The sequence below is a fragment of the Thamnophis sirtalis genome, unplaced genomic scaffold (assembly GCF_051295495.1).
Source record: "Thamnophis sirtalis isolate CommonGarterSnake01/CBP01778 unplaced genomic scaffold, rThaSir2_p1.2 scaffold_4, whole genome shotgun sequence".
Lineage (NCBI taxonomy): Eukaryota > Metazoa > Chordata > Lepidosauria > Squamata > Natricidae > Thamnophis > Thamnophis sirtalis.
Genome location: NW_028261384.1, coordinates 103,590,051 through 103,734,229, shown reverse-complemented (window position 1 = coordinate 103,734,229; position 144,179 = coordinate 103,590,051). Strand labels below are relative to the sequence as shown.

The 144,179-nt window shown below is 41.4% G+C and overlaps 3 protein-coding genes across 3 annotated transcripts in view; all 3 read left to right on the top strand.

Annotated features, from left to right (window-relative positions):
* The window catches only part of MEOX1 (mesenchyme homeobox 1), a 4,660-nt gene extending 1,497 nt beyond the window's left edge, over nucleotides 1-3,163 (top strand). Inside the window, exons 3-4 of the mRNA XM_087714442.1 lie at nucleotides 1,237-1,427; nucleotides 3,050-3,163. Of these exons, the coding sequence (XP_087570568.1) occupies nucleotides 1,237-1,427; nucleotides 3,050-3,163 (305 nt within the window). The remainder of the gene's footprint in view (nucleotides 1-1,236; nucleotides 1,428-3,049) is intronic.
* Nucleotides 3,164-53,415: 50,252 nt separating this feature from the next.
* Nucleotides 53,416-102,727, top strand: ETV4 (ETS variant transcription factor 4). Its single transcript, XM_087713631.1, has 13 exons — nucleotides 53,416-53,548; nucleotides 54,509-54,620; nucleotides 54,740-54,836; nucleotides 56,205-56,252; nucleotides 69,957-70,010; nucleotides 72,935-73,061; nucleotides 76,905-76,979; nucleotides 79,341-79,591; nucleotides 81,933-82,007; nucleotides 83,539-83,607; nucleotides 97,558-97,721; nucleotides 98,956-99,057; nucleotides 100,420-102,727. Exons 2-13 carry the CDS (start codon nucleotides 54,561-54,563, stop codon nucleotides 100,633-100,635), a joined length of 1,338 nt encoding a protein of 445 aa, XP_087569757.1. The 5' UTR covers nucleotides 53,416-53,548; nucleotides 54,509-54,560; the 3' UTR covers nucleotides 100,636-102,727.
* Nucleotides 102,728-108,516: 5,789 nt separating this feature from the next.
* TMEM101 (transmembrane protein 101) lies at nucleotides 108,517-118,436 on the top strand. The gene is made up of 4 exons (XM_014061056.2): nucleotides 108,517-108,653; nucleotides 111,427-111,607; nucleotides 113,803-113,949; nucleotides 115,824-118,436. Exons 1-4 carry the CDS (start codon nucleotides 108,517-108,519, stop codon nucleotides 116,130-116,132), a joined length of 774 nt encoding a protein of 257 aa, XP_013916531.2. The 3' UTR covers nucleotides 116,133-118,436.
* The last annotated feature ends 25,743 nt before the right edge of the window (nucleotides 118,437-144,179 follow it).

Here is a 144,179-nt window from a genome sequence, read left to right as displayed (position 1 = left end):
CCATCTCATAAAATCTGGGAGGGAAGGTATGTTGCAGACATTATTTGCCAAGGACCTACGGTAGTTCGTTGGGTCCCAAGGAGGTGGGCTTCTCAACTGCTGTGCCTGCCCTATGGAAGATTCTTCCACCCCTCCCTGAAGTCATGTTAGCTCCATCCCTGTTTTCATTTTAGAAGTCCTTCAAGACCTGGTAGTGTCACCAAGCATGGAGCCCTAGGGGACTGGAGACATTTTTAAATGGCTGCATTGTAGATGTTTCCCCCCCCCCCCTCAACAGAGTCCCAGCTAATGGCAAAGCTCTGCATTTGGTTGAAATTGGTGGTCAGAACAGCAACAGGAAGCAAATTTAGTCTAGTGATGAAGATAGTCACAACCCAAGAAAGTTCAAGGATCTTTTTCCTGGATATTTTAGTATTAGATAAAAAGCAACAAATAGACCCAAATAGAATTGATTAAAAAAATTTTTTAACTTGTCGTTTGCCTTAAAAAGGGCAATTCCAGCTCCCTAACCTTGAAAACATTCCAGAGTTGGATAAAGTCAGTGAATGTGTACAGGAAGCATATGCTTCCCCCCACCATCTTTCTGTTTGCATGTATGCTCTCTCTCTGTGTGTGTTTGTGTTTGCTTTAAAGTTCATATTTTCCCCCTTTATCTGATACCAGATTTTCATTGCATTGTTACCAGCTACTCTCTGTTTTTCAGGCTCCTGACCTGGTATTAGTGCATGATGAATAGGAAGCTTATTTTTCATCATTTACAATAACATTAACAAGATTAGCATCCATCAGGGTATTTCTTCCTCTGTTTCAAAGTGAAAGGTGTTTTCTAGACTCTGCCTGCTCCCCCTTATTTCCTCTACCAAATATCATCAAATTGGATCTTTTCAGGCATCTTTTGCAGCGCTAATTTGCCTGAGCCATATTTCCTACTTGGGTCAAAGCACAATCTAGTTTATGTAGCATTTATTTTGTAGTCTTTCCATTTTTGTTCTGTGGCAATAATTTAGGGTTCTTGTGATCTTTTTCTCTGTTTTATTTTCCCTAGCTTCCAGCTATGTTCACACATCTTGCTAGCTACTATTTTAACTAAACCATCATTTGTTGAATCGTTGAATGTATTTGGTTCATGTCATGGGCTGAGCCTCCAATGAATGAGCCTAGAATTGGTGGGAGGGGGATTGCGTGCTCTCCTGATGGATTTAGTTGGACATAATGATAAATATCTCCCTTCTTTAGAGAGCCAGGTTGCTGTCCGCAGCAACCCTACAACTGCCCCAAAGAAAGAAGGTTCCAGAGCACGGAAGGAGCGCACAGCATTTACTAAGAGTCAGCTGCAGGAGCTTGAGATGGAATTTATTCACCACAATTATCTGACAAGGCTGCGCAGATATGAGATTTCTGTGAATCTTAATTTGACCGAAAGACAGGTAAGACTTTTCTGCTTGGTCTACCTCTAAAGCAGTCTCCTTCTGGCTGGGGGATTTGGGGAGTTGAAGTCCATGCATCTTAAAGTAGCTGAGATTGAGACACATTGGCCTAGAGAAAGGGAAGAAGTCTAGGGATGTTCAGTACCTGCTCACTTATAACCATTTTGAGTATCCCAATTTTTTTAAAGGGAGAAAGAAGGTTATCAATACCAAATAATACCTTCCTTCTAGCAGTACACCTTTATTATTATTTACAATAACTCAAGGCAGTGAACATCCAACACACCTTGCTCTCCTGTTTTCCCCACAACAACAACCCTCTGAGATAAGTTGGGATGTGGGAGAGGGATTGGCCCAAGGTCACCCAGCTGGCTTTCATGATTAAGTGGAACTAGAACTCAGTCTCCCAGTTCCCAGCCTGATACCTTAACAATTAGGCCAAACTGACTAAGGCAATAATACACCAGATATTTTAAAACACAATTCCCATAAGACACCATGGCTAAGACAAAGCTAGCTGATTTTTGAAGATTTTTCTCCTTGAAAAGAATTTGCTTTACCATTAGGCTTAGTGTTTCCTGTCTGTCTTGCTCTTGAGAGTTAACCGAGATCAAAGTTCAAGGATATGGGTTTTCACATGACATTAAACACAATTTGTTTTAACCATATTTTTCATAAGCCATCCTGACCATAAATTGGTGTCTGGTTTGCACATTCTTCTAAAACAAAAGCAACCAACTCCACAACTGGATGGGATAGGTAAGACCAAATGCAATGGCAATGCCCTGAGTATCCACACATTCTGTCCTGCAAACAAAGCACTGAGAAAAATGCATCTGGAGTTTGCTAAGCCATTTCTACAGAATTTCTTTTAAAGTTATGCCTGCTTGCTCTGGCAGTTTTTTTTTTTTTTGCTGGCTGCTGGTAGAATGCAGACTTTAACAATCATTTGGTATGAATGATTACTGAAAAGCAAGTTGAACTACTGCAGTCTGAGTTGGCACCCCCCCAGGTATGCTAAACTACAACCTCCTCCCTCTGATCAGTGAGCATCTGGATTATGAGGGGCATGATTCACAGTTTATGGAGATTACCTGATTGCAGAAGGCTTGGTGGATCATTCAGAGTTTTCAAGAATGTGTAATAATAAGCCAATATCTTTTAAATGTGCAAGGTTCCAGCAAGAAGAGCAGACTAAGTGAAGACTCAATGGCTAGATTTTCAATTGTTTGAATCCATAGTTTGCTTTAACCATAGTTTTAATAAACTGCAAAGATTGGATATTGATTAAACACCAAGATCAAACCCATAACATTATTGGGTGTGACTTAGCACAATGCATGAACCCCCAGTCATGGTCTAGTTCACAAAATCCTTGTGCGTTATACTTGTTCTTGTTTTATTTAGCCTTTTCTATGTGGTTGATGAAATAAATCATTGCAAATATAGCTAGTAATTCTCCCCCCACCCTCTGTAGTGGTGGGAGGTAGGGGGTTCCACTGCACTTTACACAACGTAAAGCCTTAGGTTTGATTTGGAACAAGCTCACAGTTATCTCAGCTTGGACATGCCATTACATGCAGCTTAAATTAATCAGAATTGTTGTCTTGTTTCTTGTGCAGGTTAAAGTGTGGTTTCAGAACCGCAGGATGAAGTGGAAACGTGTGAAAGGACTGCCGGTGTCACCCCAGAACAAAACGGGAGAAGTGAAGCCTGCTGTCTCGACTCCAGAGTAGCCTGTTCTCTGATAAATTGATCTCTAACAACCTTGTAAGAATATTGGGGATACTATTATTCCTTAAGATTTATCTCATGTCTTTGATGTTGGAGGCAGGAAATGGAGCCATTGATGCTTCCCAGAATGATAGATTGCTTTACTCTCTCTTCCTTGGAGTGAGTAAATCAAGAAGGAAAAATGACCAGAATTGTACTAAGAGAGATTCCCAACAATTCTGTGGTTGAAATCAATGCCTCTTTAGAACAAAAAAAAAAAGCTGACTTGGAAACAATATTGAGTCCAATTTACTGCCTAGATTCTCATTCTTAAAGCAATGTTGTGGCAACTTCGAAGCAGTAACCCTGCTGTTCACATGTATTGTTTAGTTAGCCTCTTGTGATCTCATAAAGGAACTCTTACAGAGGTACTCTCTGGAGATTTTCACTTGAAAACAAATGCTTCCTTCCATGAATTGGATAAGCACACATGCTATGTGCTTTTGACAGCAAAATAAAAATAAATGGGTAAGCTACCTAAAACATTGAGTTTTATGGAAGGATGGCAAAGACACATTATCACTGCAGTTATGAAATTCGCTGCTCTCACAATTCATTTCTCCATAAATGTTGATTTTGCTTTGTATTTGTATTGATATTAAAGGTTGGCCTTGAAGATCTGGTACCAAGACAACAATCAGCTGAATGTGGCTTGAGTCCAGACCAAGAAAGTGCTTTATGGAAACTCTTCAAGCAATCCCACCCCCTATTCACAAGAAGATGAAAGGAGGAGAAAGGGAAGCATATTGATACTTGCAAGCTTCATATTAGCCTCACTGCATAGTAGAGGTTAAGAAGTAGAAATCTTGCAGACCTATTTTCATTAGAACAGCTATAATATAACACTTTTTTTTGCAGCTCATTGTGAATTAATTAATTAATTATGTATATTATACCTACTGTAGCCCCAGGGCAAGATAGGTGGCGAAAAATTTAATAATAAAAATAATAATAAAGCATATTTTTTTCTTGATTTACATCTTTGTGTGTTTTATATAAGGTTGCTTAACCCCAAATGAATAGCCTCTATGATTTATAATGCTTTGTTTTATGGATTTGCCTTGTATCGTGCCAGTAGTTGCTCCATTAGAAAATGCTGCATCCCAGCTGGCCCAGATGAAGTATTCTAAAGTTCATGCGTGTACTGAATCACATGTGAGCAATTGTAAGCTATACATGAGCAAAATTGTGTACAAGAGCAAACACACACACACACACACATATATATACATATACATACATATATATATACATATACATTTATACATATATATATACATACATACATATAAATAAATATATACACACATATATACATATACACATACATACACGTACATACATATACATATATACACACATATATACATATACACACAAACATATATATATATATATATATATATATATATATATATATATATATATATATATATATATATATATATATATATATATATATTATATATATATATATATATAGGTTGTTTTTTATTTGTGCTGATAAATAAATAAAGGGAGACTAGTATAGATCTATTTCAAGCTATTTAGCTCTCATCAGCTAGCCATACTCTTACTGGGATTTGAACCTGGGCTATATTGCATACTAGGCATACTAGGCAGAGATCTTAGCCATTAGGCCACAGGCTCTTATCCTGTTATCAGCGATATGCATATGCATATCATATGCATATGCATATCGCTGATAACGATTTTATTTGTGCTGATAAATAAATAAACGGAGACTTTATCAGCACAAATAAAAAAACACAAATATAACAAAGGCAACAGTAAAAATATTGGGTTTCTGTCGTGATGGACTCTTGTGATGAGCCGAAGGACAGATGATGGAAGCAGTTAGCTTCCTCCCATAATTGGGGCTTACCAGGGGTTGTAAAAATCTAATTATTATATATATATACACACACACACACACACACACACACACACATATATTGTACACAAGAGAATCAGTTTTGCTGTAGTAGTTAAGGTATCAGATTAGAAATGGGGAAATAGGAATTCAGGGATGCTTTAGGCACAAAGAACTAAGTAATTGTGGTCAGTCACTTTCTCTCAGAATGTGTGTATATGTATGTGTGTGTGTGTATGTATATATATATACTTAGAGTCACAACCCCTGGTATGCCCAAGTATGGGAGGAAGGTCACACTTCCACTCTCTGTCATTAGGCTCGTCACAAGAGTCCATCCAGACAGAAACCCAATATTTTTTTTACTGTTGCCTTTTTTGTTACATTTGTTATATTTATAGCTTGAAATAGATCTATACTAGTCTCCCTTTATTTATTTATCAGCATAAATATAACATATATATATATATATATATATGTATATATATATGTATATATATATATATATATATATATATATATATATATATATATATATATATATATATATATATATATATATATATATATATATATATATATATATATCAATCACGTCTGATTGTGGTGACTAGACAAGTCCCTATAGTGTCCTTGGTAAGGAAAGAAATGGTTTTGCCACTGCCGTTTTCCTCCAGCTGAGCGAAAGTGACTTGGCCACAATTACTTAGTTTTTTGTGGCTAAACCATCCCTGAATTCCTATTGCCTAATTTCTAACCTGATACCTTAACCATTACACCAAAACTGATTCTCTTGAGCAATTCTGAAACACAAATGAAAAGTTTGTACAGAATATTCAGAGGTATTTCAGTTCAGTTATTTTGTGAAGAAACCATTGGAAGAGAGTGATATTTCTGTTAGATTCATTTTCACAAACATGGAAACTGAATATGAAGTAGAGGTTTGTATCTTTAATTTTCCAAACAAACTTATGTTCATTGTATTTCCTGCTGAGAACAGCAGCTATACTTCTCCCTGGCAGACAAAATTCCACCCCTGACTACCACAGTCCTTCATATTAACACATTAGTTATCAAGTAGGAAATTTTTTAAAAACACATCCTTTCCAGAAGAGCCTACAATTCTTTTAAAAGCAAGTAACCACACAGATACGTAAGATTGATCATGTTTCTGAAGAACAGCTCCCATCAATCCAAAGAATCATAATCAATTTTAAAAGATATTGGAAGATACTGTAAAATTGGTAGAGTAGTTCTTTCAGTTTTTGGCTCCAACTTCGGGTTGGCTTTGTTTCTGCAGCTTACATATTGAATCTGCTGTTATTCTTTGAAAGTACTTAATAGTAATTAACTTTTTTTCTGAATTTGTATTACACACTAGCTGAATTAGAGTAAGCAAACATAAACTTCATACAGGTTACTTTGGGTGCTGAATGGCAGGGATCCCAGCTCAGAAATGAACAGGTTATTCAGTTGTACAAGACTTCTGTAGTAGCATATCTCAACTTCCTTTAATGAATCCACTCATTTTCTTAGCTGATGTAACACAATAGATCCTAAAACAAACAGGATGTGCTAAGCCATTCAAATCTAGCCCGGTTTCAAAATTTAAGGTACTGTATCAAGTTTAAGAAACCTAATTAGGCAAATTATGTGAGACCAATTTCTGTTTCTCTTCAGCATGCTCACACGTGGAATCAAAAGACATGGGCTATGAATCAACTTTTTGTTTCTTATTGGGAGCAGACTTTCAAATCCAAGTATGTCCAAGTATGTTTGTTCAGAACCACAAAAACTTAAAACTGGAGCCAATTGCAAAACAAATACTTAAACAGGTAAATATCTGCAAAAGTTTTAACATGTTCTGTGAACATGCTCCGTCCAATAATTTGAGATTAGTATCAGAATTGAGTGCAGGCTGTTCATTTTGTTTAATTTAGCTGTATTGTTAATTTTATGTAAGAAACGCTCCTTGATCTATTACAAACCATAAAGAGATCAAACAGGTTAAAAAAGTCAATGCACATATGCTCTGTGACAAGGAGAGCTTTTTGGATTTTTGCCAAAACAGAACAAAGAACTCTTTTCAAATCCTTGACCTCACTTTTTAATTTTGAAACAAATAAAAAAATAATAGTAGTAGTCATCGTCCTGAAGGGAATTAAACAGCAAATAAGCCACTTCTTTTTCCTTTTGCTGAAGCAGAATTCTGGTCTGAACAACCAACAACCAACATTAAGACAGACTGGAGTTTGCAGCACCACGGATAGCTCCTAGCTGAAAACTTAATGTGAGTTGGTAACTACGCCAACTGAACTATCCATGGGCCAACAGATACAAATTTGGATTTCAGTAGGGATGTTTTTCAGATAACCTCAGTAGGAATTCTGTAGTTCCTTCAGAGGAATCCATATTTTGCAAAAAATAGGGATATGGGTAGAACAGCCTTTTTAAATATCAGTATTTTGGGACAAGCCCAGGGTGGTCATGAACATCTGAGCAGTCTCTGACTCTGCAGTAGCATTGCACCTCTGGGAAACCACCATTAATTATAGCATCAAACCACTTAGATAGATTAACTATGATAGCAATAGTACATAGTTTTACAGTGCTTTACAGCCCTCTCAAAGCAATTTACAGAGCCAGCACATTGCCCTCAACAATTTGGGTCCTCATTTTATCCACCTCAGAATGATGAAAGATTGAGTCAACCTTGTGCCTGGTGACATTTGAACTGCCAAATTGCAGGCAGCTGACAGTCAGCAGAAATAGCCTGCAGTACTGCACTCTAAATGCTGCACCACCATGGCTCATAATGATGCAATAGGAAGGCAATTATAGTAGCAGCAAACCCACTGGATCCCTAGTGCAACTTCACAAATGGAACCTTATACAGCTAATCCTTCACTTATGACTGGCTGCTTAGTGAATGGTCCAAGCTATGATAGACTCCCCCAAAAGCTACTTATAAACTGGTACTGAAGTTCCAATGGCTCAATTCCCATGATAACATGAACAAATTTGGGGTGCTTGGGAACTAGCCTGCATTTATGGCCTCTGTAGCATCTGTAATCCGATAACTGTGTTTCACAATATTTCTTGCCAGAAACTGAGGTTTATTAATGCATTTTGGCAAAAGCCCAAACGGGACCACCCAACAACCAAGGTGTGTTCACTTACATACTACCACATTCATTTAATAATCATTACAAAAAGGTCTTAAAATGCAGTTTGTCATGTGATAACCCTGTTTTATGATGGTCACTACTTACAATCATAATTGCCAGGCTCAAGTAGGGTCATTAGTCGAGAACCACCTGTACCTGGTTATCTATAGAGCAGCACCTCAGAGTGTCTTGGATACACTGGAAATTCATGAGTCACATTTACAAGAGCCCTCTCAGCCCAAAAACCAGCCAGTTAATTCCAGATAGGTCATCTCATTTATTATTAAGTCCTCAATGCTCTTATTACCGGTTGACCTGGCATTCAGTGGTACCAGCTAAAATTCCATTTCAATGTCTGGTATTTGGACAATGTTCAAGTGGCTGTTTGAGAATTTGCCTTCTCCTTCTCCATCTTCACAAAAGACAGATATTTCATACTTCTGTGGCTTCACAGTAACTTGCCCCATGTTCTTCTTATTAAGCAGTCATTGATTTCCCAGAAAAATGCAGGCACTCCAAAAACAGGTGATATGTACTGCACTCCCCCCTCCATCTTTTTTTTGAGTAAGACCAAGTAAGACTAAAGCTAAGTACGTTTTGTAGTAAGACTGAGTAAGACATTTTTCTTCCATTTTTTTTGGGGGGGGGAAGCAAAGGCATCAGAACATGTTTTACTTTTATAATGAAATAATTTTAGAGGTCAGACAAAGTGAGACTCACTATTCATGGGGAAAAATCATTCTGCCCTACATTTATGGAAGAGCTCCTGTTTCTATACCCAAATTACCTAGCTGTTCATGGTGCAGGCAGTGATGAAATGTGCAACATGACACCATGATGCAAAATATGCAACCTGCATTCTTGCATCAGAAGATGTCAACAAATGTGTAAAGATGGAGCATCATGATATCACCACATATGTCATCATTTTGTCACAATCTCCGTTTGCTGTGGATGGTTACACCGACATAACTTGGAGATTAATTAGCTTGACTTCTCAAAATTCCAGAAGATCCACTGCATTGTGGGGTAGCCAAGGACAGCACTATTTTTAGATCATTATCTCCTTTATCAGACCAATGATTGACTAGAAAATAGATACAGTTCAAATTATCCACAAGGTTGTTGGCCAGAGGTCTCATTCATTCATTCATTCATTCATTCATTCATTCATTCATTCATTCATTCATTCATTCATTCATGAGTTCATTCATTCATTCATGAGTTCATTCATTCATTCGTTCATTCATTTGTTCATTCATTTGTTTGTTTGTTCATTTATTTATTTCTTCATTCATTCATTCATCAAATTTACATAGCTGCCTATCTCACCAAATTCTATTGGGTGGTGCACAGCTATCAAGAGTCACTTGTTTATTCTAATACTGAATTGACCCGTTCTCAACATTAAGCTAACAAATAATTTTAGTGGCACTTAGAACCTAAACCAAATTTTACTAAATATTTTCAGCTTAGGACTTGGGGTTTTGAGCAGGAGATCTCAGAGAATGTGACCTTTTAATACTGCAATGAACAGAAATTACATTTTGGTACGTTTAGAAGGACTAAGAGGTGAAATACTGTAGGTAGTTCCAGCTTCACAAGTACCCCTTTTTTTTTAACTTTTCACAGTTTTGCACATTTCCCCCTTAGTAGTGATTAAAAGATGGGGGAAATTGGTGTGATATTTTGTAAGACTTCAGGGTTTTTAATTATTTTTCCCTAGTAATGTAGACTTCTCAATTGTATTGAGAGGACACCCATCATTATCTCATAAGGCTTAAAACATCTGCAAGCATCAGTTAGGAGAACAATGGTAGCCCCTCTGGATACATCACTTGAGCTTCTCATTCCTAAGCTCAGGCATTTCATAGGGATCCAAAGACTGAGGCCACAACATGCTAAGCACTGGGACTATGATGAAGACCAAGACATAACAGCAGGCAAATAACAACTATGAAATAGTGTAGTGTTTATATCAAGTGAATTATAATTTCTTGTAGAACTTATGCTTAAGCCAAGTTAATGGGTTATGAAGGCAGAGTTGTCTAGTACAGGGGTGTCAAACTCACATTGTCACGTTGTCATCACACAACATCTCGTGACTTCCTCTCCCCCTTTGTTAAAACAATAGCAGTTAGACTTATATACCGCTTCATAGGGCTTTCAGCCCTCTCTAAGCGGTTTACAGAGTCAGCATATTGCCCCCAACAACAATCTGGGTCCTCATTTTACCCACCTCGGAAGGATGGAAGGCTGAGTCAACCCTGAGCCGGTGAGATTTGAACAGCCGAATTGCAGAACTGCAGTCAGCTGAAGTAGCCTGCAGTGCTGCATTTAACCACTGTGCCACCTTGGCTCTTCAAACAGGGGTGAGTGTGGCCAGCACATGAGGCATCCGGCCCATGGACAGCAGGTTTAACACCTCTGGTCTAGTACGTACAAGTGACCATCCCAAGAGGGTGTAGATTTTAGTCTCAAATGGCAAACCCAAATTGATCGCTGCTGATAATAAGCCTATGAAGAGCGAAGATTCATTTTTCCTCTCCCAACAGCTCCTTTGTTGAAGTATCTTTGGCTGTAATTTGGAGACCAAGCCTGGTGGATTATAATGTGGTGAAAGGCTTCCGGAATGGATACCTGCTGGGGAGCCCTTTGCTTGTTAATTCTGAATAAAAGTGTCCAATAAAAACACAATACTTCCTTTTCCAGGAGGTATTACTTAAGTGAACCTGACTGCTTTCCATCAGGGAGCCAGCCAGAATGCAATGGAAAGCAATGCGTTTCATTTTTCTTCCTCCACTGATGACAAAGCCACAGTAAAGTTTACTTAAATGATCTGATTTCCCACCCCCCCCCCTCTTCTTTTTCCTCGATGGAGCAAAAGGTAAAGCCCTTAATGAGGTTAACCTGGCTTCACAACAACTAATTGTTCCAAGAAAAGCTTCTATAAAGTCTTTTATTAATCCTCCCACTGGGCCTATGAGGTAGGAGAAAAGTGCAGCACTCAAAATATGAAGTTGGCATGACAGATTCCAAGCCACAAAATCTTTTGATTGCTTCGACCCAGAGAGTTGCTCTTTATCTGTCTAAATTTGCAGCCCTCCTGGGATCCAGGAAAATAAATTCCTGTTCACTGAACATAATACATCTGGATAAACTACAATAATATGACCCAACATTAAATAATTTCTTCCTCTTGATTTCCTCTCTCGCCCTCTGCCCCAAATGGTAAATGGATGCCAGAATAGGCTAAGGCAGACAATACTTCTTTTGAGTATAGGTGGAGCTAGGTCTGGATTTGAAAGCTGCTCCAGAAGGAAAAGAGGTGGGTGGGTGGGGGAATGAAAAAAGGAAATTAGGCAATGTGTTTGCAATGCAAACCCCTCTGTCCTACTCCAAAGTGGGGAGGGGGAGGAGGAGCTATTAAATGGTAGATGAACATTTGACGTTACAAGGCATTTGCATCACCCATCTAGCAAGCAAATTGAAAAAGAAAGAAGGAAAAAATAATCATTTCAGCTTGGCTTTAATCCCAGGGTAGGAGCGGATGGCGGGAAAGACAATCATATTAATTTCTTAGCTGTTCATTTTTTCCCTCCCTTCTATATTGCAGTAGCAGTCAGTGGGTAGGTTTTGCAAAGCTCAGAGCTTGCGACCTTGGTTAGCAAATCAAGACCGCACAGCTGCAAACTTTGTTTTTACACAGATAACAACTCACCTCTCTCCAGGCCATCTGGAAAGCCGTCAAAACCTGGCTGTGCCGGCAGGCCTGGGGTTGATGAGTTCCCCTCCCCTCTCGACTGGTATGGCTGTGTGATTTTCGTGTATTTTAATTATGTGTACTGTGTTTATGTCCCCTTCCCCGCTGAGTTGTTCGCCGCCCTGAGTCCCTCCTGGAGAAGGGCAGCATACAAATAAACCAAATACAATACAATACAAATACAATACCAATACAATACAATAAGGACCCGGATATACGGAGCACCTATTCTCACATTGTTGCCTAGTATATAGTTCTTATTAAGTGGCTTCTTGAATTATATTTACTTGATCTGGGATAATCTGTCCCAAAACGCGTTCTGAAATTGCAGACTGACGTGTTTGTAATGTACTATATTGAAATAGAGGAAGAACTTTCAAATGTTCAAAGAACATTTCAGTATTCTTTTAGGACTTCGCCTATCTCTATTTCATTCCCCGCTCCTCCTCAACATCAATCCAGTAAATAGGTTGGCCTGAGAGTGTGAGGATTCCAAAACCACCCAATGTGGTTTCTATATCTAGAAGTGAACTTGGATTTGTCTAGTCCAAGTTTACCTTAACCAACCTATACTATCTTGCCGTCATACCAGAGCTCGGTTTTTGTGCCTTTGCAGAGAATTGCGATGTACCGTATTTTTCAGAGTATAAGACACACTTGCGGCTCGGCAAAAAAAAGTGGGTGGAAATTTCAGTGTGTTTTATAGATCATATATAGGCCTGTTTTGGGGCTGCTGAACCCTCTGCACATCATATTTTCACCCTCCCTGGCCCCCAGAAGCACTCTGCAGTGTTTTGAATGACCCATTTTTGCCAAACACAGGCCTGTTTTCACCAAAAATGGGGCCATTTTTGGCCTCATGAACCCTCCACATGTCCCCAGCCGCCAGAAGCACTCTGCAAGGCAAAAATGAGTGTGTTTTTGGCAAAAACGGAATGTGCAGAAGGTTTGGGAGGCCAAAAATGGGCCTGTTTTTGGCATGCAAAATGATTCTGGGGACCGGAGAGGGCAGAAACGTGAATTCCAGTCTGAAAGACCACCCAATTTCAGTTGTTCTCCTCCAGCAACACCTTTGGGTCACCAATATTTGTTTTGCTGAAAAGAAAAGGACATTAGCTCATGGCTAGACTTGTCTTACAGACATGTAGCCCATGGAGATGTGTAAGACATGTAGCCCATGGTTGGAAAAAGATGCTGTAATACACAAACAATAGTGCTCTGGTTATTTTCTGGCTAAATATCTACTTCCAAACATTTGGAGAATGGAACATAGAAGCTACAATTTTATAATAAATACGCATTTGGAAACCTGCTTAAACTCACTCCCATTATCCAATTGTGTCTTCTGGGGAAGCAGTGTAGGCTGTTCTTACTCTCATTTTGGATGGCAGCCCCTGGTTATTTTCTTGCCAAATGATGCTATTTGCATTTATATTTTTTTTAAAAAATGTGTGAATTAAAAACAGGAGTATATTTATTGGGATTGTAGATTGTGATTGTCTGAGACATCCTTTTCATTGGTTTACATGTCTCCAATCCATATGCCAACAATTATTATTTATTAATTAAATAAATAAATTTTAATGAAATTTCTATGCAGCCCAGTGATTCTGGGGAGCTTACAAATTATCAATGCATGATTAAGACGATCAGTTGACCCAGTCATTACAAAGATTACTTCACTTTCCACTTTCTGGTACTTTTCTCCCTTTCTATGTGAATTGTATGTAAAGGAATCTATGTGTCAGCATTACAAATAGCATCCTCAACTAAATCAGAATCTGAGGCAAGGTTTTTTTTTCAAAACTCCAATGTATTATAAAAGCCATGTTGACACATCTGGGAAAATCCAAGTCTGAAAGCTTCCAGGTTTTCTTCACCCAGTTGAAAATTCAAGGCCCTGCCCCAACACCCACAAGTCCATCCACATGGTGCAATCAGTCATTGCCACAAATAAAGATTCTTCCCATCCACAACCACCCAGGTGCAGAGATGAGGTGACCTTGACTTTCTGAGAATTTGTTATTTTGGCTACACATCTCCCAAGCTCCATACAATTCCCTCCTCCCAGTTTCCCACAGTAGACTATGTTTGAATATGTGGCAAGCTTGAGGCCCTACATCCTGATGGCTTCCAAGCCTGACACTATGATAATGCAATCAGACTCTGAACCTCTTACTGAATTGAGAGAAAGAAATCCTCTTACTGACAGATTTCTATTCCTTTTGTGTTGGAGATGATGATGATGAAAACTGAAATGGCCAGAGATATAATGCCTAGGAAAGTCATTTTCATGTGGATTCTCTGGAACCTCATCTTAAATGTTGGGAGAAAAAGATTAGTTAATTCCCTGATTTGGAAAATATGATTGATGGGGTCATTTATTAACCTCAGACAAAAATGTGTGCATTTACCCCTCAGAGAATTGTTTGAGTGGGTCATTTTGTTTTGCTGGAAATCAAAGTTCTTTTGTAAAAAAAAGAACAACAACCCTGCATGCCTTGAAATAAAGGCAGGAGGAACTGATTCGAGATTATGCAGAGCAGTGTTTCTTAACTTTGCTTTGTCTAAGATAGCAGGCTGGCTGGGGGATTCTGGGAGTTGAAGTCCATTCATCTTAAAGTGGTCCTTGAGAAGCACTAATGTAGAGGGAATAGGAAATGGCCTTAAAACAGGAGGAAGAGCTGCTATTCAGACAACAATCAGATTAAGTGGGAGTTTAGTTTGTTCCAACAATCTAATTTCTGAAATGTCTCAGGCCCTTCCTATCTCACACAAAACAAGAAGTGGGGTGGTGGGGGTGGTGAGGAGAGAAGTACAGCCAGTCAGATTCTGTTATTATAGCTATTCCAATAAAAGTAATTCTGATCTGTGTTGGCATTAGTTTCTAGACTGGATTACCTTGTAAAATTGACAGCTTGAAAGGCATTGTTATCCAACAATAGGAACATGTTGTTTCCCAAGTTTTGTTCTGCATCTGTTTGTAAAGTACTAATAGTGATGGGGATGTGATAAAAATGTAGAGAATTGGGAGAGTTAAAATCAACAAGGGTTGAGACCACCAGAACTGCTAGAACCAGAACTTTATATATCAAAGTGGTAAAATAGGAGGGGAAGGAGGAGAAAGAGAAGAAGTTGATAGATTAAAGAGAAAAAGGAAAGAGGAGACAGCATGACGGATGCAAAGGGAACCCAGCAAAGACTTCCTTCCCTGGCCTACATCCCCTGTCGTTTTGCAAGCCTTGGATTAATCCTTCAACCCATTTGATTTGATTTTTCTCTCCACACAGCACACTAAACCCCTCCCCACCCCAATAACCTGTATAATGTATGAGCGGTGTTGTGACTATCCCATCGTCATGGAAGTGAAGGAGATGGAGGAACCAATTCTCAGTTTGCACAATAACACTCATCATGTCCAATGCTCTTTTTGGTGTCTTCCTCCTTCGAGGAAAAAATTAGATCAGCTCCACAACTGGTCTAAAGTGTTGTTGGATTTATTGTTTGGTGGTTTGTTTGTTTTTGCAATGTGATGGGAATGATTGAAATAGGAAAAACAGCAGCAGTGAGAACAATGAAACTTGCTCTGACATTTTCAAAAAAAGTATTTGGCAAACATATTTGTTATACTTCGTGATCATGCTTTCCTTCCATGGGCTTTATCATATCAAGATACAGGAAAATGTTTCAGGTTTTTTTCCAATTGGTAGCTCCCAAACAGGGGTGAAATTCAGCAGGTTCTGGAGAACTGCTAGGGGAAATTTTGAATAGTTCGGAGAACCGGCAAATACCATCTCTGGCTGACCCCAGAGTGAGGTGAAAATGGAGATTTTCCAGTATCCTTCCCCTGCCACACCCACCAAGCCATGCCCACAGAACCGGTAGTAAAAACATTTGAATTTCACTACTGCTCCCAAATGTTTTGAAATTGAACTTTCCCAATTCCTTATATTTTATTACATATCCAGCACTATTAGTGCTTTGCAAAAGGTACAAAAGAAAACTTAGAAAACAGCATTTTCTCATTGCTGGACAGCAGCGATTTTCATTAGCTGTGTTCACACAACATACTTAATCAGAACAACTAAAACTCAGCAGATGCATTCATATAAGACATTACATTTCCTTAGTGCATGGCTGGCTGGGGAATTCTGGGAGTTGGAGTCCACAAGTCTTAAAAGTTCCCAAGTTTGGACACCCCTGCCTTAGTGGTAATCAAGGTTGGTTTTGTTTTGTGGGTTCAACATACCGGTTCCACCACAAAACCGCGGTAGACTAAAGCGCGCTCAATGAAAGCACGTACCTGACGTCATCACAGCGCGACGAAAACATCACGCTGTGAGCGGTAAAGTTAAAATTAACGCGAAAACCTTACCCTAACCCCCCCAAACCTAACCCTAAACCTAACCCTAAACCTAACCCTTAACCTAACCCTAAACCTAACCCTAACCCTAACCCTAACGCTTAACGTAACCCTAAACCTAACCCTAACCCTTACCCTAACCCTAACCCTAAACCTAACCCTTACCTTTACGTGAATCGGCTTGCTTTAAAAGTGCTTTTTAAAGCGCCCTTTTTTCTCCGCAGTCGTATTTGTCACACTGCTGATGACGTCAGGTACGCGCTTTAATTGGGCGCGCTTTAGTGGACCGCGGTTTTGTCGTGCCACGCAGCATACCATGTAAAATCAACTTGTTTGGCCAATTTATGACTCAGCATGCTATGCAAATGCCAACGAACGGATTCATTTGTTAAAGTCAGGTGAACCGAATTGTGTGATGAGAGCTACTACATTTATAGGAAAAAGTCTGAATGCAGGTTGAAATCCTGCCCTGAAACTGACAGCTTCAGTCTGTAGCAAGAGATCATTTTTCAGCACGTAGGGTCTCTCTCGCTGATGTCATTGGAAAGATTAAGTTCTTTTCTTTTCCCTTTCCTCCTGTCAGATATGAATCTGTCTTATTATATGACTGTCAAAAGCTAATGTTTAGTTAAGGAGGGCAAAGGTTAATCTGCAGCAGGTGCCCAAATCTTTCTGTGAAGAATCAATCTGCTATTACTATTATGCATGGCTCAACATCCAGGGCGAAGCTGCAGGGCATCCCTTGGTAAAAGGGGACCCTCTTAGGGGGGGGAATTTAACCATTTGGACCATGCCCATCTTAATTATTATCAGAATTTCCCGATCCACTTTTGTGCAGTTAATGCACCCTTGTTAATGCTAAGGGTTGCAAGGAATTTTTTGGGGGAGGACTCATTATTTTTCATTTTTGAAGTCACAACCCCATGGACAATGTTCCTTCAGGCCTTCCTGTCCTCTACATCCTCTGGAGTACATTTAAGTTCATACTTACTGCTTCCATGACTCCATCCAGCCATTTCATTCTCTGTCGTCCCCTTCTTCTTTTGCCTTCAATCTTTCCCAGCATTAGGCTCTTCTCCAGTGACTGCTTCCTTCTCATTAGGTGGCCAAAGTATTTGAGCTTCATCTTCAGGATCTGGCCTTCTAAAGAGCAGTCAGGGTTGATCTCCTCTAGGACTGACCGGTTTGATCGCTTTGCAGTCCAAGAGACTTACAGGAGTCTTCTCCAACCTCATAGTTCAAAGGCCTCAATTCTTTGGCGCTCAGCCTTTCTTATGGTCCAACTTTCACAGCCATATATTGCAACTGGGAAAACTGTAGCCTTGACAATATACAGTTTTGTTGGCAGGGTGATGTCTCTGCTTTTTAGTATGTGTCTAGATTTGCACACATTCATTCTATACACATTGAAATTTAAGCATAAATATGCTACATTGTATCTATTTCTTGCAGAAATATAGGCCCTCATAAAAGCATTCATATTATTGACAGGGCAGCTAGTGGCAGCTAGTTCTTTTATATTTTATAACATTGCAAAGTTTGAGAACTCCTAAGTTAATTCATAAGCAAAGTCACGCCACCGCTAACTCAGGACTTAACGTATGCTTCTTCCTTTAGAGAGTTTATACAAGGGTGTCTACAGAGGGCAATCAGGATAGTGCAATTGAAGTCCTGTCAGTTCTTTTGTGCAATGTGCAAAATAAATCAATAAATGCATAAAAGAGAGAAAAGCTTTGATCACACTGTCTCAGTTACCATTTTGATATTTTTTTTTACCATATCCTGAGAAATCACTGAATGCATAAGTTGGTGGACTTCAGCCTTGCCAGATGGGCCTCCCAGAATTTTCAGCTAGACTATCCTGTGAGTTACTTTTTATTTCAAAATGTGATGAGATTTACTTGTATTTGCAAAAATGTTTCTAGACTACATGTTTTTTCTTTCTAGCCATGGAGGAATTTAGAAATAATTAACTGGCAGTTATTACAAAAATAGGTAGAATATTAGCCAACAAACCCTGGCCCATCCCTAGTTGCTATGACTACCAAACCACATCTACCATCATACTATTTTTAAAAAAATATTTAGACTCTCTTGAAATAGATTGAAATGCTAATATCAGTGAACTTCAACCATATCCAGAGCAGCAGGATAACACAACCTCCTTCAGTTTATTGTCTTGTATCTTGAAAAAATGAAGTTTTTTTTTAAGTGCCCAGTTTTCTCAGAATTAAACTATGCTACATCTGCTTCATTACATCCCAGGCAGTATTCTCTGATACAATTGGTGCTCAGGGAAAGATTTTGAGGCATTGGGACATGATTACAATTTTTGAAACATTCCTAATACTAGGAAGGAAGGAAGGAAGGAAGGAAGGAAGGAAGGCAGGAAGGAAGGAAGGAAGGAAGGAAGGAAGGAAGGAAGGAAGGAAGGAAGGAAGGAAGGATAATCTGTGTTATTGGTCAAGGAAGAAAGTTTTTTAACAGGAAAAAGACAGACACCACATGAATGTTCCTACATGAATTTTCCTAGCAGACTATAGTGACTAAAGAAGTAACTTGAGCAAATTCTTCTAAAATATATTTGAAAAATGAAATGCTTTTGAGATGATTTGGCGTTCATAGTAGAGGATCTTTTGGAGACGGGTACTATATTATTACAAGAAATAGAAAAAATTGGCAAGGTAGCAGGACAAGATAAACAAAGAAAAAATATTTACCAAGAATCTCACAAACAGATGAAAAGAGGAATTGGAGGAGAAATTGGGGATTTGGATGGCCAAGAAGGTGAAATATTTGGGAATTTGGTTAACGGCAAAATGTTCCTCGATAAAAGAGGACAATTATAATAAATTAGTACAACAAGGCACAGAAGAGGCTGTACTTCCTGAGAATGCTAACAAAGCATCTACTTCTGTCCTACTATCACAGCACTATTGAGAATGTCCTGACATACAGTATTCTTGCATAGTATGGGAGCAGCTCTGCAGCAGACGAAAAAGCTCTACAGAGAATCATTATAACTGCCCAGAATATCACAGGGCTCCAGCTACCAGCCCTGGATGACATCTTCGTATCTCGCTGTTTGAGGAAGTTGAATAACATTCTCAGATACTCTTCCCATCCTGCTTACAATCTTTTTAGACTGTTGCCTTCTGGCAGAAGATGCAGAACAATTAAAACTAGGACCACATGTCTTCTGAATAGCTTTTATCCCAGAGCTATAATTGCACTCAACAATGAACTAAAGGGCCACCATCAGTGAGCTATTGGACAGCACTACTTGATCTGTTGTGTGGATGTTTGGGTGGTTTAGGGGCAGGGAATTTTTTGGTGGGTGTGTTTGTGTTTGGGGATTTTTATGTGTGTTGGGCCTGGTCTCTGGGTGTTATGTGAATTTCGTTGCATGTGTAAACTGTGTATATACATACATTGACAATAAAGTAAAGTAACAAATACAAAAATATTTGGATAATTGGGCAAAATTACAAATACCATTAATTGAGAGAATCACAATAATTAATATGAATAGCTTACCTAAAATTCTATATCTCTTTCAAGTGGTACCAATAAAGCTAGGGAATTTTTTTTCTGAAGAATTAAACAAAATTATATTAAAATTTATTTGGTTAGGGGAAAACGTCCTTATAAAACTTAAACTTTTGCAAGATAGTAGAAATAAAGGGGGAGGGGTTGCCTCCCCAACTGGGAACTCTACTAATTATGCAGCAGCAGCTACTTGGTTAAAGGACTGGATCAATCTAAATAATAGTAGGATATTGGTAATAGAAGGCAACGACATCCAATTGGGATGGCATGCCTTTCTCTAGGAGGGGAAAAACAAGACCCATTCATACTTTCAAAGACATTTAGTAAGAGATTCATTGTTGCAACATCTGGGGAAAAATTAGGAAAAATTACTACATGAAAATTCCAATTTGGCTATCAACAATGGAGGTGATGATTTACCCAAACATATTAGATCTAAATAAGACCATGAGTTTTAAAGAATTATTGAATGTGCTAGGAGAACTAAGATCTGATCAGAATTAAAAAAAACAACACACTGGAACAGATATTAAAACAAGATATAAAAAAGATGTAGAACAGCACAGCATTTATGGAAAACAATTGGAATTGGATAATTTGAATTTGAATTTGAATTTGTTTATTTATAGGCCGCCCTTTTCCCTGAGGGGACTCAGGGCGGCTCACAATTCATAGGGAAGGGGGGAAACAAGACAATAAAACAATAAACATAAGACAGTGCAAGTGAAAATAAAACACAACATTCATCATTCGGGTGGGGGCAGGTTACAATCTTTATCCCCAGGCCTGACGGGCTAGCCAGGTATTAAGGGCTATGCGGAAGGTCTGGACGGTGGTGAGGGTACGAATCTCCACGGGGAGCTCGTTCCAGAGGGTCGGAGCTACTACTGAAAAGGCTCTCCTCTGCGTAGTTGCCAGTCGGCACTGACTGGCAGATGGAACTTGGAGGAGGCCTAATCTGTGTGATCGAATAGGTCGCAGGGAGGTAATTGGCAGGAGGCGGTCTCTCAAGTACGCAGATCCACTGCCATGAAGGGCTTTATGGGTGGTAAGTAGGACCTTGAAGCGCACCCGGAGATCAACAGGTAGCCAGCGCAGCTCGCGGAGGATGGGTGTTATGTGGGCGAACCGAGGTGCGCCCACGATCACTCGCGCGGCCGCATTCTGTACTAGCTGAAGTCGCCGGATGCTCTTCAAGGGCAGCCCCATGTAGAGCACATTGCAGTATTCCAGCCTAGAGGTCACAAGGGCCCGAGTGACTGTTGTAAGAGCCTCCCGGTTCAGGTAGGGTCGCAACTGGCACACCAGGCGAACCTGGGCAAATGCCCCCCTAGTCACAGCCGTCAGATGGTGGTCGAAGGTCAGCTGTGGGTCCAGGAGGACTCCCAAGTTGCGAACCCTATCTGACGGCTATAAAATTTGACCCCCCAGCCTGAGTGATGGAGCACTAACCGAATTATTGGGAGGGAAACACAACAACCACTCGGTCTTCTCCGGGTTGAGTACAAGCTTGTTAGCCCTCATCCAGTCCCTAACGGCTTCAAGACCCCGGTTCATCACGTCCACCGCTTCATTGAGTTGGCACGGGGCGGACAGATACAGCTGCGTATCGTCCGCATATTGGTGGTATCTTATCCCGTGCCTCCGAATGATCTCGCCCAGCGGTTTCATGTAGATGTTGAATAGTAGGGGGGATAAGACCGAACCCTGCGGCACCCCATATGTTAGGGGCCTAGGGGTCGATCTCTGCCCCCCCACTAACACCGACTGCGACCTGTCCGAGAGGTAAGAGGAGAACCACTGTAAGACAGTGCCTCCCACTCCCACCTCCCGCAGTCGTCGCAGAAGGATACCATGGTCGATGGTATTGAAAGCCGCTGAGAGATCAAGGAGAACCAGGATGGAGGGATGGCCTCCATCCCTGGCTCTCCAGAGATCATCGGTCAATGCGACCAAAGCGGTTTCTGTGCTGTAACCAGGTCTGAAGCCGGACTGGAAGGGGTCAAGGTAAGATAATGCAAGGGACGGGGTGGGGTAGGGGAAATGATTACCAAAGCATATCATTACTTCCTAAGATACAAAATCGAAGAAGAAACAGTGAAGGAGATGATGATAAGTTTGGCTAGAAATTTTGGTTATAGTATTGAATTAGATCATTGGAATAAATTATGGAAGAAAAAGTATAAATCGATACTGTCAGCAGCCTATAAGGAAAACTTGTATAAAACGTTCTACTGTTGGCATTTATCCCCAGCGAGATTGGCCAAAATGTTTCCCAGTCATTCACCTGAATGTTGGAGATGTAGATATAAACAAGGAACCTTCTATCATATGTGATGGACTTGTGTCAAAGCCAGAGAGTATTGGCTTAAAATAAAAGAATGATTGAACACAGAAGAAAAGATTGAATGGAAATCATAGAACAAATCACAGAACAAAAGATTGGATGGAAACTGGAACTATTCCTATTGGGCATTCTAGGTGATAAAATGTATAAAAAATTCCAATATATAATATTATATATTGTAACCACAACAATAATAGTATTCGTTCAAAATTGGAAACAGAATAATATCCCTTCAGAAGCAATGATAATAAGAAAGGTACTTGACTGTGCAGAAATGGATACGTTGACCATGGAATTGAAGGATAGACAAGAATTGGAGTACTATAAAATATGGAGTAGATAATAGAAATGGTTGGACGATAGACGCAAGATACTGTATAGGAATTAAGTATTATCTACAATAAATATGATAACAATGTATATATTTGTAAATATTATTATATTTTAAGTGACTATATAATATAGAGTATATTAGAGAATATGTATTAGAGAATATAGAAACAGGGCTTATGTAAATACAAATGATATTAGCGTAACTGATACGGACTCGCTGTAATGAGTGGAAATTTGTGGGTTTTTTTAATGTTTAAGTAAGTTCAATAAAAATTATTTTAGAAAAAAAAAGAACAATGAAATGGTTGCTCTCCTGTTTTAGAAATGGGTGGTCTTGGAAGAAATGGTTAAATAAAAAGAAGACGCTACCACGTTAATTTTATTTATTTGTTAGATTTATCTCCTCCTCCTCCTCCTCCTCCTCCTCCTCCTCCTCCTCCTCCTCCTCCTCCTCCTCCTCCTCCTCCTCCTCCTCCTCTAAAGACTTGTTGTTGTTAGTTGCGAAGTCATGTCCAACCCATCACAACCCCATGGACAATGTTCCTCCAGGCCTTCCTGTCTCTACCATCCTCTGGAGTCTATTTAAGCTCAAACCTACTGCTTCTGTGACTCCATCCAGCCACCTCATTCTCTGTCATCCCCTTCTTCTTTTGCCCTCAATCTTTCCCAGGATTAGGCTCTTCTCCAGTGAAACCTCTAGCAGAACACATAATTTCTTTCTACTTCTATTTTAACTCACAGCAACTCCCTGAAGTAGATTAGCTGGGAGTTGGGCACTGGTTCATGGTCACTCTGTGAAATTCATGGCAGGATGGAGATTTAAATCAGCATCTTCAATTCTAATTGTACTTTTCAATATAGTAATATATTGAATTCTACTAGTGGAGTTGTGCATTTGGCATGACATTTTTAAACAAGCAGCAGAAGAAAAGCTGTGTGGTCCTTTTAAAGTATTTGCTTAAAAAAAGATTTTAAATGCAAATGTGATTAAAATGGTAGTTATGGTTAAAAATGAACCCAAGCTTCGGTGTTGTCGGCTTTTGAATTTTTGTGAAAATGTTTCAATTTGTCATTCACAGCTATTTTCTATTAAGACATATGCCTGTGTTAAAAGGAGGCTAAAATAAGGTTGAGACCTCCCTTCTATTAGGAGATTTATATTCTCTGCTAGAAATAGCAGACGGAAGAGGAAAGGAATAAGTATGTGGGATGTGCTGACAGTTGCAGCACTTGGAGAAAACCTTGACTCCACAGCTGTTTTTTGTCTCCAGATGTTCACGGGTGCTGTTTGTTGTGCTGCCATCTTTTACCCATGCCAAGAAAAAAATTAAAAAAGAAAGAAAGAAAGGAAAGAGGATGTAATACAGTACTTGGAAAACAATGTCAAGTTTATAACCTCTGGATTTGGAGGCAGACTAAAAACCAAGAATTTGGCAAAGGAATAGCTTTCCTAGTCTGGGGTAACTCGACATGCATAATTTTAGAAAGCAAAAGGTGTTCATTCCCAAGATATACAGCTGAAGAAGGAAGATGTTAGTTGTGTATGCAGTGTGCCAGAATTCACAGCCGAAAATCGTTGCCTTATAGAAGTCCCATCTTTTGTCCATCACGAGTTTATCCTTATCTGCCCCAAGATGGGCAAATGGTTTGGTGAAGTTATACTTTTGGCTGTTTTTAATACTTTCAGAGGGGTGGCATTAGTGCCATTTTGTCTATTTATTTCCATGATATTCTTGATACTGGTGGCCATAAGGACAAAACTAGGTTTGTTGTTAGGTCTGATATCCATTTGCTGCACTAACCAAGGAGAGAGATTGCTCACTATTGTTGTTGCGCTCGGTTCCACCACAAATCCACGAAGCCCTTATCCGCGGAGACATAAGCGCGAAGACTAATTCGCGCCGTTCGAAGCGCTAAGGAAAAACGCGACCCTACCGCGATGACATAATCGCGGAGGGCAAATCTGCGCATTCCCAAGCACTCAGTACCCTAACCCTAACCCTAACCCTAATCCTAAACCTAACCCTAAACCTAACCCTAAACCTAACCCTAAACATAACCCTAAACCTAACCCTAAACCTAACCCTAACCCTAATCCTAATCCTAAACCTAACCCTAAACCTAACCCTAAACCTAACCCTTAAACAAACCCCTAAACCTAATCGTAATCCTTACCTTAATTGAAATCGGCTTTCTGCCGCGGCGCCGTTTTAAAGCACCCTTCTGTTGCCACGCTGTTATCACGGCGGTGATGACGCGCGGTGATGACATCGCAGCTTTAGCGATGCGATTTTATCACCGCTATTTTGACGAGCGCGGTTTTGTCGTGCAACGCTTGGACTCTTCACACTGTGAAGCTTCTCACCCATGCTTCTCATTCCATGTTTCTGCAACCAGCTGGGCTTTTTTGACTTGTGCTTCTTCGGAAGAGTGCCAAAGCTGAAATAACTGGATTGAGAATTCACAGGCATGGAGCACCTCTGTTCCTGAGGTCTGTTATGAGCAGTTTGACAGCTTGGATAAATCTACCATCCAAAGAATTTGCATACAGCTGCTGAATCTCATCCCACTCCTCATTAAAGTGTCAGTTTGGAGCAGTAGTGAAGTTGCTGGAGTAGAAACTGGGAGACTGTGACTTCTAGTCCTCCCTTAAGCAGAGAAATTGGCGTGGTGTTTGGGGTCAGTCACACGTTCTCTCAGCCCAACCTATCTCACAGGCTTGTTGTTATAGATCAGGGGCATCAAACTCAATTTTATTGAGGGCCGCCTTAGGGTTGTGTTTGACTTCAGGGGAATGGGGGCATGACCAGGAGGCCATGGCCAGCTTGATGTCCATTTTTTTTTAGAATATTTTATTTCCATTTTCATTTCCATACACTCACATGTATACTATACATAGCCAACACCATACAGCATTAAGCAATAATTACATCAGTTCCTCTTGTCAACAATGCCCCAGAAAATAGAAACCCAATATAGCTCTTCCGCTTTCCATACACCTCTTTCTTCCACCACCCTCCAACTTTCTATCTCCCCTCCATCATCCCCCTCTACCCTACTTCCCCTCCCCCTCTACCACTCCTCTCTCCACATCCACTCCCCCCATCCTTCTCACCTTCCCCCCCCCACACCCTCTCTGCCCATCTTTCTTCTTTCCCACTCCTCTCCTTGGTGTATTTCCGTTACATGTCAATATACTTGGCCTATCCTATTTTTAAAGAAAAATTAAAAAACAACAGTATACATGTGGAGTCACATTACATTGAAATCTAACACATCTTATCTAACATGATATATCTCTCCCCCCTCCCCCCCGACCCCCCACAACCGCCCCCCCCGACTTCCCAGAACCTGTACACAGTATAGATTTTCAACAAACACAGTCAAAAATATATTGAGAAAAAAAAGAATAAGAAATTAATAACATCTCTACATTGATCTTGGCTCCTCCTTGCTAAGCTAACTTTAAACAATTTAAATCATTCCTGATCTTAAGCATAGGCTATCTGGAATTTCTTAGTCCCGTATTTATTTTGTATATAGTCAATCCATTTTTTCTAGTCTCGTTTATATCTCTCATTTGAGTGGTCTTTAAGATATGCAGATATTTTAGCCATCTCGGCTAAATTTGTGACTTTCAATGTCCATTCTTGAATTGTAGGCAGGTCTTCCTTCTTCCAGTATTGCGCCACCAACAGTCTTGATGTCCATTTTTGACCACAATAGTCTCCTGCAGCCCTCTGCCAATGAAAACAGAGCTCCGGGGAGAGGGGAGGGGCATGCCCCATTCCTGAGCTCTGTTTTCGCTGGTAGAGGCACCACGAACCCTAGCTGTTTCTAGGGTCACCATGCAGACCAGATCTAAGCACCTCGTGGGCTGGATTTGGCCCATGGGCCTTGAGTTAACACCCTTGTTGCAGATGAAAGGGAGACATGAGCATTATATGTAACACTTTGAATTGTATACAGGTAGGATATAAATCAAATCAATTAATAAAGGAGAATGCTGGGTGTTAGCTTTCTTTTTAGGGGACAATGCTTGATAGAAGAGTAATGACGCTGGGAAAAGGTGTCAGTTCTTTTCTTAAACTCCTCATCTCCCTGAAACAAGAAGGGAAACTGACTTGCTGGCCTTAGTATTGTGACAGAACTGCAACCAAGGGAAAATCTGTATGCTGGCATATACTCTAATATGACGGTGCGGAAGTGTCTGGAATTGACAATGCAGAGCATTAGTTCATTCACGAGTTTGCTAAGCTAACTTTGCCAACTCATTTTGGTTGCCTGATCCATGAACCCAAGTTCAAGCCTTAGCAGTTTATGTATTAACGCTGTCTTGCCAACTGATACATCATGCCAGATCTTATCCAAGTCAAGTCAGATCTTATCCAAGTCATTCAGGTTTGTGAAATGCCTGGCACCTAAAGGGGAGCTGAGCTTTCTTTTTCCATTAACAAGTAAGGAGAAACATCTGTTTGGCGCATGGATATCATTTTAAAAAAGAAACAAAGAAAATAAAACAATAATTCCAGGAGATTTTGAAGCCAGTGACCAAAATACTGCTGGGAAACTGGAGGGATAAATGGGGGTTTGGGGAGAAATCAGCTGGAACCATCTTGGTATTGTGTGGGTGTCTGTAATTCCTTTGTGATCCTCCTCTTCCTCATCCCAATGATAGGTATATCATATCTTAAGCACAAAGATGTCTATGTGCTGACAGCACTAAGCACTGTAGGATTGAAATGTATCACCTTCAACAATCCAGGCCAGACACTTGCTCTACAGACATTGCGGTGGGAGGAGGTGGGGGACCAGTTTTCTAGGGGAATCTTGGGCAGTTCCCTGGGAATGCGAAAACAGTTCCTCCCTGCCTCAGCAAGGCCTTCACATCCCAACGACTTCCCCCAAATCCCCACAGCCGTCCTTCCTGTTGGATTCCAGATGGATGACATTTTCCTGGCTGGGATTTGCTTCTTGGCCTCTGTTGTATAGCCGCTTTTTCTTTCTTTCTTTCTTTCTCTGAATCCCAGTAAATCATTACTGGAAGTCCAGACTGACAGTTGGAGAAGCAGACCTTGCTCTTGGGGCAAAACCTTTCCTTAAAATGAAAACAGAAAGAAAAACTGAAGCATGTGCTCGAGGAAAGGAGCACAGCTCCCTCTCTTGATGGGACAGTCCTAAATGAAAGGACTGCTGGGGTTGGTTTTCTGGGAACCAGGATGAATGTAAACATGCAATTTCCGCAGGAAGCTATTAACTCTCAGCTCCTTTGCACAGCCAACCCTTTTGAAAGACTGCCATTTTACAAGTGAACAGAATTAATCATGGGGAGTCCCCATTCGGCAGTTTGTAAGCAGCCATTTTCTTTTACTAGAGTACTCCATCAGGGCTGTCCTGTCCCATACCCTAATGACTGTAGGATCCAGGGGAAAATGTCCCATTTATTAAGAGCCTGGGTGTCCACAGCTGATGGTTAAAAAATCCAAAACCAAACCAAAGACTAAGATGATGTAGCCGAAGCTGAGCTTCTCAATCAGGAAGGTTGGTGGTTCGAATCCCTAGCGCCACGTAATGGAGTGAGCTCCCGTTACTTGCCCCAACGTCTGCCAACCTAGCAGTTCGAAAGCACATAAAAATGCAAGTAGAAAAATAGGAACCACCTTTGGTGGGAAGGTAACAGTGTTCCATGCACCTTCGGCATTTAGTCATGTTGGCCACATGACCACTGAGATGTCCTTGGACAGCCCTGGCTCTTTGGCTTTGAAACGGAGATGAGCACACCGCCCCCTACAGTTGGGAATGATTAGCACATATGTGCGAGGGAAGCATTAGTCTCATTACCTCAGCCAAGTTCTTGATTTTGGGCAGCATGATTCATTCGCCAAGTAGAAAAATGAACCCCAATGTAATAGGAGCTAAGATTTTTTGTGGGGAGATGGTGGGATGCAGTATAGAATAACATTTAGCATTTACTTAATTTATCTTACAGTATTTATACACTGGCTCTTCAACAGCCTGTGGTCAGTACATAATAAAAGACAGATCTAAAACCTACAATAAACTAGTGATGCTATAAACTGAATTTATTTACTTGATTTTTTAATCCCACCTTTTATTACTTTATGAGTAATTCAAGGTGCAAACATATAATATTCCTTCATCCTCCTATTTTTTCCACAACTGTCTTGTGAGGTAGATTGGTCTGAGACAGAACGACTGGCCTAATGCACCCAACTAGCTTCCATGCCTAAAATGGGAGTAGAGCTCACAATCTCTTGGTTTCTAGGCCAGATCCTTAACTACTACTCCAAGCTGGCTCCTCCACTACATGGGGAGTGATTGGCCACCCAAGAATGATCAGCCACAAAACCTTCATGGCTATTGAAAAGCCATGGTTGTCAGTATTTTGGAAACATGAGAAAAGTGTGCTCCAGGTGTATTTCTGAAGGAAAAATATTTCACCCTTGGGGCTATTATGAAAATGCTGGCCTTCTGGCTCACCCCTCTCCTACTTAAGTCATTCAAACAGAAATGGAAAAGTAGAAAATGAAAGGGAAATTTATCTGCAAATACTTTCCCCCACAGTGGGAGGAATGACCCCTATGAGGAAAACTACCTGCTAGGTTTTACCTGTCCAGCTACCACACATACTAGAAGTCCTTGATTTATAACCATGATTGAGACAAGAATTCCTACCAGGGCAGATGTTACATCAGTCATGTCCAATTTTACAAACTTTCTTTTTTTTTAACCATAGTTACCGCATGTTAAGCCAATCGCTGCAGTTGCTAAGCAAATCATAAGATTGGTAAGTGAATCCAGCTTCCCACATTGACTTTGCTTTTCAAAAGCTGCCTAAGGAGATGGCAATTGATAATCACATGACTGCAGGATGCTGCAATTGTCATAAATACATGCCAGCTGCCAAGCATCCTAATTTTGACCATGGAAATGCTACAATGGTCGTAAGTGTGAGGATCAATCATAAGTGACTTTTTTCAGTGCCACTGCAACTTCAAACAGTTGCTAAATGAATGGTTGTAAGCTGGGGACTATCTGTAGTCATTCTTCCTATATTTGTTGTTGTTAGTTGCAAAGGCATCCATCGCAACCCCAAAGACAACGTTCCTCCAGGCATTCCTGTCCTCTGCCATCCTTGTGGGTCCATTTAAGCTCACGCCTACTGCTTCAGTGACTCCATCCCGCCACCTCACTCTCTGTCATTCCCTTCTTCTTTTGCCCTCAATTTTTCCCAGCATCAGGCTCTTCTCCAGGGAGTCCTTCCTTCTCATTAGGTGGCCAAAGTATTTGACTGCTTCAATCTTCAGGATCTGGCCTTCTAAAGAGCAGTCAGGGTTGATCTCCTCTAGTACTGACCGGTTTTATCAACTTGCAGTCCAAGGGACTCACAGGACCCTTCTTCAGCACCATAATTCAAAGGCCTCAATTCTTTGGCGCTCAGCCTTTCTTATGGTCCAACTTTCACAACCATACATTGCAACTGGGAAAATCATAGCCTTTTGTTGGTAGGGTGATGTCTCTGCTTTTTAGTATGCTGTCTAGATTTGCCATATCTCTCCTCCACAGGAGCAAGCGTCTTTTAATTTCTTGGCTGCAGTCCCCATTTGCCGTGATTTTGGAGCCCAGGCAACTAATAATTCTTATATTACAGAGATAAATTTCAATTTTGCACATAAGAAAAGAAATTGCCCCAATTTTACTGATGAAGAACTGAGGTGGGAACATTGCCTTTTTCACACATGAACCAGTAGGAATATCTTAGTTAAAAACCCAGGATTTGAAATTCAGTCTTGAGGGTTGTTTTTTATGATTTCATGCTGGATAGCCTGGCATGATAATACAATTACTTTGCCTTGGCATCATATATTCTCAAGTGCAGGCTTCTCAGCTTCAGCAACTTTACGATGTGTGGACTCAACTTCCAAAATTTCCCAGCCAGCCATGTGTGGAGTTGAAGTCCACACATCTTAAAAGTTGTGTGCCAAATGTACATTTATAAAGAGTATATTTGAAGTATTAATTCTTTTCCTGCTTCCTATTGCTCCAAATGCTGCCATCTACTGGTACTAAAAGTCATTGCCCTATAACGCACAGTAGCAGAGCTCAGAACACGAACTCTTAAACACTTGGAGAGATTCCCACAAGCCAGCTGTCAGAAGATACTCTTCGTTGTTTTTTTTTCCTTGTTCAAAACATAAAACAGGAAAATGATAATTTTGGTGAGAAGGCACAGTATTGAAACCAGATGTCAGAAAATGCTTCTTCTTTTTTCCTTTATCAAAACATAAAATAATAGTTTGGTGAGAGAGCATTATATTAAAAGAGGAGGTTTTCACACCCCCCCCCCGAATTACACAGGTCTGCGACTAAAAAGCTGTTTGATTATTTTCATCTAATTTCCATGTATTTTGGTGTGCTGAAAACAAATAAAATATTGAAAAAACTTCTAGACGTCATGATTTGCCACAACATGCAAAATTGTCTTCAAATTTATCAATTGTTTTTAATTTTTGGTATTTTTTTATATTATGGGTTTTTAGCCAAATTTAAAGTCCAAATTACTATTAATTAATTCACATAAGTGCATTTAAGATATAAAATGCCAAAAAAACCTTTAGAGGGTTTGTCCGAGTTATGTAAAAAAAAAATATAGCACTGTAAATCTGATGGTCAGCAATATATACATAAGCTAAACAAGTTTTAAGTCTATGCTTCTAATGGTAGAAGGGGTTATACTATATTTCCTAAACACGGATTCTCCTTCTTTCCCTCTCGCATTTTTTCCATATAAGGAATGCCAATATATGGATAAATGTGAGTGGCTAGTCCTTGATTTAGGGGGGGTCACTTAGGAAATGTTTGAAGTTACATGGGACACCCCCCCTCCCAGGGTACTTTATTTTTATTTTATTTTATTTAGTTTGTCAAACATATACAAGATAACAAGTATAAGTATAAACAGGAACAAAAGAGATGAGCACAAATAAATGGGGACAGTAGGACATGGACGATAGGCACGCTGGTGTGCTTATGCATCCCCCCCCCTTTATGGACTTCTTAGGAATGGAATGAGATCCACGCTAGACACTTTAAGGTTGAAGCTGTGGGGGTTTGAGGATGTAACAACGGAGTCAGGTAGAGCATTCCAGGCGTTGATCAATCTGTTGCTGAAGTCGTATTTTCTGCATTCTAGTTTGGAGCAGTTTACCTTGAGTTTGTATCTATTGTTTGCCCGTGTATTATTGAGGTTGAAGCTGAAGTAGTCATTGACAGGTAGGACGTTGTAGCAGACAATTTTGTATACTATGCTTAGGTCAGACCGTAGGCAGCGTAGTTCCAGATTGTCGAAGCCCAAAATTTCGAGCCTGGTGGCATAAGGTATTATATTGTGAACAGAGGAGTGGAGGACTCTTCTTGTGAAATACCTCTGGACCAGGGGTGGGTTTCTTGCCCCGTTCCAACCGGTTCAGTTGGAACGGGGCCGGCGGCGTCTTCGTGCACGCATGCGTACTAGCATATGCGCGACACTCCAGCTGCTCCTGGACGATCGCGCAGGCGCTGTATGCATCCTGCGCATGCGTGGAAGCGCAGAACTAGTCAAAACTGGGTAAGGACCGTGGGCGGGCGGGCACGCCCTTCGCCGTTCCTGGAAGTTACTTACTTCCGGGTTCGGTGACCAACCGGTTCGCAGGGACCGCCGCGAACCGGTTGAAACCCACCCCTGCTCTGGACCCACTCAATGGTATTAATGTGGATTCCAGGCAGACGAGCTGTATTTGAGAATTGATCTGGTTACTTGTTTTTCAGAATTTCAGGTTACTTGTGACCCGGATTCAAAATTAAAATTGCTGCCTCCCTCCTCCCCAAGGTCACATGATTGCATTTTGGGTGTAACCAGCCAGGTTTTCCCACCATTTGCAGCCCCCAATGGTCACGTGACTGTGATTTACAATGTTTTCTGGCAAAACCTGTCCATTGCAGACAATATGCTGTCCCGCTCACTCACATGCACACGTAATGGTGGTTTAGTGGGTTTATTAATACTATCTAGCAATTTCCTTCACCAAAACCCAGAATTGTCCCAACTGAGCCCAGCCAAAACCAGACCAATGCTAGGCCATGGAGCAAAGGCCAATGAATCCACAAGGCACTTGAAAGTTTCCCTAACAGGAATGGGCAAAATTAAATCCACAACCTAAGAGGGTTCACAAGGCAAGAAAAACCCAGAGTGCAGAAGGCATGCATGATCCAAGTCAGGACACGGTGTCAATCCAAAGCAAGGCAGGGATCACAACGACCAGAGAACACACAGTTAGGAAGTGAAAACGTCGCTTCCAGCATTGCCTCCACCTGTCTGCTGGGCTAAATAGCCAGCTTCTGGTGCAGGCCAACAAGAAGGGCAAAGCTGCCTCCTCACGAGTAATCAGGCTGACTTTCAGTGCTCCTGTCTTTTCTCTGCCCTAAGTGTTCTCGGATCAGGTGCAGAAGGCAGTTCCTCCTCCTCATCACTAACTGGCTGCAGCTCCTGTGCTTTCTCACACCTGAAGGCTCAGGGCTGTCCTGCTGCAACTGCACATCAGCCAAAGACCTCCCAGGTGGCTACCTGGAGCCATTGCCCAACTCCCCTCCAGACATGCCTGGAACTGGTTCATCCTCCCTGGAACTGACATCTGGAGAGGTATCTGGGGAAGCATCCAGGGAGAGTTATAACACACAAGTTTGCTTAACAAACCTCAGCATTCCCTTAACAACCATGGCATTTGCTTAATAACTGTGGTGTCCATTTTCAATAGTCACATTCCAGGGGTGGGTTTCTGCCAGCATTACTGCCTGTTCAGTGCGCGCACAATTTGCGCGTGTGGACTTGCTTTGCTCATGCACACACTTGATACGTGCTCCATACATGTGTGTAGTGGCCTTTAAATAGGTCTGTGCATTCATAGAACATTAAAAATGTTTTTAAATGATGTCGTGGCAACCAGAGAACCAGTTCGGGGGTATGGTGAGCATGCCATCCCTATCGGTTCAGCAACCCAGTCGCCATTTCCACTACTGGTTCCACTGAATTGGTGCGAACCAGTAGAAACCCACCACTGCCACATTCATTTATCACCACAAAAATGTCATAAAATCAGGTCAACCACAAAAGTGCCTTGACTTATGACCATCATGACATACATACTGGGCAAAAGTTTTAGAAAGGTGTGCAAAAATACTGTAAACAAAGAATGCTTTCAGACATATAAATAATGATTGTTTATTTTTGTCAATTTTCAAAATGCAAAGTGACCTCAAGACTCGACTACTGCAATGCGCTCTACATGGGGCTACATGGGGCTGCCCCTGAAAAGCGTTTGGAGACTACAACTGGTCCAGAATGCAGCCACGCAAGCAATATTGGGTGTACCTAGATACACCCATGTTACACCCATCCTCCGCAAGCTGCACTGGCTCCCAATTGGTCTCCGAAAGCGCTTCAAGGTGCTGGTTATTACCTTTAAAGCCCTACATGGCTTAGGGTCTGGATATCTACGGGACCGTCTTCTGCCACACACCTCCCAGCGTCCAATAAGATCACACAGGATGGGCCGAGCCGAGGTGGCACAGTGGTTAAATGCAGCACTGCAGGCTACTTCAGCTGACTGCAGTTCGGCTGTTCAAATCCCACTAGGCTCAAGGTTGACTCAGCCTTCCATCCTTCCGAGGTGGGTAAAATGAGGACCCGGATTGTTGTTGGGGGCAATATGCTTACTCTGTAAACCGCTTAGAGAGGGCTGAAAGCCCTATGAAGCGGTATATAAGTCTAACTATTGCTATTGCTATTGCTATTGCCTTCTCCGGGTGCCATCAACTAGACAATGTTGTTTGGCGGCTCCTCGGGGAAGGGCCTTCTCTGCAGCTGCTCCGGCCCTATGGAACGATCTACCCCCAGAGATCCGGACCCTCCCCACTCTCACGGCCTTCAGAAAGTCTATTAAGACCTGGCTTTTCCAGCAGGCCTGGGGCTGTTGACCTTTTGAATGAGGTCCAGCCCCACTACAGTTGAGTATGTGTTGTGTTTTTAACCTGCTTTGTCTTCTACCTTTTAAACTTTTAGCACTTCTTAAATTGTCTTTTATGTAAGCCGCCCGGAGTCCTTCGGGATTGGGCGGCATATAAATTTATTAAACTGAACTGAACTTAACTGAAGTGAGTGAACAAAAGAAAAATCTAAATCAAATCCATATTTGGTGTGACCACCCCTTTGCCTTCAAACCAGCATCAATTCTCATAGGTACACTTGCACAGAGTCAGGGATTTTGTAGGATTATAGTCAGGTGTATGATCAACCAATTATACCAAACAGGTGCTAATGATCATCAATGTCGCACGGAGGTTGAAACCCAGTCATGAACTGAAACAGAAACAGCTGTGTAGGAGGCTTAAAACTGGGTGAGGAACAGCCAAACTCTGCTACCAAGGTGAGGTTGTGAAAGACAGTTTCATGTCATGGCAAGATTGAGCACAGCAACAAGACACAAGGTAGTTATACTGCATCAACAAGGTCTTTCCCAGACAAAGATTTCAAAGCAGACTGGGGGTTCAAGATGTGCTGTTCAAGCTCTTTTGAAGAAGCACAAAGAAATGGGCAACGTTGAGGATCGTAGACGCAGTGGTTGGCCGAGGAAAGTTAGTGCAGCAGATGAAATCAGCTCACTCACGCTGTGGCTCCAGAGCTTACTGCCAGCACTGGGCTGGCTGTCCAAGCAGCAAGCAGATGCAGACCCCTAGATGCGCTAACTGCACCCCAGTGTCTATTTTGGCTTGGAGTTGGAGAGCAGGTTGCCGCTGGTCATCCTCTCCTTGAACCCTTCGTGGGTCTTGCCCTTGGTCTGTGTGTGGAGCATGTTCCCCTTGCGTACCCAATTGCAGTGGCCCACAGCGGTGCCAAGATGCATCGTTTGCCCAACAGGGGCACTTTGCCAGAAGGCATGGCAAGAAGCGGGGGAGGATGCAGCACTTCCATGTCCACTACCAGACCCAAAAGGTGGTATCCAGCCGAATTTCCCTGAAGTGTGGCAGGGCAGGGTAGGAAGAGGTGCCCATCCCAAGGCGGGTGGAAGAGGTCCTTTGAGCCCTGGGCATCTGCCGCCTTACTTGCTCACGTGGAGGGAAGCCCCGCTACCCACGAGCCATTCCACTGCTTACTCACCCTTCCAGAAATGTCAGCTGACCGGAGAATTTGGCTGCAATCCTTAGCTTGGAATAGAGATGCAGCAGGTTGGGGGGGGGGCTGCAAGACAGAAGGCGCCTTCAGTTCAAGGAAGGGACTGCAGCCTTGTGGGCTCTGTCTGAAGGAGCTGCAGCAGTCGGACAGTGTCCCAAAAGCACTCTGGAGCTGCAGGGCGTGGCTTGGCTCTCCCTGTCAAGTAGCCTTAGTGAAGGAGGTGCATCATGAGGGGTCTCTACCCCTGGCAGCTGCTGGGTGGCAACTCCATCATCACTTGGCAGATCCGCCCAGGCAAAGTGGCCAACTAGAGGTGGTAAAGCACACCCAGGCCCAAAAGGCAAAAAAACAGCCACTGCGAGTGGGGAAAGCCAGGTTCCCATTGGAGTCCTGGCAGCCCAGGCCCACCAAAGAAGGAATGCAATCCCAGTTGGTTTTAGGAAGCCACAGTGCTGATGGGGGTCAAGCTTTCCCCACTCACAGTGGCTGCCTTTTGCCTGCTTCGCCTCCTTTGGGCTGGTGCTCTGGGCAGAGACAGCAACGGCCTAATGGATCTGCATGAGCTTCAAGCACTCTTTGTGGTGTCGAGGTACATTGGGTGAGGGGAATCCACCCCATGCCAAGGGCAAGACCCGCGAATGGGCTAGATCACCAGCGTTGACCTGCTCTCCAACTGCAAGCCAAAAGAGATAGTACAGAGTAGGTATCTGCCACCCCACACCCTCCTCATCTTGCGCGTGGCCTGGCCTGCTAGATGTGCCAGGCAGCCTCTTTCTTGAAGGGCCAGTTGCGAAGCCTCTGCTGCCATACACCTCCTCCCCCCCGCACATAAGCCTGAAAAGCTGGTAAGGGCAGCCATCCTGGAAACGGTAAGGAGCTGTCCCGCATCTGCCCATTCCATCCCAGCGGGTGCACATGTGTGCCTGCCTCCTGCGCTCACGCACACCTGCAGGAAGGTGTGTGGGCTGGGCCTGTGCACGCTTGCACCCTCTGCCTCCTGTGCACATGCACGCCCACTGCGATGGGATGGGCCAGGCTGAAGCCACACGTGCTGGTCCCTTACTGTTTGCAGAACAGCCACGCAGGCTGGATCTGACCACTACCAGCTGGCCCGCAGGTTTGACACTCCCGCTATAAAGCATGCTTGTCCTTTGCTAGGATGGGCTAGATAATATCTGAATGACACCAGACAGAGACAGCAGCAGCAGCAGCAGTTAAGAGATGCAGCAAGCTCCCTCTGTGATACAATTAGGCTTTACTGATTTTTGTGAGATTAAGATCTGGTAGCTAGATAGTCAAGCTTGTGTGACTCTTCTTCATTCATTTGATTAATAACCAATGGGCGTAGCCTGGGCAGAAACCCGGGCAAAAAAGCATCTATTTTTTTTTTTTTTGTGGTCTTACTTCTTCCAACCTAAGAGGGGTGATGAGAGCCAAGAGGAAGGATGAATTCATAGCTATTGGAATCGTGCCCTCTTGTGGATCATCAGTGCTAATGTATCAGCCAAGTCTTTTTACCAGTTTAATTATAGCCTATGCCAGTGATGGCAAAACTTTCAGAAGCCGAGTGCCGAAACTGCGTGCGTGCATGCCCAAACTGAAAAGTGTGGGCATACGTGAATGTGTGCATGTACAGACATGCGCATGCACAGATGTGTGTACATGCGCAACAGAGACTTGAAGACCAGCTGGCTAGCGGCACCCCAACCCTGGCGGCGGGGCAAGAGGTAAGATCTTTTTCTTTTCTTGTGCTTCTGTTTCGTCATTTGCAGGGAAACAGAAGCTCATGAAAGAAACGCCATGTAGATCTGACCTCAGGTGAAGGCGCGCATGCCAGCAGAAACGCTCTGCATGCCACCTCTGGCTTGTGTGCCATAGGTTCAGGGGTGGGTTCCTGCCAGTTCTAACCTCTTCTATAAAGGTTCCACAAATATACAGTGCCATTTAGAACCGGTGCCAGCTCTCTCCCCCCGCCCGTCCACACATCATCAAGATGGGAGTTGAAGTCCACAAGTCTTAAAGCTGTCAAGTTTGAACACCACTGGGTTTTTTCCCCTAAAGGTTTAGGGATGCAAGGGTCTTGTAACTTGACAGCTTTAAGACTTGCACACTGTAGTGCCAGAGTTCCTGAGCCAACATGACTGGAGGAGGAATTCTGGATGTTGAAGTCCACAAGTCTTAAAGCTGTCAAGTTTGAACACCCCTGGGGTTTTTTTTCTAAAAGGTTAGGGGTAAAGGGTCTTGTAACTTGACAGCTTTAAGACTTGTGTGCTTCAAATGCCAAAGTTTCTGAGCCAACATTTTGGTTGCTCAACAAGAGCGTTGTTAAGTTTCACAACATTTTGCAAGTTGGCCATGCCCATCCAGTCATATGACTGCCAAGCCACTCCCACTTAGTCACATGGCCAGCAAACCACTCCCACCCAGTCACATGGCCAGCAAGCCACTCCCACAAAGCAGGCCACACCTACAGAAGTGGTTCTAAAAGTTTTGAAACCCACCACTACATAGGTTCGTCATCACTGGCCTATGCTTTGTTTAGAGAGGGAAATAAAACTGTTTCTTACAAAGACTTTTCTTTCATTTGAGTCAAGCATGTTTCCCACCCTTTCATATGTAGATGAGAATGCTCCAGGAATTATTCCTATCCACTATGGCACCAGCCCACTTGGAATTTAGATCTCAGTGAGTATAGCTTGCATTAGAAGTGTTCTATATTAAAGATTTCATTGTCATTGAACTCTTAGCCAATGGTCAGGGTTGACGACCATTGAAACACAGCAACATTTGGAGTATCATAGGCTTTGTGCACCTATTGTAAGATACTTGAACCTTTTATTCAGCCTGATACCACTGAAGAAATTTCAGGGAGTGCAATTTGACTAAAACAAAATCTATTGTATTAGATTTAAATTTATATTTAAGTTTCCTCCTTCTTCTGTGTTTATGATCCTAGTTTAGATTTAGGATCCTACCTGCTTACAAGAAAGTAAATAAAAAGCAAAATGGAACATGGTATGAATTAGATAAAACATATAATTTAGCCCTCTGGCGTGCGGTATATTGAGCTGTGTTGTAATTTATTGTAACTATGAATTTCAGATTAACATTTCCACAAATAAACATTTCAGTGACTGCTTTCAGAAGTAGCAGCACTCAATATGGAAAACTAAGAGTGTATGAGTGAATCTTAGACAAATGAAATTTCAAACTTTTATCTGCTTTAGGTTCAACAGAATTCCTCATTAGTAAGCTGCAATTTCAACTCCTTCCAGATCACAGGGATTTTCTCTGTTCAATTTCGCTTGAGTGGAATCAGTTTAAAAATCCAAGAAAATGTAAAACAGATTTGGATTTGGACCATTTGCAAACTCAACCGGATTGGCCTTTCTGGGGGGTCTAAATCTGGATTTTTCAGGCAAGATTATGGAAAGCGGATGGACGTATTTTAAAATAGAGGAGCATACATCATATTTTGTGAACTGCAAAAACTTGGGTGGGGAGCAGTCCCCAAATCTCTACAAATATCCTTATACTGAATGGTTTTTCTGCCTGAAGAAAAAGCTTGCAATCTGGGTGATGGCACAGGTGAATGTTACTTGGGCATTGCTCTCTTAAGTAAAGAGAAGGGGGAAAGAAATAATCCATGGTGTATCCAATTCTAATGGAACCCTTTGGGCCCTTAAATATTGTACCTTTGCAAAGTTTGATGGCTCTTTTCCAAATAGAAGTGGCTGTTAAATGAAAAGTCCTTTTCCTGCTTATCATAATGGGTGATCTTCATCGATTTTTCTCTTTATTGGCTATCACTTCCTCTTTCTGCAAGAGAGTTATTAATCAGGTCACTTTTCCAATGAAACGTAAAAGGTGATTCATTATGTTTTAATGGGGGTTCCTAGTCTAAATGGTGATGGTAGGAGAAGCAGTACTAGAGGCCAGGGCCTTCTTAAACCTGCCAGAGGATCTCTTTTCCAGTAGAAGGGCTCATATTTCATAGACGAAGATTCACTTTTCAAAAAGTTTCTCTGCTGGTCTGCCCACTTTAAAGTTACAAAGCAAGGGGGAGTAGGAAGGCTTGGGAGCTGCTGGTTACCACTTGGGCAGCAGTTTGATTGGGAATGCAGAACAACTGGTGAAAACCTTGCAATAGTAGTTAGATCCAATTGCGTTGCATTTGTGTCTGAATGATCTGTATTGGCAGCAGGACTGCATGTGACCTTTTCAAGGAATGTAGACCTGGTCTTGGGAATGTGGAAGGGACGAGGGAGCTATAAAAGGAGGACTTGCAGAAAATATTATTTGGTCCTAAGAAAGAGGCAAATGTAAGGAAAAAAAAACCTTAAAATTACTCCACTGTGTTTTTGTTTGATATAAGATCTTAGCAATAGTAATAGCAGTTAGACTTATATACCGCTTCATAGTGCTTTATAGTCTTCTCTAAGCGGTTTACAGAGTCAGCATATCGCCCCCAACAACAATCCGGGTCCTCATTTCACCCACCTCGGAAGGATGGAAGGCTGAGTCAACCTTGAGCCGGTGAGATTAGAACCGCTGAACTGCAGATAACAGTCAGCTGAAGTGGCCTGCAGTACTGCACCCTAACCACTGCACCACCTCGGCTCTTATTTGGTATATGGTAGATATAAGGGAAGACGGAAGCTCTGGCAGGAATGACTTTGTCATTCTATATCAGAGGTGCCAAAAACAAGGGCATTCTGGAAAATGTAAGGGGCCGGCCCCATCGCTTCAGCTCAATCTACCCAATGCGAAGAAAAAACATGCCAGCAGTTTGGGGAGTGGCGTCAAGCTGGCCACACCCACCCAGTTGTGCCACGCCCGGCTGACTCCCAAGGTCAACCACAGCCCTGATGCAGCTGTCAATGAAATTGAGTTTGACACCCCTGTTCTATACAGACAACATTCCTACAGCAATAAAAAGCTTTTATTGAAATTCCTGGAGTGTCTGTACCTTGAAGGGCTGACAGCCCTCCATAAAGCATTGGGTACTTCCCCAGAGTCCTCATAAAGGTGCATCTGAACAACTTATGACCAAAAGAGAACATTATTGCATTTGTGGGTTATAGTCATAACCTTAATGTGTTTAATATAATTCCACTTATTGTTTACACTCAAATTCAAATGAAACAATTTTAAATTTGTGTCTTGACCCTTCCTTCCTTCCTTTTATTTATTTATTTATTGCAGCACAGCCCCAAATACAACATTTGAATTGAATAATGCTGATATGATCTTGAACTCTACTTACATTCTTTGCAAAATATACATAAATATTCATCTTTGACAGACTTGTGCATTGTATAAATGATAAGTATTGATCTGGATTTATAGAGGCAGGTTAGTAAGCAGAATCCATGCCAGATAAATCCTATTATATTTCAATCTATAGATTATTGATAATCAAAGGAATTTAAAGAAGCAAGTTTGGTGTAAATGAGCTTTAGCATTTCATCTCTGTGGAAAATATGCAATGTTTGACTATGTAAGAAATACTATTTTAAAAAAAATACTTGTTATTCAAATTAGTCATTTTTAATGCACTTTAATGTTTGGAGGAAGATGCAATTTGTGCATTATATACTGAATTGTGGTTTTTGAACCAATTTAATTATTTCTGCACTTAATACTATATGAACATGTTTGAAAATATTGTATTGTAGATAAACTTTTGACTGATTTAGCCATTACAGTAAATTAGAATTTAGTTTTTAATTCCGGGAGAAACCTAGTTTAAAAACAGAATCTAAAACATTGGTTTTGGGAAATACGTCAGGCCTTTCATATTATTTTAGATAAACTCAATTATAAAAGGGCCATTTCTGACACATTTGGGGAATCTAAACGAAGCACCAAAGATAAATTAGGTCTTGAAGTGACTTGGTTGCTGAGATTTTAATAACTAAATCTAAACTTTAGTTTGCAAAATCTAATTTTACCTACACTTTGACAAGGAAAATTCTGTTCAAATCTTGCTTTCTGTTTGATTGTGTACGAAGAGCCTGACACCCAAAAAAATTAATCAATATACATTCAGTACAAAAAAACAAGTCTTCTCTGTGGTAGAAGCTGCTTTGTGGGACAGTATCTCCTTGGAGATCCAGATGGCCCAGCCCAGTTTGCTTTTCAATAGGTTGTGGGCTGTTCCAGAGTGGGTTCCTGTACCGGTTGGCACCGGTTCGCTGCACATGCACTTTGTATATTGCTCGCGCATGCAAAGTTGATTGTAAATTGTTCTGTGCATGTGCAGAAACATACTGGCAACAGCAGAAGAGACTGGGGAACTGGTTCGGGGGCCTGGCCAGCCTGGGTCATTGCCGGTTCTGTGACCCAGGCCAGATTACCACTACCGGTTCACCCAAACCGGTGCGAACCGATAAAAACCCACCTCTGGGCTGTTCCCAGGCCTTCAGGTCAGGACATTAGATGAATTCTGTGGTTGATGATTGGGAGTTATTATTTATCTCATGGGGGGTTATTGTTTGTAACTGTTGTATTTATAACAACAAAAAGCAATAAATCAATATTAATAACAAGAACCCAAGATTTGCAGAAGTAGAATGCATTGTTAAAAATAATTCACATGTCCAGTTTAAAAGAAATCGTTAAAAACTCTTCAAAGTAGTACCCAAAACACATTTAAATACACTGCAGATGGGAGGAGAAGTAGAGAGTACATTTGTGATGTACTGGATTTTTTAAAATACATATATAGAGACTTTGGCATTACTTCATATGAACCACGTATGGGGGAAAGGTTTGAATGTTACTTATTTGGATGTAAGTCTTTTAACGATAAAGGAATTTGCTAAGGGAAGTTTTGACTTGTTTCTGCCTTGGTCTACTTGAGAGCACATGTTTTTCTTTTTAAAGGTGTTCCGGCTCATCTGAAGCTGTAAATTATATTCTGAGCACTCTTTCCTACTGCAAGGATTCTGCACTTCCCTGTTTTAGTGCTTCCTGAGCCACTGGCCTTTAGTGCCCCACAAGCCAAAGCCCCCAGTTCTATCTTACAAGATAGCATCAATTAACAGCCTGATCTATCACAATAAAACTATCGCCCACCCTTAGATAAGTCTTTTTAATTGCTTTCCTGCGTCCTAACATTTTGCAGAGACTTCAGCCCTGCAAAGTTATGGCATTTAATTTCTCAAAGTGGTTAAGTGTTTAATGGCTTCCTTCCTGCATGCAAAGTGCCATTTGTATGATGTCACAATGATATTGCTGCACTGCTAAGCGAATAGACTGTTGGCTAAAGTAATATTGAAAAAGTAGTCCAGCCCACAACTGCCAAAATTTCCAGGAACTCCCAGAAAAGGCAGGTACACTTGGGAAAACCCTTTGCCAGAATAGCTATTAGGACATTTTGAAACTGTATATTTTGAGATGGAAAAATAGGGTAACTTGCAGATGCATCTACGGGTTAATCTGAAAATTGATTTATGGGTTACCTATAGTTGGATGGATGGGTCTATGGAAATAGTGGTATTAAGGGACAAGGTGAGAGAGGCTGCCTAGATAAAAGATAAATTGGGGGAGGAGTCCACAATCACTTAAATTTCAGAGGAAAACAAATTAGGAAGGATTCGTCCTAAATTGACCAGATTGTAAAAAGAAAGCACATTTGTGCTTTCACACTTGCAATATTTCGTTAATGTAGTCTTATAACAAAGTAGAATTAACTCATCTAATCATCTGTCTAGTTTACCTGAAAGAGCTGACAGTGGAGAGGACATGTTGCTCTGTTTATTAATAATCTACACCCTCTTTCCCAAATACGTGTCTTCCAGATATCCATGTCGTTTTAGGTCTGATGCAGGTTAAAGGTGAACTCATCTGGAGCAACCATGAGAAGGACCTTGGAGCGTTAGAGGACGATCACTTCAATAGGACCTAGCAGTGTGTGTGTGTGGCAACCGGCAAAAAAGCTAAGAATCTTTGGTTGTACAAACAGACCCATAGACTCAAAATCCCATGAAGTATTAGTGCCACTTTATAAAGCCTTAGTAAGGCCACACATGGAATACTGCATCCAGTTTGGGTCACCACATTACAAAAAAGTTGCAGAGAAGAACAACTAGGATGATTAAAGGCATGAAGACTAAAACATAGAAGACCAGTTGAAGGAACTGGGTATGACTAGTCTAGAGTAAAGAAAGTCTAGGGGTTATATGATAGCAGTATTCCAGTATTTGAGGGGCTGTCATAAAGAAGAGAGGGGGGTCAGTGGTGGGATTCAGGCAGTTTGCACCACTTTGGGAGAATCGTTTGCTAACTTTCTGAGCAGTTTGGTGAACTGGTTGTTGGAAGAATTCATTAGGGCAGAGAACCCGTTGTTAAATTATTTGAATCCTACCACTGGGGGGTGGGGGTGGGGTGTCAACTTATTTTTCAAAGCACCAGAAGGCAAGGCAAGAAACAATGGATGGAAACTAATCAAGGAGAGAAGCAACCTGGAATTAAAAGAAAAAACTTCCCAACAGTGAGGACAATTAAGAGGAACAGCTTGCCTTCAGAAGTTGTGTGCGCTTCATCACCGGAGGTTTTTAAGAGGAGACAGGATAGCCAATCTGAAAGCTATAATCTCCTGCTTGAGCAGGGGGCTGGGCTAGAAGACATCCAAGGCCCCCCCCAGCTCTTTTCTGATTGAAATTGATTGACACCAAGTTGGGGAAGATTGTGGGAATAAGCATTAGTGCTTGATGATTGCTGCAGAGTCACAACTGCAGCAACTGCCGCTACATTAGCAGAGATTCTGATGGGAAGAGGGCAGAATATAGATCTTCTTAGCAGTGACTCTCTAATACGAACCATCTCCCATAGAGAGGTTGCTTAAACTCTGCCTCTGCTTTTTTTTTTTTTTAAAGATGAATCCCTTGATTATTTCCTTGATTAAATAATGTTTTCCTTTTTTTAAAATGTCATTTTTGAGTAATACTCTTTTTCCCCCACTTGGGGTAACCCTTTATTTGTGCATTTGGCATTTTGAACAAAATAAGTGGCCTTGCTACATCTCCTCCATTCCATACTAAAAAAGGTAACGCAGCTTCCAAGTTGGACTGACTTCCTGATCCCTGAAGCTAACTTGGCAGCATTGCAGAAGTCGTTTGCAATTGCCTTTATACGCACTTTTCTTTTCTTCCATGGTCAGGCTACTCCACTGCCCTGGAATTCACAGGCAATCCTCCTCCTGGTCCTGAAACCAGGATCCATCTGGAATTTCTTTCTGAGATCAGCTACAGCCAAGGAGATTTTGCCACTTGCTGAGCCAATTCCACATCCAATTGGGGTGGGGTTGAGTGGGATGAGAGAAAGTTAGCTGTGATTGTACTCTTGTTTTTTTAAAAAAAGGCTAGGGGCTTTTTCTGCGCCGTGAAGCCTGTCTAAGATACCAAATATATTTTCTGAGTCATAATCCTTTTTGTGGTCAGGAGGGCCCCACCATGCAGGGGAGGAAGCTCCGTGGGCATGAATGTTTACAAGATTCCCTGTAGCAAGGACTCCCGATTAGTATTTCACTTGGCAAGTTTCTTTCCTGCTGAGATCTGCTTCCAGATTAGAAAGCAGGAGAGCCCACTAGAGTCATCAGCAACTTCTTCACCAAGGCAGAACATGCCCTACAGGGAGTCCAGCTCTGGAATCTGCAGGAATGGAAAGTTTTGGACAAACAAGCAGAACTCGTATTGCAACACTGTGATGTTGCCTGCATCTCTCCGATTCCTCCTCTTCACCCACCCCCCAAAACCTCCTGCATCTCATTTCATTTCATTTTCATTTTGCTTTATTTGTATGCTGCCCTTTTCCCTGAAAGGGACTCAGGGCGGCTCACAACTCAAGGGAGGGGAAAAACAGACAAGTTACAAAACATAAAGACCATACACAATTAAAAAGCACAACAATCATACCATTCGAAGTGGGGCTGCAAGTCTTTAGCCCCAGGCCTGTCGGAACAGCCAGGTTTTAAGGGCTATGCGGAAGGCCTGGAGGGTGGTGAGGGTACGAATCTCCACGGGGAGTTCGTTCCAAAGGGTCGGAGCAGCCACAGAGAAGGCCCTCCTCCAGGTAGTCGCCAGTCAACACTGGCCGGCGGATGGAATTCGGAGGAGGCCTAGTCTGTGGGATCTTATTGGTCTAGTGGAGGTAATTGGCAGTAGGCGGTCTCTCAAGTACCCAGATCCAATACCATGAAGGGCTTTGTAGGTGACGACTAGCATCTTGAAGCGTACCCGGAGATCAACAGGCAGCCAGTGCAGCTCATGGAGGATAGGTGTTACGTGGGTGAATCGAGGCGCACCCACGATCGCTCGCGTGGCTGCATTCTGGACAAGCTGAAGTCGCCGAATACTCTTCAAGGGCAGCCCCATGTAGAGCTCGTCTGCCCTGAGTGGCTAGAACAAAACAAAGCAAACCAGGGCTCGAAAAACTACGCCAACCAGTTAGATGACCGGATGCACTTAGTCAGGCTTAAAACTATCCCACCTAAATCAGCACAGTGAGAAAGTTAAGACCAATGTAATAAATTTAAAGAGTTTCTTTGAATGACTGAATATCTGAATCCAGGTAATTGGTGGTGTTATACCAGTGGTGAAATTCAATTTTTTTAACTACCGGTTCTGTGGGCGTGGCTTGATGGGCTTGGCAGGGGAAGGATTCTGCAAAATCTCCATCCCTACCCCACTCTGGCGCCAGCCAGAGGTGGTATTTGCCGGTTCTATGAACTACTCAGAATTTCTGCTACTGGTTCTCCAGAATCTGCTGTCAGAACCTGCTGAATTTCACCCCTGTATTATATCCTTACTTACCTTATACTTAATAAGCCTTAATAACCATAACCTAAAATAAACAGTACAATCTGGTTTTGCTCAAGTCCTACTATTTCTACTAATTTCCCCCCTATTACTAGGCATTGTAGTCCTTGGTTAAAAACTATTGTTCTAAGTATGGTAGTGAATGAATGGCAGTTGCAGTCAGTATCTGAGGTACGGCTGTTGCAACATCCTTGCAATTATGTGATCAGCATTTGGGATCTTGGCAACCAACCAGAGGTGGGTTCCTACCAGTACGGCACAGTTCGGCTGAATAGGTAGTATCTCTGGTGGACAACGACTGTGCCGGTTCTATCCTCGGCGATGCCATCTTGATTTTCTGTTCTGCACATGCACAGAACAATCTTCATTGAAAAAATGTAATCCCCCCCTTTTAAATATTGTGTGCATGTACAGACCGTTTTAAGTGCAAATGTGCATGCGTGCAGAGCAAGCGAAGCGAGCCTGTGCACACAAATTTTTTGGAGCGCCGAACCGGTAATAATGGCTGCAGGAACCCACTCCTGAAACCAACCCACACTTACAACTGCAAGGCCATTCAACTCTCCCCATTTATTTCCTCCCCATCTCTGCCCTTTTGGCCACCCGCCACCCTGCCACTCTGGGTTTTACTGCCCTGCTACTTCCGACTGACTTTCTCCATTTTCTTCCTCCTGCAGCTATAGATAGCAATAACAGTTAGACTTATATACCGCTTCATAGGGCTTTCAACCCTCTCTAAGCGGTTTACAGAGTCAGCATATCACGCCCACAGTCTGGGTCCTCATTTCACCCACCTCGGAAGGATGGAAGGATGAGTCAACCTTGAGCCGGTGAGATTAGAACCGCTGAACTGCAGATAAGAGTCAGCTGAAGTGGCCTGCAGTACTGCACCCTAACCACTGCGCCACCTCGGCTCTTGAGCTGATGAGGCGTGCTTGGCTTGGCCTTTGCAAGGCAGCTGCTGCCTGCACCAGGCCTTCTTCCTGAGGCTGAGTGTGCCCTTGTGCAAACTCTATGAGGCTTTGTCCAAATGGCACACAGCCTTCTTGCGAGGCTTTTGAAGGTTTCAGAGCCTTCAACAAGGCTGCATACATTTCTTCTTTCAGGAAGAAAGTCTGGGGCGGCTAGCCGATGCCTTGCTGGTGATTCAGGTGATCCCGAAATCTCTTTATGAGCAATGGAAAGAAGATGGCAGTGAAGGTCAGCTGTGGGTGGCAAGGCTTGGCAAGGCCAGCAGAGGGCAGGATAGCAGAACTGGCAGAGGAGGATGTCCAAAAGGCCAGAGATGTGGGGAGTGGGAGAGATAGTTGGTTGGGGGAGTCAAAGAGGAGGTAGTCCCTTACCTTACTGAAGTTCCGGGTTGGGCGGGACAAAGCTGGGAATGGTTTGGAACAAGGTGTCTCCAACCTTGGCAACTTTAAGACTTGTGGACTTCAACTCCCAGAGTTCCTCAGCCAGCAGCTGCTGGCTGAGGAACTCTGGGAGTTGAAGTCCACAAGTCTTAAAGTTGCCAAGGTTGGAGATCCCTGGTTTCCCCTGCAAGGATTTCTGTCACTAAGCAATGAAGTCACCTGATATCACACTTTATCATGCATTGCTTAGAAATAGAAATTCCAGTATCAATAACCGAGGCCTACCTGTATTTATAGGGGATACTCTAATCAGGCTGAAAAAATCTGGCTGGTTATTAGATGGTAAAATTAATGTTGCTTCTCTTGCCTTTCTACCTTCTACCAAAACCATCTGGATTTCTGCAGAAACATTTTGTGAATGGAAGCCTTCCAAACAAAATATTTGTCTGTTATGCCAGCATATTTTTGTTGAATCTTATTCTGTCTCACATGGGGTAGGTTCATTTGCTTATTTTATTTTTATTCCATCTTCATTTTGGGTCTGCTCAGAGTAGTCTAGGTTCCTACCCAGGGGTGAAATTCAGCAGGTTCTGAAGAACCGGTAGCGGAAATTTTGAGTAGTCCGGAGAACCAGCAAATACTATCTGTGGCTGGTCCCAGAGAGGGGTGGGAATAGAGATTTTGCAATATCCTTCCTCCTTGAGTGGGGAGGGAATGGGGATTTTGCAGTATCTTTCCCCTGCCACACCCACAGAACCAGTATTTTTAAAAAATGAATTTCACTACTGCTCCTACCTCCTATGATGTGTCCTGCCAAAGAAAACAAATTATCATCTGATGTACATGATCATCCCCTCTGCTGGTAAGATTACGCCCCACTCCCAGAGTGACATGGGTCGCTTTAGTGCCAAATTCCGTAGTGGCCCACTATGTGTTCAAAACATTGCCATCTTTGCTAGTTTCACCATAGGGCTACTGGTTGTAGCTCTTCCGTGAGCAGCCTTGCAGTATGATGAGGTATGTTGGGAGAAAGTGGGTGGATAAATGTAGCTGAGGAGCTCAGGTTGAAATGGTCTTGGAAGGCAACTAGTGATCAGAACAAGGGGAGCCATCATTGCCTCTTCATCTATTAGTTAGTTGTAGGAAAACACTAGCCTAAAATTAAATAACAGAACAACAGACTTGGAAGGCATCTTGGAGCTCTTCTTCTCCAACACCCTGCATAAGCAGGAGACTCTATACCAGGGGTGTCAAACTCAAGGCTCTGGGCCCAGATCTGGCCTATAGGGTGCTTAGATCTGGCCCATGGGGCTGCCCTGGAAACAGCGACCAGCCTGCAGTGCCCCTGGCAGCAAAAATGGAGTTTGGGAGGACTGCATGTGGCCCTCCAGAGATTCATTTTTGCTGGCAGAGGGTTGCAGGAGGTTGTCACAGCTGAAAACGGAGCTCGGGAGTCTGTTTTCGCTGGCAGAGTGCTCAGGCTGCCACAGACTCTGACACGAGTGATGTCAAGCTGACCACACCCACGCTGGTCACATCGACCCCAGCCCTCCAAAGTCAAACACAACCCTGATGCGGACCTCAATGAAATCGAATTTGACGCCCCTGCTCTGTATTATTCTGGACAAATGACTTATCTATCCCCGGGATGGCAAACCTATGGCACGCATGCCATAGGTGGCACGTGGAGCCATTTGTCAGGGCACGCAAGGCGTTGCCCTGTCAGCTGGCCAGCACGCATGTGTGCACTGGCCAGCTGAGTTCAGCTTTTTTTAAAGCCATTTTTCGCCCTCCCCAGGCTCCAGAGGCTTTACAGGAGCCTGGGGACAGCGAAAACAGCCTCCCCACCCCCAGAGGCCCTCCGGAGGCTTCAGGAGCTTCTCTGAAGCCTCTGGAGCACAAAAAACCAGCCTTATGGGCAAACCAGAAGTTCGGGAACAGACTTCAGGTTTGCTCGTAGGGTCGTTTTTAGTCCTCCGGAGGCTTCAGGGAAGCCACCTGAAGGTCCCTGAAGCCTCTGGAGGGCCTTTGGGGGGGGGGAGGCTGTTTTTGCCCTCCCCAGGCTCCTATAAAGCCTCTGCATGACCCCCCCTGTGCTCCCCCCCTGTATGGCACGTGAGCCAAAAAAGGTTCGCCATCGCTGGTCTAGCCTCTTCTTAAAAACCTCCAATCATGGAGCACCCACAGCTTCTAAAGGCGAACTGTTCCACTGGTTAATTGTTCCCATTGTCCAGAAATTTCTGAGTTCTAGGTTGCTTCACTTCTTGATAATTTTCCAACCACTTCTTCTTCTCCTGCCTTCTGGTGCTTTGGGAAATAGGTGTACTATGACTACAGCATTTCGCTTGTTAAATTTAGTCATTTTGTCAAAGAATGAAATAAAATTTGCTTCGAATCATCTGTTTTTGGCAAATCTATGGTGGCTTCTGGTTATAACTTTTCTTGCTTTCTAGGTGGTTCACAGATCTGTTGTCTGGTTATCTTTTTCCAGGCTATTCCCAGGTGTTGATGTCAGGCTGATTGGCCTATAGCCATGATGGCGAAACTCTGGCACGTACCAGAGGTGGCCTACAGTGCCCTCTCTGTGGGCATGTAAGCCATCAACCCAGTTCAGCTCTACTGCGTATGCATGTGTGCCTCCTGTCTGCCAGCTGGTCTTTGGGTCTCTGCTGCGCATGCAAGGGAAGTGTGGGTGGCTGTGTGCACATGTACAGGGGCGGGGCCTTGTGGAGAGGCGCACACACCTGGGGGGCACATGTGCATGCATGGGGCCTGGGCGCGGGGGGGGGCACATGCACATTGCATTTTGGGGGTTTGGGTGCACGTGCGCACATTCACACACAGGAAAAGTTTAGCCATCACTGGTCTATAGTTTTCTGTCCATTTCTTTTTCGAAAATGCCTGCCAGCTTCTTTGGAATTCTGGGTTCTAATACCTCTGCTCCTGGTGATTTGAACTCATCTAGGATGGACAGACGTTCATGAATCCCATTAGACAAGGCAGGCTGCTGCAAGGCAGAGAAGTCCACATTTATTTATCTACTTATTTCATTTCAGGTTTATATGACTTCCTAATTCACATTGGGCAACATACCTCTGTTAAAAACAAACCACAATGTTCCAACAAAAATGCTATTACAAATGCAGGATCACACAGCCAGGGCATAACAACCTGTGTTCCACTTCCCAAGGGGAACTCATGTGACATTCCGACTCCAGTGCCTGAGGGTCTCCAAAGCTTTCCTGGAAGCTAAGAGGGTCAAGAGCAGTTGAATCTTAAGTAGTGGGGTGGGGGTGGGGGAGGAAGGAGAAGAGGTCACGCTTGTGAGATATTGTCACAAGACTTAGGTAGCCCTCAAGCATTCATTTAGCAACTGTTTGAAGTTCAACAGAACTGGAAAAAGTGACTTATGACTGGTCCTTGTTTGCTTTTAAAACCACTGCAGCGTCCCCATTCAAAATTTGGATGCTTGGCAACCAGTATGCATCTACAACAGTTGCAGCATTTGGGGGGGGTCACATAACTGATGTTTGTGAGCTTTCCAGCTGGCTTCTGATAAACATAGTCAATGGGAGAAGCTGGATTCACTAACAACTGAAGTGATTTGCTTAACAGCCGTGGCAAAAACAGTCAAAGTATTTCTAGCAGGAATACCAGATTCTATAACAGCTTTGTTCCCTAATCTGGTAAACTCGCAAGATCCTTGACATGTATCGCTTATATATCCAAACCAGACTGTGTTGTTTCTCCCTGTCATATAATATACTATATGCATAATTCTGTATTTATTTATTTGGTCGTATTTATGTAGTGTATATTCCTGGAGATGGGGACCCTTTGAGAGTTGTATGCATCGAAATTTCATTTTAGTGTATGGCGGTTACTATACATGAAAAGTGACAATAAATCAGTGGTGGGATTCAGCCAGTTCGCACCTATTTAGGAGAACCGGTTGGTAACTTCCTAAGTAGTTCAGAGAACCGATTGTTGGAAGAAATCTCATTTTGTTTTTTTCCACCTTACAGGGCTAATCCTGTAAGGAAGGCAGGAAGGAAACTATTCAGATGTTTCTAGCTTAATCTTTATTGACCTGCTTACAGAAATTGCCTCTCTGGTTAACCCTTATTACATTGTAACAGCTAAGGCAAAGCGCCCATCGACCCGAGTGACCTTGAGTTGGCCACACCCACCCAGTCACATGATCACTGAGCCCCACCTACCCAGATGGTCATTACGGCAGAGAACCAGTTGTTAAATTATTTGAATCCCACCACTGCAATAAATTGTATTCTAAGTCATAAAATCAGATGTGATTTGCTTAACAACTGTCTTGCTTAGCAACAGAAATTCTGGTCCCAACTGTGGTCATAAGTTGAATATTACTTGTACCTCCTAGGTCTTATTAGATGCATTGTTCCAGGTAAGGGATCTAGAGATGCCCACTTTATTGCAGTGTATGGGATAGGCAGAAATACTCAGCAGGAAAAGCTGGGTGGAGATTGTCTTTCTGGGCAGACGATTACTGTGCCTGTTCTTACCCTGCAGAAAAACTGTGGGGCCAAAAACAAGCACTTGGCCAAGTCTATGATGAACTCACTCCTTGGCATAAACTAATGAAATGCAGCTGAAACACTGATAAGTCAATCACATTCTGGAGTCAAGCTAATATGTATGGCTCAGAATATTATAAGATAGACAGCTGTATTTTTTAAGCAAATAGGTGATTTCTTTTTTCCACGTTCATAAAATAAATAATGTTCTTTTTAATACATCTTTTAAAAAGCATAAATCCCTTTGAACCTATTACAAAAACTTTATTTTCCACTTCTTCCATTTAGAAATTGAGTTCTAAATTCGGAGGGAGAAGGGGGAAACTCCCTCCCTCCAACTTATTGATATGTTCAAGCAAACTTAGTACAGGATGGTATATTGGTATATATGAAAATTAGCAACTTTAATTTTCTCTTGAGACCTTCCTGGCCTCCAGTGCCGATGGCGACCTTAAAAACGGATAGTAAACAACTATACTTACACCCTTGCTTACGTAACTGCATAACCAGTTTCAGGCCAATTAGAAAACGGATTCATTTAAGCCAAGCCTTCGAATCTACAACCCGTGACACATTCCCTCCCTCGGCAGCCTTTTATGAATGAACTTTGGGCGCTCTTGTTTTTTTTATGAATGAGAGTTCCAACACTGAATGAATCTTGGAACACCTCGAGCTGATTGGCTGAAAGCATTCAAACCACGCCTTATTCCAATCGGGTTGAGGGACAAGTTGAGCCTTGATTGGTTGGGCGTGTCCCAGCAAGCCCAGGGAATTCCCCCCTCCTTTCTTTCATTCACAAAGTCAATGAAACAAAGAGAAACAGAAAAGAGTCTGTTTCTGTGAAAGAGGAAACGACTGCGGGCTAGAGGCGGGAGCAACTCCACACGACTCTGTTTTTTCGCGAAGCAGTATATTCTTCTTGTTTGAAATCAGCTGCCTTGAGGTGGGGGCCAGCAGGAAAGACCTGAACTGACCCTCCGCGTTTCCACTTTGAAGTGAGGTGAGGAAAATATAATTTTTATAGAAACTCCTTTATTTCACATACTTTTAAAAAGTTGGGGAGGGGGCGACGGACGAGGAGGATTTTTTTTTAAAAGAGCTATGGGGCCTAGTGGGTGCTGGCGAAGCAGGGCTGCTTTTGTAGAGAATCATATCGCAAACACGGGCAAATAAGAAGATCTAAAGGTCGAAGCCTGGGGGGAAAAGGGCAGCCGAAACAAACAGAGGGGTATCTGAAGCTGGAGAGATTTAAACCTAATCTTATTCCATATTGCAACGAAGTCTCACTGAGGTCAATGGGGCTTCCTCCCCAATACACGATGCATAGGGAGGTGATTAATGAAGATTGGCTTCCTGAACTTGCGAAGAGGAGAAAAACCGGGCAGGAGTTGTTGGTAGGATTTAAACTCCTGTCCAGTGGGATGGGCAAAGCAGTGGCTGAGGGCGGGGTGGAGGAAATTATAGGGCTAAAGATGCAAATAATAATAATATCCAAGCACCCAGAAAAGGAAGAAGGGGAAGGAGGACACTGCAGGAGCACAGAAGGGTGAGAAGGTTTGCAGAGGATCTGAGTTTTGAAAGTAGACTTTCGGTTAAGGATTGCATCCACCCTCCTTCATTAGGCATTTCGTTATGCCATCCCCTGCTGTACATTGCATCCACCTTCAAGATAGCACATGGCTCCTAAAGGCTGGAAATGTGGGCAGTTGTAATCCCAACAGATCTGAAAGCGTCAGATTAAAGGACTTTTCTTCTGAGGAGGGGAGCACCTTTTCAGTTTTGCCATTCCAACAGGCAAGAGTAACAGGAATGTCAGGGGAAAAGGATCCGTGCCTTGGTAATCCGCTTAAGAGACCCTTCTTTCAGATGCTGCTGGAAATTGCATGCAATAAGGAACTTATCACAAGTAGCATTTAAAAAACTTCAGTCTATTGATGCATCTTTCTTTCTTTCTTTACAGCTACCTGGTTGATATTTCATTTGCCCTCCATGCCTTTGAGAAAGTTGCATCCATGACTGATGGGAGGATGAAAGGATATTTGGACCAACAAGTGCCTTACACTTCTGCACAGGTGAGTGAGGGGGCGGGAGTTTGCCCTTTAAGGCTTCTGTTTTTTTCTGAGCAGTAGTTTGAGCACCCGGTACAGTGGTCTGTCTTATATTAACTTTAGTGTTGCTTGTCTACTTACAGAAGCCAACAGGGAATGGAACTATGGACAGCAGAACTGTGATGGCTTCACGGAGGAAATCTATGGACCCAGGTGTGCCCCATGTCCCAGATTCAGAAGGTGTGTGTGTGGGGGGGGGGGCAGGGGCAGATATGGAGGGTATCAGAGGCGATCCTGTTCCAGAGTTTTCTAGCTTGAAGCCGCAACCTGATTTGGGAATGCAATGATGTCCCAGTGCAATCATGCTTTCTTTTTTGCAAACAGGGAATAACACAGTTTTATCATAGACCCAGATTCCCTAAAGATTAATGTCCAGCACATGATCCCAAAAAAGACCATTTTTGGTTCTTTCATTTTGGATAACTGTGAAACTGACTTGAATAATCAAAAACGATGTTTCAGAAGATGTACCTTCCTTCTTTGCATAATCTTAGTCTGCAGCCTAGATGAGAGCACGTCATAATTGCTGCAATGCTTACCTAATGAACAGGATAAGTACTGCTTGGAGATCATCTCTTTGTCTTGGAAGAGCTACACCTTGAGGATACAGATTTTTTTTTTTTACAGAACCCTCTTGGTGAGAAGCAACTGTGTCTTGCTTCCATACTACAAAGTCCTTGGACCACAATCTAAGAGAATTCTCTTAAGAACCTCCATCTTCCTGACTGTTAGCCACCATATATAAAATATTTAAAAGGTTAACATTCTCTATTTAGCTTGAATACTAATAATTGGGATTCTCTATTTAGCTTGAATATTGATAATTGGGATTTTTTAATGAGTTCAATGGGGACAGAAATGCCTTTTCTTTTTTTCCCTTTTAATTCTGGAAAAAGTTTGTTCTTAACAGCTTTGAAATGAATCTCCCATAATTCTGCAGTGGCTAAGGCATTGGATGCTTGCAGGCTAAAGGCATAGCTGCTTGCAGGCATAGCTGCTTTCTATTTTAGTGAGACAGTTCTGAAAACATGGATTAGTTTAGAAAAATCAGTTTTACCTGACCAGCCTTTTTTCCTGTGGGACTAGAATAATTGTGAAGAAACAGCTGCTAGGGTTGAGGAAAGAGCTCTTTTTATTACCATTTCAGAGAGGACTTAAACAACATTATTACTCAGGTTAGAGTTGGATGTTTTAAGATTGTGAGCTTGGAATAAAATGCCCTGAATTTAAGAATGTAATGTCTTAAGGGTTGTTCCTGATGGGGCTATTTTGGTTAAAGGTTTGAAACAGAACTATTTTGTTTCATGACATCCTTAGATTATATTGGGCTTCTATAATGGATTTGGGCCTCCTTGCTATGTCCCTTTAACCCAGTGTTTCTCAACTTGAGATGGATGGACCTCAACTCCAGCTTGCTTGCTGGAGAATTCTGGAACTTGAAGGCCACCAGCTTCAAGCTGCCAAGATTGAGAAATGCTGCCTTAACTGTTTCAAACATTCTCCAGAACTACTGTTTAGTGATATCACATTCTGCTCTTTTCCTTGCAGATCTCTTCCTTGATCTAAGCCAGTTCCAGGAAACTTGGCTGACTGAAGGTAAGGCTATCTTACCGATCTTTCTTTGTTTGCTGCCTCCTTCCTTGTCATGCCCATTATCATCATACTTTTAAGTATCTTTCCTTTTGCTTCCATCTGCTTTCAGTGTAACTGAGCCTGAGTAAATTCAAGAATATGAATGGCATCATTGTGTTGGTATTTGCTTATGAAAGGAACTTGGCAAAGGGCCTTCAAACTTTCCAGCCCTCTGGAGTGATGACTGTTGACCAGAGCTTCCCCCACTTGCAAAAACCCATGGAGCCCCTCCCTGCTTTAAAGCTTTTGAAGCAGGGTGGTTTGAAAATGGGACTTGCCTTAGAACCTTGTTGGTTTGCATTACTTCCTGCTCTTTCTTCCATTTTGATGAACATTAACCTGGGATGAGAAACATTCAAATCTGCCCATTCCCTAAGTGCCCAATTAAGATACATAGTAGCTAATTGCAGTTTGGAAATGGATTTTGTATTTTGTTCATGAAAGTGTGGATCTGGGGACATGGCATTTTGAAAAGGTTACAGAGGCTATCTGCGTGTTTACTTTGCATGTATATTGTTCCTCTGCTTCTCTGGAATTGGTGGAGCTCTCCGAAACCAGTGCAAAAATGGAGTTGAAGTGAGCAGCTGATCAGCAGTCATATTTTTTTGAAAAAAGTGTATAATGTGGAAGAAGGAATTCCATATTCATGTATATGTTCCTGTATAATTCTTTTTTTAAAAAAAAGTTAAGTAAATACTGTACTTGTCAGCCCAATTGATATTCCAACACAGTTTGGTTAATGCTAAACTAGAGTGTTGCTAATAACTCCTTTTTTTGCAGCAGAAAAATTGAGAATTTGCTATTGTGCCTGGGAAAATGAATATCCTAAGAACACTGCATTTATTTTTGAAAGTAAACTTCATGGTTTTAATGAAAAAACTTGGAAAATCTCTATAACTCCAAATTGAGCCAACTTAAGCAAGAACATGTAATTATAGAATTTTATTTCCTAATCTTAGTATAAAATACAAAGACCACACTAATGTTATTGACGGCAAGAGGTAGGATATAGAATTGAAAACATGCACTGGTGTTCCTTAAAATCACAACCATAATTGAATCTGGAATTATGGTCATAGGTCATGTTGGTCATTAAGCAAATCACCATGTGACCATCCCTAATTTTAAAACTTTATTATTTATTTATTAAATATATTTATTAAATATATATTTAAAAAATAAATATATTTATTTTTTTGTGATGGCCATTAAACAAACCCATTGTCCCCAATCTGCTTCTTCTTCTTTCTTTTTTTTGTGCCAGAAACTGGAATAAATGGCATTTTCTAGTAAAAAAAGTTGTAAATCTTGGCCACGTGACTGCAGGACATTGCAAACAGCTGTACATTTTGGATGGTTGTCTGAATTTCAAATTCAGGCTGTAAGTCAGTCATAACTTCAAACAATTCCTAAGCAACTGGTTATAAGTTGAGGACTTCACACACATAACCATGAAGACTAAATGCTTGCTTTCCTCCCTCTTTTCCTTAAAGCAGCAAAAAAAAAAAAAACAAACAAACAAACAAAAAACCTGAACATGCTTAGAATTGGATTTGAATTCTGAGATCTTAAGATTTGCTGATTACAGCAAATGATTTAGAACAAAGACAGGAAAAATGAATTGTTTTTGTGGTTTCTTTTAAGTTACAATATCTTAAATAAATAAAATATTTTTTTTCCAAATCAAGACTTTTCTTACACTTCATGGTGCATATTAGAAGTGAGAACTGTTTACTCTTTATTTTGATACTTTATATATTAAGATTTGTTTATTTAAGTGATTTATATGGTTAAACAATCTAAACTAAGGTTCCTAGAAATGCTACCCCCCACCAATATTCATCTTCTTTGTTAAAAGAATTGAAACAGAATAATGTTAGTTCTGAAATCCAGATGTGTGAGATTTAAACACTCCTCATTCCCCTCCAACACAGTTGGTACTGGATTACCCCTCATCTAGAAGGAGCCAAATTGATAACCAAGTTCTTTTATATCCTTTAATGAGGAGATTAACACTTTGGAACAGCTCAGCAGTTTTTTTAAAAATAATAATATAATAAAATAAAAACCTAGACTAATCTTCCGCAGACTAAAACAGAAGTTGCACCAAGCCATTATCTTGTTCATGGAGGCTTGCTGGAGAATTATCTACAAGTCACATGGTTTACAAAAGTAGATAATCATATGAGTTATCTAGCCATGCATATGCAAAGTTTAGAGCCAGTGAAACAAGATATGTTGATATATCTCTGGATTTCAGATCTAGATAAGTAAAAACTATTGCAAGTAAACTGAAGCAATTGCATGCATGCATAATTGCATTTTGAATATCAATCTAAGATTCTAATTGGATCTAGTGGAAGAGAGAGATTGCTCAAATCCAGTGTTTTTCAATCTCAACAATTTTAAGGTATGTGGACTTCAACTCCCATAATTCTCCAACCAGCATGCTGGCTGGAAAATTCTTGAGAGAGTTGAAGTCCACAAGTTTTAACGTTGTTGAGATGGACAAACATTGCTCTACCCCTCTTTCCAAGGCCATTTAATATAAATCTTTGTTAAAAACTAACCTGTGAAGAAATGTTTGTTTGCATTTCTAAGTTACTTTCAGAGGAAGGAAGGTTCTTTACAGTTAGCATTAAAATACAAGTTACTGTTTGTTTCATTTAAAAAAAAAATCCCTTTAATGAAATGCACTAGCAGAGAAAAGGCATGAAGCAATTTTACTTTTTCATTAACCTATTCATTTTATTTTAATTTTTAATTTATTAAACCAATTTGCCGCCTATCTCATTATGGGGCTACTCTAAGCAGCTTGCAACAATAAAAAGGAAGAAATGAAAAGAGTGGAAACAAAAGTAAGATAATGGAGCAATAAAATAGTGAAAAACCCACAATGAGAGTACATATAGTCCTCGACTTACAACAGTTCATTTAGTGACCATTCAAAGTTACCACAGCACTGAAAAAAGTGACTTATGGTTGTTTTTCACACTTACAACCATTGCAGCACCCCCATGTGATCAAAATTCAGATGCTTGGCAACTGACTCACATTTATGACGGTTGCAGTGTCCAGGGGTCATGTGATCAGCTTTTGCTACCTGACAAAGTCAATTGGGAAGCCAGCTTCACTTAAGCATGTTACTGCGTTAACAACTGAAGCGATTCACTTAACAACAGTGGCAAGAAAAGTCGTAAAATGGGGCAAAACTCACTTAACAAAGAGCTTCACACTGGTGGGGGAGAGGTAGAGTCTGCATTCGACACTCAAAGCACGGCTTTCAAGGGGGGGGATTGGTGATTCTCTGTAGTACTCAGTTAAGATTGCCTTACAATTTGAATAATCTTGCAGAAATTATATTCTTGATCTATTGGGAAAGAGGATGCAAACCTATTTAGGAATGATGAGCCAGGGAAGCTACTGTAAGAATAGAGATACGTGTTTGATGGGAGTGGTGGTCACAAGCCAAACCCACAGAGAGCGATGCCTATGCCATGACTGCTACCTTTTATCCTTATTCAGCAAAGTTGGAAACAGGTGGGGGTTTTTTAATCTGTTTTTTTTTTTAATTCTGCTCTGACAACATCAAAGGAAGGGAAGGCTGAGAGCTACTTTAGGGGATGCAGTGACTTGAATAAGGGGTGCCATCTAGCCACTTCTTAAATATGTCTTATCCTGTTTGCTTCCCAAACCCAGTCAAGTATGTTACTGAAGTTGATTGTGTGGTCCAGGTTGGGTGGTAGAATGTGCTGGAGTTTTATCTGAGAGTATAATTGTTTATCCTCATAAAAGGCATTCATAGCAGAGATGAGATTCTTTACTTGGATTTAGACGGGTGTGCTAAAGACTCTTAAATTATCTCTGCATGAGTTTGAAGCTTTATTTTATCTAAAATAAAAGAAGTATAAAATTACATTAAAAACTGGTTGGGATAAAGAATTATCTAGCAAGACTTATCCAGCAATGGTCAAATTGATAGGAAGAAAGATTCTCCATTGCTTACTTCTAGTTTTTAACCAAAATCGGTATTTTATAATTGTATTTTCTTTAGCCTTTGGTGAAAGGGCTGGAGCCATTGATATTTTCCATGAATTATTTCCACAAATAAATTGAACAGATAAAGCATTTATTTATATCCCACCTATATTACGTTTATAAACAACTCAAGGTGGCAGACATGTCTAATAATCGCCTTTCCTCCTATTTTCCCACAACAGCCCTGTGAGGTGGATTGGGTTGAGAGAGAGAGTGGCCCAAAATCACTGGGTTGACTTACATGGCTAAGGTGGGAGTGGAATTGACAATCTCCCATTTTCTAGCCTTGTGCCATAATCACTAAACCAAACTGGCTGATATCATCCCATGGGGATGATTAGTGTCATCCCTGTGCCTCAAACGTAAATGTGGATTTCTCTAATGTTTTTCCAATAGTTTGTGCAGCTGTGATCATCTTATCTCTGAAAAAAAATGTGTTTGGTTAACAAACTATGCATTTCGCTTTGTGTGAAAGGGTCTTGGCAGCCTTTTATCCTTTGCATGATGGCATTAACGGGAAGAGGATAATTGTGCACTGGAAAATAATTGAAGAAAGGAGGGGATATTCTATGCAGTTTTTCTTTTCTCTCTCTCCCCTCCCTGCTTTTATCGTGCTGGTGTTTCCTACCCATTTATCTTGCAAAAGTCATCTTGGGGACCAAAGGGAGTAAAAACAGCTGTGAATGAAAGAACCATTGGCAATTAGGAATGAGTTAAACGTTGCTTCTTTTCCTTAGAAAACTCAGATTTTCTGTGCAGACTATGGCTTCTTTAATTAATTTTCTGCTTTACTGTAGATTTCCTTAAATCTTGCCTTTTAAAAGTATGAGACTCCCATCAGCCCCAGCCAAGTGATTAACGATCTAGGGTGATGGGAGTTCAACGTTTTGGGAGGTACAGACTTCCCTACAGCAGGTCAAGTGATATGTGCATGAATAGTGCTATATAAATAAAAATAATTCCCCTTTCTGCCAGAATATAATGCAAAAGAAGACAGGCTGTCTGGGATTCACTGTAATACAATGGTAATTTTGTCCCTGGATCAGAAAGGGCTTAATTTTGAGATCATTTTAAAACTTGTTCTGCCACTTCTTCAGTATTTATCATTATATTTTGCTGTCTAGTAAATGTGTTTCAGCATTGCAGTTTTAATTGGCTCCAATCCAGAGTCTCATTGAGGTTAGTAAATGATTTAACAAATCATTCAGTAGAATACATAATAATTACGATATGTCATTCACCAGGCTGACCACATTTTATTTTTGTATTGTTTTTCGACAAAGAAAATGAAACTTAATGGACTATATTCCATAGAAATTATGACAGTATTATGATAATATATGCAGCAATAATGTACTGAAACATTGGCTGAAGTTATACATTACCCTAAAACACAGGTTGTTTAAGCATGGTTTAATTAGTAAATAATAATGTATGCGATCATAGCATGCTAAATCCAAGCCAAATAAACTATATTACAGCTTAGAATAATATGTGAATGCAGCCATTGTTTTAAGTCAGCTTTGTTAATTGCAAGTAAGATTCAAAAGCAATTAATGTAAGCTGGAGAGAAACTAGAAATTTAATGAGGTGGATGATGAAACTTAATTGGGAAAAGATTCAATTTATAAAATCATTGTTAGTGATTCCTCAACTTTCTCAGGGTTTTTGTAGAAGTGGCTAGGGAATTCTGGAATAATAGTCCTGACTGGTTACCAATCAATGGGTACTAAGTCATGATTTATTTATCCATGTTAATTGAATACACTGCATTTGGCTGCTTTCAAAAAACATACTGTATAAAACATATATCATGGTTTACAACTGAAACTGGTTTTATATAATATGCTAAACTAGGGGTCACCAACATTTTGGACTCAGGGACCACTAAATGCATAATTTTAAATTTTAAACCACTAATATGATTTTTTTTAAAAAAAAGTTTTTAGTGCAATATAAAAAATGCAAATAATTTTTCTGCAGACCACCAAAATTTTCTCATGGACCACCAGTTGGTGACTGCTGCACTAAACAGAAATCAAACAAACCATTTTATGGCCTACATGTAAATCTATAAAATACCCGCTAAAAGAAGATATTTTTCCCCCAAGGAAGATCCTATGAATTTTTACTTAGCCTATGTTGGAATGTTTTCCCCTAACCTATTGCAACAAAGCATAAATGTATTTTTCAATCTCTGCTAAAGATATTTCTTCCACATAATAAGACCTTTAGTTACATTCATTTACTGCCACAAGTCAGAATTTTTAGGGTTAGTGGCCTAGTAGCCTTGGGCCTACGACCATAATTTAGTCTGGAATTAATACGTACGTTGCATTGGTCATTTTATGATCTTTTTTGGGTATGGTTGGGTTGATCATAAAATAAACAGGTTGGTTGTTAAGCAAGCACAATGGTCACTAAATATAAAACAATGCCTATTACACCCACTTGGCATCTTTTTCCAGAAACCAGAAGCAAACATTGGTTTCTTGCAAAAAATATGATACATTGCAATCATGTGAATGTAGAATGCTACAAATATCTACAAATGCAGACCGATTACCAAGCGCCTGAAATGTGATCATGGGGATCTAGGCTGACTGTGGCAACTTCAAAACTGGATTGTAAATAGCTTTGGGAAGGTCCATCATAACACTGACTGGCCGTAATTCCAGGACTACCCGTACATTAATCTACTATGAGTACACCATGCCAACCCCAAAACAGTCTGTTGTAGCTCAGCCCTCAGCCACTCTGGGGAAAAGGCTGACATTTGAAACTGCTATGATAAAAAACAATACCATGGAAAGACCTGAATTAGAAGTTTGTGTAGGATTGGTAAGCAATCACATAAATATGCTATTACGAATCTCTTTGTGTCTCTACTCTTGATTTTGGTATCTAGATCAGAACTTGTCCACTATTTCCCCCTCTGCTCAGGACTTCTTCCAAAAGTAGATTCTGCACAGAAAAATATTGCATCTGAAGAAAAGTTGGGACTTAGTAAATTTTTCTTCTTTATTAAGAATAATGTTTCATTACAAAGTGTTACTAAAGAATCTTTTGCTGAGAGGCCACATCTGAGTAACAATTGGATGGTGTAATTTCAAAAGAGAGATTATCATTTTCTGCTTCATCTTAAACTGTTTTGTAGGCAGTCTTTTGTATAACCTGGACCATTTCCAGCAACTGTTAAAACCTAATTAGAATGTCTATTACCACCTCCATTGTTTCATTAAAGACTATAACAGACTGTGATTTCACTGTTGTTCAGGTTTCCCCCCCTCTCCTTTTTGGTCCCTCCCCTCCCATTTTTTAACTTTAAAATAGATGAAAAATGCTAGCAAATTTGAAACTTTCCAAAAGACATTGGTGTTATGATTAACCTAATAATATGGGCTGGATCCACAATTGTGCTTCCTCACTCAGCCTTGGGCAGTATTTCTATTTTTCCCCTTCATTTTACTTAATTAAAACACTTATTTCATTCATCTTCAAGCTATCACAGTTTTCTTTGACTGAGGCATTCATTTTAAACCATAGCTAGTTGAGTCATAGGAGCTACTATAGATTTGCACATAATGTTAAATTGGAAATAAACTTCCTGCATTACTCATTTCAGTCCTCTCATTGTTCGGCGAGCATTAAAGAATAGTTACAAGATCACAGCTATTTTCAGTAGGAAGTAACTGTGGCACTCCAGATGTTGCTAACTACTAGAATACTCCCGGCATCCATCCCTATTGGCTGTACTTCCAACGGAATTATAGCTGAGAACATCTGTCTCTGGTTGCTTAAATCTTACCCAAGATAAGCTAATGAACTCAAGGATGGCATGATTTGAGCCTTAGTTTCCCCTGTTTCAGTCCAGCATTTTCCTGCACCCATTTAGTTAAAAGTAGGGCAGGCATATCTTGACTCTAAAAATCAAGATAAGCACTAGTATCAACAAATAGATGTAGGAGAGATTCCTGAGATGTTAGAGTAAGAAGTGCTTGGCCTTTCTCCTGTAATATTTCCTCAGCTTAACAGCTATCTAATGGCAAGCTACTATGAATGAGATGTAGAGTTCAATTTAACCATCCCCGTGAGGGGAGGACATGAGGAAAAAAGATGATGCAGTGGTGTTGAATAAAATCTGAAGAGAAATATTCCCTGATGTTAAAGGAATAAGGGCAAGATAGAAATGGAACAAAATGGCTATTTGGGGAAGGCTTACTTAATGGACACAATTTGGGATGTCACATCTGCTATGGCTCTTTATACTTTCTGCTGCTTTAGTTTCTTGAAAACAATTTTTGCTCCACCAAATTCAGAGCCAGATTAAAATGGGCAAGTGCATCACTTTTAGCTTAGTGCCATGTGGAAGACATTAGCAAGTGCCAACATCTTGGAAAATTTGAGGGTTCTATTTATATTGTGCAGGCAGGAAATAAAGTGTAGACAGAGTCTGAGGGTGTAATGACTGAAGGAGGGAGACAGCCAGACAGAGACTATTGAGTATTTAAAGGGCAAGCAAACTTAGTGAGTAGTGATTCTTTCTTTTTTCTTTCTAAACATATTGTTTCAAAATAATGTTACATACAGATTTACCCAACATCCATTATGGGTTAAATTATAACAAAGCATCAGGTTTTAGATTCACCTTGATTTTTAACTATGCTTCTGGGTCCCATATGGGCACCATTAAGACCCCATCCTCACAGTGGAAGCCATTTTGTGACATATCATGCTCACTTAATTCTCTGGAATCCTTGATGCTCTCTGAGTTTTGTTTTCTTGCAGAAAATTTATTTGTGGAATTCAAAAAATGTTCTGGAGGGTATAGCTACCCAATATGTTACTAATTAATCATACATAGTCAAATATATTGTATATATTTTGTCACATCAAAAGACTTAAGAGTCATTATTAAAGTCATCAGAATATTCTGTCTAGTCTGGACAAATAACAGACAAGGAAGGATTGATGCAGTGAGGTAAACTCTGGAAATTGAGTTGCAGATCTGAGTTATTTCCAAATGTTTTATACTGCCATGGGGACATAGGTGGTGGTGGTGGGGAGTTTTGGGAAATAATAATACAAGTAGTAGGTAAGTAAGTAAATCTTTATTACGGTCAAAGACCAGCAATACACATTAGTTTTTACACTATGTTAAAAAATACTGACATTAAGATATAATTAAAAGGTATTGACGTTAAAAAATGGAAAATAACATACCTGTTCTCAGATTGTTCGGGTCACTCCCTGGTTTACCTGCGTGCAACGCTGTTAAGTATAGGAGTAAATACAATGGTCCAAAGATTGTTAGAGATATGTTCACATAATTGGTACAAGATGACAACTATACTTCTGTAGCCAATTTTTTTCTTATGGACATTGCAGCAGCATAGAACTTTGCCACTGCATACGTGGTAACCAGGTTAGTGTCCTGGAGGAGAAAGCTGAGATAAAAATTGTCTGCCTTCCCTGGCAATCTCTCTAATAAGGGGAGAATATGTGCAGACCTACAAGCTGTGTATAGCTCGCAATAATACAAATAGTGAAATAATAAATAGCAATATTTAATTAATATTGAGTCAATGAATTTATCTTAATATTTTAGAAACCATATGGATAGATTTTTCTCCATGATAATCTGCCCCTCACTTAATTTTTTGGGTCTTCCAATAACATAACCCTCACCACAGTAGCTGACTCTATCCATCTGGTTTTTAGTTGTCCTCTCCTGTTTCCTTCCACCTTTTCTAATGTTAAGAGTTTTCTTCAGAAGACGCACACATGCACCTCTCCATTTTACTTGTAAAAAGGAGATTTCAGATTATGTTTTTCGTAACATTTCTGTTATTAGGAGACCAGAAGCTCGCTTTTTGTGCCTTATTATATCATCTATTGCTGGAAAACACACAGACACACACACACACACACACAGACTTTTAAAAACAATTATTTTTTCTGTAGCTAATACTGTTACTAGTATGCCAAAATATACAAAAATAAAAACCTTCGTGAATCTGAAATCATTTGGAATGATATACTTTAGACTTGTGTAACAGAAAGTGAGTCGTTCAGTTACAACCATGCGAAATATACTAGGAGAGAAAAGGGTGAAGTGGGCAAAATAAAGAATATCTTGCCAATTACTAAACGTGGGAGTTGCTTTGGGATTGGATGGCAACCCAGTGGCACAGGAATCTTATAGAGATGGGAGAGTGGATTCAACTAAATGTCAATATATCATAAAAGCTAAGGATGCATAATGAATGAAGAAACACACCAAAAAACCCACAAGTTTGAACAACAGTGTCTTCCAACAACCCAGTGATCTGAAATATACCCCCCTCAACTATAAAATACTTATGGGAAAAAACAATGGTTTTCGAATGATTGTCAAAGTTGAATATTATTGAAGATCTATGCGGAGGTCCCAGACATGCAGGAGACTTTAGATTTCTGAGCTAGAAGAGTTCTGCAATAAAAAAAAATGGGAAATATTCTGAGAAGCAAAAATAAAAAGAGTTGTAGATGATTAAAGAAAATGTTTGGAAAACATTATTTCTGCCAAAAGACATATAATATGTAGTGACTGGAAGGGTATTCAAAGAATGTATTCATTCTTCATTTATTCTGAATATGCAAACAATTGCACATAAAAAATAAGCATGCATCCAAATTTGCAGAAAGATGCAATGCTTAACTTTATATAGATCTGCGTCAGGTTCTGTTCACTTATAGATTTATTGGTACATGTAAATTGATGAAGTGTGTATAAACTTTTGCATGCAACCATACATAACACCTTTTAAATAAGCCCTTAAAAAACCTATTAAGGAGAAAAAGTCCATAGTCTTTGAGAGGTTTTTTTTCTAGGCCTACAGGAAGGGGACTGATACCCAGTGGAAGAATGCCACAAATGTGTGAGGGCTTGCTAACGTATCAATTTTACCCCAAAAATGCAGAGGGGTTAACTCTGGGGCTATGCTGACCTAAATTGGAGGATGGTTAGTATAGCAAATCAACAGCTGCCATTGATCTTAGTCCAAAAAGACCAAACAAAAAGTTATAAATCACAAATGCCCTGATAAGAAAAGAGAATTGCATTTTCTTTCAAGCAGAGGAAAAATGTTAGAATAGGAATAACATTCATTTTTTGCTTGAAGATAATTGATATTTATGTCTTGGTACTATGATTGATTTAATAAACAATGCAACTCTATGGTATTTATTGGGTTCTTGGCATTTTCAGTTTGTTTTTCCTGGCAGATATTTTATTATTGGGCAAGATAACATAAGTGATGAGAACACTAGGAAACGAATAATTCTCTCTGAGCTACTTATATTTGCAATTATTGCCATTCTGGCATATTTAAATAATTCAGTAGAATTTTCTTTAAAATGTAAATACGGTACATGAAATTATTTTATAATTTTCCTTGATTGCCTTTCTAACAAATGTCTGTGCCATCAACATTAAGTAAGTTTAGTTCCAACACATTCCATGCAGATAATTGTTTTGTTGCTGATCTGAAAAATGGCATATCTGAAAAAGTATCCAGAAGAGAGTTATAATGATGATAAATATTCTGGGTATACAAATTGGCTGGTTTTACAGATCATGCTAAATATAAGATGTTCAGTATGATTTTGATTGGCATGATGTGTAAACTATGATTTATATACCGTATTTTCACGACCAAAAGCCGCACCGGATTAAAAGCCGCAGTATCAATTAACGTTAATTTTTTTAACTTTTTCCACATATAAAGCGCACCGGGTTATAAGCCGCACATTTCCCGACGCTTCTGGACATCGCGAGGAGCGGCACGAGGGTTCTTGGCGCTCCGGGGGGCGCCGAGGGCGGCTGGGAGGGGCGCGCGGCTTGGTTTCTCCTCCCTGGACGTCGCAGCGGCGGCCCCGGGCTCACCGATCTCTGTGTTTTTCGCATCGGGGCATGCTCTTGCAGCGCGCCCCGATGCGAAAGGCACTGGGATCGGTGAGTTTGGGGCTGCTGCTGCAGTGTCCAGGGAGGAGAAACCAAGCCGCGCGCCTCTCCCAGCTGCTTTCGGTGCTTCCTGGAGCGCCGGGAGCCACAGATGTCCAGAAGCGGCTTTTGGGGCTGGTGGGGATTGGATTTCCGGCTCGGTGGCCCCTGTCGCTTCTGGACGTTGTGGGGAGCCGAGGAGAGTGTGGGGGGGAGCGCGCGGCGGTTCTTGGCGCTCTGGGAGGCGGGAGAGGCGCGCGGTTTGATTTCTCCTCCCTGGACGTCGCCCGATCTCTGTGTTTTTCGCATCGGGGCGTGCTGCAAGAGCACGGGGATCGGCGCGCCCGGGGCCGCCGCCGCGACGCCCAGGGAGGAGAAACCAAACCGCGCGCCTCTCCCGCCTCCCAGAGCGCCAAGAACCGCCGCGCGCTCCCCCCCACACTCTCCTCGGCTCCCCACAACGTCCAGAAGCGACAGGGGCCACCGAGCCGGAAATCCAATCCCCACCAGCCCCAAAAGCCGCCTCTGGACATCTATTGCAGTCGCGAGGAGCAAAGCAGCTGGGAGATCTTTTTCCACATATAAAGCGCACCGGGTTATAAGCCGCACTGCCGATTTTGGATCAAAATTTAGGATTTTTAGTGCGGCTTATGGTCGTGAAAATACGGTAGTTATACTGAATGTTACTTTTGTGTCTTTGCCAGTAAACCATAATTAAACCACTTCACAGCTGGATGTATGGTCCTTTGGATAGATAAGAAAAATAAAACATATACAGGTAGTCCTTGACTTACAAGCACAATGAAGTCCAAAATTTATATTAAGCGTGGAATTTGTTAAGTGAGTTTTGCCCCATTTTACAACTTTTCTTGCCACATTTTGTTGAGTGAATCACTGCAGTTGTTAAGGAAGCAACAGGGCTGTTGGACACTGCAACTGTCATAAATATGAGTCAGTTGTCAAGCATCTGCACGTAAATCACATGACCACAGGAATGCTACAAGGCTCATAAATATGAAAAATGGTCATAAGTCCCTATTTTCAATGCCGTTGTAACTTCAAACAGTCATTGTTGTAAGTCGAGGACCACTTGCAGTTTTCTTTTATCTCTTTGGTATTGCTTAATCTGCCATCCTTGTTTGAGCTTCCTTTCTTAGGATTTCATGGTGATCATTTGGTGTGATTTATGAGGAGTAGAGAATTAAGGAATTTCTCTTAAGCTACGGTGTGCAGTAGATGTGCCTATTTTAACTAGGTCTTAAGTCAGTGTTCAAGTCAAGCTTCGCTGTCTGGGAAATTCTGGGAGTTGAAGTCCGGACATCTTCAAGTTGCCAAGATTGAGAAACACTGTCTTAAGTGTTAAGAGTCCGGTATTGCACCATGAAAAGAGGAAAACACTCTTGAAATAAAGAGCTAGGTCTGTTCATTTGCTAACGGCAATTCTACTGGGTGAGGGATTACGCAGACAAGGTTGCAATCCCAAGAGAGAAACTCCCTCCTGTTTCTTGGCGGTGATTTGTTCCCATCTCATACAAAGGCAGGTTTTTTTTCTTCCTGTGTTATTCTTTCTTTCATATGTGTGTGTTTTAAATAAACCCTTTGTAGGATGCCAAATGTTACTTATCTTCCTCCATTACAATTTGCAGCACAGGTTCCGGACAGTGACGAGCAATTTGTGCCTGACTTCCATTCAGAGAACTGTGAGTCTTGAAACTGGGGAGAAGGAGAGGTGGGAAGGTCTTGCTTTGATGGGGAAGAAGATGAAAAGTACCCAAACTTGATGCCAACGACTGAAATGCCTCCATCTGATCCTTCATGCTGAAAATGCCAGAGCTGAGTTTACTTCTCTAGATGCCAGATAGGATTGAAAAAAAACCCATCCTGGCCACATGTTTTTGATTCTACCCACCACACTTCTTCTACTTAATCTGCTTCTTGGACATTGTCCTTTTTGATATTCCTACACTTGTATTTGTTCCTACTGAATATTTTATTTAAAAATTTTGTTTGTGGAAGCATATTTGTGATAGTTGGAAGTTTTGTAGGCTGTCAAATAACTTGTTAATGTTTGACATTCAGTTATTGTACATAGGGAGGGCCCTTAAGACTTCTCTTCCCCTTGGGAGGGTAGATGTAGGGCCACACTCCTTAACTAAACGGCCTCTGATTTCTGGTTTCTCATTGTTCCATTAATATATATAGGAAGGGATATTATGGCAATATTTTGGAGCGCAGCATGGAATCTGGGCACTGAAGTTTCTCTACATGTCCAAAACATGAGGCAAAAGCTATACTGGCCCAGGAATTGGCATGATTTACTTTCTTCTATTGTTTTCAGTGGGAGTGAAATACAAGATAAATGTCCTTTCTCTACTCCACTCTAGTCTTTTGCTAGATAACAAAACTTAGGTAGAGGCCATTCACTGCCACCAATTTTCCCTTGCAAGATAGTTTTTATATCCTGAACACTGCTTGCAAACTCAATAATATAATCATTTTAATTCTTTTTAAAAATCTGGAGGACAGTTGAGGGAAAGTGTTTTATTCATCTGAGTATATTTACCTATAGGGGCCTCTTCCTGCCAAGACACCCCCTCCTATGCAATTATAAATCAAAATGACCATTTCTAGTCCTTTTAGTTTTGGAAATTTAATATTATATTATGAACAACATTCATGAATAACAAAATTATCTTAAGAGAACATTTATTCCCAAGATCAGAAAAGATGGCATGTGACTAAAAAGATGACCCCTATTTTTCTTCGTTATTAATTTTAATTGTAAATTATTAGCTTCTGTGAAATTTGTCCCTTTAGATTTCCCTGTACTTTGTTAATTCATCCTCACCTGCCTCTCTCACATACACTAGTATTCTGGCAATTGCTTGGACAAGTTCTTGCAGTTGTCTTGGCAATATTTAAAAGTGGTTTGCCTTTCTTGGACTGAGAGAGTGACTGGCTCAAGATCCCCATACTGGCTTCATGATTCATGACAGGCCTAGAATTCATGGCCGGATGCCTGAATCACTACACCAAACTGACTCCCTTACCTCTCTAGCCTACCATATTTTCACTGCAAACCCTTTCTGGCAACCCTAGGACTGCCTTCCATATTAGGCTGTTCTCTTCTGTTGTTGCGTCTGTAGTACTGTTGTTACTAGTAATTTCATAATGCCCAATTTTGTTTAAAAGGATTTCTTACATATACAGATTAGGTTGGATCTAGATTTGGGAATATGTGACTGCAATGAGGTGTGACTGACGATCTATAAATTATGCTTCAGTTCAGTGAGTATTGTCTAAGGCAGAGGTGTCCAAACTTGGGAACTTTAAGACTTGTGGACTTCAACTCCCAGAATTCCTCAGCCAAGCTGAAGACACCCCTGGTCTAAGGGTTTCATTTACATAGGAGACCAAGCAGAATTTTTAACTATCAAATGATCCAAATCTGAACAAATATAAACTAAACACATTATGGCAGCACTTAATCACTTTTGTAGGCCTTTAGATACCATTACATAACCTGGTTTGAAAGGCCAACCACACTCACAAAATCATCCAGATCTTATGAAATTTAAGCTACCTCAATCCAAGACCTGAGCAGATTCTGCCATTTGTTTTTATTGAACTAAAGAAATGTTCTAATTTTAGGAGATGTAGATACATGTAAGGCAAGGGCATTTGTGGGGAGGAAGAAAAATAATCAAGATGAAGACCATGAGCCCATAATTAACCAACTCCTCTTTTTTATTTAACTTATGCTTGATGTACTAAAATAAGAATTGAATTTCTATTGTATGATGGTTCTTCCTTGATTAAAATGTTCTTTATAGGAAGTAAATGACAAAAGTACTTAAAACTCAGAAAACAATACTCTTCACATAGTTTCTCATAGAAACTCCTAGAACTTTATAGAAATTCATGGAAGAGAACCTAAAGCTCATGGCTTTATGACTGACTCAATACATATCCAACCAAAGTGAGCATTAGAAGAAAGAAGCATGAAAATTTGTTGGATGATTTTGGGTCAGTCAGCATCTCTTAACCTACCCTTTAAAGGGTTAATAGTGTGGGCGAAAACTGGAGGACAAACAGCTGCGTGGAGCTCCTTTTGAAAGGTCAGGTTGTAAATCTAAATTTAATGAACAAACACGACATTCCAAGGAATTTCTCAGATAGAACTGCGATGATCTAATCTAAATAATTGTTGAAACAGAGGGATGGAGCTGCATGAAATACAGAAACTGCCTTATTTCATGTAGGACAATTTTAACTAACTGTTGCCTACCTGGACTGGAACCAGACTCATAGGCCATTTTCATAATCAATTTATGTATTCTTAACCAAGTTTAAATCTGGGAGTTTTGAATGCTAAGAATGTCCTCTTGTACAAAGTCCTATCTCAGATTCTTTTGTAGCTAGGCTCTGCAAATACAATTCTGATGTAGGTAAAAGCACCTCTCCCCACCCCCACCCCCTTCAAATCAGAGGGAACATTAGTTCTCAATTTCTTCTTCGGGGTTGAGAGTGGAGGGAAGTCCTTGCCCCCTTGTTATGCTTGGTTGATGCAAACTCAGACTGATGAGTGTCCTGATGTCCTTACTCTCCTTTTTTTCTTACCCAGTGGCCCTTCACAGTCCTCCAGCTAAGATAAAAAAGGAACCACAAAGCCCATGTGTGGATGCCTCCAGTTCCTGCAGACACACACAGCCTTTTCATTACCAACCCAGGGAGCAATGCTTATATGCCAGGTAATGCTGCTACGGAACAAATGCTGATCACTTTGTGTTCCTGCAGTCATGAGAATTTGTTCTCTGTTAGGAATTGCCAAGAATGCTAAGTAGAGGTTCCCTTCAGATTTTGCTGGTATAGGCAAGTTTGAGAAAAAGGCCAAGACATGCATGTTAACTATAGCTAAACCTCTTAACACTATATTGTCCAATAACTCACCACTATCCTGCATATTTTGAAGCTAAGAAAACCTGGTGTCCATATTGATTGGCAACTTAATATGCTGGTAGTGCTGATTAATAAATAGTCTATTCCATCCTCCCACTAGAGAGCATCAGTATCACCCTGATGTAGGAATTTATCCACTAACCATCAGGTTGAGTCTGATCATATAAATGCAGTTATTGAAAAGGGATGGAGGAGAACTGAATTTCACAGATCAGTGGTGCAAATGCAACAAATTGGATGCTTGGCAATTCAGAAAAGTGAAATAAGACTATTAAATTGCGTTTGGGGGCTGAAACAAGGGAAGTGTCAAAGGGACTTTGTTGTTATTTGCAAAGTTTTGTCCAACCCATCGTGACCCCGTGGACAATGTTCCTCCAATACTTCCTGTCCTGTACTATCCTCTGGAGTCCATTTAAGCTCACACCTACTGCTTCAGTGACTCCATCCAGCCATCTCATTTTCCGTCATCCCCTTCTTCTTTTGCCCTCAATCTTTCCCAGCATTAGGCTCTTCTCCAATGAGTCCTTCCTTCTCATTAGGTGCCAAAGTATTTGAGTTTCATCCTCAGGATCTGGCCTTCTAAAGAGCAGGAACTGGCCTTCTAAAGAGCAAGGTTGCTCTCCTCCAGGACTGACCGGTTTGATCTCCTTGCAGTCCAAGGGACTCACAGAGTCTTCTCCAGCACCTTAATTCAAAGGCCTCAATTATTTGGCACTCAACCTTTCTTATGGTCCAACTTTCACAGCCATACATTGCAACTGGGAAAACCATAGCCTTGACTATACGCACTTTTGTTAGCTTCTGCTGTAAAAATTAATGAAGGACTCTTGAACATGTTGTAAGTAGGATTAGCTATCAGTTCTTGGCTAAACAATACACAGTCTTTTTATTGTTCTGTTCGCAGGTTGATTAGAGTAGAATGCAGTAGAGTAGATTAGAAAAGACTGCATGTTTTAGAACCAAGTGAAGTGCTTTGGGCCTCACAAAAGTACAGCATTTCTTGACTAATAATTGAAGCATCCTGAATTTTCTCAAACATCTGTATGAACCTTAAAAAATGTCACTGATTGTAAGGAATCAGGAGATTTGTGATTCTTAAATTCTTTTTTTTTCTGGATTGTATGAAATTTTTGAAAAGAACCAGTATGTAGTGTTGTATAGCAAAGAGGTGCTTGGAGTTTATGCAAGGTCTGAAACCCTTCATCATTTTTATAGCCTGCACAGTTTTAATTTGCATTCTTATTCTAAACTGGGCAGGCTGCCTCTGGAGTACTTGGAACACTACCTTTTAAAAAAGCACATATAAAACCTATGCAGATGGGGAGTTACTGCTGAAATTATTCAGTAAGCTTAATTTGGAGAGATTTTTGAAAAAGATAATGATGATGATTCATTTTACCCTGCAAGTTTTACATGATAGAGCAAATGTATCTGCTGCCACAAGGGGTGCAGGGGATGGGAAATGGGGATCTTGACATACTGTTGAAAGAAGCATGAGCTAGTCAGTAGAAAAAAACAAAGCTGCCTAAGGGAGGTGATAAGCTTTCTTCTGCACGGAAGTATTGAAGCAGAAGTCAAATGTCCACGTGGAGTGATGTTGCATTGGACAAAGGAGATGGCTAGATGAATTCCAAGACGCATTCCAATGTTATGAATTCTATGAAGATAATCAGAAGTAGCTCCTTATTGAATATGCAAATAATGCTAGTTGCCTTCATTCAGCAAGAAAATGAGAGGGGGTTAAGATATGATAATATCAGGCTGGAAGAGTGGAGAGACCTGATTAATTGTGGCCTAAGAATTCTCAACACCAACTGTTCTGTTGTCCACTGTGACAAATTCTCCAGGATCCGCATTTCCAGGATTCACACTTTGGTTTATTTATTGCAAAGCCTTTTTTTCTTGGTTTGTTCTCTCTTTTTGATCCAGCTGGATCCAAACTTTGGACCTTTCCAGATTCAAGGAGTATATATGAGAACTCATAGACAGAAATGAGTAAGCCTCATCGTTACAACTCCCTTTTTCCACCTCTGAATTTAGCTGTTGGGACAGCTGAGTGGGTTGGCTGGCATATTCTGGTTGTTTTCATCCAACGTGCTTAACCTATATTTAATTTACTTTCCTGAATTAACCCATTTTATGAATGTGTTTGCCGTGTTGAATCATAAATTATCAACTGGATTGGGAAGCACAATAAGCCACCAAAATACATTGACAAAAACCTTTTAAAAAGTATGACCATGATCTCATGCAGCTATTAGATATTTATTTAATTTGGTTAAACATTTATTTAGACAAATCTGTGTAATAATGCAAAAAGAGCAGATATGAGGGTGAATCTTCAAAAGACATACCCTTTTATTATGAACCGGGGGCAGTATCACACAGTGTTGTTTATGATAGTGTAGGTGTCTAAAAGAAATAAATAAAATTTGAAAAACAGCCCCAAATGTTGGTGTTCCTGTCCAATCAGGTGTTTCCTCTTCGAAATACTACTGTGGATGATCCCTGTTGTTTGTGTTAAGATGCTGGTGGGCGGAGATGATTGTTTCAGTCGGTCACATTATCTCTCCAATCTTAAAATTCTTGTTGATTCTTTGTTCCATTGACAAAGAATATCTGCCTTTTAGGCCAGGTATGTAGTTTTAACGTAGATTCTTCCATTTCCTATGAACCAGGGAACAATCTATCATCGGATCATGCTATATTTTTTTATGCGTGGCATTGTAAAAAAAATGCCACGCATAAAATAATATTTCTGCCTCACCATTCATAAATTCTCCTTAATGGTTCTGACATTCCTTGAGCTGCTTTTTGCAACTTTCTGTTTTCTAGCCTTTATGTGCCACATTTCAGTATCTCCTCTTCCTTCATTTTCCTCCCCTACACTCTCCACTTCCACCTGCAGGGTCTTGGATTCGAATGCCATCTCCTAGCCCTTATTTACCCATCAAGTTCTCCTAGGTCCCTTTCAATTGTTTTCTTACCCCTGTTCCTTGTTATGTTCTTACCTATAGAGCTCTTTTCACTTCTCTCCCTCAGATATTCCCTCTCTTGAAGTCCACATCACATTTAAATGGTGCCGTCCAATCTTTCTTCTCTCTTTTCTGTTTCACCTCCTTTAAAGCAGGAGCACCCAAGAATTTGTTCTTTTGATGAGTTGCCAATTAGAAGCCTATTTCTAAAAAAAATAGGCCAGATCAGAAGATATCAAAAGGTAATTTTGGTTTAATTTACAATTTCAAAGAATGAATATGATTCCTTCCCCTGTGGTTGTGTCCACATCCAAAGCTTTCAGTAGCCACACAAATGCAGCTCTCCTTTAAAATCATCAGCATGGCTATCTGTGGCTTAAGAATCATGTGGGGTCCTCAGTCTAATTGAGTATGTGTGACAAGAAAAGAAAGACAAGTAGGAGACCAAAAGAAAGCCTTGTTCCTTCTCAAAAATATAGGTCATCAGTGCTTTTGTCTGACTGCAAAACAAAAGTCAAGTCTGAATCGAGTTCTGAATAAATAACCTCTTCAGAGCCTATCTATTACGACGCATCAGGGTTTTGCTGGGGAAAATGGGAAATACCAGCAGGAGGGAGAGGGATATATCTTGCTGCACCTGATGCTTGCACTTTTCTCTAGGCAAGATTCAAACAATGTGAGCCACCACGGCCCACTCCAGACAGCACCTAGCCAGGCATACTGTATGGAACAAAGGTAAGCCAATGAATTGGGTGGATAAAATTTCTAATATTTCTCACTCTATCTGAAAGGTTTTAGGGCAGCTTAATACTCAGTTTGCATGCGAGGTGTTGCTCTGTCAGCTGGTCAGCACACATGCGCATGCTGGCCAGCTGAGTTCAGCCATTTTTAAAGCCATTTTTCACCCTCCCCAGGCTCCAGAGGCTTTATAGGAGCCTGGTGAGGGTGAAAGCAGCCTCCCAAACCCCTGGAGCCCCTCTGGAGGCTTCAGGAGCTTCCATGTAGCCTCTGGAGTGCAAAAAAAATGGAAATTCAGGAACAGACTTCCGGTTTGCTCCTAGGGCCAGTTTAAGCCCTCCAGAGCCTTTAGGAACCATCCGGAAGCTTCCCTGAAGGATCCGGAGGATGAAAAACGATCCAACGGACAAACCGGAAGGAGAAAAGGGGGGGGGAGTGCCTGTCATACACGCATGCACAATGGGTGTGTGTGTCGTGCATTGCATTATGGGTGCAGCACAACCCGCGCACAACCTCCCTGCGCTCCCACCACTTATGGCACGCGAGCCAAAAAAAGGTGCGTCATCACTGCCCTATACCATTTCAGACAAGTGGATGTCCAATCTCTTCTTAAAAACTTCCATTGTTGGAACATTCACAACTTCTGGAGGTAAGTTGTTCTACTGATTAATTGTTCTAACTGTCAGGAAATGTCTTCTTGGTTCTAGATTGCATCTCTCCTTGATTAGTTTCCACCCATTGCTTCTCGCCCTGCTTTCAGGTGCTTGGGAAAATAGTTTGACTCCCGCTTTTTTGTGAACAACTACTGAAATATTAGAACATCCCTAGTCCTCCTTTTCATTGAACAGCATTATGTTCAGCTGGTGCCTGGTTTTACATCATGGGTTAGGCTAAAATATGATTGCTTTTTTGAAGACTTGATGCCTGTTGGGCACAGCAGGGTTGGTTGAATCAGTCAGCACATATTGTAAATACTCATTCCCATGGGTCAGTAAAATAGGAGTTCAAGCTACTACAGACTTGGTTCAGAGACCATCACTCTGCAATTTTTTAAACTACGAAATACACAGTGATTCAAGTGAGGAGTTGGTTCTACCACAGATGGAGACATTTTCCACTCTTCCTATCCTGGTTCCATCTTTGCTTCAAATATCACACATGGTGACAGTGAAGCAAAATAGAGACATGGAGTTCCTGCAGCAACCCTATTTTAACAACCGCCATTCAGTGGTGGGATTCAAAATGTTTTACTACTGGTTTTGTGGGCGTGATTTGGTGGGCATGGCAGGGCAAAGATATTCTAAAATCTCCATTCCCACCCCACTCCAGGGGAAGGATACTGTAAAATCCCCATTCCCTCCTGATCAGCTGGGACTTGGGAGGCAGAGAATAGATGGGGAGGGCCAGTCAGATTTTTACTGGTTTACAGATATTTAACTACTCACAATTTCTACTACCGGTTCTCAAGAACTGGCCAGAACCTGCTGAATACCACCTCTGCCCCACCTCTAGGAATTTTCCTCCACAGCAGCTACTAGACAAAGAATTAATATTATTCAGGTGACACAGCTGATGGGGGAGAAGTTAGTTTAGCCCACACAGAACTAAGAACCTATCTATCTCAATTGAATGTTTATGTTTGTTTATTAGGGTTTGTATGCCGCCCACTCTCAAGAGACTCAGGGCGGCTTACAGATAAAGCAGGAAGGGGGAACATATAAAAATTAAAAAACAAACATTAAAATTCACAACATTCATAACTCAGAATGGGGCTGGATAAATCAACAGCCCCAGGCCTGCCGGAACAGCCAGATCTTAATCGCTTTGTGGAAGGCCGGAAGAGTAGTAAGGGTCCAGATCTCCACGGAGAGATCGTTCCATAGGGCCGGAGCCGCTACAGAGAAGGCCCTCCCCTGGGGGGTCGCCAGCCAACATTGACCGGCAGATGGAATCCGGAGGAGGCCTAGTCTGTGCGATCTTATAGGTCTCTGGGAGGTAAATGACAGGAGGATGTAGCAATTCACATGATTGTAGCAATTTACATGACATGTTGACTCTTTACCCATTAAACATCCAGTGGAGGGTACTAAATAAGCTACTGTGGTTAATAGTTCAATAGGATCCCATCATCTCAAGTGGCCTGTTTAAAGGTGACGATGGGAATTGTTTGGCTCAAACACCTGAAGAGTACTTTCCTTTGGTAAACTTGAGCATAAGTGTTTCACTTCCTGATATTGGACTCTTTTCAAAGGAGTGTTGGGTCCCCCATACCCTTCATGTACTGTAAGGGATGATTAAATGCCTGTTCTTTATTTGCCTGCCTGTACAACTGTATGACTTCTTCTGCATTCCTTCTAGTTCCTTGTACCAGCTGCATGCTGAGACCAGCCAGTCCTTCTCTGCCTCTCATGCCTTGGTATCAGACAGCCCTTCCATTTATCAACGTCCATGGTCTGCCCCATGTTTGCCGTATCCCCCTCAGGGCTTCAAGCAGGAATTCCACGACCCCATGTATGAGCAAGTGAACACACTGGGAGACATAGACCGTTCCCAGTATGCAACTGGTGTGGTGATAAAACAGGAGCGGATAGACTATGCTTTTGACACAGGTAGAGTACAAGAAAGTGGGAATGTAGTATGCATATATGTGTGTGCGTGTTTAGGACTAGCTTTAGTTCTTTGGACCAGGTTTATCTTTTTCCTGCTACAGAAATTTGCTTGGTCCAGCTATGCTGATCAAGGGGCTTACTTGGGCTTACTTGGTATTACTTGTAACACTACCTCCCTCAAAAAAAAAGTGAAAAAGAAGTGTGGAGGCCTCCATACTGGTCCTGCCAAAATCTTGGATCTTTGCTGCTATTGAAAGATGCCATTTGTTGATTTCACTTATGGACATACCAAAACCGGGCACATAGAACAAGATTTATATCTGTATGTAACAGTATTTCCCAATGATACATTCACCCAGAAACTCTGGGATTTAAACCAGCTTCCGCCAACCTCATGCATGCTAGAGGCGGTGGTCTACAATTCCACATCCCCATATTCTGGTAGGTGATGAGGACAGTCATAATCCAGAGTATCTGGAAAATGATCTGGAAAGTACCTTTTTCTTCCACACAGTATTACTATTTTTGTGTATTCCCAATATATTGTATGTTACGTTCAGATTCTTTCATACATACTTAATTTTGTTATGATAGTTTTATACCTAAATAAAAGAACAAAAATCATGCAGAGGGATGTTTGCTTCTGGTGTTATGTTCCCTTGCCATTGTAAGACCATTAATTCAACTGGCTGATCTTTGGGCCTTAATTCAACTGGCTGATCTGGAAACCTCAGTAGGGTTCTATTGGTTTATATTTGGTTGGGGAACCCCCAGTTCTATAGCATAACTGACCAGTTTAACAAAAAAAAAAAACATGCAAAAGATTACAATGGGAAATCTCTTCCATAAGGCTGACAAGAAAACTCTATGGAGTTGGGCTTGATTCATGGGCAAATGCCCAATCCATTTAACAAACTTGCTGTGGCTTGGCAGGGGGGAAAATGTGCCAACACTTCTCCAGCTCATGAGAAGTTATGTACATTAAAATGTTTTAAGTTGCTTCCCCCCCCCCCTACACCCATTAAACTTCAAGTATGTCCCTTTTTCTTTCCTTTAACTACCACCCTTGCCTATATAAGAGATTTTTAATGGATTCCCTGACCTTTAAATGTTTGGAGAGAAAGAGGAAAAACTACTCTGTTCCCCCAGGGCTGGCAAGGCATTGCATAACCTTGAGTCTCTACCTTCCTGCTGGTTTGGCCCAGAGCCTGTCTCTGTGGCTGGCTGGAATGGAAAGGAATTTCATTCACAAAATGGATGCACAGGAACTGGTCTCCGGATGAGGAGTGTTGGGTTTCACTGCTCCTGCTCTCCTAGTGGTACAACTGAAATCAGCCGGCAGGCTGGTAACACAAGCCAAAGCTTGGCTCACTGCCCAGAGAAAGTGGGAGCATGTGCAGAAAATGACACCTGCAAACCTGGGAGGGAAGCATCCAACTGGCATTTGAAGTAGGAAAGCCTCTGGCTATCCAGGAGAAATGCACACCCTTCCTGACCCTTTTTATAGCTCCACATTTCCCCAGGGGCTGCCATTAGTGCCTTTCCTCACTTGCTTTTTCTCCTGCTGTAAACTTCTTAAAGTGTCAGCTATTAGGAAAAGAATAAGATTGCATTATCCCCGAGAGCTGTCTTTTCAGGATTTAACCCATTAATACTGAATAAATGTTTACTTGCTTTCATATTTTTTTTCTGCTGGGTGTAAATGGGTAGATAAAACTGTTAGGTGAAAAATAAAAGTGTCCAGTGAATCATAGATTTGGCTATTGAAAGGTGTTTCTGTAAGTATGGATAATCCAAGGCCCTCCAGATGTTCATAAACTACAATTCCCAGCATCCTTTATAGCAGGCTAGTTTAGATGGAGTTTCTTAGAGAAATGGTTCAGCGGCAATTGAAAGATCAGAAGATCTCCAGACCTTATAAGAAAGGCATGGCGTATTTCTCACATACACTGTAATTTATTTTAATCGTTTTTATGTTTCACTTTTTCCTTAAAAAACTCTTCACTTAAACTAATAATATTCATTCATTCAAATCAGACAAATGTCAAATAAATTCTGAAAAATAAAAATCTAGAGCAAAAAAAGCCTTCTAAAGAAAAAACATCAAAATTGGTCTTAAATATCTTAATGAGTATAAAAATGTGGATGGAAGTGAGTTCCAACAAGAACATTCCTCAAATTAATTCATTTTGAATCTAATTCATATCCCATTTGTTTCCCAAAAATGTTATCCAATAATAGCATTGGCACCATCAAACACACATCTTCACACATTTTCACACATCTGAAACAAGGCCAACAAATATTTATTCCATGTTTGCTTTTTTTGTTTGAATTACAGATGTGGCAAGTTGCCATTCAATGTATAGGAATGCAGAAGGATTACCAAGTTGTTCCAGTTCTGAAGGCGTCTTAGGTGAGAAAAATAATTTTGGGGTTCCTGGTAGATTTCATACAATTTTCTCTTTAAGGTGGTGGTGGTGGTGGTGGTGGTGGTGGTGGTGGTGGTGGTGGTGGTGGTGGTGGTGGTGATAAGAATAATAACAACAATAACAACAATAATAATCAACAACAACACTACCTGCCTATTCCAGATCCTAAGGAAGGACCTGATAAGTGGATAAAATGCCAAATCCAGTATAAACATCTGGCTTACTATGTGACCAGTTATAATTTGCTATGGATTGTTCTGGGAGTAGATTTGGATGCATGACTGGAGAGAGGGGACAATTTCCAGCTTCTATTATTTCCCAGAAAAAAAGTCCACTACTTTTTACAGTAAAAAATGTGAACTTATACGATTCTTGTAAGAATTCTTAGTAGATACTGCTTTGATTGTTTGCATAGAAAAATCTGGAGAGCAGAAAGATGCGATTTTGTAGGCTTAAGCCTTCCTTCCTTCCTTCCTTCCTTCCTTCCTTCCTTCCTTCCTTCCTTCCTTCCTTCCTTCCTTCCTTCCTTCCATTTATTTATTTATTTATTTATTTATTTATTTATGTTTATATTTTTATTTTGACACGTACGAGGAAACAAGTATGAAAACACATGAAAAAATGGCACAAATAAATGGATATAAATAAGTAAAACATATCCATAAACACATAAAAAGAGTACATATAAATGGGGACAGTAGGACAGGGACGGTAGGCACGCTGGTGCACTTTTATCCTACAACAAGCAAGTAGAAAGCACAGCAGAGGCACATCAGTCTAAAAGAGTGCCAACTTGAAGGGTTCATAAAAGGGCTTGAATTTGCATCTGATTATCAGACTCAGTCCTAGGATGCAAGGCAAGCACCTAAACAATCAGTTGCAAGAGCACATGGACCACATTATTCTTAGCATGGGGTTTCCCTCAGACTTTATCTAAGAAGGAGAAAATATTCACACAAGAGGGTTGCATCAATAATATTCAAGTGTATTCAACACCAATGCTGACTTGTAGGTAGACATTCATTTTGAAGAGATACTGAGTTGTTGTTTGCTTACCAACTTACTGCTAGTTAGAATGAACAATAAATGGACTTGGGATGTGTGTTATAAGAAGTAGATTTGTACTTTTAGGAAAAAGACAATTCTCCCCAGTCTGGTTTCAGCCATAGTATCTATAAAGCATCACCACCCCATCTCCCCACCCACAACTAAACAATGAAGAAACAAGTACACCTACTGAATATACAGCCATCTTAACTTCTGGGAGAATAATTAGTAGAATTAACACCATTAACAATGGAAGGTTTTATAATGATAACAAAAGTCTCACATGGTTAAGTCTAGCTAATCAAAAGCCTAAGGAGCCACAGTAATTGTGTGATCAGTCGCATCAATCCTGGGAAGAATTTTGGTACTTCATCTCTGAATGTCAATGACTTACATATATCTAGAAGAAATGCAGATCAGATTCTTGATATTTACCTGTTGTTCTTTGGTTGTTGGTTTTTTTGGCAGGCTATGGTTATGAGAGACAAATGCGACCATTTGCAGAAGATGTTTGTGTTGTTCCTGAGAGGTTTGAAGGTCAGAAACAATAGCATTTGGCTTTAGTTCCCTTAATAGCCAAGCTACCCAATCTTCCAGTTGAATATTTGAACTAAGAATACACCTCTCATAAATGTAGCATTCCCTTAAGCCAGTGGTTCTCAGCGTGTGCTCCACAAACCCCTGGGGTCAGCAATGTCATTGCAGGAGATCTGCGAAGGCTTCAAGAACTATTATGATCTAAATCTTGTCTTGAAGTCCGTGGTCATGGTCTGTGACCACAAAAGATATTTAAAGGGGGTCCATGGTGAAAAGAAGGTTGCGAACCAACTGCCTAAGCATTACTCCTTCAGTTATAGTAGGAACCCCCCCCCCCCTCTTTCTGTAATTTTGCAAAGTTTACAGATGCTGGACTTCGGCTTACATCATACTTTATATATTTGGTTGGTATCAAATTGGTGAAATCTGAACTTTTAAATCTGAAGTTGAACAAAATATTCACATATTAGTCCCAAGGAATATGTGGTCTATGATGTTTTACAGGTAGATATTCAGATTATTTTCTCCTGTTTCAGAGAATTAGTATCCAAGATGGAATCCACTTTTTCATGCTATTTGCGAAGCATAGAAACTTAGATTTGTAAATATCAACTTTACAATCTATGTGACAGGGTTGCAAGTAACACACCCAACCAACGAAATCAAAACTCCAAGGCAGGCATTTTCCTCAAAGTTTGAATTTATTAGAGATGTTCTATTGGCACATCTGGGAAAACCCGAATCTGAAGCCCCTGGGTTTTCCCCACTCAAAGTAAATTCAAAGTTCCTTCCCTTGCATCCACCTGGGCATCACATGGTCCAATCAGGTTGCTGTCCTAATTGTAATTGACTCCTAGTCACGCTCCTCCCCCCCACGGTGCAAGATGAACGTCCTTGACTCCCAAGGGGAAAATGTTGTTATGTCTATACACCCCGCACTGTCTCCAACCCACGGGCTGACACTACGTTTGTTTTTGTATCTTTGAAAATTTGGGGGTTCACTTGCTGACATTTCCCTCTTGCTTCTCACTGCCTCTATATCACAGATGTCAAACTCTCTGCATCTTGTTTCCATCATATGACATTTTGCGAAGTTTTTCCTATTCACGGAGTTGGGGTGGGCGTGGTCTGCGCATGACGCATCCAGCCTGCAGCCTGCCAATTAGACACCCCTGCTCAACATGCCTTCTTGTAATTCCACTTAAGTTTCCTCGTAGATGGTGTAATAATGATGAAGAATTACTTTGAAATATAGCAGCTTCCCCAAATTAATGGGATTGTAATTTCCAGATGTTTCCGAAGAGAAGGTGTGGGAGGAGTAACCATGGGTATTAACCAAGCCTTCTTGCCTATTGGAGACTGAGGTAATCTTTTGAAGCCACACCTCCTGCTCTCCTCTGACTACCCAGATTAACCTCAGTCTTCAGCCTGAAACGAGTGTTACTTGTTCTCTCCCTTCTTTTCGAAAACTTAGGAGTTTTTTTCCCTTTCAGCAAGGATTCTTTTCTAGCAGGATTAATATTTAAGGACAACAAATCGCCTCACCATCCTTCTGCTGTGCTCTGCGCTGCTTTCAAGCTTCGGCTTGCCAGCGTGTGCGCAAACGCCCTGTGCGACTGGCTGGTCGCGCTGAGGGGGTAGAAGCCTCAGAGACCGCAGGGGTCGAAGAGATGACCGTGCGGTGTCCAGAAAGGCCCAGGAAGATCCGCGAAGACCGGGAGTCCACCGAGGACCGCTGTGGAGACTTCCAGCGGCGAGAGAGGATCTGGAGGGCTCCAGCGATTGCCATCTTGGTCAGTTGCCATTTTAAGAGCACATGGGTGAGCGCATGATCAGCGTTCCTCTATGGACGCCGAAAGCGCTCACAGGGCACCAGGAAGCTGGAAGAGGCTTCCCTTTAGGCTCTACCCCACCGGTGATCTGGGGGGTACTCCAGGACTGTGCCTGCCGGCAGCTGAGGCCACAGTCCAGTGGCAGGAGAGCAGAGAAGCGGATCCAAGCCCCAAGGAGGCAAATCTGCCCTACAGCCGGCTGCAGAAGGAGGATGTGGGTGAGCACCATAACAGTAAGTAATGGCGGAGGCGACCAGGAGTAGGGATCCCAGACCCAGAGCCCCAGGGGGTGTGGATCCGGACGAGGGGCCCTCCAGGGCGATTTCCCCGGCCCCCAGAGGCAGATCCCCGGTGAGAAGTGACAAGGCCAGGGCTCCCAAGAAGGCAGCCCCCAGGAAGGAGGCCAGAGCGACCAGGGCCTCGACCAGGGCCTCGACCAGGGATTTCAGGGCAACTATCAGCCCTTCCCCCTCCAGATCACGTTCTCCCCGCAGGCCTTCAGCCCAGGCCGAAACCCGGGCAGTATCTCCAGCCTCACCAAGGGGTTCCCATAGAGGACACAGTTCCCTTTCGCCCCCACTTTCGCCGGCCCCCCCAGTGGACTTGAGAGCAGATCCTTTTGGTCACACGGCAGCCAGTCCCGCCAGGCCCCGCCTGGCTCCTCTATCTCCTGATCCCAGGGAACATTCCCAGCCACCAGAGCTCCAGGCCGCACTGCCTGACCTCACCAGCAGCTTCCAGGACATGCTAGCCAGGGCCCTGGCTCAGGTAATGGCCTCCAGCTTAAATCAGCAGCCTCAGAGCTCCAGGAGCAGGCCCCCTCAAGAGCCTTCCGGAGGCCAGAGTGAATGCCCCAGCACTTCGGCTGCCAGGGAAGCCAGGTCTCCCTCCCCATTCACGGCTAGTGAGGCATCCGACCTAGAGGAGGGAGAATGGAAGGAGGTGGGATTCTCAGAGGATGAAGATCCCCAGGTAGAGGATGATTCCACCATGGCGGGTCTTTCCCCCCCTCCTTATTCAGTTCCTTGCTACGCAAGGCAGCTGCCACAGCGGATCTAGATCCACTCCGGATCCTAAGCCCGCAACTGAGTCTTCTAGCAAGGGTAAGAGTAAGAAGAAAAAGGGACTCTTCCATAGGCCCCCCCTGGCTAAGGAGGAGATCCCCACGCCAGAAATGTTCATGGAGGTGCTCAAGTCACAGTGGGTAAAACCAGGGTCCTTCCCCACCCCAGGGGGGAATGAGAGAAAATTTTATAATCTTAATCAGACCTTTACCCAGGCTCTCCAGGTACCTGAAGTGGACAATCCGGTGGCCACCCTGGCATCAGTTTCAACGGTGGTCGCAGGAGACACTGCCAACTGCCTCAAACCTGAGGACAAGAAGGCAGACATCGTCCTGCGCAAGACGTTCCAGGCTATCGGGACTTCCTGGGCGGGATCTTGCTGATGGTGGCAGCTTAATAGAGCTGCTCCCGGGTTTCTGGTTGCGTTATCTGCCTAGACATCTGGCAGATACCTCACTCTTCAGGCAAAGAAGAGGGGGAGAGAAGATCCAGCTGGCAAGAGCTTTTCCTTTGAAGTTTGCAGCCCTTTTGGCTGTGAAGAGAAGGGGGCCAGCCGAGGCTGAATCATCATCTCCGTGCTGGAAATCTCTAGCTGTTGTTTCCACAGCTCAAAGTAAGATACCTCCACTTAGGACAATATTTGAACTATTTATCTGAATTTAATACAAGCAGAGTCCATATCTGAGAACCTTATCTGGTTTTTTAAAAAATCCTAGCTTCATTTTTTACAAGAGCTTCCTTCGTGTACTTGGTTTTTTTTTCTTAAAAAAAAAATGGCTCCTAAAATGGCGATTGTGGATTCTCCGTAACAATGCCACATTCCTAATTCTTCTGCAAAAAACAGTGGTAAAAGTTCAAAGGGAGGAACAGCCGGCCAGCAGTTTCTTATTAATTAGTTTCACTTCTCTGAAGAGTTTACAAGACTTTCTTCTTATCAACTTTGTTAATATATATTTCTGATATAGAGAAGTCAAAAATGGCGCTGAATATGCCGAGCTGCTTTGTTACAATGCTTTTTTTTCTTTTTCTCTCTTTTTGAAATCCTTTGAAAAATCCTAAAGAGCTAACAAAGGGGTGAATTAATACCCTTTTTTCTTTCTCATAAGCTGCACAGTGAGCCAGTAAAGCTTGATTAATTGCTCGTAGATAAGACTTATAATGGCATCAAAATTAAATCCTCCGAGGGAAACCTCCTCCTAGAAGCACAAAGTTGCCCCCTACTGGAGATGTGCTAACGAAAGAATTTTTTTGGGAAACCTTCAGAGAATTCAGAGAGGAGATAAAGGAGATAAAGGACGAATTAAAAGAGTTTAAGATCGACTTATATGATAAACTTGATACTAAGATTGCCAAAATAAATGATGATATGCTGGGACTTGTAACTGTACTGACAGAACATGTTTCTGGAATTGAAGATAACCTAGAGGTTCTTAATGAAGCTAATACCAATTTGACATCCAAAACTGAGGTGGTGCAACAAAAAGTTGAAAACACTGAAAAACAGATTATTATGATACTGTACAGGGAGATGGAGTTCGCATTAAGAGTCAGGGGGTTGCGTGAGGATAAACAGGAGAACTTGAAACAGATTTTTTCAGAGGCTTTTGACCATCTGATGGGAAGACCGGGGTCCAACTTTGACTGGCAGATCGATAAAATTTATCGTGTTAATTCTTGGGCGGCAAAACAGAAGCAACTCCCTCCCTCCCTTTGCCACAAGAGAGTTCAGAAACATGATACTACAAGAGTCCTATAACACCAGGCTTCAAATCGGTGGCCAGGATTTGATTGTCTTGAAAGAAATACCACCTCAAATACTAAGAGCCAGGAGAGATTATGCTTTTCTAGTGGAAGAACTCAGAAACCGTCAGATACAGTATAGATGGGATGTGCCATTTGGTATTATAGTTACATTTGACAAGCAAAGATATCGTCTCAACTCTGTATGGAAAGCTCGAGATTTCTATCACAATATTCTGAAGGTGGGACACCCTGCACCATCTGGATCTGGAGAAAGACCACAAGAAGGACAAGATAGATGGCAAACTACACAACTACCAGACAAGGTGCACCATCTCCCCTTCCCGGAAAGGCAAGGTGCCATGGAACAAAGACCTAGCCGTATGACTACCAGACGAATGGAAAAACAAGCTACAATGCAACAACCTCAACAATCATTGGCCATTGATCAAGGAGTCACAGCAACAAGCGCAGAAGCCATGGGAGGAGCCAGGCCAAAGGTTAAACAGGCCATGCAGGAGGCTCTAAAAAAGCTTCAGCCAACCAAAGATGACAACTAAGATCTTGACATGGAACTCTCCACAGAAGAGAAAGAAAATATTTCACTATCTTAAACAGTTCAAGAATGATATAATTTGTCTGCAAGAAACTCATATCAAATCAACCGATCAAAAATATTTGTTTAACCCCAAACTTGGTCAACATTTTGTGACCTCTACTACGGAAAAGAAAAATGGTATAGTTGTATACTTAAGAAAAGACATTAAGGCTGAACTAATTGAAGCAGATCCCTTTGGAAGATATATCGCGCTAGACCTAATCTTAGAAGGGAAAAAGACATTACTTTTGGGAATTTATGCTCCTAATCAACAGCAAGACGGATTCTATAGAAATCTTCACGCTAAATTAGTACAGTGGGACTATAAGTCTTGTATACTATTGGGTAACTGGAACAGCGTGATTGACACTAAAAGAGATAAGAAGACCTCTCGCCCTAATACTAAAATGCGAGCTAAGCTACCCAAACCTTTTTTTGACATGATGGACGACTTTGAACTGAGAGATATTTGGCGAGAAAGAAACGCAGAGGAATATGATTTCACATTCTTTTCTGATAGACATCAATCCTTTTCAAGGATTGATTTTATACTAATCACTAATGATTTACTTTCTAGGGTGAAGAAGACAAAGATTGCAGCGAGGGTCCTTTCAGATCATAACCCAGTTTGGATGGAATTGGGAAGGATAGTGCAGGCAAGAAGGTCTTGGAGGCTGAATGAAAACTTATTCAGATATGAGAAGTACATTAATGAGTGTAAAAAATTGTTATCAGAATACTTTGTTCTGAATATAAATAAGGGTACACCTATGGAATTTGTATGGGATGCAAGCAGAGCGTATATGAGAGGAGTACTGATGAATATAAACAAAATACATAGACATAAACAAGGGCTAAAACGAAAAGAATTGGAAGAGGAAATTAAAGGGAAAGAGTTGGAGTTAATATTGAATCCAGGCAATACAAAGGTTAAGGAAGCAATTACTATATTAAAATCCCAATTTGATATGTTGATCTCTGATCAGGTAGCCACTAGTTTACTATATGCAAAACACAATACTTTTTGTAATGCAAATAAACCGGGCAGATGGTTAGCTTATCAGATTAAGAAAAAAACGAAAATTCAAAATGTAACTAAATTGATTTATAGAGGGAAGGAGGTGTTTCAACAGGAGGAGATTCAAAAGGCATTTCGGGGAATTTTTTACAGAATTGTATAAAGGGGACAAAATTAAGGGTTTAGATATAGACAAATACTTAGATAAAGAGAAAATACCCCTAGTTAGAGAAGAGTATAGACAAAAGTTGAACCAACCAATAACCTCAGGGGAAATCTTGCAGGTAATTAAGCAACTAAAGTTAGGGAAAGCGCCAGGCACAGATGGCTTGACAGCGGTTTACTATAAAAATTTACAGTTAGAAATGGTAGAACCTCTTAGAGAACTATTTAATAAAATTCAAACGGAAGGTAAAGTGCCCCCATCTTGGAAGACTGCGTTTATATCTTTAATACCCAAAGAAGATCAAGATACTACCCAACCAAAAAATTACAGACCTATCTCCTTACTTAATGTAGATTATAAAATTTTTACTAAAATACTAGCAAATAGGTTAATGGTGGTTATGCAACCATTGATACATACCGACCAAACAGGTTTTATACAGGGGAGACAGATGAAGAATAATGTTAGACTAATTATTAATGCATTAGAATATTTGGGAAAGAACAACCAAATTCCTGCTGCGTTCATATTTCTGGATGCTGAGAAGGCCTTTGATCGAGTTAACTGGCAATTTCTGTTGAAGATATTGCAAAAAATGCAGATAGGAGATAGCTTTTTATGGTCAATTAAAGCAATATACCAACAGCAAACAGCTCAAATCATAGTCAACGGAAGTTTAACAGACCCTTTTCAAATCGGAAAAGGTACAAGACAGGGCTGTCCTTTGTCCCCACTATTGTTCATTATAATTTTGGAAGTATTGTTGAATAAAATACGGGGCTTGGATGGTCTAAAAGGGATCAAGATTAGGCAGCAAGAATACAGAGTCCGCGCTTTTGCGGATGATTTGGTCATAATATTGGAACAACCGCAGGAATCCAATATGGTTTCAATGAATATGATTAATCAATATGGTCAAGTGTCAGGTTTTAAAATAAATTTAGGAAAAACAAAAATATTAGCTATAAATATGAATACTAAACAAAAGGAAGAACTAGGAGGGATGCTAGGATGTGAGGTAGTCAAAAAAGTCAAATATCTTGGGGTTAATATTCTAGCCTCAAACGGGAAATTATATAAGCACAATTATGAACCACTTTGGCGGAGTATACAGATAGAGATGAAAAAATGAGAGAAATTGCACTTATCCTTGCTGGGTAGGATAGCGGCAGTGAAAATGAACATCTTACCAAAATTTTTTTTTCTTTTTCGAATGTTATCTATACTTAAAAAAGATGCGAATCTTTTAGAATGGCAGAAGGGTATCAACAAATTTGTATGGGCCGGAAAGAAGTCGAGGGTAAAGATGAAAATAATGCAAGATGTACGCGAGAGAGGAGGCTTGAAATTACCTAACCTAAAATTATATTATGATGCAGTGGTGCTATCCGCAATTAGTGATTGGACCCATTTAACCAACGATAGAATACTGAATATCGAGGGACACGGTCTGGTATATGGTTGGCATGCTTACCTGTTATTCAACAAAAAATTGGATAAGAATTTTAAAAGTCATATCTTAAGAAATGCTTTACTGCGGGTTTGGAAAAAATATCAATATAAACTAAATGACAAGTTATCCATGTGGGCAATTCCTAGACATGCAATTGAAAATATGAATATAGCACGAAAACAGGATAGAACCACCTACAGACAACTTCTCACTTCCGAAAGGGGGGTTCTACAACTAAAATCTTTAGAGGTATTGAAAGAAGAGAAGGTAGTTCAAACATGGTTCCAGTATGGCCAATTACAGGCCAGGTGGAAAATCGACCAAAAACCTGGTTTTATCCAAGTTGAGGATAATTTGTTTAAACAAATAAGAGATCAAAGTTTAATGCATATAAAGAGGATATATAATGTACTAATACAGATGGATTCAGAAACAGAATTAGTTAAAGATTGTATGATAAAGTGGGCTCAAAATATTGAAGAACCAATAATGTTGGACATATGGGGAAGCATATGGGTAAGAAATGTAAAATTCACACAAGCACAAAACCTGAGAGAAAATTTTTATAAGATGTTTTATAGATGGCACTTAGATCCTAGAAAGCTGGCTTCTATGAATCCAAATGTACAGCCTAAATGTTGGAGATGTGGTTCTCTCGATGCTACATATTTTCATATATGGTGGACTTGTCAAAAGGTTAAGGCATTTTGGATAAAAATGTGGTGGATTATGCAAAATATCTTTAAAAGAAGGATAAAGTTTACTCCCCAGTTATTTTTACTAGGTATATGTAAGTCCGTACATATATGGACTTTACAGCGGTAAAGTCCGTATATGTACCTGGTTCTGCACCTAATAACCGCAGCAAGACTGTTGGTGCCACAATACTGGAAGAAGGAAGATTTGCCTACAACTCAAGAATGGACATTGAAAGTCACAAACCTAGCCGAGATGGTGAAAATATCGGCATATCTTAAAGACCATTCAAATGAGAGATATAAATGAGACTGGAAAAATGGATTGACTATATACAAAACAAATATGGGACTAAGAAATTACAGATAGCCTATGCTTAAGATTAGGAATAATCTAAACTGTTCACAGCTAGTGCAACAGGGAGAAGCTGAGTTCAATGTAGAGATGTTATTAACTTCTTTTTTTTATTTCCTTTGTCTTAATATATTTTAAACTGTGTTTGTTAAAAATCTATACCATTTACGGGCTCTGGGAAGTCGGGGGGGGGAAGGGAGGGGGGGTGTTAGGAGGGAGGGGGATTTTAAGGTAACGTGACTGCACTTGTATACTGTTGCTCTTTAATTCCACTGTAAAAATAGGACAAGCTGAATATATTAATAGATTGTAGAAATACACTGAAGGGAGGAGTAGAGGGATAGAAGAAAGAGGGTGGGAGAGAGGACTGGAGGTAGGGGGAGAAGGAAGGAAGGGAGTGTATCGGGAGAGAGGAGTGGTAGAGGGGGAGGGGAATGATGGAGGGAAGATGGAAAGTTGGAGGGGGGCGAAAGAAAGGGTGTATGGAGGGTCGAAGAGTTGGGTTTTTATTTTGGGGGGTACTGCTGATAAGAGGAATGGCTATGTTTATTGTTTAATGTTATATGGCCCCGGTTATGCACAGTATATATGTGACTATGAAAATGGAAAATAAAAACACATTTACATTAAAAAAAAAGACGTTCCAGGCTATCACCTGGGCCATCAAGGCGGCCGCCTCTGCTTCTTTCTTTAACAGGTCCATGGTCCTGTGGTTGGAGCAACTGAGGGACAGGATTCCAGCATCAGAGGTTTGACTCCTATAGGACATTTCCAAGATGCTGGCAGCAACGCAATTCTCAGCAGCCGCCACCTTGGACGTGGTAAAGTATGCCTCGCGGGCTATGTCTTCCTCAGTTGCTTTTAGGCGCCTGCTCTGGCTATGCCACTGGCAGGCGGAATCCCGGATGAAGTGGCACCTAACCGGCGCAGACTACACCGGGGGAAAGTTATTTGGGACGGCGCTGGATCCCCTCCTCGTAGAGGATAAAAACAAGCGGAAGGTTCTCCCATCAACAACCAAACGTTCGGACTTCCGCCACGCGCCATACCCTAGGAGGACCTCCTACAGACCACCCGACAGAGACAGCCAGAACCAGAGGTACCAAACCCCAGGTTCCACAGGCAGGGGGATAGACAATTCCAGAACAGGTTCAGGGGCCAACAACAGGGCAAATGGCCCTTTCGAGGAGGAGGCGGTCGCCCCTTCCGCATTCAAGTGATCCGACCCCGGATCACCCCGTCGGCGGTCGCCTCTCCATGTTTGTGGATGCCTGGGATCGTATCACATTGGATGAGTGGGTACTCCAGATGGTAAGGCTCGGGCTACACGTGGAGTTCCGCTCCCTCCCCCCCAGTAGGTTCCGCACCTTCACCTCCACAGACCCGACCAAGAGGGCCCTTAAGGCCAAGGCCATTAAGCACCTATTAGACATCAGGGCCATCGAGAGGGTCCCAGAGGGGGGGAAGGGCTCAGGGTTTTACTCAAACCTCTTTCTAGTCCCTAAAAGCTTGGGGGGATGGAGAGCCATCCTTAAACTACTCAATTCCAGGGTGGTATACCGCAAATTTAACATGGCCTCCCTGAAATCCATCCTGGAGGGCATCTGGCCAGGCGACTTTCTGGCATCCATCGACCTCACAGAGCCATACCTCCATATCAGGATCGCCCCCGGAACACCGTAAATTCCTGAGGTTCTCCCACGAGGGGAATCATTTTCAATACAGAGCTCTGCCCTTTGGGTTGGCCTCAGCTCCCAGGACATTCACCAAGGTGCTTGCAGCAGCAGCAGGTCACCTACGCTCCCTCCCAGTCCGTTTGTTCTGCTACCTAGACGACATCCTCATCTTAGCCAGGTCTTCTGACTTGGCTGCAAGGGACTTGGGTACTACCATCGGCACTCAGATCCCTGGGTTTCTCCATTAACCTGGAGAAGAGCCACCTCGTGCCCTCCACCAGGCTCCTTCACCTAGGGTCCATCATCGACTCAGTGGCTGGGGAGGTTTTTCTCTCCCAGGATCACAAGGACAGCATCGTTAAGATGATCCACGAGGCTCACAAGTCACGCTCTGTCCCTGTAGTTCTTCTTTCCAGGCTCCTGGGGAAGTTCATCTCGTGCATAGGGATTGTGCCGTGGGCCTGACTACACGCCAGGGAGCTCCAGTGGTTCCTGCTGCCCCATCAGAAAGCCGGGACGAGTGACGCTACCTTCAGGATCTGGGTGTCACCCCAGGTGCTACTATCCTTCCGCTGGTGGCTGTCTCCAGCTCTGAACAGAGGCTGCCTCTTCAGAGAACCAGCAAGGATGACGCTCACCACCGACGCAAGTCTCTTCAGCTGGGGGGTCCACCTGGAGAACCAGATCGCCCAGGGCTGATGGACTCCAGCAGATCTGAAACACAACATCAACTGGTTGGAGCTCAGAGCTATCCACCTGGCTCTTCGGCACTTCAAGAGCATGGTGAGTGGACAGCACATCCTAGTCCTGACAGACAAGGTAGCGGCCAAGGCCCACGTGAACAGACAGGGTGGCACCCACTCCAAGGCTCTTCGTGACGAGGCGCTGTGGCTGGGAAACTGGGCAGAGAAGCACCTGCCGTCCATCAGAGCGGAACACATCTCCGGAACAGAGCACCATCAGGCAGACTGGCTCAGCAGAGAGACGATCGACAATGGAGAGTGGCAGCTCCACCCCTCGATCTTCCGCCAGATCTGCAAGAGGTTCGGTCATCCGACGGTGGACCTGTTCGCGACCCCGCAGAACGCCCAGCTGCCAGAGTTCGTTTCGAGGTTTCCGACCGCAGGAGCCATGGACACGGATGCTCTTCGGTGCAGTTGGCCACCAGGTCTTCTCTACACTTTCCCCCCTTCCCCTCATCCCTGGGGTCCTGAGGAGGGTGGTAGTGGAGAGAGCAGAGGTGATAATGGTGGATCCCTTTTGGCCGCGCCGCCCCTGGCTGGCAGATCTAGTGGATCTGTCCACAGCCCCTCACTGGAGAATCCCAGCGGGGGAGGTGGCACTACACCAGGGGTCCCTAGAGCACCCGGACCCGGAGTGGCTTCATCTGACCATCTGGCGATTGAGCGGGAACAACTAAGGCAGGCTCAGTTTTCCAAAGAGGTCATCAAGGTGGTAGAGGCATCCAGGAGGCAGTCCACCCCCGTATCTACAACGCCTCCTGGGTGGCATTCTCAGACTGGTGCCGGGGTAAAGGCCTCTGCCCAACGGCGGCCTTGGTTCCTCAAGTCCTGGACTTCCTCCAGGAGGGACATCAGAAGGGCCTGGCCACCAGTACTCTTAGATGTCAGGTCTCTGCTCTTTCTATGGTTCGGGGTGGTGGTGAATGCTCCTCCCTTGTCCCAACATCCGGTACTTAAACGGTTCCTCAAAGGGGCGGCGAATCTGAAACCCTCAGTGGTCCATCGATTCCCCACCTGGGATCTGCCCACGGTCCTCCAGGCCCTGACGGAGGCACCGTTCGAACCCTTGAGGGAGGTTTCCCTTCAGCTACTGACCCTTAAGGTCGTCTTTCTGGTTGCCATCACTTCAGCCAGAAGAGTCTCTGAGATCAACGGTCTCTCCAGCAGAGCGGACCTCTGCACCTTCCTAGATAACAGGGTCATCCTCAGACTTGACCCTTCCTTCATGCCCAAGGTCAACTCCCCCTTCCACAGAGCGTTAGAGTTCATTCTACCGGATTTCTGTCTCCATCCTTCCAGGGAGAGGGAGAAATCCTGGCACAAGTTGGACGTCAGAAGAGCACTGCAATAGCAGTAGACTTATATACCGCTTCATAGGCCTTTCAGGCCTCTCTAAGCGGTTTACAGAGAGTCAGCATATTGCCCCCAACAATCTGGGTCCTCATTTTACCCACCTCGGAAGGATGGAAGGCTGAGTCAACCCTGAGCCGGTGAGATTTGAACCGCTGACCTGCTGATCTAGCAGTAGCCTGCAGTGCTGCATTTAACCACTGCGCCACCTTGGCTCTTGCACATTTACCTGAAGCGCACGGCGTCCTTTAGGCATTCAGAGGCCTTCTTCGTGTCCTTCTAACCATCCTCCCGAGGAGCCAAGGTCTCCCCGGCCACCATCAGCAGATGGATTAGAGCGGCCATCTCTCAGGCCTATGAGGCTTGGGGTCTCCAGGTCCCGGAGGGTATCACAGTGCACTCCACTAGAAGTGCAGCCACCTCAGCTGCCTGGTCCACCCAAGCACCCATAGAGGAGATATGCCGAGTGGCCGCCTGGGCCTCTCCATCTCCCTTCATTAAGCATTACAGATTAGACGCCTATGCCTCTGCGGAGGCCTCATTTGGCAGGAGGGTTCTGCAGGAAGTCCTGGACTCTCAAGAGGGCTCAGGCCCATCCAATCCCTCCCAGGACATCTAGCTTTGGTATGTCCCATGGTTACTCCTCCCACACCTTCTCTTCGGAAACTGGCAGTTGGACTTACCTGAACTGCATGTTTCGAGGAAAGGTGTGGGAGGAGTCACTTCCCTCCTGTTAGGGCGCCCCGCGCCGGGGGGCCTGAGCAAGTCCAGATTCAAGCTAATGGTTAGGAAGGATTGGTGTTGGCTGTTCTTCTTTATCCTTCCTTTCAGACGCTGTTACAATCCATCGGTTAATCTGGGTAGCCAGAGGAGAGCAGGAGGTGTGGCTTCAAAAGACTACCTCAGTCTCCAATAGGCAAGAAGGCTTGGTTAATACCCATGGTTACTCCTCCCACACCTTTCCTCGAAACATGCAGTTCAGGTAAGTCCAACTGCCATTCTAACCATTCTCTGGCCAGGTTTGTTAGGAACACTGGGAATTGTCATCTCAGTATTCCTGGAGAGCAAAAGGCTGGAGAAATCTGGTAGGTTCAATAGAGTCCCTTTGTTTTTTTGCCTGTAGGAGAAGCAAAATGTAGAAGTTTGATTTCAGGATATGTCATTGGTCCTCCTTGTGAATTTTCGCCAGAAAATGCAGGGGTTTTTAAAAATCAATTTCTTCCTTCCTTTTTATTGTACTGTATATGTTGCACTTAATAGGGGATATTAAGCAAGAAGGATACCGTGAGGGCCCACCTTATCAACGGCGTGGGTCGCTGCAGCTTTGGCAGTTCCTGGTGGCTTTGCTGGATGATCCAAGCAATTCCCATTTTATTGCCTGGACAGGTCGAGGAATGGAATTCAAACTCATTGAACCAGAAGAGGTCAGATTTTCTGTTACTTTTTTTAAATTGAAAACTATTTTATATTGCACTTCATTGATTGTGGATTACAGGAACCTAGTTAAAGCCATATCTGATCTTGGAATATTGAGCGTGGCAGGCACTGTCCTTCTAAAATTGTCAAACTATACTGTGATGGAAAAAGAGTACAGGTTTATTTGCAATATCAGCTCAATAGCCACATATGGGCTTTAGGCTCAGAAAAGGTTGCACATATCTAAACTTTCTAATTGAACAAAATCAACTTCAGAACCCAACAAAAATGCAGTTGTTAGAAAGAGGAGGGTGTTCTGAACTAAAAAGTAGATTTGTTTACTTAACTCTTTAATGCAAATGTTCTGCGCAAACATGAAGCCAGTTGTAAACTAATGTTAAGTTTCCTCAGGTTGCTACTTCAGTTGCAGCTCAAGCCTATACAACAGTGATGGCAAACCTTTTTCTCTCTCCCCCACCCCCGTGAATGTGCATGCAACCCCTCCCCAGGCTCTGGAGGCTTTCCTGAAGCCTGGGGAGAATGAAAATGGCTTCCCCCAGCTCCTGAATGCCCTGTGGAAGCCGGAAACGGATCCAGACTTCTGGTTGGGCCATTGGGACCATTTTTCACTCTTCCCAGCCTCTGTAGGCTTTCCTGAAGCTGGGAAGGACAAAAATAGCCTCCCCCAGCCCTCCGGAAGGGTGAAAAATCAGCTGGCTGGCATGCACATGCGCTCTGGAGCTGACGGCCGGCGCGCCAGCAAATATGGTTCCACGTGTCACCTTTGGCATGCATGCCATAGGTTCGCCATCACAGCTATACAGTATATGAGTTCAAAGTACAGAGCCAAAAAAATCTTATATTGGAGAAGTTTATTTATGAAAACTGATAATTTCAAAGTTTTTTTTCCCTCTAAAAGGCTACTGGACTTTCTTTGAAAACCTTTTGCTTCTAGAAGCTTCTTGGGTGAGAAGTGAAATGTTTTCAAAGAAAATACCAAGAAAATCCAGCTGCCTTTTAAAAAAAAAAAACCACCTTCGGGACAACCTGACCTGGATAATTGAGAATCTCCACAGATAAAAGTGCTAATATTGGGGAAAGTATATAAAAGTGGATATACTGGAAGAAATGTGTGCAGAATTGTCTAGCAATTGTCATTTGGATTTTTAAGAGAAATTGCCAGAATGTGAATAGAAATTTCTTTGAATGTAAATGTGATCTCACTCTGAATTTGTCCTGCAGGTGGCACGACTTTGGGGCATTCAGAAGAATCGTCCGGCTATGAATTATGACAAGTTGAGTCGTTCCCTTCGTTACTATTATGAAAAAGGCATTATGCAAAAGGTTGGTCTGGAGCTTGCATCTTGGCATATGCCATTTAAATTTGGGAAGGTGGGCACTCATCTGTCAATGAACTGCCAGAATTGTTCATTGTTAAATTGTTAATCTCTCATTAATAATTTCTAGTTGGGGCATTATGAACACATATGATCTTCATTTAAATATCTATTTATTGTTTTTATTCAATACTTTGGGTACGGCTACATATTTTATGCCAAGAGAATAACATTGGTTATTGGATTAAAAATACAAGAGAAAGTGGGAATGGCACATTTTACAATCTAAATTGGCATAAATTTGAAGGGAAGGGCCACCAGCAATGCAAAATTCTAACACTTTAGTAATACTCAGGCTAAGACTAAGTCTTAGTATGTAGGAAGGTCAAGAGATCTGTCTCATACAGCACCATGAAATGGGACTCAATCAAAACAGAATAATTGTTTCAAGGGTACAGGAAGATATAATGAAGCATTGCCCTTTTTTATATTGGAGTGTTTGTTTTAATAAATTTGTTGAGCACTTGATCCTCTTAGATTTTATTCCGTTAAAAAACCTTTTTCATGAGGGTTATAAACCTACATTTTAAAAAACCCTGGTTGAGCATCTTCCCATCTTGATTGTTTCTTTAATTGTTACAAATGCTGACAGCAAAGCTTTGATCTCCATATTATATTATATTTTGAATGTTTGTTTGTGTGTGTGTGTGCGCGCGCACACACACACCTTTGAATCAATGTTGATTTTTAGAACTGCCTGTAAAAGTTGCTACAGTTTTCCTGGTGAGATTTCAGAACTGGTTTGCCATTGCTTTCTTCCTAGGGTTGGGAAAGTGTGATTGGACTGTGATAATCCAGTTGGCTTTATGCCTAGTATTTCAACATACTAGGCATAAAGCCAACTGGATTACCAACCTCCAATATACGCATATTTTGATTTTGATTGAATTGACTGTGTGTTCACAGTCTTTATATGTTATTTTAGGAACATAAATAGTTTATATGCTTTTCTTCTGTTTTAATCAGAGTCTCAGAATTGGGAAAAACATTGACTGGAATGGCTTACAGGCCATGTAAAATGAATTTTAAAATGCAGACATAAAGTTAAAGTTAAAAAAACCACATAATTTAAATGTGCATTTCCAGTATTTTCTTCCTGGGACTTATGCCACACTTTTGGAAAAACACCTGGTTTGCTATGAAGCCAAATTAAGCTTCTGGGAAATGGCAGAAGAGAGGCTGAACGAAGAAGCAACCTAAGACATTTGTCACTTCTGGGGACATCTGTGTACGATGGGGGGGGGGGAGGCTTTGCCAAAAACAGAACAGCTGCTGTAGTGCTTGTGTTTTTCTCCTTTCTGTGACATAGGTGGCTGGTGAGCGTTATGTGTACAAGTTTGTCTGTGAGCCTGAGGTGCTGTTCTCCCTTGCTTTTCCTGACAATCAGCGTCCAACTCTGAAGGCTGAATTTGAGTGGCATGTCAGCGAGGAAGACACAGTGCCTTTGTCACACTTGGATGAAAATGCTGCCTACCTGCCAGATCTGGGAGGTGCCCAGCCTTATGGGAAAAGCTGCACATACTAGCCAACAGCAAAATGGACTAATCACATCTGGGAGAGTTGTGTGTGTGTGTATGTATCTGTATATATTTATACATAAATAAATAAATATATATATATAAATATATATATCTAAAGATATTTCTCAAAGTTTGAGAGTTCAATTCTAGGGAGCAGCAGATATTTCTCTCCTAGGGCATAAAGAAAGAAAAAATATCTGCTGTGAACTCTGCATGGCATCAAAAAGAGCATCCAGCCAGTAAATGCTCAGTTCCATCCAGTTGCTCCATCCTGACTATCCCGAATTAAGGGATTACAGGGTCGATAAAAGGGAGGTTTTTTCCCCCCCCTCTGTTATCAATATAGAATGTGTCCTTGGAAGCAAAGTCAGAAGCCTTGGAAGAAAGGCAGCAGGGTCTGCCACTTTGAGAGCAAAGTTGGGATTTGGGTTCAAATCCTGCCTTAGTCCTACACTCCTTGAATGAATGTGAGGCAATTCTCAAGGAGGGGCAACCTACCTCACAGGGATGTTGTGAGGACAAATAAGATAAAGATTGCAAAATGCTTTGTATATATGCGTTTTTAATTTAAGGGATATCTTGGTTCAACAATAACTAACTGGTTTTAAATGGAAGATTTTTCCTTGCCCGGGGCAGATGGAATATGTACACTCCAAACTCAAAATGATTTCTTGGCAGCTGGATGATGGATTGTAGACTTCTTTGCAGAGGATAAATGACATATGCAACAGAAAGAGTAAGCTTACCCATTGTGATGCCACGTGCTCAAGAGAGAAGAGTTGGCAAAGAATTACACTTTTAATGTCCTGCAAGAACAATAAAATAATTGCTGCAGCTTAACCTGTACTTAGGCCCTAGGTACTGTGCCTTATTGTGTCTAATGATTAATTCATGCAGAGTATCCACTGAGAAAGAAGTATGTAAGCCTTACATGCCTCTAGGTTTTCTTGAGGCATGTAAGGCTTACACATTTATTTTCTTGAATTTGATTTACATTTCAATCCTGGCACTTCCATCTTTGTGTGATGGCTTCCAATGTTAATATTGATGCCTCTTGCTTATCTGATGCTTGGTGCGATGTGCTAAGCCATGCTTTATTTAACCATGATTTGCATAAACTATATGTGGAGAGTGAATTACTAATCACAGTGACAGGGGTCATAAGAAATGCAAAGTCAAAACTAAACAAACTATCTCATGACAATGTAGAATGAATGAATTTGATCATTAATGTTGGAAAAATCATGTCTTTTTATAATTGTAAAATTTAGAAAGATTATGTACGGAACTACTGTTTATGTGCGTGTAATCAAGCAGGCTCTCTGCCTGCTGCCTGCACTCCAGTCTCTATCAAGAAACTAGAGCTTGCTCTTTCTCTCTCAGAAATATCCATATGGTCAGCAGCTTGTCCCTTATCCTTCTTTGAGATGAATTTTAAGTGAAAAGTTGTTGTAGGCTCTCTGAACATTTCCAGGATTTTTGCCCCAAAAAACCACCATCAGTCAAATTTCTTGTAAGAATTCAAGATGATGCCCTCAACTTTTAGTGTGCTTCACTTACTTTAGATTATTTTTTGTGCGTGTACATGCAGCTGAATATTCAGATCTGATTTTATTTTCAATGATCTCTGTCCATGCTATGGGGTTTATGTATGTTTAGGCCCTGCCATAAAGACCAAGGTTATGAATCATTTTGGAGGGTTTTGAAAGACAAAACGTGCTTTCATGAGGTTTTTAAATTACAGTAATTGATGGCCCTGATGGTACATGAAGCGACTCTAGCTTTTAATTTTCCTTTATTTCTGTGTCATCTATGAACTAGAACTAAAGCTCAATTTAATTATTTCAAATTTGCAGCATATAGAGTTAGAGTCAATATATTTTGAAAAGACTTTATATTCTACATTATTTCCTCTCCAATTATTATCTACACTAATATTCTTATGGGAGCCCCGGGACAGGGAAAACCACAGGAAGACGGGATATTCTTGGATATAAATCATTTTTCCATTTAAGTGTCAACTGGACCTCCAAATAAAGATGGCCTGGACTAACACCCTTGTTTCACAAAATTCCAGGAAGTGTGGAAGATTGGTGGGGGGGGGTGGGAGTTATTTAGTTACTGAAAAAAAGGTGGCAGTGAGGTTGATTTTTCAAAACTATCAGCCCCACATTTCCATGTGGACTTTTCTCCATTCCATCATATATCCTGCAAAGGTCTGAAAGCCCTAGAATTTAGGACTATATTAGTCCTAAACTGCAAAAACAATATCTATATTGTTTCTGCCATTGTGATTCAATACATTCATTTTTAATTGGAGGGGAACATCTTTTAATTGGAGGGGAACCTATGACCTATATCTGTTACTTCTCTCTCATAGCTAATAGGAATTTAGACTTGCTTTATAGCACTTATTGAGAGCAACAGGACATAGAATGTATACAGAATTAATATTTGATTTTTTTTTTGTCTTGCTGGAATTCAGAACAATTTATTTGCATTCGCTAAGAAGTCACTAATTAGTACATTGAAGCAAACAAAAACACATTTCATTTCAGCAAAGACTGCTAATTATAAATATGGCTGCAGTATCAAGTTGCCATTACATAAAAAGCAAGATGTTGATACTAAATTGTCTTATATAGCAGGGGGGGAAATGAGGCTTAGGAGGCAATTAAACATTTTCAGCCAACAATACAATCATTTAAAGAACTTTCTCATTTATGTGCTTTAGCCATGTTTAAAAATTCCTTTCCATTATTTATGTGGACAATTTATTTGGGTTATTTAAACTCTTTTTCACCCTTTCCTCATCAGGAAGGATATTATTTGCAACAGCTCCAAGTCTAGCTAAGTCTTCCATTAGTATGGTTTGTATCTGGGCTCTAGAGATCTTCTGAATTAGATGGAATGGAGAGAGGAATATAAAATAAAGCAACTGTTATGAAAACAGCATATCTTATCAAAAGAAAGTTACAAGTAATACATGTTTGAACTGTAGAAAGCCTTAGAAATTTTCCTTAGAATGAAATGAGGCAGGCATTACCTGTGCTAGCAATGGATGGGCTGTCCAGCCACAAGTTCATATTTCCATAGCAACAACAGTGTCCACTTTTTGACCAATGGTGCCAACCACTTTTGGAATGTATTTTAACTATGTTTGCCAATGAAACTGTAATTGTTAATGATATTTCTGATTATAACCTTTTAAAATCCACTGCCTTAGAACAAATCCTTTGAAAACTTAAATCACAAGTGCCCTCTTCTGCAGAATAAAGCTTTTAAAGATATTTCTGTCTTGCATGTTAATTGGTGTGCACACCAAGTTCAATGAACCCAGAGTTTGCTGGGATAATAAATTTAGTAGATTTACAACCTTCTCTGTAACTTTTTTTTTTTTAAAGATTCCTATGACTTTGTTTTGAAATCCTGAGGACAGAGAGTTGATTGCCTCTGAGTTTCTCAGATCTTGAACAGATGTTCTGAAAATTCCTAGAACTTTTAAGATGGTTTTCCTCCTCTGGTTTACCACAAAAAGTAACCTAAATCATATGTGGTGGACATTGATCCTTAACTACATGACTTTTCTTTGGCTTTTGTAAGATAAATCAATATGCAGATGCCTTCCTTGGAAGCATTTTGAATTCCTTTTCTTATCTGTTTATTGGAAGAAGAAATACAGAGTCTTTGGAAATTTTATCATTTATTTTGAATAGTTCCATCAGATAATTTCATTTGGGGTAGTATCAGGAAATAGCAAATATTTTTTCCAACGAATAAGTAATTTACAGAATTGATCTGGAATGTGTACAGTATTAATTATTACATGATTTTGCATTTTACTTTCTGTGGGTGGCCTTAATTTTCATTTACTGCTTATGCATTTATTAACCCAAATGGGTACCATATGGAATATTTTGTGATATTTATTCCCATCTGATGCTGTGGAATGGCTTTAACTTTTATTTATTATTTATTTGTCTTGTATGCCGCCCACTCCCCGAGGACTCCGGGCGGCTCACAAAAGACAAGGGAAAGGGGGAAAGTAGACAAAGACAACATATTAAAACAAAGCCAACTTTCACAATTTCCGTGGAGGTAGATGTTTCTCAGACCCCTTGGCCTGCTGGAACAGCCAGGACGTAGTGGCTTTGCGGAAGGCCGGGAGTGTAGTAAGGGTCCGGATCTTGACAGGGAGCTCATTCCAGAGGGCCGGAGCTGCAACAGAAAAGGCTCTCCCCCGGGGAGTCGCCAGCCGACATTGGCTGGCAGATAGAATCCGGAGGAGACCTAACCTGTGAGATCTGATTGGTCTGAGAGAGGTAATCGGCAGGAGGCGGTCTCTCAGGTACCCAGGTCCGATGCCATGTAGGGCTTTATAGGTAGCGACCAGCACCTTGAAGCGGATTCGGAGACTAATGGGTAGCCAGTGCAGTTTGCGGAGGATAGGTGTAACGTGGGTGTACCTTGATGCACCCACTATCGCTCGCGCGGCTGCGTTCTGGACTAACTGGAGTCTTCGTACACTCTTCAAGGGCAGCCCCATGTAGAGCGCATTACAATACAACAATACAATACAATACAACTTTGTTTAAAAACTTAGAATTTGGCATTGTGGATTGTTTCCCCATAAAAAAAAATCAGAGAAGATTGATTTCTTAGAGTGACAGCGGTTCTTTTAACATTATTTTTTACATGTATTAGTTAGTGTATGGATGTGGGTAGCAAAGAACTCAATTTGAGGAATCTTGAAATATGACTTAAATTGATTATAAAAATATCAACCCATTTTTTTATATTTTTGAAAGTTTGACTTGTTTTTCTTTTGCTGTTCAGTATCTTAAAATTAGTGAAGCATCTTTATGCCAAATAAATACAGTTGATCAACTCAAATTAAAGAAAGGAAAAGAGAATGAAATTTAACTCTTCTCTTGAAATGTGGCAGATTATGATTCTTCCAATTCCTTGTCAATGCAAACAATTTACTTGCTGATTGGAAAACATGGAAATTGTACTCCAGCATTCCTGGAAGATTAAAAAATGGGAAGGCTGTGAAATCAATATAATAATTGGTCCTTGGAATTAAAATGGACAGTTTGATGCCCATTTTGTGATGATTAGTTTTTCTCTACCAATGGTTTACAAAGTTTAGTCTGCAAACTCCTGGAAGTTCAGAGAGTCTTTCATGGGGTCTATGAGGACAAATAAATATTTTTAAATGTCTAAGTTTTAATTCATAAATTATCAATAGATACAATCCACCTAAACAAAGCTCCATGGGATCCTGATTTTTAAGACCAAAAAGTTTCTGAGACCAAAGTGCTTGAGGACCTCTGCTCTATGCAACCCTCATACTTTTTTAGTGCTATTAATTTGATATCTACTTAGGCAACAGAGCAGAATATTCAGTGTAAGACATAAATGAAATAAATTCTAACTCAAAGATAGTGAAATGTTAAATTTTCCTGCAAGTAAAATTCATTACTTATGCTTAATTCTTGCTTTTATGTTAATTGAAAATCACAATTTATTGATATAAATTTGCTCAAACTGAGCAAGTAAGCAACCCATATTTGCCAATAGAAAAGGCATAGTTTTGGGAAGTGTGTTTCATGGCTCTCTATCATCTGTTTTTGTCTTAAATCTGAAGAAAAATCCATGTCTTAATTACATCTCTATAGGATGTTCACCCACAATTTGAGGTTAACCATCCCTCGTTCTCTTCTCCCTATTTATTATTATTATAAATTTCTCAAGGTGGTGAACATACGTAAAGTCATGGAATCCATCATAAACCAATCCATCACCCTCCACTTAAGAGACAAACAACCTACTCTCTAATTAGCAATTTGGTTTCAGAAAAAATTATCCTGTAATCTGCAACTCATGTAAAAACATTTGGACCTCTCAACTCTACCAGAATAAAGCAATAGACGCAATCTACATAGACTTCTGCAAAACCTTTGATTCACTGCTACATGACAAACTTCTGTTAAAACTAAGTTCTTATGGCATTTCTGGATCTTTGCACAAGTGGATAGCTGCATTCCTATCAAACAGGCAACAAGTAGTCAAAATTGGACACACTATATCTAACCCTGACCAGTGGTGTTCCCCAAGGTAGCATTCTAGGACCAACACTCTTTCTACCTTACATAAATAACCTTTGTGATTGTATTATAAACAGCTGTGTGCTCTTTGCCAAAGATGTAAAACTATTTAATACCACAGGCAATTCTGCTGCTCTACAAAACGACCTAGATTATGTATCTGAATAGTCAAACAATGGGCAATTCCAATCTCTGCTAACAAATGCTCAGTCCTACACATTGGCAATAAAAATCAGAACATCAAATACAAGCTGGGCAGAAATGATCTAAAAGATGACCCACACTCTGTCAAAGACCTAGGAGTACTCCTTTTAAAAGATGTAAGCCCCAGAGCTCACTGTAACATCATTGCCAAAAAGGCATTCAGAGTTGTCAACCTTATTTTATGTAGTTTTCTCTCTGGTAATGCTATGCTACTAACTAGGCATACAAAACCTTTGTCAGCCCTATACTTGAATACTGCCCACCTGCCTGGAACCCACACTGCATTTTGAACGCTAAAACATTAGAGAGGGTCCAGAGGCATTTTACAAGAAGAGTACTCAACTCCCCTGCTCATAAAATTTCTTATACCATCAGGCTTGAAATTTTAGGCCTGGATAACCTTGAGCTATGCCGTCTATGTTCCGATCTGAGCTTAGTGCACAAGATATTCTGCCACAATGTCCTACCTGCTAATGACTACTTTTACTTCAACTGCAATAACATAAGGGCTATCAATAGATGCAAACTAAATGTAATCTGTTCTAATCTTGATTGCAGGAAAAATGATTTCAGCAGTAGAGTAGTAAATATGTGGAACACACTAGCTGATCCTGTTGTTAGTTCCTCTAACCCCCATAGCTTTTACCTTAAACTGTCTACTGTGCATCTTACACATTTCTTAAGAGGTCCCTAAGAGGGCGTGCATAAGCGTTCCAGAGTGCCTACCATCCCTGTCCTACCGTTCCTATTTATATGTACTTTTTAAATGTGTTTATGGCTTTATTTTGCTTATTTATATCCATTTATTTGCGCCATTTTTCATGTGTTTTCATACTTGTTTCCTTGTTTTTGTTGACAAATAAATAAAATAAATACGTAATACTCCTTTCTCCTTCTATTTTCCTTACAACAAATACCCTGTGAGATGAGTTGAACTGAGTAACCGATCCAAGATCATCTAGCTTTCATGCAAAATCCGGGACTATAACTCTAGCCTGGTGTTTTAACACTAGACCAAACTGGACCCATTCTCAAACTCCCACTATGTGCATAAGTCTCCTATATCGTAGTTTTATGAAACGTGTCACAATCCCTGCTTCGCATTCGTTCCTCCTGTCTAGCCATTTTAATATCCTGTCTTCACCATTTCTTCAAATATCAGACTACGAGTTTCTCGAGGCAGAGCCCCAGAATTTTGTAATCTTATACACTACAGCAAATCGCACGTTGGTGAGATGAGAACGATGCTGATGATGACATAGAAATTCTTTAACCGGTATGAAATAAAATAGGGCAGCTTCCCTAGCACGGAACTATTGTGTTGGATTTCTGTTTTTTTTTAAGTGTAAATTGCCTAGAAGCAGCAGATTAAATAATACAGGTGGAGTAGCAATCACAAAATCTGAGCAAACGACTTTTAATGTTTAGAACAAGAAGAAGGGAACCTTTGGAGTATGGCATCAGTTTCTGTAGGGAAAGTTTTGTAGTGGGACTTTAGAGCGATGCTTTAACGGACCAAGGAGGACCTTCTGGTACGAACGGGATACGCCAGTAATTCCGCCCTGTCGCAAGATGGCGGCGGGTAGCGGGAGGCGGCGCGGAGTCCTGCGGCTGCTAATGCGGATCGGCTCGGTGCTGCTCACTCGCTTCCCGTTCTGGCACTGTCTTAGCGGCCTTCTCCTCAATGCCGAGCGCGCCGAGGTTCGCCGGTGAGTTAAGATCTTCTTGTAAATTACTGTGCTTCTGAGCGTGTGCAAAGAGCAACCGATGCCAGCAGCCTCCGTCTATTTAGAAACCGGAGGCAAACCCTTTTAAGGTCGGGGAAGCCGGGAGTCCCGCATTATCTCTGTCGTGGAGAAGTGGTGGGACAGTCTATCATGCGGGAAAGATAAAATAACGCTCAGGCGGGCGGAGGAGATGTGCGTGGGAATGAATGGAGTGGGAGGGTAGCTTGGGCTTTCACTCTGCGGGTGCGGGGGAAGGACCCCTTGGTGGAGGAGTTGGGGATGGAAGCTCCTGGGGGACAGGGACAGAATGGGCATCGTTACATGACGGCTGAATGTATGCTTGGGATAAAAGGGGATCAGGACGGAACCGGAAATGGTGGCGGGATCTCAGGATGGGCATTGGTGGATCAAGCAGAGACAATGATTGGATCTGAGGACTGGGGAGGAAAATGGAGCCAATTACAAGTTTTAGAATAGTATTTCTTAGACATTTTTCCTCTCGGGACTCTCCTTATCTTTTTGGGAGGACCCCAAAAGAACTTTTGTTAACATGGGTTATATTTATATCAATATTCGCAGTATTAATAATTAACCTTGATGCAGTTGCTGGGACTACACCTTCCCACCATTGTTTGAGGGGATTTTAATATTTTCAACATAAGCTATCAAATAAATTTGATTTCGCAGACTCCTGAGAAAATCTTGAGGGAGGGCAGGACAAGAAATAATGGTTGGAAACTGATCAAAAAAGAGACGCTGGAATTAAGGAGAAACTTCCTAACAGTAAGGACAATTAGCCAGTAGAACAGCTTGCCTTCAGAAATTGTGGGAGCTCCATAACTGGAGGTTTTTAAGAAGAGACTTGTCTGAGATTATATAGGTTCTCCTGCTTGAGCAGGGGGCTGGACTAGAAGATCTCCAAGGTCCCTTCCATCTCTATTTTATTCTAAATTCCTCAGAGCACACTTTAAAGAAAACTGATTTAGAACAACCTTATCCAGCTGGCTTCCTCTAAATTTGTTGTGAGCACCAAGTTTAAGTTTCATTCTGTTAGGTCAATGGAGAGCCTGTTGTTTTGGAAGTGAGGCTGGAGACAGCCATAAATCAGGCAGCAACTGGATAAAATTGTTTGGACTGATTGCCATGAGGGAATTCTGTTACAGTCTTTCTTCTTGAGTAATATTTGGATGTGACCAAGTGTCAGAACCACTTCAGTGACAGCTGCTATATTATATAATACCCTTTCTCATGAAGCTGTGAAAGTCTTTCACTTTCCTTGCATTTTGTAACCAAGTTGCATTCCAGAACACGTTCTATAGTTATATGAGTTTTACTACGCACCCATTATATTGTATAAATAATTACTGATATTATTGTAACCATTTGTATTTAGCTTTATTATCTTTTGATTTCATTGTACCTGATCTAGCCCATTAGGAATGGGGCATGATGATGATTGTGATAGTGGTGATGATGTTGATGACAACAATGACGATGAAGGTGATATAAAAAGCAAAGATAATACCAAGAGTAAAAGGGACTTTGAGTGCAATCACAAAATAACTGGAGCACCATTTGAACATCATTCGTACTGACAAATTCACCATCAATCAACTGCAAAGGCAGCATTACTTGGATCAGATTATATCTTGTGACAGTACCTACAGCACAACACTAAATAACAACAGGTCCTATCCTAGATCCTTGGGAACAACTCAATAGGTGGACCAAAATGCCATATCTAATCTACACATCTGGCTGACCAAATATAATAATATAAATGGACCTTTAGTGGCTCTCCAAATCATGATGGCTCTTAACTGTTATCTCTTAACTGTCATCTGAAGGCTACTTTGTTCTCTCAGATTTATAGTAAATTTTCCATCAACTTTTTGGGGGAGTGGGTGGATAAACTGCTGTTTTGAATAGTTTATTAATGCCTTGCTCAATGTAATATTCTGTCTTTCATGGTAGCCTTGCAGATTGACTCACAAAGACTGGTAACTCAGCTGCCTAGAACTTTTGGGAATAGGTAAAATGCAAAGCAGTAAAAAAAATGTAAATTCTTCTTATACCGTAAGTTGTGATACCTGCTGGTCAGAAGGGGAAAAACAAGTTTGTTTCTTGAACTTCCAAAGTTCTTTATGTCAGGTTGCTTAGAGATGATCCCTGGTTGCCACAGGTGATCACACCTGCACTTGTTTACATGCCTATGTGAGCCATGCTTGAACAGTCATGTAGCTCTTCAAATATACTGATAAACATATGTATCTGTCATCAGTATTTCATTGAGGAATATGAAATACAATTGATAAGAAAGCAAAGAATGATAGAATGTTGATAATAAAATAAAAGTTGTTTAAAGAAAAAGTGAGGTATGTGGCTCAGAAATGTTCAGCTCATGGATATAGCATTATTTTCTCTCTTAAAGCATGTGTCAAAGGCTTCATAGTAGTGGTTTTTAATAATGAATTTCTTAACCTTTGTAACTGCCTGTGTTCCCCAATGCTTAATGCTGAATTCCAGTAAAATTACACTGTAATTTTCAAACATATTTAGGGTTTAGTGCCTATTGCGGTAGGGATTTCTTTTAACTTTTAAGAAAAAAGTACAGAGGTGTTGTCAATTCCAACTGGGGCTGTACTCTTTGGAAATTAAGGCCAAGATCTGCATGTGTACCACCCTCTCTTGTGTGCCATGTTCATTTCTTTCAGTTTTCATGGAGTAATTTTCTACTCTTATTTCCCATATACAGGAAACCAGACATCCCTGTTCCGTTTCTCTACTTTGATATGGGTGCAGCAGTTTTGTGTGCCAGCTTTATGTCCTTCGGTGTGAAACGACGATGGTTCGCTTTGGGGGCTGCTCTCCAGTTGGCTATCAGCACCTACGCAGCATATGTTGGAGGCTATGCACATTATGCAGACTGGCTGAAGGTGAGAAAATTATCTGCTCTATTTTTGACATTCGAATTCTGGTCATAGATCTGCTTTATCGCAGAATTAACTTGGGTTCAAGTTGGATGGTGTTGATATTGACATTTTTCCTGTGATTAAATTCTGTTTCACGTGTAGCATCTTTCAGTGTTAGCAAAAGAGGATCTTCTAAAATATACCTCGGCAGTTAAGTTGCTCTGTAAGCAAAATTGGCGGTTTCTAAAAATTTGATATAGCTAGGTAGAGACAGACGGATAGCATATATTTTATGCTGGAATAATTTTTCATTTTGTAGAGGTGAAAACATCTCCAGGTATTACATCAGTTAGTGAAAAAGAATAAACATACAACTTTGACAATATTTGGAGGCTTAGATGTCTCCCCCTATTGAATCCTAATATCTGGATGGGGAGGAACTGACTATGACTCAATCCTGCCAAGTCTGTGGATATTAGAGATATTATAGTCTTAGATCCTAGGACTTTCCGTGCATACTCTTAGCAGATGGGATAGAACTTTCCTGTTCAAGAGGACGTGCAATCTGGAGATTTCTTGGATTCACACTTCTTGAAGAGCAGGCAGTAACTGTGGCCCCTTCCTCAGCTCCTTCTGATGCACCAGTTGTACTCTTTCCCAGGTTGGGAAGCGAAGCCCTTCAGGCAGCAGCCTCAAGGTTCAACTACTGGAGTGGGCTCTACATAAAGCTATCTTTGAAAATCTTTTGATACAATACAATAGCAGAATTGGAAGGGACCTTGGAGGTCGTCTAGTCCAACCCCCCTGCCTAGACAGGAAACCCTATACCATTCCAGACAAATGGTTATTCAACATTTTCTTTAAAACTTCCAGAGTTGGGGCATTCAAAACTTCTGGAGGCCAGCTGTTCCACTGATTAATTGTTCTAACTGTCAGGAAATTTCTCCTCAGTTCTAAGTTGCTTCTCTCCTTGATCAGTTTCCACCCATTGCTTCTTGTTCTGCCCTCAGGTGCCTTGGAGAATAGTTTGACTCCCTCTTCTTTGTGACCCCTGAGATATTGGAACACTGCTATCATGTCTCCCCTAGTCCTTCTTTTCATTAAACTAGACATGATCTTCAGCTGGCCCAGAATAGATCAGTTCAGGCAGTAAGGGATGTGCCTCAATGTGTCCATGTGACACCTCTGCTGCCCCAACTGCATTGGTTGCCAGTATGCTTCCTAGTGTGAATCAAGATGCTGGTTATTACCAAAATACTCTACATATAATAAGTTACATGAAAGACCCTGTTTCCCATAGATTCCGCCTCGCTGGTACATGCTAGCAGAGTTGGTGTGCTCTGCATCCCTTCTTAAACAACCTCACCTGTCGGTACTTAGTAAAGGTACCTTTTCTGATGCCGTGCCTGCCCTTTAGACTGAGACCCTGCCTGAAAACCATGTGGCTGTCATCCTATTATTGTTCTGTAAAGTCTTGAAGACTGGCTGTTCTCCTAGGCCTTGATGTAAGACAGGTGGGGCCCCTTGGGCTTGTTTGCTACTTTTATTTTCTGTTCATTTTTGTCCCCTATCTTGCTGTTTTAGTGGTTTTTATTCTATTATTTGTGAACTATCCAAAGCAGTTGGAGTCAGGTTGTGCCCAAATTGAATTAAACCAATAAACAAATGTGTAAGACTGTTCCCTTCCCTGAGGCTCTATAGAAACAGTACTGGCTGTGATTATATTGACCAGTTAAATGCTGATTAATTAATTGCTTTCAGTTTCATAATTATTTTGTATATGGTGTCTTCCATTATCAGATATAAAGATGAAGAACTGTAAACCTGTAATATGCCTAAATTTAGTTCTAAAGAACTAGTTCACACTTTTTGTTAATTGTCATTTCCCTTTATATTCAAATCCTCATATATTTAAACCTGATAGGTATATTTTTGGTTGAACATAATGAAGTATGGTTAATGGAAAATTATCCCTGTGCTGTGAAAAGAAGGGCTAAGAAATATATAACCTACAATTTGTGTGCCCATATTTAGGCAGCCACGTTTCATCTCTCAAAGAAAATTATCAGTACAAAATCAGATGTTACAGTATTTCTTCAGAAGTTGATATATAGATATTGAGTTCAACATGAAAAATATATAGTATTGGGGGGAGTAATAAAAAACGGGCATTCCTGTTTTTATTAATTAGCACATTTTGTTTACTTTGCATGACACAGGTGAGAATGTATTCACGAACAATAGCCATAATAGGTGGATTTTTGATCTTGGCAAGTGGCGCTGGTGAAATCTACCGCCAGAAACCACGGAACAGATCATTGCAGTCTACTGGGCAAGTTTTCATTGGAATCTACCTCATTTGTGTGGTATGTACATAGAAAAGGTCTGAATCGACCTTCTCTTTCTTTTCCATCCTCTTTTACTTAGTTTTCTGCTACGGGATTAAAAAATAGTACGGTAATGAGACAGATAGCGGACATATTGCGTGCACCATAAATCAGGGATCAGATCAGAAATCAGCAGTTCTTGCAGATGGCGAACTGTCACATAAGTACTCATGTGTAAATGCACAGAGGATAAGATCTTACGTTTATTTCTTAAAAATATAATTTTAAGGTTCTGCAAATGCTATCAAAGTGCAAGTGCGGAGTTTTTGGCATTCTCTGAGCTTGATTGTTTATTTGCATATATTTTATTTCGAATTAAATAATACCATCAGTGCAAGTAATAAAACATCTGTGGTGTGATGCTAGTTCCCCTCCTGGTGGTGCAACTTGGATAGTGCAGCACTGTGAACCAAATGACTAGCAACAAGTGGCAGCCAGACTACATTGAAGAATTAGCAGTTAACAACAGTTGGCAGCCAGATATCCTTGTAGAACTCCTGGCTCCCTACGAATAAACAACTATAAGTCCATGTATTTGTCATATGCTAAATAAATAAATAAAACATCTGCTAGCCAATAACTAAGCTCAGAGCACCCAGAATTCTACAAACTTCATACAGAACCACCAAGCTTTGTGTTACATAAACAGGGAGCATTATTTGTATATGGGTAGTCCTTGTTTAGTGACCCTTATTGAGAACAGAACTTCCATCACTAAATGAAGCAGGCACTAGATGAAACATGGCTTAGCAATGCCAATTCTGATAAGTCCCAGTTGCGTCTATTAGATGACGACTGCATGCTTCTGCCCTCCAAAAATTGCAAGCTGTGTCCTGCTGCCCCCTCCCCACCTGTGCCTGGTAAACTCCCTTTGGCAGATGAGAGTTTGACTTGCTTCAATCCGAACTATTCCACCCTTCCACCCCCTGTATATCTGCCTTTTTGGCTGCCCTGCCTTCTGTCATCATCTGCTGCCTCCCCAGCCGATCTTTCCCATGGAGGTCGCATAAAGCTGTTGTATAGACTTAATAGCAGGGGGAACAGCGAATGTCTTTTTGTTTTGTTTTTAAGAGCCTAGAAAGGGACTTATCTGAAGTTATCTGAGATTCTCCTGCTTGAACAGGGGGCTAGGCTAGAAGACCTACAAGGTCCCTTTGAGCTCTTTCTATTTTAAGGTTACCTAGGGATGGGTGTGTGTGGAGCTCAAGGTGCAAAGTGTTGTGAAGGGCCAGTAGGTGCCTTAGCTGGTTATCTCGTCAGCAGTAGGAAGAATCGGGTAGAGGGGTTCAGGGTAGCAGAATGCAGGGCAGCCAAAAGGGCAGAGGATGAGGAAATAGATGAGCGAGGGGTATTGGATTTCTGTTGGAAACTTTTGGATGGGAAGTTAGGAATCTCCTCCCATTTTTTGAGATCCTACATTCTAGGATGAGAATAAATAAGCTGCTAGAGTAAAGGATTAAATAATTAATTTCCAAAATTATAAATAACTAAATAAAGAATAATTCATTTCCAAACTTGTTTCTGTTGTTTCTATCCAAAATTGTCTTTAGTTGAAATTGAGCAGGATCTAGTGTAATACCTTGAAAAATGTAGTCAACCAACTATGGGAGAAAAGCCAAAAAAAACCATGAATAGGTCTGAGCCTGAAAAAAGCAATCTGATGCAAACAATAAAAAGATACATTCATGTCCCCCTTGCAGTTTAATAAATCCAGTGTGTATTTCCTAACAGCCACAATTGGAGAAATAGAAATTGCATGGAAGTTTATATCCATCTCCCAATAGGCATACACCTTATAGAAGTGTTAGGCTAAAGATTACTCCTAAACCAACATTCCCATTGATTCTTTTCAGGCCTACTCTCTTCAGCACAGCAAAGAAGATCGCCTGGCCTATCTTGGTGGTATCCTGGGTGGGGAGATCCTCCTACAGCTTCTCTTTGTTCTCTACGGCGTCCTTGCTCTGTCCTTTCTATCCGGTTATTACATCACCACAGCTGCTCAAATCCTGTCGGTAATTCTTCCTCTGGTCATCCTCTTCATTGATGGCAATCTTGGTTTCTGGCACGATTCTCGCAGAGTTGAATTCTGGAATCAAATGAAGTTGATTGGCCAAAACGTTGGGGTTTTTGGGGCTTCCATCATTTTGGCCACAGATGGCTGAGCATAACCCAGGGGACTTGAGGAACTATGCTTGATTTCAGGCCAGGGAGAGCAGAAGACTTCCGGAGAAGGAACTGGGATGATTTCAAACAATTGCTTATTTATTTTTTGGTTTTACTGCATTGTTGAAACTCTTTGCTCTTTTCCACTGGCAGCTAAACGAACTTATATTCTTTCTTTATAATGTGGGGTCACTTCTATTTTTTTAATTTTATTCTTACCAAGGACAGTTCAACAGCTGTCCTATTTATTGAGCAATAGAAAGTGAAAGATTAATGTCTTTAATCACATCCGTTAGGGTTCAGGGTTTTGGTGTCCCCTGGTAGAATTGGTTTACATTTTTGTTTCCAGTCTTTCAGAAACTTAAAGAAAATTTGAACAAAATTTCCACTTGGTATGCTACTGGGCCTGAACAACACTCCTAGGTTGAGTAAATAGACAGAGAGATTTGGAACCATTTTACTTTGGATTCAAGAGTATGACTATGATAGGGGTGGTTCTCATAGAATGTATAGTTTTTTTTTATATCAAGTGGGGCTTCTGACCATTGATAATTCTCAAAGAGGCTAAGATAAATACTAAAGTCTGTTTGCATTGGCTAACCTCTGCTCTGCTTGTATGAACACATTTGTGAAACTGTATTATACTCTTCCAGACAAGCATGAAGTCAAACAGTGACCAATTGGGTAAAAATATTATTTTATTCATAGTAGGTTTAGGAGTAAAGAGACTCCTAAAGGGAATATTTATATATTTAGTGCATCAGCTAAGAACTAGGAGCGCTTCCTGCTGAAGCTGGATGGTAAAAGGAAAGTTAGATTTTGTGTTAAGTTCCTATAAGGCAGAACATTTGGAGTTGGATTCCAACTAGCTGCAAGTGGAGGAAAAGAAATTTGGAAATAATTTTCCTTGATCTAGATGCCTCAGATTTTGTGGTACTGGAACTAATCAGGGATGGACAATATTTGAAATGATAGATGATTGCATCTCTGCCTCATGATTTTTTAAATTATATGTCTGTCCTATGATAGAAAATGATGGAGTGAATTTGCGGTCTGTGGTTTTATGCCTTTTTTAGGCAGAGAGAGGGGGATTGGAAGGCCCTTAACTCATCTATCCCTATCCCTAAATGTTGAAACCCCCACTTTTAAGACTACTTTTGGCTCATTTTAAATACTTCCTTTTGGAGGAAGGTGAAGAATGGAAATGAAAGGAAAATGCTCTCAAAATGCCATTTCTTGCAGCATTTTGGAGAGTTTAAATGTGGGAGGAAGTGGGAGCAGTTTGTCTCCCAGAAGTATCAAAACTGGGAATATGTTAAAAACCCGGATGATGCCAAAATCCAGGCAAAATTAGCTTGTGAGAAAGTAGTTTGGGGCCATTATGGGAGATGAGTCTTAAGGATGCATGTGAGAATGAGAGGTCCATGAATCCATCACTTCTACCAGGAGCATATGAAAGACATAGAACCTCAGATCACAGGCCCAGATTTATTTTTCTGTGAATAGTGAAGCTGTGGGGAATGAGATGAGAAATGAGTGATACTGGGTGGAATCAGGGAGTTTGGGGATTACATAATTGGGATCAAATAAGATTATGATACTGAAGACTGCAGGAATAGAAGAAGGGCTTTTCTCATACATTGAAGCTCTTTAAAATGTTAACCTCTAGAGGAGGTTGCTGCCTAACAAATATATTGATTTCCGCCCCCTCATTGGTAGATTATGTTACTAGAGGCACTAGAATCTCAAGTCAGTTAAAGCAGTAGGCTGCCATTGTACACGCTTAGCTACCTCCACTCTGAATCTGGGTTTCTTTCAGTTGACCATATGTGATTTAGATACAGTAGCATCCATGTTCATAATAATGTATATGCAGCTTTTCCTATCTCTGTAATTGCATTCCTCAGGCCAGAATACATTCAGACTACTTCTTTCCAGAGCACATTTTTGACAATAACCTTGTCTGAAATGTAATTTGCATTTGGAAAAATCCAGTGAGATATAAGGATGGAATATTTGTATTCAGAGGCTCTCAAGGAATTTAATATGCTACTCAGGAATCATTGGTTTAAAATCCAGCCCCATAATGGGTTTTTATATGTATTCACTCTTAAAGGAGAGATGCAGGAATTTGGAAAATGCTGCCATTCTGGAATCATAGCCTATTTCAGCTGTCTTAGCCATACACTATGTTGCCTTTTCCTCCTCATTGGCAGGCATCATTGATTTGCTGCATCTTCAAGATTTCCTAATACGTATTCTGCATTTGGAAGTTTAAAGACAATAAACACACTTTTCTATTAGTGTAACTCTCTTTCTTTCCCTGTGGCTGTTTTGTTTCCTTTCTTAACAGTTAGCTGAACTCCAGTAGCCCAGTTAGCAATCCACCAACAATTGTATGATGTAAAATTCTTCTGGACAACTTCAGTAAGAAAGATAAGAGAGCCAACAATTCGTATTCCCAAGATCATTTATATGTTCAGAAATCCTTTATTATTCAAGTGATTCTTGACTTATGATAGTTTGCTTAGCAACCATTCAAAGTTCTGATGGAGCCCCCAAATGGGTTATTTACAACTTACAAGCCAGTTCCAATGGCCATCTCCCTGCTCCCGCACAGTTATGTGAGCATGCTTTAGCTATTCAACAACTGGTCCACATTTGCGGCCATTTGCAATGTTCCATGGTCGTTTGACCACAGTTTACAACATTTTGTTGAAAATTGATATTTACTTCCAGTTTTTGGCAAAACAGTCCACTGTGAACAATTGGTTCACTTAAGCAGCAATGGAATTCACTTAATGACCTTTGTATTCATTTTACAATTGGAGTAAATATCATAAAATCAGATCCACTTTACAACCATCATGTTTATAACTGTAGTGGGCAATTGACCAGTTGGCATCACAGTAAGAAGGATATGGGATAATGGAGCTTCATGGGGGCTTCATGAAATCCAGCCGATACCTCCTTGCCAGGAGACCCTACGGGGCCAAAGCCACTCTGGAGTGGTGGTGAAGAAAGGAGGGATGCTTTGCAGATCACGAGGAAACAGCAATTTCCTTCTTTGATCCAAAGAAAACTCTCCTGACTTTGGCAAGGCCAAAGCTGTGAAAACTGGGATAAGAAGAATATGTGCTGGAGCAAGTTGTGGTCAGTGGATTGAAACTGGGTGAGATAAGTTTCAACTTCTATATTAGAGACTTAAAACCAAATAAAAGCATGCTAAAAAAAAAGATTCTTCAAAACGTCAAGAAAGCGACGATTTATTACATGGAGAAAGAACACAGATCTAAAAGTGAAACAAACTATTAAGGGAAGATTGTGAAGCTTTAAAATAAAGAAACACTTGACTGGGACTGTTAGTGTAAAAAAGGATTTAATTTGTGGATAATATTGTTTGATTATTGGAAGAATTTGTCTAAAGAAGGGAATTTTGCTTTTTGTTTTTCCTACCCCCCACAGAGCCCTCTATGGGCACATGTACTGTTGCCAGTTGCACTTCTGGGTTCCATCACACACATATGCACCAGCCAGCTGGTCTTCGCGCATGCACATGTTGGAACCCAGAAGAGAGCAGCTGGCGACATGCGCATGTGTGCAGTAGAACCCAGAAGTGCAGCTGTTCAGCTGCTCTCTTCCGGGTTTTGGTACTGTGCTGTGCACACACGTACTAACACGTGCACACAAAACCACGCTTTTGTTAACCATCACTGTTTTACCGTATTTACAGTTGGATTTTAGAGCGGGGGTGCCATCTACTGGTCAAAGAAGATATATTAGTGTTTTATGGGAATAAATTTGGACAAAAAATTACTGGAGATAAACACATTAATAACAAGGGAAATAGTGAAAGACAAACAAAACCTGGAAACCTTTTTATTTTGGTTCCACATCAACTGGAGTTTTGGCTGCATGGAAGTATTAGGGAGCTGTTTGAAGATTTTTAAGGCAAGGTGGATTACAATTATCAAGAAACATCTTTGAAACTGCATATCTGACTTTGTGCATTAAAGGCATTTGGGGAAATTTGGTGGGGAGAGAAAGGGCTACTTGGGCCCCATTTGGACATTATCACTTTTGTTGCCAGCAGTTTAGACATTAATGGCTGTGTGTTCCATTATTTTGAGGGGACAACATATTTACACTGTTATACAAGTTGTATACTCACTGCTTTATATTGTAGCAAAGTGTCATTTCTTCAGTATTGTCACAAAAAGATATACTTAAATATTTACAAAATGTGAGGGGGTGTACTCACTTCTTTGATATACCGTAGAGTGGAGATATATTTTGGGTTTCTGACCTACAAAAAATATGAAATAAAAAAGTAAATGCTCAAGAGGTTGTAATAACTTTCTGGAAAGTTTGGGATCTTTTGCCTCAGAAAAATGGACACAAGGGGGAGTAACAGCAGCAACATATTAAATTTATATGCCACCCAACTTTCAGTGATCAAAAATCAAAGAAATTACAATAAAATCAGTAAAACATAGAAAGGATAAAAGATGGCAAGCTTCATTAGCAAGGGGTCACACTCTCCCACGCCAAAGGATTGGATGAAGAGCCAGATCTTCATGGCTCTTCTAAACAACGGCAGAGTAGGGGCCACCTAGATCTCTGAGGGAGCCTCATTCCAGAGGGCAGGTGCTGCTACTGAGAAGACAACGGGTGGGTTCTGGCAGTCACTACTGCCGATTCGCTCGTGGTTGTGCCGCATGTACACTTGATGCATGCACATGCTTGATGCACAAGGTGCACATGTGTATTGCAATAAAAAATGCTCTGCTCATGCACAGAAGGAAAAAACCAAGATGGTGCTGGTATAGGCGCCACCCGGAGAACTGGTTCGGGGGCATCGCAAGCCTGGGTCGCTGCCGGTTCCAGTGACCCAGGCCGCCAAATCACTACTAGTTTGGCTGAACCGGTCCAAACTGGTAGGAACCCACCACTGGAAGACACCCTTTTGAAATCGCAATAAATGACATTAAACAAAGGAACCTGGAACACACCAACCCTGCAGAATCAAACTGGCTGGGGAGATACTGTAGGAGACTGGCAATAAGACCCTTTAGCACTTGAATCGCACCAAAGAAAACTGGCAACCAGTGTAGCTCATGAAGCTGAAGCTTTACATGGGCATATTGAGGCATGTCTATCACAGCCTGCACCATTGTATTCTGGACCAGTTAAGAGCAGTGGCCAGCAAACCGAGGCTTGCGAGCCACATGCGACTCTTCGGCTCCTTGAGTGTGGCTCTTCCGCCACCACTGCGCCACCTCACATTCCTTGTCCGGGAAGACGAATGTGAGGGAGTCCCCTCCCCCACGGATGGCCTCCAAAGTCATTGCTGGCCGCACAGAGCCTCGACGCTGCTCCATGCCGTGGAAAACATAGGTGAGCGCGCATAGCCCGTACAATTACAGTCTTGGAGATTTCGTAACAGCAGGAACTTGTTCTCACTCGCCTGGGCTTCTGCAGAAGCTTCCCACTGATGCCCTCCGAGGGAGGAAGGGCCAGTTGGGAGAGGGGCTCCAGGCTGTAATTGTGCAGGGCATGCATGCACTTTTCCATGGAGTGGGGCCGCAGCTAGAAGATGAGAAACACAGACAGACAGAGAGAGGCACAGAGAGAGAGAGAGAGAGAGAGAGAGAGAGAGAGAGAGAGAGAGAGAGAGAGAGAGAGAGAGAGGGAGGGAGGGAGGGAGGGAGAGAGAGAGAGAGAGAGAGAGAGAGAGAGAGAGAAGAAGAAGAAGAAGAAGAAGAAGAAGAAGAAGAAGAAGAAGAAGAGAAGAAGAAGGAGGGAGGGAGGGAGAGACACAGAGACACAGAGTGAGTGATTGAGAGGCAGACACACACACACACACACACACACTGATTAAGTGAGTGAGTGAGACATGCACACACACAGTGACAGAGAGAGGAAGGGAGGAGAGAGAGAGAGAGGGGGAAAGACAGAAAAAGACAAACAGAGACACACAGAGTGAGTGAGAGACACATACACAATGAGTGACAGATCGGGGAGGGAGGAAAGAAAGACAGAGACAGACACAGAGAGAATGACAGAGAGAGACAGGGAGGGAGGGACAAAGAGCCACACACACAAACACACAGAGACAGAAAGAAAAAGAGAAAGAAAGAAAAAGTGGGGGAGAGATGAAAGAAAGAAAAGAAAGAGAACGTATGACCACAATTGAGCCCAAAATTTTGGTTGCTAAGCAAGAGTGTTGTTAAGTGAGTTTCAACACATTTTCCAAGTTGACCAAGTCCACCCAGTCACATGACTGCTAAGCCACTCCCACAAAACAGGCCACACCTTCTTTTGGCTCTCAAAAGGAATTTCAATCGTTATACTATTGATATTTGGCTCTGTTGACTAATGAGTTTGCTGATCACTGAGTTAGAGCTTCTGAGTAGCCTTCAAGGGCAGGCCCATATGGAGCAGTTTGCAGTAATCAGGCCATAAGGTGTGTCTCTGATAGTGAGCTATGCATGGTGTAGAAAAATGGATTACATGATGATGCTAAATGGTGAAAGACAAGTAGACAAAGACAAAACACGTAGTTGTATAATGCACAGGGAAACATTGGAATTTGCAGAAATAAAATAGAAAGAGTTTCATCTCTGTAAATTTGTAATTATTATATTTGTACAGTATTGTGGCTGAATGCCTTTTAATACTAATTTTTGGAAAACAGGATATTGCTCTGCTTGGCTTCTCCTCATAGGCTTTTCAAGGCTAACAAAGATGCTGGACTTGATAAGACTTTTGTCTGTTCCTGTAACACACATCTTGTTTCTTATGAGTCATTTTATTTATTTATTTATTTCATCAAGCATATATTAGATAACAGATATGCCATATTTTTCAGAATATAAGATGCACCGGAGTATAAGACGCACCAAGGTTTTGAAGAGACAAATTAAAAAAGAAAAGTGTTTTGTACTCTCCAAACCTCCCCAAAATGGCCTGTTTTTTTCCAAAATAAGGCATGAATAGCCTTTAGGAGGCTCACAGAGTGCTCCTGATGAGTGTCCCCCCACAAATGAGCAAAAAACGGCCCATTTTCCGCAAAAATGAGCCTGTTTTTTGTCAAAAAAAAGTGCATGCATAGCCTTTAGGAGGCTTATAGTGTACTCCTGGGGACTGGAGGAGGCACAATTGAGCAAAAAACAGCCCATTTTTCATTCATTTCTGCCCTCCCCAGCCCCCAGGAGCTCTCTGAAAGTCTTCTACAGGCTCTGTACGGCCATTTTGGTGAAGGGGTGGAGTTTCGGGAGGCAAAAAATGTTGTATTCAGTGTATAAGACACCCAGATTTTCACCCTCTTTTTTGAGGGAAAAAGGCGCGTCTTATACTCTGAAAAACATGGTAAGTATAAACATGATTATGAATATATGAAATGGATATGAATAAATGGGGACAGTAGGAGAGGGACGGTAGGCACATTGGTGTGCTTATGCACACTTCTTACAGACCTCGTAGGAAAGGTCAGCAGTCTAAGGTTAAAGTTTTGGGTGTTTGGGGAAGAAACCACAGAGTCAGGTAGAGCATTCCAGGCATTGGCCACTCTGTTGCTGAAGTCGTATTTTCTGCAGTCGGGTTTGGAGCGGTTTACCTTAAGTTTGTATCTATTGTGTGCTCGTGTATTGTTGTGGTTGAAGCTGAAATAGTCATTGACAGGTAGCAGATAATTTTATGTCAGCTTAGCTTTGTATCTCTACGTAGGAGTGAAATGAGGCATCATCAGAATATCTCCATGCCTCACAATTTAAAGTAATATACAAAAATAGTCCAACCTGACTGGTCTTCATTTTTTTAATATAATGCCTTAGGCTTAGGAGATACATTGGATTACAAATTCTTTTCAAATGCTGTGCTTCAGCTAAATCAGTATGAATTTGGCTGCTTTTTGCAGCCAAATGGAATTTCATGCAATTTCAGACAATGACACTAGATGCCCTTCTTACCTAATTGTATAAATAGATTTTTCCTTCTTTCTCTCTTTCTCTTCAGCCTTCCGTTTAGTTTTCTTGGCAGCGGTACAGAATCGGTTCTCCACTACCTTCTGTTATGTTTTTAAACTTCCCAGAATCCAAATCTAATCTGCATGCATCATAATTAGTGAACATTATAATGAAATCTAAATTTTCTGGATCTCCACGTGTTTTGTACTCTCCAAACCTCCTCAAAATGGCCTGTTTTTTGATGAATTTCACTCAGGGATTCAAATAATTTAACAATGGGTTCTCTGCCCTAATGATTTCTTCCAACAACCAGTTCACCAAACTGCTCAGAAAGTTAACAACCGGTTCTCCCAAAGTGGTGCAAACTGCCTTAATCCCACCACTGATTTCACATGATGTTAAACCTTAGTGGCCAACAGATTTTTCTCCAGGAAAATCAGTGCCGACCTGGTCCTTCTGGTTTTCCAAGGAAGGACGGTTCGGACCTGTTCGTGCAAATCAGTAGCTCCAACGATCAGCTGGGAGCGAACCGGTTCACTCTGTTCGCTCTGACGATCAAGTGGGCCCGACCACCCGCCTCTGTTCTTAATTGACCTATATCTTCTCAGCTGAGTCATGCAGCAGAGTGGATTGCCATGTCTCAGCTGTTTTCCTCTCCAATAGTAATGCAGAAGGAAAGTTGTCTCCAATGATCAATGAACCAGTTGTTAAACCAGTAGGATCCCACCATTGCCACTGTAACTGAGTCCATCCACATTGCTGCTTCTTCTCTTTCTTTCCACTTTCAATAACACAGACAGACAAAATTCTGCTGGATTTATATCAGTTGGATAATGATATCATTGAGCATATGATGTACATAGGTTATTAGCATTATGAGACTATTAATCAAGTGGTGAAATCCATGTCACTTGTGTATTACCCCAATGACACCAAGGTGCCTTGCCTTTCTGGGGCAAAAAAAAAGGCCAGTTCCCTAGCCTTCCAGAGCTTTCTCTGTCATTGAAAAGCAGCAAAGCTCTCCCGGTGCTGGAGAAGACTCCTGCAAGTCCCTTGGACTGCAAGGCGATCAAACCGGTTGGTCCTAGAGGAGACCAACCCTGGCTGCTCTTTAGAATGCCAGTTCCCAAAGATGAAACTCAAATACTTTGGCCACCTAATGAGAAGGAAGGTCTCACTGGAGGAGAGCCTAATGTTGGGAAAGACTGAGGGCAAAAGAAGGGCGGCATATAAATCTAATAAATCCAAATCCAATCCAAATCCAAGTGGGGGACAACAGAGAATGAGGTGGCTGGATGGAGTCACTGAAGCAGTAGGCATGAGTTTAAATGGACTCCAGAAGATGGCAGAGGACAGGAAGGCCTGGAGGAATGTTGTTCATTGGGTTGTGATGGGTTGGACATGACTTTGCAACTAACAACAACAACAAAGCTCTACTGTAAAAGCTGTCCCCTGCATAAAAAATAACAGCTTCAGGTGGAGCTTTCCAAAGCCCTTCCTTTGTTTACTGTTCTTCCTCCCCCGGAAAAGCACATTTCTTTAATAAACATTTTTTTTAAAAAAGGTGGGAGAGACAGACTTGTTGATCTCCCCCCCTCCAATAATCAGGTGCTAAAACTAAACTTTCCCCCTCTGATTTCCAATCTTTTAAAACCTTACCTTGACTCCAGGCTGCAGAGTAGGGGAACCGAGCAAACAAAAAGAGAAAAATCTTTCTATGACTTTTTCCTTAGAACTGGAAGGGAAAAAAAGCTTCATCTTCAAAAGTTAGTTGACTTAGTGCAACAAAATGGAGACTGCTGGGACTATTTGTAGAACCCAGTTACTACTTAAAAGCTAGAGTAGACTGTAGACCGAGTCTTGTGTAGTTTAGATGTGTTGATTGTAACTTTGAACCATTGTTAAGTGGACTGTTATTTCTCAAGACTACCTATGTCACCTTGGACTCATGGCTACCCATGGCCGGGTGGTGGTGGTAGTGGTCTTTGTATAGTTCATAATTAATATTCCAACTGTGGTCATTCCTTGGGCAGGAATATCTGGCTACTTATGCTTTTTTCATCATTTCTGCACTATTTTCTGCAAGGTGCTGCCTTTAAAGCATACTTGGTATCAGATGATCCAAAATTCAGCAACCTGATGCTGATGACTGATATTCATGACCATAATCATAAGCCTAGACTGGTTACTTCTGTAATGTTTGTAAGTGCAACTCAAGATACTACCCTGTTTCCTCAAAAAATAAGACCTCCCTAGATAATAAGCCCAATTGGGCTTTTGAGCACATGCACTAAAATAAGCCCTCCCCTAAAATAAGCCCTCCCTAAAAATATTGCAACACAGCAGAAGCCACGAGATGACCGTGCTCACCGCTTTTTGCATCTCCAAAATAATATCTCCCCAAAAATAAGGCCAAGTGTTTATTTCGTGGGTCAAAAGAAAATAAGACCCTGTCTTATTTTCGGGGCTTAAAGAATTATTATTTCTTGGCACCTGCAGGATGAACTTCTCTGGTGATCCTCAAAGCCGGAAAAGTTGGGGAACTCCGTGTTATATATATTTTTCCTGTGAGTCATTGAGCCTCTTTGAATTCTCAATAATATAATTATCATAGGCTGAGCAAAGTTAAACCAAAATCTTGTGTACAAAGAAAGTAATTTAGGGAGCATAGAATTAATGCATTCATGCCACCTACTTTTAACAGATTAACAGAGTTGGAAGGGATCATCTAGTCCAACCCTCCCCCCGCCCCGCCCAAACAAGAGACTCTACACCATTTCTGACGAATGGCAGTCCAGTCTCTTCCTGAAAGTCTCAAGTGATTAAGTCCCCACAACTTCTGAAGGCAAGCTGTTCCATTGGTTGATTGTCTTAACTGTCATTTCTAGGTTGAATCTCTCCTTGGTCAGTTTCCATCCATTATTCCTTGTCTGGCCTTCAGGTCCTTTGGAAAATAGCTTGACCCCCTCCTCTCTGTGGCAGCCCCTAAAATATTTGCTTGCATACAATTTACTATAATCTAATGTGTAGCTTAGGTCTAAAGCATGCCTAATTATCAGAGATCTGTGAAGTAGAGTTAGTATAAATATGGGCAAAGGAACTTTTATGTCAAGAACTATGAATTGAGTTGTTGTCGTAGAAATCAACATCACACTGCATCACACATTAGCCTAGTTCACATCAGACAGAAAAAAAAAAATTTGGCTCCACTTTTCTATGCAGACCTCAATTTATTCTAATTTGAAGTCTCAGTTCACTGTGTCCTAGTGTTTCTTGCTAGGACAAGAGACAGAGCATTTCACTGGGATTTGAAATGCATATCATACTTTTTGAAGCACTCATAAATAGGCACCTTCCGCTCACTGATTTCGCTTTTAAGAACCTCATCAATCCCAAGTTTAATGATAACAGGACAGCAGGGACACTGCTAATCAATCAGCTGAGAGACATAATATTATAAACTCTTTGAAGCGGCTGCTGCATCCTTTCTCTACATGCTGGAAATGGAAGGTGACACTTGTTGTCCAGATGCTCTTTGTTTTTATCTTGTTGGAAATATTAATTGCTTCTGCAAATAAAATCTATTTGCTTATTTTCAAGTGAATTAAAAAAAAAAACAGGTTCCCCAAGAGGTAGCTTTGAATCTAGGAAAACAACATTCATTCCTTTTCTCCTCCACCTCTCTTATTATTTGCTTACCAGTAAACTTAACCTCCTGTGCTATTACCATCCTTTCTTCTAGGACTAGAGCAGGGGTAGTCAACCTTTTTATACCTACCACCCACTTTTGTATCTCTGTTACTAGTAAAGTTTTCTAACCTTCCACCAGTTCTACAGAAATGGTGATTTATAAAGTAGGGAAGTAACTTTACTTTATAAAATTTATAAAGCAGAGTTACAGCAAACCACTACCACCCACCATGAAACTGGAACGCCCACTAGTGGGTGGTAGGGACCAGGTTGACTACCACTGGACTAGAGCAACAGTTTTCTTCATAATTTTCCCTTCCAGATGTATTGGATCAGTGGTGGGTTCCTACCAGTTTACACCGGTTCAGTGGAACTGGTAATGGAAATGGCAACTGGGTCTCCGAACCAGTAGAGACGGCATGCTCGCCACACCTCCGAACTGGTTCCCCGGTTGCCGCGACATCTTTTTTTCATCTTTTAAAATATTCTGCACATGCGCAGAGCTATTTATAGGCAACTGCGCACATGCACACATAAAATCATGCCCACACCGAACCGGCAGTAATGCTGGAAAAACCCCACCCCTGTATTGGATGTCTGAAGAAAAACTGCTTGGAGAAAGCTGAGCCACGAAAGGGAAAAAGTGGCCACACTTCTGTTTGTTGAGCGTTTCTCAGTCCTGGGAGCTTTCAGAGGGACTGCAACTCCAGAATTCCCAATATAAAAAGTGGGCTGGGGAATTCTGGGAGTTGGAGTCCACCCAACTGAAAGCTGCCCACATTGAGAAATGCTGAGTTTACCTGAAAAACTTCAGTTCAGGTACATGTAAATAGAACTGGTTTGACACTGAGAATCTATAACAGTGATGGCGAACCTTTTTCACCTTGAGTGCTGTTGCGTACACTCATGTGCCTATCCCATAATTTAATGTCCCCCGCATCGTGCCCCCTGCGTATGCCCACATGACATGCCCTCCCACGGTGCCCTGCATATGGCTTTCTTGGAGCCTGGGAAGGGCAAAAAAATGGCCCAACATGTAAACCAGAAATTTGGGAATGGACTTCTGGGTTGCCCATTGGGCCATTTTGCGGAGGTGCCTCCAGAGGGCGAAAAACAGCACAATGTCCAAACCGGAAGTCCGTTCCCGAACTTCTAGTTTGCGAGTTGGGCAGTTTTTCACCCTCCAGAGCCTTCAGGGAAGCTGAAAATCAAGGCCGAAAATCAGCTGGCCAGCACATGTGTGCGTGCTGGAGCTGACAAAGCAATGTCTTGCGTGCCCTCAGAAATGGCTCCACATGCCACCTGTGGCACGCATGCCATAGGTTCACCATCATGGATCTATCAGGAGCCGAGGTGGCGCAGTGGTTATGGTGCAGTACTGCAAGCCACTTCAGCTGACTGCTATCTGCAGTTCAGCGGTTCAAATCTCACCGGCTCAAGGTTGACTCAGCCTTCCATTCTTCCGAGGTGGGTGAAATGAGGACCCAGACTGTGGGGGCAATATGCTGACTCTGTAAACCGCTTAGAGAGGGCTGAAAGCCCTATGAAGCGGTATATAAATCTAACTGCTATTGCTATTGCTATGTAGTTTCCTACAATAGAGTACTTTTGGATATTCAAATGATCAGGCTTAGCTTTATTTACTTATACTGAATTTGGAATAGTGGCTTAGGAGGGAAACTGTGCAATTAAAACATTTATTTGAATTAATATTGTGACAGGTAGCAGCTTGATTGGACATAGTTCTGAAATGGTGTTTGAGCCTAAATCATGGCAATGGAATTAAAAAAAATTAACTCTAAGTTCTAATTATGATTTATACTGTTTTATATTTCAATATAAATATAATAATATAAAAAATAAATAAATAAAGATAATGAAGCAGCTGACATACCCAGTTCCTGAAACAATTTATCATATTTTTTCACCTCTGGTCTCCTAATAATCTTTGTTGCTCTTCTCTGCATCCTTTCTTAGGTCTCAACACTTTTTGTATCATGGTGACCATAATAATCTTTGTTGCTCTTCTCTGCATCCTTTCTTAGGTCTCAACACTTTTTGTATCATGGTGACCATAATAATCTTTGTTGCTCTTCTCTGCATCCTTTCTTAGGTCTCAACACTTTTTGTATCATGGTGACCAAAACTGGATTCAATATTCTAAGTGTGGCCTTATCAAAGCAGTACTAACACTTCATATGATCTTGATGAAGTCTACTACTTCCAAAATAATAGATATTATGGGGAAAAATGATTATAGACAAGGTGACCTGTCAGACTGCACCTAAAGTGTGCAGAATGGGCAGTGGTGAGATTCAACCCACTTAACAACCGGTTTGCAGAAAATGTGAGTGGGCACACATGCATGTGTGCATGCCTTCTGCGCATATGCGGCTTCCGCCAGGCAGCGAGGGTTCACTGAGCAGTCTTTTGGGAAAGCGTGCAGCACAGAGAAGCAGCAGCCATGTTGAATGCTGCTTCTCTGTACTGCGTGCTTTCCGAATAGGACTTAGAGGAAAGTGGCAGCTCACAGCTGCTAAATTGCACAAGAGATGCTCTCCCACTCACCAAGAGCAGCAGCGGAGAGAAGCAACTGCTGACCTGGAGACCACATGGAGCATTCTCCGCGAGCAACTGAGCCTCAGAAAGGGATAGTTGCAAGATCTCCGCTGCAGCGCTTTAGGTAAGAACGGTCTGGTAGTTTGAGGGAGGCAGCAGCATATGGGCAGAGGCCCGAGGCAAGGCTGGAGCCAGGGAATGGCACATTCCCCAACCCAGCTGAGGTGGGCGGTGAGTGGGCAATGGTTCTGGGGCAAGGCCTGAGCCAGGGAATGGCATGTCCCTGGGTCCCAACCTGTGACGTAGTCTGTTTTTTGAAGTGCTGGGCAACAAAGGATTCTTATAGCAATAGCAATAGCAGTAGACTTATATACCGCTTCATAGGCCTTTCAGGCCTCTCTAAGCGGTTTACAGAGAGTCAGCATATTGCCCCCAACAATCTGGGTCCTCATTTTACCCACCTCGGAAGGATGGAAGGCTGAGTCAACCCTGAGCCGGTGAGATTTTAACCGCTGAACTGCTGATCTAGCAGTAGCCTGCAGTGCTGCATTTAACCACTGCGCCACCTTGGCTCTTATGTGTTGCTATGAGAAATTTGGGAAACATTTTGGAGACAGAATTGCTCAAATTTGCTCAGGCCTTGATTCAACACTAGCAGGATCCAAGGAGATGATTCAGGCAATGTTTTATGTTTTATCTTGATAGGGTGAGCTCTGGAACATGGATTTAAGCTCCACTAATTCCTATAGGAAACTGGTAGAGGAATGAGTGATGCTTTTGGGTTGGTCCTAGCAACCTTGAAAGAGGTGATGGTATGTACAAGGGATCCTTGGTGCTGTCTGAGCTTGGCTGTTTTCTTGCAGACGGTTCTTCTATCACTGATGTTTTCTTGCATCAGTGCTAGTGACTAGCACTGATGATGTTACCTGGTTTGGGTAATAAAATTTCTGCAAGCAAGCACAGAGGGCACCCTCATTTCAATCCTGAGCTACAAATATTCTCCTTTATAGGTGATGGAATATCCCCCATTAAAAAGGCCACCCTGATTCCATCCATAATTGAACAATCTCCAATCTATCTGTTTGGGAAAAGACTGTGGAGAAAACTGTGGGGCTACAATTGCAGAGTGAGAAGAAATGAAATATTTAAATCCAGTCAATCCATCCTTCATTACAGCCAATGACTTGAATTCCGCTTAGACAAGACAGAAATTAAAACTTACAAAATGGACAAAGATAAGAATAAACATTAACTAAACAATCATTATGAATACAGCAGGTTTTAGAAACAATAAAACAAAATTGGGCCACCTGCAAAGTAGTTAAGTGATATTGATCAGGTAACAACTCTATACAAAATGAATCTAAATGACCCAGAAATGTAATTACTGTAATAACGGGAATTTAAAACATAACCATATGCTTTTGTAAAATGGGCAGTACAACAATATATAAAATTACATTTCAAACATAAGGACAACTAGATGTTGATGATATTATGATAAATTTCCATTTCAGGTTGCAATGTAGTGTAATATTTTTCAAACTCAGCAAATTTAAGATGGGTAGACTTCAACTCCTAGAATTCCCAATATAGCATGTTAGTTTGGGAATTCTGGGAGCTGAGGTCCATCCATCTTGATCTGGTGGATGTATGGATATGGACAAACAAACTGAAACTGAATCCCAGCAAGACATAAGTGCCATTTGTCCAGAAAATACCTATTGATATCTATTTCAACCATGGCTCTAGAAGATCATTCTTGAAGGAGCAGATCGATGTCTTGCAGTTATCCAAAACTCACAGCTATAACAGGTGACCACGTGAATGAAGGTCTTTTTCTGAGTTTAGGTGGTACGCCAGTTGTGGAGGAAGTCTTAACATTCCTAGTGCACAATTTGTCATCTCTGGGATTGATTGTTGCAATGTATTGAAGAAGGGACAACCGTGTTTCCCCGAAAATAAGACAGGATCTTATTTTCTTTTGATCCCTGAAATAATTGCTTGGCCTTATTTTTGGGGAGGTCTAATTATTTTTGAGGTGCATGGTCACCTCTTGGCTGCTGCTGTGTTGAGCATCGCTGGGCCTGCCACTCTTTTTGCAGTGGCCATTAGCATGACAGAAGGGGTGCGGAGGCTAGGGTTGTGGGAGCGGCCATTAAGTAAGGGGGTGTGGGGCATGGGGCATCTTCCACCTCCCTTTTTCCCCCTCCGGCCTTGCCTCCTCACCTCATGTTATTTGCATAGCAAGCAACCAGAGGAAATTGTGGGGACTAGCTGCGCATGCATTTAAATATTTTTGGGGGAGGGCTTACTTTTTGGGGAAGGCTTATTTTAGCACATGTGCTCAAAAGCCCAATTGGGCTTATTATCTGGGGAGGTCTTATTTTGGGGAAAACAGAGTACCTCTGAAGACAGCTTGGGAACAGTAACTCCTACAAAATGTGCCTTTTAGAGGATAAAAACTCATCTTCAATTTTTCAATGCAGGTAATCCTAAACTATTTGTTTAGAGGCCATTCAGAGTTACAACAGCACTAAAAAAGTGACATGATTATTTTTTTAACACATTACTGTTGCAGCATTCTCATTACCCTTAGTCATGTGGTCAAAATTAAGATGCTTGGCAACTGGTCCATATTTATGATGGTTGAAGCATCCTGGGTTCACTTGTCAAGCAAAGTCAATGGGGAAGCCAAATTCACTTAACAACCATAACAGGAAAATTCTATAAAGTGGGGCAAAATTCACTTTTAGCTTAGCAGCAAAATTTTGGGGCTCAGTTGGGTGTCATAGGTTGAGGACTACCTGTATTGCAAACATTTTGTGCATCTCTTACAGAATTAGCCAAGCTTTTTATAGCACTTAACAATTATTTGGGCCAATAAGGACAGTTGATACGGTTAGATTACGTATGAATTGTGAAACTAAGTATTTTCAACATTTTTTATTTATACAATGGTAATTAAGCAGAGAGAAGGAGAGCCATTTATCTTCTAATTGCTTTAGTTATCCACTCCCATTCCACCCCTTTTTGGGCTAAAAATAGCAACGTTTTTTTCCCCATGAAAAATTGATCACAGTAAGAAATTTGGTAAAATGCTTTTGAAGCAGAGGCCCTTATATATTAATCTCAGTTATGAGATTTTCTTCCTTGCTATTATGGCTCCCTAGAAGGTCAAAAGTCAACTGGTGCAATCTTTAGCATATTGGTTTGTTGTGAATTTGTTGGTTGAAATGTATTTATTAGAGAAATACTGTCTCAGGTCAGATTTAGCAGCAATTAAAAAAAGAACCAAGAGAGGCTGTATATTAAGAGGTAATGTTGCAGTTTGCACACCGAGTATCTTGGGCTCAATTCATTTTCTTTACTTGCTTGCACACTTAGCTTGGCCAGGCAGTTGACTTCAGTCTTCATTCATATGTCTCCCAGTCTGATGTCACTTTGTTCTGGGAAGCCAAAATGGATGAATAGTTGCACCTGCTTAGAACATTGCTATTCTATCCATCAAGGTCTTCCCTTCCCCCCTCAGCAAGCTCTTCCAATCTGGCTCCAATTCCAAAACCACTAAGTAGTAGTGGTCATATCTACTATTTATTTCAGAGACAAGGCTGGAGGAGCTTTTAAAAAAATCTGCTTGTTACTAAAGCCATGTGTTCCAAATTTTCCCCACTATTTTGTCCTTCTTAATGCTGAGTAGCTTGGCAATTAGTGATTGGTAGAGGAATAATTGTGAAGTGAATCCAGTTGAAGAGCAATATGATGATGTGTTCAGTTATCCTCCATCATCAAACAGCTGGCTCCTAGACATAAATGGGAACTCAACTTCACCTGTGACAATTGAGAACTAATTACTGCTGGCCCAGGAAGGCAGGAAGGGTCATTTCCACCTTTGTCCCTGGGAGGGGCTCACCTTCACTGGTCTGTACCATACCACCTGTCAAGTCATTATGGAACATTCATTAAACATAATAGATGTTTTTACTGAAGGCTCAATTATTTCTTCATTATGATGGATCCAGGTGCCTCTACAACTCACAGGCCTGGAAGCCTAGAAATGTAGCAGATGATGGGAAATTAAATCCTTATAGCAGATGTGGGTTCGAGGCAATATTGAGCACATTAACTATGAAAATCTGATTTTGATTTTGGTTCTGTTTAATCTATGGCAATATAATTATACATCCTATAACAAAGGATGTATTGTAATATTTAATCCATATCTTAAGCTGATAATGATTTAATTTATTTGTAATTGTACTCCAATTAAATCAAATTTCATTTTTTCTTGCCTCCACTTAACTTGTTTTGATTTCTCTTTTGGGTGGGAGGAAGAGGCTAATATTACTTTACCCAAGACACCTTGATCCTGAACACAGTTGTATAATGATTAATTTGGTCCATCAGATTTAGCCAGTGCAGTCATGATATGCCCTCAAAATCCTGGGATTACAACTCTCATAATCACTGAATATGTTGCAAGGTTTATGGAGCTTGAATCGAGAACATATGGCACGAGCCAATCAATATCTCTGTTGTATCTGGTTTAAGAATCTTGGAGAACTCAAAAACTGGTAGCTTTTTGTCAACACTGGCATTGTTTGAATCAAAAAATTTCCTTTAAGGCCATAATTTGCTATGCTTTTTTGTGGAACATAGATGTTTTTCACCTCACTAATGTGCACATGTGTATAGCATTGCATTTATATTTCTCCTTTCCTCTAGAAACTGTGTGTGAGAGAGAAAGAAAGGAGAAGAAGGAAAGAAAGAGAGATCCAGTTTCATTTTGTTCCCAAAACAGTAATCCTGTGAGATTGGTTGGGCATTGAGGAAAAAAAAAGGTTGCTCTAAATCTCCTGGTAAGCTTCAGGGGTGAATGGAGACTTGAATCTGGATTTTTTCTATCCCATTTTAATATTTTTACTGCTTATTAAAAGAAATTTTGAATTATTGAATTATGGACATGCAAACATTATCTTAGAACAAAATAGATAGAATGGCAAACAGGTTTGATAGGAAACTACATGGAAATGTTCATGAAGTCGCTTGAAGTTTAAGTTGACCCAAATGAGACTTTGTATTGCTGGTGGTCCATTGAGGCAGACAAAAGGACTGAAAAGTCATAACAAAGAGGAAAAGAATCCATGGGATGCTGAAATAGTAGGACATTCTCTCTAAATAAGATTTCTATTTTTTTAATAATGCATTGAATCTTATTCATCTCATGTTGATTGTCTTAATCAGAAATTTTCTATCCTCTGGTACCTTTGGTCTATTTCCTTTTTCTACCTTCCATTGCAGCTTCATTCCTGAGTTTACTTGTGGCCATTTGTTCTGCATAGCTCATTAGGTTGCAGATGTGCTTTCCTACCATGTTTCCCTGAAAATAAGACAGAGTCTTATTTTCTTTTGACCCCCGAAATAAGCACTTGGCCTTATTTTTGGGGAGGTCTTATTATTTTTGAAGTGCCGGAGGCAGCGAGCGTGATTATCTCATGGCTGCTGCTGTGTTGCAATATTTTCTGGGGAGGGCTTATTTTAACACATGCGTTCAAAAGCCCGATTGGGCTTATTATCCAGGAGGTCTTATTTTTGGGAAAACTGTATTATATTCTAGAACCTTCTATTCTAAACTAATGTACATGATGTGACTTGATCATGTGATTTTGTCCAAAACTGCAATGAAGAGCTGAATTTCTTTCCTTAAAGTTCAAACTACCACCAATCTTTCTGTTGCAAACTTCTTGTCTCATTCTCTCAGGTTCACAGAAGAATCAACCATTTTATATAAAAATTGTTGGTAGTGAGTGAGATATAAATTTTTACATTTTAAAATTTACATATATTGTAACTGCATTCTCTGTCTGTCTGTCTGTCTGTCTGTCTCTCTCACTCTATCTATCTATTTATCTATCTATCTATCTATTTGCATTTCCAGTTCTGTGTCTTCTTTGAGCTGCAGCACAATCTTTGCGAGATTCAAGAGTTGTTGGATGGTTCGGGTGGAGTGTTGTTGTTTTTTCATTACTCGATCAAATGTAGATAAATCACTACTGTCCAAATTCAGAAAGACTGAATTCCTCATAACATGGACCCAGGAAAAAAAATACTTGAAATAATTGACTTCTCAGTTATATTTTCATTATGGTTACGATGGTATTTATACAAATGGGATTTAATATGTAATCAATATCTTTTAGAATATTTGTTGTCAGTTCCTTTCTGTGGGACATTTCTCATTCTGTGAGAGGAGGGAACCAGCGGGTGGGAAAGGGAAAACAAGAAACCAAAATCACTCTGAGTTCCTGGTAGAAACATCAGCAGGAGACCCCCAAGGTCACAAGCATTGGAATGGAATGTGGACCATCACCCAGCCTGCCAAGTATCAGAACTGTTACGAAAAAAAATATTTGAATCCAACTGGACACCAGGGAGAAATGGGTTGTGGGGGAAGGATTTGGGAAAGGGCGAAGCAAGTAGGCAGTTTTTGCGTGCTAACTTCAGATCTGGCTTTTTCTAGATCTGTGTTTGTAACAACTTGGCTTTAATAAAAGTATATCTTTCACTACAAATGCAGTTGGAGGCTGCTCTTTCCTAAATGATCAAGCTGGGACAAGTAGGACATAATCATTCATTTGAAAAATGAAAACTGAGTGACCACTATTTAAATCCATGTCCAGCCACACTGTCGAACAGTCACTAGCTGGCGTCACATAATAGACAGGACATAACTTGCTCAGACTGAATTTGGCTTCTGAATTATAACTTATGATTCCGTGTATTGCATGAACCAGCTGCATCTGTTTTCTTCGGTTATTATACTTACCAATTTTAGAATTCACAGGATAACTTCTGACAAACATATATCTTGGTAACAGAGCTTGTTAATTCTAAATGAATTTTGTAGGCATTGTTAAAAAAAAGTGATAGTTAACTACTTTGTTTGGAAATATGTCAGCTGTTTATTTTTTTTTTAAAAAAACCCAAATATAAGAACACTAAGGAAAGCATGCAGCTTCTTTGCAAGTTTGCCTAGTGTTTTATGACTGGCTTGACACCCATTTTTGAGTAATCAATTCATGGAAGCCATTTTATGAGTCTATGATATACAAGTTGGCTAGCCTATTTTTGCTCCAAAGTGATTTTTTAAAGCCCGGGCAATAGGAACATGTGTTTATTAATCAATAAAAGAGGCTGGAACATGGAACAAATCTTTTCATCCTTAAAAAAAAACAACTCAATCTTTGCCAGAGTAGAATTAAAGTCTCAAACCATATTTCTATAGCATGCAAGAGTCTTTTATTTTACCCAATAACATATTTATTGCAATATGAAAAAAATAACATGTTCAAGATAAATGGGAGGTAAATTAATCCATTCTTGAGGAGTCCTTATTGCTCTCTGAACTTTGTTGTTTTTTTGCAAACCTTTTGTCAACCAAACTAGGTAACATCATCAGTGCTAGTCATGTTATTTAGTTTATATAATGAAACATCTGAGAGAAAACAATCAAGAAACTACAATCAGAGAGCATCAAGGACCCGTCATTTCAGCCCTGAGCTACAAATATTCTCCTTTATTGATAATCCATCCTTTCTTAAAAACTGTTGAAGGTGGAATGAGACAATGTCTTCCATGAATCATTATTGAAAATGGAATACTGATATATAATACTTTTTATAAAAAGGGGATTCTCTAGATTGTTTGCAGTAGTTTGGGAGGTGTTGAATAAATAGTTTATTACTGACACTTCTCTTGACTTAGGAAGGCTACCAAACAGAGGCAAGATATGGTTCCTAATGATAATGGCACAACAGCTGTTCCAAATGATCAGGACAAATTAATGACCTGTTCTGCTCGTTCTTTTTATGTGATAGGGCAGGGCTTAATGTTAAAGTTAGCAAATGCCTAATTTCTTGCATGTAGGCCAGATGCAAATGTTTAAGTGACTCACAAGTGCATAAATGGAAGGTTATCTTCTTTGCCTTTGTGCTTTGAAATAAGACAAAGAGATATTAGCTGGGGAAATTTGGACGTGAAATTAAAAAAGGTCTCATCTTTAACTGCTTGATTTAACCATATAGATAGATCTCAATTTATTATCAAACAGAGCCCAACACTTCCATTGCTGAGCAAGACAACTGTTAAGTGAGTTTTGCCCCATTTTATAACCTTTTATTGCTACAGTTGTTAAGCAAATCCCTGCAATTGTTAAGTGAATCATGCGGTCATTAAGCAAATCCGGCTTCCCCTATTGACTTTGCTTCTTGGGAGCCAGCTGGGAAGGTTGCAAATGGTGATCACATGACCCTGGGACACTACAACTGTCATAAATGCATGACAGAGTGGCCAAGCATCAGGATTTTGATCACATGACTATAGGGATGCTCTAACAGTTGTATATGTGAAAACTGGTCATGCCACTTTTTTGAGTATTGTAACTTTGAACAGCCATTAAATGAATGGTAGTAAGTTGATGACTACCTGTGTTTCCCTCTTCTTCCCCTCTTCTTTGTAATTATCATTACAAAGGCAATTCAATTCAATTCAATTTATTGAGTTTGTATGTCGCCCTATTCCCGAGAGACTCACGGCGGCTCACAATAAAAAAGGGAGGGGATACAAAAAATAAAATAAAAACAACAATTTAAAATTCTACAATACATAATTCTACAGCCATAACCTCGGATGGGGCTGGATAGTTCAACAGCCCCAGGCCTGCCAGAACAGCCAGGTCTTAACCGCTTTGTGGAAGGCCGGAAGGGTAGTAAGGGTCCGGATCTCCACGGGGAGATCATTCCAGAGGGCCGGAGCAGCCACAGAGAAGGCCCTCCCCCGAGGAGTTGCCAGCCGACATTGGCTGGCAGATGGAATTCGGAGGAGGCCTAATCTGTGGGATCTAATAGGTTTTTGGGAGATAACTGGCAGGAGGCGGTCTCTCAAGTACGATACCATGTAGGGCTTTAAAAGTAACGACTAGCATCTTGAAGTGTGTCCGGAGACCAATAGGCAGCCAGTGCAGCTCGCAGAGGTTAGGTGTTACGTGGGTATTACGTGGGTGAACCAAGGTGCACCCACAATCGCTCGCGCGGCTGCATTCTGGACAAGCTGAAGTCTTCTAACACTCTTCAAGGGCAGCCATGTAGAGCGCGTTACAGTAATCCAGTCTTGAGGTGACAAGGGCGTGAGTGACTATCCCAAGGGGCCTCCCGGTCCAGATAGGGCCGCAATTGGTGCACCAGGTGAACCTGGGCAAAGGTCCCACTGGTCACAGCTGACAGATGATGTTCTAGAGTCAGTTGCGGATCCAGGAGGACTCCCAAATTGCGAGCCCTCTCTGAGGGGCATATAGTTTCACCCCCCCCCCCCAGGCTGAGAGATGGAATAGCTGGACCATCTTTGGGAGGGAGCATCAATAGCCACTCGGTCTTGTCGGGGTTGAGTGCCAGCTTGTTAGTTCCCATCCAGACCCTAACAGCCTCCAGGTACTGGCCCATCACTTCTACCGCTTCACTGAGTTGGCACGGGGCAGACAGATACAGCTGTATATCGTTCGCATATTGATGGTATTTAATCCCATGCCGGCGTATGATCTCACCCAGCGGCTTCATGTAAATGTTAAATAGGAGGGGGGACAGGACCGAACCCTGCGGCACCTCAAAGTTGAGGGGCCTAGGGGTCGATCTCTGTCCTCCGACCAACACCGACTGTGACCTGTCCGAGAGGGCAGTGCTCATGGTAGCTCCAGTTTGAAGGAAATTTCAGTGAGGGACCTCCTAGAGCTGTGATGGTGAATTTATAGCATGTGTGCAACAGGTGGCACGCAGATCCATATCTGAGGGCATGCGAGGTGTTGCCCTATGTCAGCTCCAGCTCACATATGTGTGCTGACCAGCTGATGTTTGGCCTTCCCAAGGGCATGGGGAGGCCGTTTTCGCCCTCTCGAGGCTTCACGAAAGCCTCCTGAAGTCTGTGAGGGCAAAAAAAAACAAAAAACCTCTTACCAGGCCCTCAGGAAGGCAAAACATCAGCTGGCCGGCACACACATGCGAGCTGGAGCTGACATAGTGCAATGCCTTGCCAGGCCAGATCTAGCAGGCGGCATCTTCTAATGACTTTTGTTTAGTAAATTCGGGATATTTTGTTCTATAGTGACTTCAAAGAACAGTGCAACGTTTTGGATAAATTAGGGAGTATCTCTGAATTTGGACAACACTGGCTTAAGGTTTGCATTAACAAATACACATGATGAGATATTACTTGGATTTCTCCCCCTCACCCCCACCCCAAAAGAATTGTTCCTTGGTTGTAATTTCAAAATTGCAAAAATATTGCAGATGATATAGAATAAATAGAATAGAATAGCATAGAATTCTTTATTGGCCAAGTGTGATTGGACACACAAGGAATTTGTCTTTGGTGCATATGCTCTCAGTGAACATAAAAAGAAAAGATACATTCGTCAGAAATCATAAGGTACAACACTTAATGATAGTCATAGGATACAAGTAAGCAATCAGGAAACAATCAATATCAATATAAATCATAAGGATACAAGCAACAAAATTACAGTCATGCAGCAATAAGTGGGAGGAGATGGGTGATATGAACGATGAGAAGACTAATTGTAATAGTAATGCAGCCTTAGTGACCTAGATCGGGGGTGTCAAACTCACGGCATCACATGATGTATCACAACTTTTCCCCCCTTCGCTAAAATGGGAGTGGGCACGGCCAGCACGTGACACATCTGGCCTGCGGGGCCACAAGTTTGACACCCCTGATATAGATGTTTGAGATGCAAATGGTTCCTACAGCTTTCAGCATAGAAAGCCAAATAGAAAGCCAAGAACTGCAGAAAAGACAATTACTTCCAACCTGATTTCCATTGAGGAAAGCCATATTTATTTGGCTTTTTGAAACTATAGTGTATCCTGTGCTTGCTTGCTAAGCCAATAATTGTTTTCTTTTCTTTTTAAATTTTTTAATAAATATCTCAAATCAATGCATGAACAGTCTGGCACTGTTGTATTCTAATAGAAATAAAACTAGTAAAGTTAATGATAATTATTACATTCAATCAACTCATTTATTATTATTATTATACAATTGTATCACAGCGGCCAGTTGTTTCGCCGGATTTGGCATTGGTTACTAGTCGGGCCCCACCCAGGGGCCTAGGACGTCGTAACGTATTTTCGTAATATGCGTGCAGATCCAAGCAGTGTGGCTTTTTGCATTTGACTGATGGTGATTTTGTCAATTTTTAACTGTTTTAAATGTAATTCCAGTGCTTTTGGAATAGCACCCAGTGTGCCAATTACCACTGGAATTATCATTGCTGGTTTGTGCCATAGTCATTGAATTTCGATTTTTAAGTCCTGGTATCTTGCGATTTTTTCATGTTCTTTCTCGGCGACTCTGCTATCACCTGGTACTGCGATGTCTATGATTGTGACCTTATTTTTCTCAACCAGTGTGATGTCTGGTGTATTAAGCGCCAGTATTTTGTCGGTTTGTATATGGAAATCCCACAAGATCTTGACCATCTGATTTTCGGTGACTTTTTCAGGCTGATGTTCCCACCAGTTTGTTGCTGTTTTAATATTATAATTTTTGCACAAATTCCAATGGATCATTTGTGCTACTGAATTGTGCCGCAATTTATAATCAGTCTGCGTGATTTTTTTACAGCAGCTGAGTATGTGATCAACAGTTTCATCAGCTTCTTTGCAAAGTCTGCATTTGGCATCATCAGAGGATTTTTCGATTTTGGCCTTAATGGCATTTGTGCGGATAGCTTGTTCTTGCGCAGCCAGGATTAGTGACTCTGTTTCTTTCTTTAATGTACCTGTTGTTAACCATAACCAAGTTTGTTCACTGTCCACTTTATCTTTTATTTTTTCCAGAAATTGGCCATGCAGTGCTTTGTTCTGCCAACTCTCCACTCTTGATTTTATCACATCTTTTCTGTATTCTTGTTTCGTCTGTTGGGCCTTCAGTAGATTTTTGTTCTTTACTTCGATTAATAGATGTTCTTGACTTTATTATTATTATTATTATTATTATTATTATTATTATTATTATTGATACACATTTATATTAGGTTGAAGTCTATCATGGTTCATTCATTCCACATTTTCTCTTGTTATTAGAATCATTAGCATAGAATCATAGAATCAAGAATGTAGCATTGGAATAACACTTCTTCCTGAGCTGGAACCCTGGCAGCCAGCTTGAACTCTTCGGGCTCAAAGGGTGTCCCTCTACCCTTTTATCCCCTGTTTGGATCACAGCCAAGGAGTGTTCCTGTTCCCACCAGGGATCCATCTTGTGACCTTTGGAAAATGGCTGTTGATTGTGTTCCTGGCAAATGGAATGGAAAACTGCCTTTTGCTTAACTCAGGGCAGGTGAGGAAGACAGCTAACCTATTCCATAAACTGTTCAGAGCATGGTAGTTAGGCAGCAGCATTTTAACATTTGCCCATTGTAAGTGATGGGGTTTTGAGTGCATGACGCCAGAGGCGGCAGCTAAATGGATCCTCCCCCAGGTTTTTCTGTTTACACAAGGAAATGCAGAACCATCTGAAGAAAGGTTACTGCAAACAGATCCTCCTCCTCCTCCAGTTTCCTGCTGTTACCTGAAAAATGGATTCTCAGAGAAAAAAAGTACAATAAAGCAGCATTTGAAAATTGCACTTCAGAAAGCACAATAAAACGATACAGTAAACAGCAGGCATAATGCTGATGATCAGCCCTGCTATAATAGCACTAAGATTAAATTTACAAGTTAGAAAAGACAGTAAATTTAAAAGTTAGGAAAAAAAAACCTTCTTTTTTTACTTTGTGCCAGAAAAGCAATGAGATAACAGGGAGTTAGAAGGAAATAGATAAATACTTTTGTTTTGGAATTACTTATTGGATTTGTTTTCAGAATTTTGGATATTTCATGTAACTAACATGTTTGGGGGAAAAATAAGCACGTTGAGAAGGATAGAACTTAGGAGGACAGGTGTCAAAAAAGCCAAGAGAACAGTCATAATTGTACAACTGAGGTTTTGCCTTTCTTCTACATGCCTTATAATTGGGGTGGGGCTTCAATTGCATGGTGTGGCTTCCTCCTTGATACCTTTCCTGCAGATACCCCTGATTTCCCATAATAAAGGCAATTAAACACAGCAGCCCAAGTGATCTATGCAATGTCCAAAGCTCCAACTGCCTTATTTTCATCTCCCAACTGCTCCTCCCAACTCTGAGGGGACAAGGTCAGACAAAGGCTTTCAATCAGGGGTGGGCTGCTACAGGTTTGCCTGGGTTCGGGAGAATCCATAGCTAATGTTATGGAGAGTTTGGAGAACCTTCAAATCCCACCCTTGGCTGGCCCCACCCACCCCACCCAGGAGTCTCCATGCAGCCTATTTTGGATGCAAGGTAAGTGCAGGACCCACACGGAGGCTCAGGGAGGGGGGGGAATGGGCCTCCTGGAAGTTCCAGAAGGCCAGAAATGGGCCCCTTTTTGGAGGACCTCCAGAGCCTGGAGGAGACCGTTTTTGTCCTCTCAGAGGCTTGAAGAAAGCCTCTGGAGCCTAGGGAAGGTGGGGAAAAAACCACACACACACATCCTCCATGGTGCAGGAGGCCGACTAGGTATGCCCACCATGGTCACCCCACCCAGGAACTGGGCAGAGAACCCATTGCTGAAATTTTTGAAGCCCACCCCTGCTTTCAGTGTCCTTCTCTCAAAGCCTACCGAGAAGGATCTACTGAGTCATGGGAAGAAAATCCAAGAGAATGAAGCCAGCAGGTTTTCTATTGCAGATGAAGCCCAT

What these genes read in the sequence shown, in the direction of transcription:
- ETV4 (XM_087713631.1), top strand. Translation starts at nt 54,561, where the DNA reads ATGACTGATGGGAGGATGAAAGGATATTTGGACCAACAAGTGCCTTAC. An exon ending in TGCCTTACACTTCTGCACAG is followed by an intron (nt 54,621 to 54,739) that starts GTGAGTGAGGGG and finishes GTCTACTTACAG; the next exon opens with AAGCCAACAGGGAATGGAAC. An exon ending in GCATACTGTATGGAACAAAG is followed by an intron (nt 76,980 to 79,340) that starts GTAAGCCAATGA and finishes CATTCCTTCTAG; the next exon opens with TTCCTTGTACCAGCTGCATG.
- TMEM101 (XM_014061056.2), top strand. Translation starts at nt 108,517, where the DNA reads ATGGCGGCGGGTAGCGGGAGGCGGCGCGGAGTCCTGCGGCTGCTAATG. An exon ending in ATTATGCAGACTGGCTGAAG is followed by an intron (nt 111,608 to 113,802) that starts GTGAGAAAATTA and finishes TGCATGACACAG; the next exon opens with GTGAGAATGTATTCACGAAC. An exon ending in GAATCTACCTCATTTGTGTG is followed by an intron (nt 113,950 to 115,823) that starts GTATGTACATAG and finishes GATTCTTTTCAG; the next exon opens with GCCTACTCTCTTCAGCACAG.